Source organism: Delphinapterus leucas, unplaced genomic scaffold (genome assembly GCF_059928025.1).
Source record: "Delphinapterus leucas isolate spDelLeu-1000000601 "Yukka" unplaced genomic scaffold, BTC_Dleu_Yukka2 spDelLeu_asBTCV2_sq25, whole genome shotgun sequence".
In the NCBI taxonomy this organism is placed as follows: Eukaryota; Metazoa; Chordata; class Mammalia; order Artiodactyla; family Monodontidae; genus Delphinapterus; species Delphinapterus leucas.
The window spans coordinates 14,504,293-14,646,783 of record NW_028322234.1 but is presented as its reverse complement, the minus strand read 5'-3'; the positions used below and the strand labels follow the sequence as shown (position 1 = coordinate 14,646,783).

Below are 142,491 nucleotides of genomic sequence, written 5' to 3'. Positions count from 1 at the left end.
TCTCACTGTTGTGGCCTCTCCCGTTGCGGAGCACAGGCTCCGGACGCGCAGGCTCAGTGGCCATGGCTCACGGGCCCAGCCGCTCCGCGGCATGTGGGATGTCCCTGGACCGGGGCACGAACCCGTGTCCCCTGCATCGGCAGGCAGACTCTCAACCACTGCGCCACCAGGGAAGCCCCTCTACTGCATCTTTTAACTTGTTGCTGCTGGTGTACAAGAAAGCTACTGGTTTTTGAATATTGATCTTCTATCTAATCACCTTACAGAGCTGTTTTTATTTCTAACAGCTTTTCAGTTGACTGAACAGTCTAGGTAGTCGATCACATTGTTTGCAAAATGGCGATGTTGTCTGTTTCCAATCTTTATTCCTCTCACTTCCTTTTCTTATCTTACTGCATTGGCTAAGTGCCTCCAGAACAATGCTGACTAGTAGCAGTGACAGCTGATGTCTTTGTCTTATTTCTGACTTCATGGAAACTCTTCCAATACTTCTGCTGCCATTGTTAAGTATAATATTTATAGTTCTGGTAGGTAGCCTTTATCGAGAAATGGAGAGTCTTCCATTGCTTATCGGCTAAGGGACTGTCATTTAAAAATGGATATTTCATGAAATTCTCTCTTGAGGAGATGATATAGTTTCTCACACTTGTCCCTTAAATTCAGCGAGAATTTGAATGCTGAATAACTTCTGCATTGCTATAATAAACCCTACATGGCTTTTTAAAATTGTGAAACACATCTTGCGTATAAAATGATGCACAAAACATTTTAACGTACAATTTAATGAATAGCAATAAATGTCTGTGTACCTACTTCACCTTATGAGACAGAATATTATTAGAAGGTAGAATATTATTAGAAACTTAGAAGGCCTCTGTGTCCTTTTTCTCATTTTCCTCCCTCATCTGAATGAGGTAACACTGTCCTGAACTGCCTGTAGAACTTTTCCTTCTTGTTTTACCACCTAAGCCAGGACTAATTTATGTTGCCTGTCTGTGAACTTTATATTAATAAAATCATACTGCCACCTGCCTCTTTATCAGCATCAAGGCTGGGAGATGCACCCAAGTTTTTGTGTCTGTTCCTACATTTTCATCACTGCATAGCATTCCATGATGGATGCATGCATTCTCCTGTTGATGAATATTTGGGCTGTTTCCAGTTTGGGGTTCCTATGAACACGGCCACTGTGATCATTCTTGTCCATGTCTCCTGGGGCTGATGTGCAAGAGTTTTCTCTTGGGTATATATATAACTGGGAGTGAATATGCCAAGTCAGGGATATGCATGTGTTCACTTTTAACCGTTAACACCACAATGCTTTCCCAATGGGACATGTCATCTTTAGTTCCCCTGGCAGTGGAGGAGGGCTCCCATTCTTCTTTCTCTCTAGCATTTGATGCATTTTTGTACATCTGCTGGGGGTGAAATAATATCTCATTGTGGTTTTAATGTGCATTTCCCTGATTACCAAGGAACCTTAGCATCCTGTCCTGGGTTTATAGCCTGTTCATGTTTCCTGCTCTGTGAACTGTCTGTTCATGGTTTGCACCCATTTCCTATGGAGTTGTCTTTTTAAAACTAAAGAGGAAGTCTTTTCATGTTCTGTATATGAATTCTTTCTTGGGAGATAAACAGAGCAAATGCTTCATCTTGGGTCAGTGACTTATCTTCACTTACTGTTTCCTGATGTCTTGATAAACAGACATTCTCCATCTGGCCAAGATTCTTTTAATCTATAGCTTGATTTGACCTTAGCTTTGTGGAAGAATCATACTGCCTCCACTTATGAGCTGCTCATGAATGATGAGCTGGTTTCAGGATCAAAGAGAAAGTATTACACTGTGACCACAGGCAAGCTCAGTTTGCCAGACTCTAGTTCCCTCATTTGTAAAATGGGGAACAATAACAGTAGCTGCCTTGAAGGGTTGTGAAGATGAAATGAGTCAGTACATATAAAACTCTCAGAATCGTCCTTGCAGAAAGACCCACGTTACCTGTTTTTATTGCTTTTGTTGGTTTGTATTAACCAGAGCTTAACCAGAGTTTAACTGTCCCTGGTTTTACAGGGAGCCTCTCAGCCCAAGAACACAGGGAAATGTCTCTCTTCGTAGGGCTCCCTCTACTACTTCTGTGTACAGAGAAGACGGTGACTGTGCTTGCTATTTTCACGTTATAACTGCCTTGTCTAGTCCAGGGTTTCTCAGTGTCGGTGCTTTTGACATTTGGGGTCGAATCATTCTTGGTTGTGGGGTGCTATCCTGGACATTGTGGGATGTTCAGCAGCAGCCCCAGCCTCTACCCGATAGATGCCAGTAGCACCCCCAACTTGTGACACCCGAAACTCTCCAGACACTGCCAAGTATCCTCTGTGGGGCAGGGGTGGGGGAAGCACAGAATCACCACTGATTGAGAACCATAGGTCTATTGAATCAATATATTTACATATATATTCATTCATCTAATATTGATCGAACCCCAGGTGCTGTACTAGGTGTTAGGGATATAATGATCAATAAGATAGTCGCATACACACACCCATACACACACAATTACAAAGCTAGATGGTGCAATATAGGGAAAGAGGGTGGAATGAGAGGGTGTAGGGTCTGGCCCAGCCTCGGATAATACAGGATGTTTCCCTGAAGAACGGACTCATAAACAGAGGAAGCCATAGGTGAAGATTAGTGAGGACAGTGTTTGGAGCAGAATAAACAGCATGTGCGAAGGCCCTGAGGTGCGAAGGAGCTTGGAGTGTGTGTGTGTTGGCGGGGAGGGGGTGGAGAGAAGGTTCCAGTAGCTGGAGCTGAGTAGATGAGGGTATGTGGAATGAGGGGGGGACCGTCTTTGTATTTATCTTCATATGCCCCTTGCTGCCTGGAGGCCGGCCACGCTGCATATTACCTTCTGCACCGGGAACATGCTAAGCTGCTTCCCACCTCACAGCCTTCGCCCTCACGGTTCCCCCTGCCTGGAACACTCTCTGCAGTAGAACTCCGCGTCCTTCAGGTCTCAGCTCAGATGTCACCTCCTCCAAGAGGCCCTCCCTGACCACCCCAGTGCTCTCTATCACAACGCCCTGTTCTATTGTCTCCATTCCGGTCATCATTAATCTGAATTTTTTTAAATTAATGGCAGACACACCTAACATAAAATTCACCATTTTAAAGTGCACAATTCAGTGGCATTCAGTACTTCCACAATGATGCACAAACACCACCACCATCTAGTTCCAAAATACTTTCAACACCCCAAAAGGAAACCATACTCTCATTAAGCAGCCACTCCCCACCCACCTCCCCCAGCCCCAGCCAACTATGAACCCACGCTCTGTCTCTGTGGATTTGCCTGTTCTGGACACTTCCCATAAATGGACTCACACACTCTGTGTCTTTTGGTATCTGGCTTCTTTCTCTCAGCCTGATGTTTTCGAGGCTCATCCTGTTACCGTCTGAATTGATCTTTGTTTGTTTCCTGGCTGTTTCTTCCAATTAGAATGTCCGTTCCAGGAGGGATTTCTGTCCATCTGGTTGCCCGGTGGCTAGAGCGCTGCCCGGCACACAGCAGGTGCTCAGAAAGCACCAGGGGAGGAGAGTGGCTGACCCCTGGGATGCAGCCCCTCCCTTCCCCCTTGCTGGGTGTGCAGGATGGGTTCTTGGTGGTGGTGAAGCTGGAAGGCCTGCTGATGGCCACAGGCCCCTGATCTGAGACCTCTCTCTCATCGTCCCATTCTCAGGGCGTCAGCGGTCAAATCTGGGGTCAGATTGCTGGCATTCTGCACTGTGTCCACCAAGGAGATAATGACCTCTTAGACCGGAGACGCAGAACTTTCCTCTTGAGTCACACACGCGTACCCGTCTGCCTGCCCAGTCACCTTCTTTATCCGTTGTCCTGCATCTTGCTTTTGAAATTTAATGTTATGTCTTGGAGAACGTTCCATTTCGGGAGCCATGAATCAACATTTCTGGTGTTTTTTAATTGAGGTGAGATTCACGTAACGTAAAATCAACCATTTTAAAGTAAACCGCTCGGTGGCATTTGGTACATTCACAGTCTTGTGCAATCATCTTTTCTATTTAGTTCCAAAACATTTCCATCACCCCAAAAGGAAATTCTGTGCTCATTAAACAGTCACTCCCCAGCCGTCCGGCAACCACAAACCCACTCTCTGTCTCTATGTACATTTATATAAATGGAATCACACACTGTGGGTCCTTCTGTGTCTGGCTTCTCTCACTGAGCATCGTGTTCTCAAGGTCCATCTGCGTTGTAGGGAGTGTCGGGGCTTCACTCCTTTCGGGGGTCAAATAATGTTCCATTGTACGAATGGACCACATTTTGTTTAGCCATTCACACGTTGAGGGGTGTTTCGGCTGTTTCTACCTTTTGGCTACTGGGAACTGTGCTGCTGTGAACACGGCTGTGCGTTCCTGGTTCCTGGTGTTTTCTTACACAGCTCTAGAACATTCCACCATGTGGGGATTCCATAATGCATACTACCAGTCCTTCATCGCTGGATATTTCCATTTCTTCCAGTCTTCTGCTGTCCAAACAGTGCTGCAGTGGTCATTCTTTGTATGTAGTTTAAAATTCTGTTAGGTGAATAATACTTTGGTGTTTCCAATTTACTTCGATTTTTTTTTTCTCTTTGGCTGCGCTGCAGCACGCGGGATCTTTGTTCCCCGACCAGGGATCAAACCGGCGCCCCCTGCATTGGAAGTGCAGAGTCTTAACCACTGGACCACCAGGGAAGTCTCAATTTACTTCAGTTTGCCCTCAAGTGGGAGTTCTATTCCCGATTTTATTTTATTTTTTGTGGAAGCAGATACTTTCTGAAAGTCCTTTACGGTAGCCCCACACAGCTTGTCATGGTGCTTGGCATGGGGTAGATCTTTCATTACATTAAAAAATTTTATCAAAAATTTCACATTGGGGTAGGGATATAGGATTTTGGTGTATAGTACATCTTTTCTTTTCTAGTTTGCCAAAGGAAACCTTTATTTATAAAACATTAATTGACTGGAGGAAATTCTTCTCTGTATGCTATCACCACGTAACACATTTGGAAAAGTGATGAAGACTTTTTAACAATCAACACGTAATTGATATATTATGGACAAGACCTAAGTCTATATTGAAAATGGGAAGCTACTGCTCATATTATTTTCTCCTTATATTTTATCTCTAGCAACACCTGGAAGCCCAGTGAAATTAGCCACGAAATATTTTTAAATTGTCCATCCTAAGCACAGTATAGTATTTTCACATATCACAGAATTTATTTATTTTTGGTGTAGAGTTCTATGAATTTTCAATCACGCACAAATAGAGCTGGCGGTGTCGTGAACCACAATGTACCCACTATTTGGCTACAGTAATTGTCAACGTGAAGTTGACCTTGTTCATCTCCACGCGACCACGCCCCCCGCCTGCTGGTTTTAAAGCCAACCCCAGACAGCACGCTATTATTCCAGGTTGGGAACGCCTTAGCGACAGGGATTCTCTTCTGTAACTGAGTCCCAGAGCCGTTGTTATCACGCTTTCAAAAGCTACCATCCTCTCTTCGTGTCACCTGAGATCCAGGCAGCGTTCAAATCCTCGATTGCCTCACAAGCATCTTGTTTGCGTTGGGATCCAGCCAGCAACCACACAGCGCATGCGGGTGATGGGCCCCACCTTGACTGGGGTCCCTCTGGCTCACGCGAGGGAGCCCAGGCTCGAAAGCGGTTGGTTTGGGACTGATTCTGAAGGCTGAGCTGATAGGATTTGCTGGTGGACCAGATGTGGGGGGGAGGGGGGAGGGGGGAGGGGGGAGGAAGAGAGGGGGAGGTGGGAAGGGAGGAAGGAAGGGAGGGAGGGAAGGAAAGGAAGGTGGGGAGTGAAGGGTGAATCCAGGGTGACCCTCAGGTTCTGGACAGATCCAGTCGCTCCATCCGGACCTTGGACCTCCTTCTAGTTTCTTCGTTTGCCGCATGCTTTGGGCACGTCTTCACGTGCATGTTTATAGCTTCTTCTAAATCGGCTGTGCTTTGCTGCTTGCTTTGCTCCGCTGATTGGTCTACAGTTCCTGAGTGTGCAAGGACCCTGGGCAGCGAGGAATCTGCAGTCCTCTACCAATGGATTCATGGCCATGTGACCTTAAGCTTGATTACTAATACAACATCCTCTAAAGGGGCTGCATCAACTTTTACCACAGTATTTGAGAGCCCCTGTTATCCCACATCCTCAAGAATATAAGGTCTTTTTCAACCTTTTTGGTCTTACTTCATCTGATAGCTGAAAACTGCATTGTATTTTCTATTGCGTTTCTCTCTGGACCGAGATGGAGCATGTTTTCCTGTTTTTAAAAGTCATTTAAAAACGTGTTTTCAGAGAATTGTCTATTCAAGTCTTTGTCCCATTTCTCATTGGGTTATTGATCTATTTCTTATTGATTGTTTGGTGTTCTTTACATATTAAGGAAATCAGGCCTCTATTGATTAGATGTGTTGCCTATATATTTTTTTTCAGTTTGTTGCTGATCTTTTGATTCTGTTCATGGTATTCTTTGCTATGTGAAAAATTTTAAACTTTTTATGTAACAAGATTTACCCTGTTTTTTCCTTTATGCCCTTTGGGTTTTCACGTTGTACTATCTTTTTTTAAAAATATTTACTTATTTATTTTTGGCCGTGTTGGGTCTTCGTTGCTGAGCATGGGCTTTCTCTAGTTGTGGTGAGTGGGGGCTGCTCTTCATTGTGGTGCGTGGGCTTCTCATTGCGGTGGTTTATCTTGTTGTGGAGCATGGGCTCTAGGCACACAGGCTCAGTAGTTGTGGCTCGCAGGCTCTAGAGCGCAGGCTTGGTAGTTATGGCACACAGGCTTAGTTTCTCCGCAGCATGTGAGATCTTCCTGGAGCAGGGCTTGAACCCTGCATTGGCAGGTGGATTCTTAACCACTGCGCCACCAGGGAAGTCCCTCATGTTGTACTATCTTTAAGGCAACCAACCAGAGCAGAACTCTCTTGTGTGAGTTGCTTTCCTTCAGGAGACCTCAAAATGTTTTCTCACCCAAAGGATCACGTGTGGACTTGGCCCCTATATTCTAACTGTTTAAGCCACTCTTCTGGAAACTCAAAGACTGAACACCCTTTGGACTTTACAACTGCTCTATGATCTGGCATACAGGCCACTCTCCTCTCCTCCTAGGCCCAGGACAGGCATGACTAATCAACCCCAGGATTCTGGGAAGACATGACTAAGCAGACATGGGAGTTGGCTTCAGACCTGCAGCCCCTTTGCCAGGCCTGCTAAGTTCCCTGCTTTGTGCCTTGCAGCACTGTGAAGAATGGTCTCTGTGGACCTGGAAGGGCTGAAACCCCAATGACTCGAGAAGAGAAGGCCGAGGACCTTAAGGCAGACATGAGTCAAGAACGAGGTATGCTGTGTGAGACAGAAAGGTGCACTGAGTCAGCCATGGCTTTTTATAAAGGGGTCTGGGCCGGGAGAGTCAGGCACAGTTCCTCCCTGCCCCAGCTGCTGGCCTTGGCGGAGGTGCCCGAACCTGGGAGGCCAAGTCTCTATATGTGATGGGGAGCAGAGGCGGCACAGGCAAGTGGTTGACAGCTGGGCCCCGTCGTTCAGAGCAGAGCTCTGCTAGCCGGTGACAATGGGCGAGTCACTTGCTCTTTCGAAGCCTCGTGTGTATTGTTGGTACTAGGGGCGGGGCGGGGCGGCATTGATAATAGCACCTCCTTATTAGGATGGTGAGCCTGTGTGGGTAAAGCACATAAATATATAATATTATATGTTACATATGACATATATATTATATATAGTGCAGATGTAACTGTGTGTGTATATATATGTGGCAGATGTAATATGTAATTGTTTATATAGTACAGATGTAATAATATTTAGACTGAGAATATAACTATATAGTACAGATGTAATTATATACATATATAGTGTAGATGTAATTATACATACGGTACAGATATAATTATATACGGTGCAGATGTAATAATAATGTAATGCAGATATGTGTATATATATATATATCATTTGTAAATAATGTGGAATTCTAGTTAATGATTCAAATACTAAAGGCTGATTCACACCAAATGATTAAAATGTTTTTAAAAAGAGTGAAATAATGCCATTTGCAGCTACATGGATGGACCTAGAGATTATCATAATAAGAGAAGTCAGAAAGAGAAAGACAAATACCATATGATATCACTTGTATGTAGAATTTCAAATATGCCACAGATGAACCTATCTACAAAACAGAAACAGACTCACAGACATAGGGAACAGGCTTGTGGTTGGCAAGGGGGTGGGGGGTAGGGAAGGGAAGGATTGGGAGTTTGGGGTTAGCAGATGCAAACTATTATGTATAGAACAGATAAACAGCAAGGTCCTACTGTGTAGCACAGGGAACTGCATTCAGTATCCTGGGATAAACCACAATGGAAAAGAATGTATATATGCATAACTAAGTCACTTTGCTGTACAGCAGAAAGTAACACGTTGTAATAAATCAACTATACCTCAATAAAACTTTTCAAAATGATTCAAATGTTGAAGGGTGAAATGGATGGACAGCTGCAGTTTACTTTGAAATGTATCAAAAAGTAAGATGGAGGAATGGATGGATAAACAGAGGGATGGCTGGATGGAGATGTGATAAAGCAAATACAGCAAAATGCTAGAAGTTGTAGAATTTGGTGGTGGGTAGAGGTCATTAGCTATACAATCCAATTTTTTGTATGCTTGAAAATTTTCATAATAAACTGTTGAGAGGGTAAGGAAGAAATAAATGAAAGAGGAAGCTTGAGTAGACCAGCACTGACCATGTGACTTCACTCAAGGTGTGGGATTAATTCAGGTTCAAGAAGACAGCCCCCCCCCCAACTCCTGAGTTATTAAATGAATTAAAAAAGTCTGCCACCCAACCCTGGTGACTATTTGCAGTTACTCCTGGGCCGTGGACCATTCACCGAGATGGAGAAGTCCTTATGAGGCTTTCAAAACATGGGCCAGGCCATGAGACCCCCATGACCATCCCTGAATTTTTTCGGGAGTCAGTCAACCGATTTGGGACTTATCCAGCCCTCGCATCAAAGAAGAATGGAAAATGGGAAGTTCTGAATTACAACCAGTACTACGAGGCTTGTCGGAAAGCTGCAAGAGCCTTACTCAAGGTAAATGAGTCATTCATTCATTCCTTCATTCGTTCATCATGTATTAAATCATTCCTTTTATGTATACATACATATGGGACAAAATGCACAAGGCACCCCCAGATACAAGGTTAAATGGTGAAAAATTTCCTTCCAATCTTTGTCCCCTCTCTTATGGAGGTAGCCATCATTTGCAGTTTTTTCTATGCTCTTCTGTGGAATAAATTATGTGTACATGTTATATAATTCTATAGAAGTACATTTTTACACACATGGTAGCATACTCAAGAGTCTACAACCTGCTTTTTTTTCTGTTAGCACAGTATGTGTGTGTTTTAGTTAGCTACTGCTGCATAACAAATTACCCCAAAACTTAGTGACTCAAAATGACAGAGCGGGCTTCCCCTGGTGGCGCAGTGGTTGAGAGTCTGCCTGCCGATGCAGGGGACACGGGTTTGTGCCCTGGTCCGGGAAGATCCCACATGCTGCGGAGCGGCTGGGCCCGTGAGCCATGGCCGCTGAGCCTGCGTGTCCGGAGCCTGTGCTCCGCAACGGGAGAGGCCACAACATTGAGAGGCCTGCGTACCACAAAAAAAAAAGAAAAAAAATGACAGAGCTTTATTATCTCTTGGTTTCTGTGGGTCAGGAATCCAGGAGTGATTTAGTTGGATGTTGCTGGCTCAGGATCTCTCATGAGGCTGTAGTCAAGCTGTCAGCCTGGGCTGCATCATCTGTACATGGCTTCTGTACATGGCTGGCTCGTGGCAGGAGGCCTCAGTTCCTTGCTCCATGGCCTTCTCTGTAGGGTTGCTTGAGTGTCCTCACAATATGGCAGCCAGCTTCCCCCAAAATGAGTGATCCAAAAGAGAGAATGAACCAGATGGGAACCATGATATCTTTTATAACCTAATCTCAGCAATGACATACTATCACTTCTTTCACAAGGTTAAGCAGACCTTGATACAATATGGGAAGGGATTATAGTAGAACACAAATACCAGGAGATGAAACTCATCTTGGAGGCTGGTTGCTGCCTTCTGAGATCCTTCCATGTTATTTTTTTTAAATCCATATTCTTTTCAACAACTGCAAATACGTATGTAACAGTATTGACTTAATCAGCCCCCTACGGTGGGCATTTAAGTTGCTTCCAGCCTTTGCTATGATACGTGGTGCCATATTGAACCTTCTTTGTACAATGAGTTCCTACAAAGACAATGCCCTTTAAGTCCACTCACAATGTATGAGAGAATCTGTTTACCTATGTTATTGTCAACATCATATTATCAAAACTGTTCATCTGGGCCTATTTGATAGGCATGTTAGGCAGAATTCTAAGGTGACTCCACCGAGATTCCCAACCTCTGGTGTACTTGTGCTGTATAATCTTCTCCTTGTGACTGTGGGCTATGATGGGATTTCCCTCCTGAGATGGCAAAGGTGAAGGGATTTCACAGATGTCATTAATCTGTTGACTTTGAGTTCATGAGAAAGGGCAGGTGCTCTGGGCGGGCCTGACTTAATTGGGTGAACCATTAAGAGAGATTCTCCTGCTGTCCTGGAAGCAGACTGCCATGTTTGGAGAGGGCCATGTAGCAGGGGATGGCATACAGACTCTAGGAGTTGAGAGCGGTCCTCAGCTGGCAGGTAGCAAGAGAAGAGGATCTCAATCATTCAACCACAAGGAAATGAATTCTGCAAACAACCTCCAAGTGCAGGGCCCCCAAGCTTCGGAGGAGGTCATGGTCCCCACCGATACTTTGATTGCAGCTTTGGGAGATCCTAGGCAGAGAACCCAGACGTGCCGCCCCCCAGACTCCTGACCTGTGGAAACTGGGATAATAAATGTGTGCTCTTTTAAGCTGCTACATTTGTGATGACAGGTTGTGCAGCCATAGATAATGAAGGTAGCAGACATCTCATACTGTAAAAGGGCACCTCCTGATGGTTCTGATTTACAGGAAATCCGATCACATTTTGACCTAGACCCAAGCTCCTCTCTCCCCTCCTCTGATGCCCATGTGTCTTCATCTAGAGACTGTGAGAGGTCGGAATTAGGAACCACCTGCTTGGGCTGGATTTCTTCTTGGCTGCCCTTACCCCCACGCCATAGTGCTGTGCCAAGTTCACCCTTCCTGAAAGATGGTCCTCTTTCCCTCTGCCCTTAGTTCTGGACTTCAAGGACCCCTGCTCTCCTAAATCTCAGGGATCCAATCAGAAAGAAGTCAGTTTATCTACACATTGATGCAGGCAGATGCCTTCCAAATGCTTAGGTTTTCCCCGGGGACAGAGGGTCACTGCCAGCCTTGCCCAGGTGACTAAAACAGCCAACAAAATTGGAGTTTCCAGGACAAAAGGGGGGGCGACCACCAAGCATGATCACTTTCACGTCCAGGTCTCCTGATTCATCCTCAACCACGTTCAGATCAGGGCTATGCCTTCAAAAGTGCAATTTATTACCACTATAGGGTATCACTCTTTGAGTACTGTTATGATTAAAACTAAAAATGAATTCATTAGGATGGCTCATTAAGAAAAAAAAAACAGACAATAACAAGTGTTGGTGAGGATGTGGAGAAACTGGAGCCCTCAGTCACTGTCAGTGGGAATGTAAAATGGTGCAGCCACCCTGGAAGACAGTCTGGCGGTTCCTCACAAAATTAAACTTAGAATCACTATATATGATCCTGCAATTCCACTTCTGGGTACAGACCCAAAAGAATTGAAAGCAGGGACTCGCACAGATATTTGGACACCCACGTTCACAGCAGCATTGCTCACAACAGCCAAAAGGTGGAAGCGACCCAAGTGCCCATCAATGGATGAATAACCAAATTGTGATCCGTCCATACAATGGAACATTAACCTTAAAATGGAGTGAGATGCTGACACCTGTCACAACACAGATGAACTAGGGGATGTTATACTAAGTAAAAGAAGCCAGACACAAAAGGACAAATATATGATTCCACTTATAAAAGGTCCCTAGAGGAGTCAAATCCATAGGGACAGAAAGTAGATGGTGAAGGCCAGGGGCTGGGGGAGGGGGTGGGGAGTGAGTGCTTCATGGGGACAGAGTTTCCGTTTGGGGAGATGAGAAAGTTCTGGAGATGGATGGTGGGAATGGTTGCAGGACAATGTGAATGTGCTTAATGCCACTGAGCTGTGCACTTAGAGTTGGTTAATGGTTAAAAAATAAAATACATAGGGGACTTCCCTAGTGGCACAGCGGTTTAAGGCTCCGCGCTCCCAATGCAGGGGGTTCGGGTTTGATACTTGGTCAGGGAACTAGATCCCACATGCATGCCGCAACTAAGAGTTTGCATGCCACAACTGAGGAGCCAGCGAGCCACAACTAAGGAGCCTGCCTGCCACAACTAAGACCTGGTGCAACCAAATAAAAATAAATAAATATAGAAAAAAATACATAAAAATTAGAATAAATAAAGGGGGTATTACAGAGAGGGAGGTAAACCGGCCTCCCAAGAGTCTCACACACACAAAAAAATCACACTCCGGATTTTCATCTCAACACGGGCTGTCCCCCTTGTGACTCCGTGGGCTCTGGGGTCTGCTTTCACTTGCCAGTGAGCAGATCCCATCCGGAAGCAAACCGGATTGCAAACTCTGTTGCTTCTGTTTTCTGTTTGTCTGTCTGTTTTTGCCTTCCCAGCTGGGCTTGGAGCCTTTCCACTCAGTCGGCATCCTTGGGTTTAACTCCGTCGAGTGGTTCCTTGCGGCTCTTGGCGCCATCTTCGCGGGGTAAGACCTCGGGCCCGGGTCCCTGTGGATGTTGGGTGGTGCTACTCCGGGACTGGCAGCCCCAGGCTGGTTCCCACGGAGATGTGAATAGGGGTTGCAGAAGCAGCCGCAGGCGAGCCGGCGAGATAGACACACACACCCGTCCAACAGGGGACTAGTATCTTAAATACACAAGGGACTTCTACAACTCAGGAATAAAAACACAAAAAGAGGGACTTCCCTGGCAGTCCAGTGGTTAAGGCTCTGCGCTTCCACTGCAGGGGGCACGGGTTCGATCCCTGTTCGGGGAACTAAGATCCCACATGCTGCTCAGTGCAGCCAAAAAAAAAAAAAAAAAAGAAGATTTTTAAATGGGCAAGAGACTTGCACAGAAACATCACCAAGGGAAGTAGCAAATAGGCACTCGGAAAGATCCGTGATGTCATCAGCCAGCAGGGAGATACAAAGGGAACCCACAGCAGAATGGTTCAAAGCAAGAACGAAAGGTTGCGAATGAAGGGAACGGGTGGAGGGGTGGGGGAGTCCAAACCCCACCTCTTATTTGCTGTGGGACCCTGAACAAGTGACTTCCCTGCCCTGAGCCTCAGTTTCCTCATCTGTAAAATGGGGTACTGTGAGGGTTCCAGGTCATAATGACATCCCGGGAGCCCATCCTCTCATCATCACTGTCCAGCTGTGGAGGGAGGGAAGCTGGTGCCGAGGCTGCAAACTCCGACCTTCCCTGCAGACCCTCCCCCTCCCCCGCAGACGCTTCCCCTCCCCCCACCTTCCAGGACGTTCGTTCTCGACTTAAGGTGTGTGGGGCACACTCGTGCATGTGTTTTCTTTTCCCAGGGGCTTCTGTGTTGGTATTTATGCCACCAACTCTGCGGAAGCCTGTCAATATGTCATTGCTCACGCCAAAGTGAACATCCTGCTGGTGGAAAATGACCTACAGCTGCAGAAAATCCTTTCGGTAAACCCCTCCGCCCCCCATTGCTGCCTGCCAGTCACTGGGGGAAGGAGGGGGCTGTGTATGTGTGGAGTGGATGTGCGTGGAGTGGATGAGTTTAATTTCCAATGCGTATTCATTTCCTACTCAGCCTCTGTTTTTAAAAATGTGTTTGTGTGTTATTTTATATACAGTTCACTGTTTATCAGTTTTCTTTTAGAAACAGTTATTTTGAACCTTGTCATCCTTGCTATGTTCACCTCTTATAATTGTCCTCCTTTCGGAAATGCTTTTGTCTTTCTTTTCCGTTTCTTTCATAAGTCCGACCACTTCCTGTTTCACTGCTTTCTGATGTCTGGCTCTCCCCTCAGGGCTTGTATGTTTGCTTTGTGTTCTTCCTTCCCAGCTGCGTTTACCCCATTACGTCCTAGGTTTTACGTTGGAAGGTTAGGGGGCAATTTTCCTTTGCTTTGCAGTGACTTTTTGCGCACAGTGAAATCTGACCCTCTCTTATTCCTTTTTTTTTTTTTTTTTTACCCCCCTTGTGTTATCTTTGTAATGTTGCAAGAAACGTTTCCAATGACTTGTGTTTGAATGAGCTGCAGTTGCCTGAACCAGCTTTGGGCAGAAGGATTTTGAGGGGAGGGGAGTCCTTGGGAGGGGTGAGCCTCGATGGCCAGGTTCATGGCTCACCCCAAGAGCCACTGCACCGCGTAGCTTGTGGGATCTTAGTTCCCCGACCAGGGATCGAACCCAGGACCCCAGCAGTGGAAGCGCAGAGTCCTAACCACTGGACCACCAAGGAATTCCTGTGACTGTTTCTTTAATACCATATTTCATCTTTCCTGAGTTACTTTTTGATATTTCTCGAGTTGAGATGTCTCGCCATGGATGGCATCCTCTGAACGCCGTGGGCCATGTGTTTCCCCACATTTTAACTTCTCTGAAATCAGGGCAGATTTGCCAGCCTCAATGGAATCCAGCCAGACTCGGTGAAACAGGATATTTTGTGCCACCAGGCCTCCTTCGACGCCTAATTCCTGAGCTGGTTCGGTGAGGACAGACGTCCACTTTCTGAAGTTGCTTTCTGAAGGCATGCTTCTTTGGTCCCTGGTGCTCATGTCATGTCCTGTCTGTCCTGTTCGCAGCAGAACACACTGCGGGATGGGTGATGGGTGATGAGTGATGGGTGGGGCCCTTCTCCTTGCCGTGAATACTGGTTTCCGATTTGGGTTTTTCCACCGTTAGAAGAGGTCACGTGCCCCATCCTTTCCCCTGCAGCCACCTCATTGCTATGGCTTCTTGTCCTTGTTCTGGTATATTCAACCTCACATGCATGAATTATTTCCATCTCTTAGTTTCATCAAAGATGCAGTTTGTGGGAGATTTCTTGTTCTGGTTGCTCTGCATGGAAGATTCAAAGCCAGGCTTCTGATACTCTCCTCCCAAACTGGACGTTCAGCTCCACTTGGAAATCTTTGATTCTGGGGGACGGTCACGGCTCATAACCCTCCAGTGCTTCCCTTCTTCCTTTAGAATAAACTGCAAACTCCTGCTGTCACCTCCAAGGCATGGCCTACCTGGCCCTTCCATCCCTTCCTGCATCCTCCCCCGGCCTTCTCCCTTCCATCCCCATTCCAGCCAGCCTGGACTTTTTATATCCCTCCAACATCCCGGCTACTACCTGCTTCAGGCTTTTTGGATATCTGTTTCTTCTCTCTGGAAAACTCTTGTCCAGCTGTTACAAGCACTTCTGTCATCTTTTCTGTCCAGGTCATGCCAGAGACCTGGTTATAAGGAGCGTACTGGATGTTGGAAATGACTTCTTCACTGGATTGGCTAGAAATGTCATACAGGCACACTCCTTCCTTTGCACAAACAGGGGGGCAAGAATCCCACAGGCCTGGTTACCTCAACCTTACAGGTCTAGGTTTAGGTAGAGAGTTCTCAACCCCCGCCAGTTCCAGCCACCTTCATGGAGGATTTCTGTAGCCCTACTCCAACCAGAAGGTTAGCTGGATCTTGGCTGTGAAGCATAAGGTGCCAGGAGACGAAGAGCCGGGAGGGCCTCCTTCGACTCACCGACCAAAACCACAGCTCTGTACAGCAGAATTCAGGAGGCTGTTTCCCTCAACCCTCTGTGATGGTTGCAGTCTACTGATACCAACCTGTCAGTCAAGACAGTTTTACTGCATGGGCAGGGGGAGGGAAAGAGGCTGAGGTCCCTGAGGGAGAGAGCTTAGAATGTGCTCTTCCAGGGCCCCGTTACCATGAGGTCCATACACAACTTTTTTTCAGATTCCAAAGACCAAGATGGAGACCCTAAAAGCAATCGTTCAGTACAGGCTGCCAGTGAAGGAGAGCAAATGTAACAACCTGTACTCTGTAAGTGTGAGAGGGGGCACTGAGCAAAGGGGAGGGCACAGCCTTGAAAGGGAAGGAGGGCACTCCCAAAGTAAGTGGGTAGTGAGCAAGGGAGAGGGTGAGGCCAAACCAGGGAAGTGGGCAGGGGCTCACAAAGGAAGTGGGTGGTGAGCGAGGGAGAGGAAGGGGCCTCACAAGGGAAGGGGGTGAGGCTTTTGAGATAATTTTTTTCTGGCATGAAGGTTCTGATTTACCAGAAGGTGTCTGTTCTGGTTATTTATTGCTGTGTAACAAATCGCCCCAAAAATTGGTGGCATAAGACAATACCAATCATTTTATTATTAGTTGCTTTTCAGACCATTAGGGTAACTGAAAAAATACTGCATCACTGAAAATTAGATGTGCTGGCACCCACAACATTAAGTTTAAATATTTAATTTGTATTCAAACCAGAACTTATTATAAATTTACTTTCCTGGTTTTCATAGATGCAACGTCATCAACATTTTTATTAAAACCATTAGCCAGTTTTAATATATACAAATAGGGATATAGGGGTGCACATTTCTGCAATGGCTCGGACCAACAGCACTGCTGGAGCCTTTTTTAAACTTTTGATGTTTCATTCATAATGAATTTGCTCTGCTTTGATAGTGGCTTTTAAATTATTGCATTAAAGTACTATTTATCTTGATTACAAGCTTTTTTTTTTTTTTCCCGCATCCGCTGAAATTTTGCACTCAAGGAGAAGCCCCTGGTCCTCACTCTGGTCCCAACCCTACAGCTGGGGCTCCTCCAGCACATTTCCCTGTCTCTCTGTGGTGTCTCCATATGCTGTCTCCGGCATGATGACTTCAGGACCTCTGGACTTATTGGTGGCTCAGATCTCCAGAGAGAATGTTTTGAGGGAGAGAAATATCCAGGTGGAAGCTGTCCTGCCTTTAACGACCTATTCTTGGAAGTAACACACTGCCCAGCAAGGCCAAGCTGCATGAGGGCCCAGACTTCAGCTCTTACTGAGGGAGGGGCGGGGCCCCTGAAGAGTGGGTGACACCGTAAATGTTGTCGCAGTCATTTTTTTGCAAATTCACTCTGCCTCAGGGTCTTCTAGAGTCAGAAAATGCTTGGGTGCAAGCAACAGAAACCCACTTAAGCCAAAGGAGGGGGTTTGAGTTTTGCTTTTTTTTGTTTGTTTGGTTTTTAAATTTATTTATCTATTGATTGAGTTTTGGCTGTGTTGGGTCTTCGTTTCTGTGCGAGGGCTTTCTCCAGTTGCGGCGAGCGGGGGCCACTCTTCATCGTGGTGCGCGGGCCTCTCACTGTCACGGCCTCTCTTGTTGCGGAGCACAGGCTCCGGACGAGCAGGCTCAGCGGCCATGGCTCACGGGCCCAGTTGCTCCGCGGCATGTGGGACCCTCCCAGACCAGGGCTCGAACCCGTGTCCCCTGCATTGGCCGGCAGATTCTCAACCACTGCGCCACCAGGGAAGCCCTGGGTTTTGTTTCTAAGGATACAATGAGTTAACTCGCAGAAGTCAGGGCAGGAGGTCTGTGAGGGGCCAGGATGAGCAGCTGTTAGGCCAGCAAACCCATGTCCCAAATCAGAAGTCCTAAAATGTCATGGAGTTTATTTGGTTTGCCCTCCACGCAAGCGGGAGGAAAGATGTCAATGATCCTTTCCGGCCAAAACACTCACCAGCTCGTGCACCTTTCAGAAAACATTTAAATGTTAAGACCAGGACAATGCCTAGTTAAGTAAGACAGCCGATCAGAATTACAGACCTTTCAGAGGTTAAAAATGACCAACACGGAAACAATGTCTTAAGCCTGGATAAGTTACATCAGCTCATTTGTTAGAAACAGTATTTACAGCAGGGTTTCTCAGCCTTGTCGGACATCTGGGGTGGATAATTCTTCATCGTGGGGGCCGCCCTGTGCGTTGTAAGATGTTGAGCGGCATCCCTGGCCTCCACCTACTAGATGCCAATAGCACCCTCCCAGTTGAAACAATCAAAACCATCCTCAGACACTGCCTAAGTGCCCTCGGGGGCAAAATCACCCCTGGTTAAGGACAATGACTTATAGGGAAGAGTTCTGTGACACAGATTAGTATCTACTTCTCTGCAAGGGTGAGTAGGACCTACCGTTTTTAGATTCAGTTTAGGAAGACATTCATTACAACTGAGAGAAAAAGAAAGCGCCTGGGAAATCAGAAGGTGAAATTCGGGGGCAGGGGGATGGCAGAATAAGACTATTAACTGGGTAGGTTACGATGCCTGGGATTGGACTCAGGACCAATTCCAGATTGCCAAGAGAGAGGACCGGATTGGACAGGACTGGGTCTGGGGTCTACCTAATCCAATCACTTGTGGCCATGGGAGAACGAGGTCTTCACCAGCGATTAGGGGAGCATCCTTTGCGGGGGAGGGCTTGAGGCATCTCTCAGAGAAAGGACAGGGTCCTGCAAAAGGCTTCTGTGTGCTGCTCCTCTCACCATCACCCTACCCTGTTAGAGATGGTCTGGGTAAAGGTTCTTCCCTTGCAGATGGGGCCAGCATTGCCCTGGCAGGCTACAGGCAATACTGGCCATTTCTGGAGGACCTGGAGTGCCCTCTGTCTTGCAGACAGGACATTACCCTCAACCAGAGCCTCACTAGGGGCTCAGAGGTAGAATTTTTGCAGGGCCCAGGTGAAATTTGGTTCACACAGCCCAACAGTTCCTTCTGAGGCACCAAATTCTAAGCTAATTAAGAGCACAGGCTCTGGAGTCAGACAGTCTTGGGTTAGAATGATAGTTCCTCTGTCTACCTGCTGTGTGACCCTGGGCAGGTAACTTACCACCTCTGAGCCTCAGCTCCTTCATCTGCCATAGGGAGATGATGTATCTCTTATCAGTAAGGATGTCTTTGGTTGCAAGTGACAAAAGCCTAACACCAAATGGCTTAAGCGTAAAAGACCATTTATTGGCTCATAGCCACAACCTAGGGTGTGGATTTCAGGCACGGCTGGAACCAGGGCCTCAAATAATGTGACCGAGACTCCATTTTGCTCTCTTCATATCTTGGCTCCATGCCAGCCTTGATTCCCCCTAGTCCTGAGTTGGTCCAGCAGCTCCTATGGCTACATCTTATTCACGTTCAGATGACGCATTCATGTCCCAGCACTTCCAGCAAAAGCCCCGACCTTCACTGTGATTGGACCACCTGAGGTCACATGCCCAGACCCAGTCTAACCACTGGGGCCCAGGCAGATGGGACCTTCTAGCTTAAACCAATCACAGTGGCCCTCAGCCACATCAATCTGGTAACTAATAAGTTTGAGGTGCTGAGTGGCATCTGGGAAGGCACAGCACAAATAATATTGAACTCTGCTGTTCTGAGCATTTTACATATATTAACCCATTTACTGCTTAAAACAACCCAAGCAGTTGGGTCTTGATGTCATTCCCATTTTACCTATGAGGAAACCGAGGCACCGGTGCTTGAGTAGCCTGCCTGGGAAGTGGAGGAGAAGAAGCAAACGTCTTAGGGCTTTTGTAAGAGGTGCCTTTCCTCCTGCTGGGAATCATGCTTCGGGAGAAGCTGGTGGGGCAAGATCTGACTGGGGAAGGGAACTCCGAGGTGCTGAGGACCCCACTCACACACCCTGAGTCCCCACCCTCCATTTTGTTTGTTTGTTTTTTGGAGTATAGTTGCTTTACAATGTCGTGTTAGTTTCTGCTGTACAGTGAAATGTATCAGCTCTACGTATACATAGATCCCCTCTTCTCTGGATTTCCTTCCCATTTAGGTCACCACAGAGCACCGAGTAGAGCTCCCTGTGCTACACAGCAGGTTCTCATTAGTTATCTATTTTACACATAGTAGTGTATGTATGTCAATCCCAATCTCCCAGTTCATCCCACCCTCCCATTTCCCCCCTTGGCGTCCATACGTTTGTTCTCTACACTGTCTCTATTTTGGCTTTGCAAATAGGTTCATCTGCACCATTTTTCAAGATTTCACACATATGTGTTAATATACGATATTTGTTTTTCTCTGACTTATTTCACTCTGTGTGACAGTCTCTAGGTCCATCTACATCTCTACAAATGACCCAATTTCGTTCCTTTTTATGGCTGAGTAATATTCCATTGTATATATGTGCCACAACTCCTTTATCTATTCCTCTGTTCGTGGACATTTAGGTTGCTTCCACGTCCTGGCTATTGTAAATAGTGCTGCTATGAACATTGGGGTGCGTGTGTCTTTTTGAATTATGGTTTTCTCAGGGTATATGCCTAGTATTGGGATTGCTGGGTCATATGGTAGTTCTATTTTTAGTTTTTTAAGGAACCTCCATACTGTTCTGCATAGTGGCTGTATCAATTTACATTCCCACCAACAGTGCAAGAAGGTTCCCTTTTCTCCACACCCTCTCCAGCATTTATTGTTTGTAGACTTTTTTGATGATGGCCATTCTGACTGGTGTGAGGTGATACCTCATTGTAGTTTTGATTTGCATTTCTCCAATGATTAGTGAAGTTGAGCATCTTTTCATGTGCCTCTTGGCCATCTTTTGTGTCTTCTTTGGAGAAATGTCTATTTAGGTCTTCGCTTGTCTTTTCTTTCCGCAGTGGGATGATTTCATGGAGCTTGGCAACGGCATCCCCGAGTCCCAGCTGGACCAGATCATAAAGAGCCAGAAGGCCAATCAGTGTGCTGTGATCATCTACACTTCTGGGACCACAGGCTATCCCAAGGGGGTGATGCTTAGCCATGACAACGTAAGTGCTGTCTCTGCTGACAGGGACGAAATTTGCAGTATCCAGGGTCCCGTCACTCCGGGACAGTGGTCTTCAGGCTAGTTTTGTTCTTGACCCACAGGGGCACAGTGGTGTTTAGGGGCCCAGCACATGGGGGGATCCTTGATCTGTGGGTCATAGAGAGTTATGCAAATGCTTCCAAGGCTGGGGGCAGCATAGTGCGGGGGTTGAGATCAGGGACTCTGGGGCAGACCTGGCTCTGTGATCTTGGGCAGGGCATCTGACACCTCCAAGCCTCAGTTTCCTCATCTGTAAAATGGGTGCAATGGAACAGTCCCTGCCTCATGGGTTGTTTGAGCTCAGAACCGTGTTTGATAAAATAAATACATGAAAGGGCAGTATACACATTGTGTTTCAGAGGTAAAGCAGAAGCTGTTTTAGTTACTTCAGGAAGGCCGTGTGCTTGGGGAAAACTTACTCATGTCTGGGTGGAGTCCAAATCTGATGGTTATTTAGGTCACTGTTAGGAAAGAAGAAGGTGAATATGTGCTAAAAGATCCTGTTTATGGGGGACATCCCTGGCAGGCCAGTGGTTAGGACTCTGTGCTTCCACTGCTGAGGGCCCGGGTTCAATCCCTAGAAAACGCAAACTTATCTACAGGGACCAAAAGCAGATCGGTCGCTGCCTGGGGAGGGCAAGAGAGAGGCATTACAAAGGCGATGGAAATGTCCACCATCTCGATGGTGGTGATGGCTGGCTTCACGGGTGCAGACATAGTCCATATGTGCCAAATTGTACACTTCAAATGCGGTTCCCTATATGTCAATTACAGCTCGATAAAGCTGTTGGGGTTTTTTTTTCCATAAATTTATTTATTTATTTTTGACTGTGTTGGGTCTTTGTTGCTGCATGCAGGCTTTCTTCAGCTGCATCGAGCGGGGGCTACTCTTCATTGTGGTGCGTGGGCTTCTCATTGTGGTGGCTTCTCTTGTTGCGTAGCAAGGGCTCTAGGCACGCAGGCTTCAGTAGTTGTGGCATGCGGGCTCAGTAGCTGTGGCTCTCGGGCTCTAGAGCGCAGGCTCAGTAGTTGTGGCACACTGCCTTAGTTGCTCTGTGGCATGTGGGATCTTCCCGGACCAGGGCTCAAACCCGTGTCCCCTGCATTGGCAGGCGGATTCTTAACCACTGCACCACCAGGGAAGCCCCGGTGTTTTTTTAAACAACAAGAAAGACAGTGATGGTTCATTTCTGTTGCACACTTACTATGGGGCCAGAGGCCGTCCCGAGAATTTTACACTTTGTAAATCCTCACAGCGATTCTATGATTCTATCCGTTCTATCAGGTGGACACTGTTTCTACAGATGAGAAAACTGAAACCCAGAGAGATTAAGCTGCTGAGCCCAGGTCACACAGCAAGCAGCATGGCAGGGCCAGGAGCTGAAACCCAGGCAGGCAGGCGCCGCAATCCACATTTTCAACTACACTGTAGGTCTATGGGGCTAAGGTGTAAAAATGTCCAAAGATGCAATCGTTACAAATATGTTAAAGCTGGTTGAAGAACAGTACACAGAGCACAACGCGATTTTGTTAAAAACTGAAAAATGGCGGCGAGTGACGTACATGTGTGTAAGTTTTAAAAGCAGGAAAGTGTCTGGCAGGACATGCACCCAACACGCTCCGCTCTGTGAGTCAGAAAGACTGCTAGTTTTTTTTTTGTTTGTTTTTGTTTTTTGCGATACGCGGGCCTCTCGCTGTTGCAGCCTCTCCCACTGCGGAGCACAGGCTCTGGATGTGCAGGCTCAGCGGCCATGGCTCACGGGCCCAGCCGCTCCGCGGCATGTGGGATCCTCCCGGACCGGGGCACGAACCCGTGTCCCCTGCATCGGCAGGCGGACTCTCAACCACTGCGCCACCAGGGAAGCCCCAAGACTGCTAGTTTTCAAATGAAGCGTTTCTACTTTATAAGGGCTTTCCCCACCCGCCCAGCTTAATAGCTGGCAGCACACACCGGCCTTTGTACTGGCTGTTCCCTCTACAAGGAATACTATTTCCCAGAGACCCACATGACTTGCTCCTTCACCGCCTCCGGGTCCCTGCTCAAACGTTACCGCCTCTGTGAAGCCCTCCCTGACTTCCATGTTTAAAATAGCAAAGAAAAATAAACCATCCCATTAGCCCCCAAGCCCCATTTGGCTACTGTTTTTTCTTGCACTGCCATATTATACAGTCACGTGTTTATCATGAACAACAGCTCCTTGAGGGCAGGGGCTATCTGTCTGGTTCACTGCTGTGTCTCCAGTGCTTGGTGTACAGGAGGATTCAATCCACTTTGTGGACTGAATGAATGGAGTCTGATGAGGCCCCCACCCAACCCTGGCCAGCGTCCACGCTCCCAGTGGCTTCATGTCTAGTGAGATCATGTCCTCACAGAGGGCAGACAAAAGCCGAGCCCCTGGAGCAAGTCTGCCTGGATCTGCATCCTGGCTCCCCCACTTGCTAACTATGTGACCTGAGAAGATTTCCTTAACTTCTCTGGGCTTCGGTTTGCCCATCTGTAAAATGGAGACAAGAATGGTTGCTACCTCTCAGAGTTGCTATGAAGGTTAAATTATTTCCTATACTGTGTCAGCTACTGCCGTGTAACAAACCATTCTAGAACTTAGCAACTTAAAACACCAAGAGTGTGTTATTTCTGGGTCTGGAATTTGGGAAGGGCTTGGCAAAGTGTCTTTTCTGCCCTACAGAGTGTCAGCTGGGGTCACTCAGCTGTATTCAGCTGGTGCCCAGGCTGGGCTGGCAGGTCCAAGCAGGGCTTCACTCACGTGTTTCACGGGGCTTGCACTTCCTCAAAGCATGGGGGCATCGAGGCTGTCGAACTTCTCAACGTGGCGCTGGCTCCTCCGAGGGCAAGCATGCCCTGATACAAAGGCAGAAGCTGCAGTCTATTAGGACTCAATGTCAGAAGTTTACATGGTGCTCCACTCTGTGGGTCAAAACCAGTCACTAGACCAGCCCTGTGAAGGGAAAGGAAAACAGACTTCAGCTCTGAATGGCAGGGGTGGCAGAGAATTTGCAGTTGTCTTTAACCTACCACACAGACATAAAATGCTCAGAGCAAAGCCTGGCACATTGGGATTAAAAAATAATCCCTGTCGGCTATTATTTTTTAAATCATCATCACCTTTACAGCAGGAAGTCAAAGCTAGTCCCATGTTCTCAACATACGTCAACAGCTCAAAGCTTCTCCCGTTTATAGGGTACTATGCCATGCTGAGATAAACACACTAACCCCTAACAGAAATGCCACAAGGTAAGATGTGTCATTAACCCCTTTCAGAGATTGGGAAACTGAGGCTCAGAGAGGGGAAATGACTTGCATAAGGTCAGAGAGCACAGAAAGGTCTGAGCCAGGATCTGAACCCAGGAGTGTCTAAACCACTGTAAATCACGCTCTACACACACCTAGCCCCTTTTCTCAACAAATGGGCACTGGGTTCCTTGGGTCACTGTGGGTGACAGGGCTTATGGGTACAGACGGAAAATCCCTCCATCCTGAGGCCCAGAGAAAGAAGAGGGACAAATCTTGAGGACTTACTACAGGGCGAGTGCTTTGCATATTTCATTACACTTAAATGTAACTTTTCTTTCCTCATTCATTCATTCATTCAACAAAAATTTACTGGGCACCTACTATGTGCCGGGAAAACCGCTTTGAGCAAAACAGACCCAATGGTGGCGCTCGGGAAGACAGCCAGGGAATGAACAAACGAAACCACTCAGATTGTGGCAAGTGGTACGTAGCAGATTAGAAAGATGCTGGAAACTTCAGTTCGGGTGATGTGAGACTGCTTCCGTAAGGAAGCGACATTTAACCAGAATATAACATCTTGAGGAGTCAGTTGTGGAGACAGCTAGAGGATGCCCATCCCAGGCGGCGGGAACAGCCCGTGCAAAGGCCCTGAGGCGGGACCTTGCCTGATGTGTTGGAGGAACAGTGCAGAGGCCCGTGTGGCTGCATTAACGAGACGACTGTTTGCCAGAGACTTATGGCACCGGTAAAAAATATAGATTGCAAAATCATAGGTATGCTAAAACTTTCCATCAATGTATGCACCGGAGAAAGAAAAACATTAACATACTAATTGTTGGGGTATTAATGCCACGGGATTATGGGTGGCCTTTTCGTTTGTTGGACAGTGTTGGTTTTATAGTTTTATGTTGGGCACGAGGAAGCTCTGTGCCCCTTTTACAGATGAGCAAATACAGGCTGCAAAGGATTTTTAAGCAAATAGCCCAGGGTCACACAGCTAGTAAATGGTGGAGTCAGGATTTGATTCTGGGACACTTTCTGAATCCTTCAGATTTCTGACTATCCCCGATAGACATTCTGACTCTAGAGTCTGTTGCTGGATCCTAGGGCGTCTGGTAATCCCCCAAAGCTTCCCATCGAATTTTACTGCTCCTTCCATCCTCAGGCAAGTCAGTGAACCTCTCTGTGATTCTGTTCCCCGTCTGTAAGATGCGAGAATCGCAGTTATCAACCCCAGTGTGTGCGGATGAGGACAAAGGGACTCAGTGTTTGTAAAGTACAAGAGCGGTACCTAAGCAGGTGCTTTGTGTTTGCTAAATAACTGTATTTAAATGGCCCTCGGGCAAGGATGAGGCGCGCTGAATGGTATTGGATTGTAAGCTCGATTTGTGTTCTAGATCACGTGGACGGCAGGGTCGGTGGCGAGGGACTTCAATCTGGCTTATGCTCCTGAGAAGCAGGAGGTGGTGGTCAGCTACCTTCCTCTCAGCCACATCGCAGCTCAGATGATGGATGTCTGGATACCCATGAAGGTCGGGGCTTTCACCTACTTTGCTCAACCAGATGCACTCAAGGTATGAAGGCTAAGGGCAGCCCGGAGGTGTGGATGGTTCCTTCAAGTCCCAGATCTGGGGGGTTCCTTCTCCATCCTCATCTAATGCTCCCAGTTAGCAGCATTGAAAACAGTCAGCCACCTTCTTTTAGTTTTTATCTTTATCCAAGTCATGGTATCCATGGTTGTGCAGACTGTACACTGAACAACCTAAGACTAAGATGTGAATGGTATTGAAAGCAGAACGTGTGTGTACGTGTGTAGTTTTTTTTAAGTCAGTATTCCCAACTCCAAAATGCTCCCCAAACCAAACGTTTTTGGCAGTAAAATCTGACTTAAACTGATGTGAAGCTATCTGGAGTCTTCATTTTTATCCCACTTATTGGGAATATGTGTATCTGCAGAAATATTAACGTGAAGGATTTCAGCTGGCTTGCCAAGACACCGCTGTGGGATTCATATAACAAATAAGCACCATATTACCTGTCTGAAGGCCAGAGAATTCTAAATTCCAGAACACATCTGGCCCCAAGGGTTTGAGATAAGGGATGTTGGACCTCTTTTGAAAAACAGCAGTGTCCTAACCACCCTCCAGAGGCAAACTCTCCAGAATTTTCAAGAGATTTCTTCTGGCATTCACCTCCAGTTTTTAAAAAATATGTAATAATTTTCATGATTCATGCACTTTTAAATATTATCTATTACTTTTCTATTGCAGTAGGCAAGGATTTAATCCTCTTACACCCCCACCTTCACTTGCTTCCCCTCTTCCCACCCTCTCAATGAAAAGATTTCTTAGTTAACGGAGCCATGTAGTTTACTACATGATTACATTTCCTGTCTGGTACAACCTTTTGTTTTCCCCAGAGTTAATAGTGGCCTTTCTTTTCCAATTTGGTGGAAGTTTTCCGTATACCTGTCCAGTTGCTCCATCTCAACTGTCACATGCTTATCAGGATTTTCCAAATGTTCTAATACCTACTGCATTATTTTCTCCTCCATCCTTCTGCCCTGAGTAGGACTGGTTGTTGTTTTAAGTTGTCCTAGATTGGGCCCCCTAGAAGCAGAACCTGGGATGGGATGGAGATTTTTGTAATTAGTTGAGTAGGATCTCTCAGGTGAAAACTGTAAGGGAGTGAGGGGAGCAAGATACGGCAAGGGGAGAAGAGAGGATGGAAGTTCAGCTGGCATGTGAGTGGAACTGCCCTTACGCAAACCAATCCCGTGGGAATCTCTGAAGCATGAATGGCACCACAGTGGTACTGCTTTGAGGCAAGGGGTCTGGGCTTTTGTACCCCCGTCTCAGAGTCATTGGCTATAGGTTTATGCACTCATGTGGATGCATAACTTCCCAGGCATTTCTGAATAAGGGCAGTTCTCTGAAAAAGAGGGAAGCTGTGGACAATCAGAGGTCTGAAGAGGACATCAACAGTAGCTTCTACAAGCTGTCATGCAGGGATATCCCTTCCTCCCACTCCTGTGCTGAATCCTCTGTCTTCTAAGGTCCTTGTGTTCTTTTTTGGGGGTTACCTCTTCATTTAGCCGGAGTTCATCTTTGGGAGGTTTTTCATGTTAAGTAAGTGAAAGAATTCTTGTATGTCCTGACCTTGCAGAGGCTTAACAGAGCCAGAAAAGAACTCTGCACTTTCCTCAGCTACATCCTCTGTATTTGCTTACTATGATTGCTGGAACAAATGACCACAAAACTTAGTGGCTTAAAACAACATAAATTTATTATGCCACAGTTCTGGAGGTCAGAAGTCTAAAATGGGTCTCAATGGGATAAAACCAAGACATGAGAAGGACTGTGTTCTTTCTGGAAGCTCTTGGGGAGAACTGGTTTCCTTGCCTTTTTTAGCTTCTAGAGGCTGCCTATGTTCCTTGGCTTGTGGCCTCTTCCTCCATTTTCAAAGCCAGGAGCACATAGCATCTTCAAATCTCTCTCTCTCTCTCTCTCTCTCACACACACACACACACACACACACACACACACCCCTACCTCTGTTCCCACTGTCACACCTCTCTGATCCTCCTGCCTCCCTCTTATAAGGACCCCTTATGTCATCCAGTGATGACACTGGACCCACCTGGAAAATCCAGGATAATCTCCCCTAGGCTAAGTCTTAGGGCCTCTGTAATTCCTTCCAGGGGGTTCATTCTCCTGTCCTTCACATGGCTGGCTCCTCCATGTCATTTAGTTCCCTGCTTAAATATCTCCTTGACCCCTTTGGGTCACTCTCACATCCCCCATGCTCAGTGTCTGAGACACATTAGACACTCCGTAAATGAATACTTTATTTTCCGGCTGAAAACATAATGTATACACACTCGCCTACAGCTCCTGAGAAGTTCCCAGTCTCCAATATCCTTATCAACCCCGAATACTGTCAAAAAATTTTAAATTGTCAACCAGGAAACAAAGCTGTCTTAACATTTTTTTTTTTTTTTTTTTTTTTTGTCTGCACCGCGCGGCACGTGGGATCTTAGTTCCCCCGCCAGGGATCGAACCCGCGCCCCCTGCAGCAGAAGCGCAGAGTCTTAACCACTGGACCCTGGCTTTACATCATAAGTAACTGACAGAATGTTTTCAAAGTGGCTGTGTCATTTTACATTCCCAACCAGAAGTGTACGAGAGGTCCAATTTCTCCACATCCTCACCAACACTTATTTTTGTTTTTATTATTATTGCCATCCTAGTAGATGCGAAGTGGTATCTCCCATATTAATTTGCATTTCTCGAATGATTAATGGCGGTGAGCAACGTTTCCCGACTTACTGGCCGTGTGTATATCTTCTCTGGGAAAATGTCTGATCAAATTTTTAACCATTAAAAAATCTGGTTGTGTATCTTCTTATTGTTGAATGTTAAGGGTTCTTTATACAAATCCTTTATCCAATATATGATTTGCAAATACTTTCTCCCAGTTCCGTGGCTTGTCTTCTCATTTTCTTACTAGTGTCTTTTGAAAAGGAAAACGTGTTTACCTCTAATGAGTGTTGACTCTCCAATTTATTGATTTTTTTTCTTCCATGCTTCTGGTGTCATTTGTAAGAAATCACTGCCTACTCTAAGGTCACAGAGATTTTCTTCTATGTGTCCTTCTGGAGGGCTTTTAGATTTAGCTCTTACTTTTAGGTCTGTGATCCATTTTGAGGTAATTTTTGCATTTGGCAAGAAGGTTCTAAGTTAGCTAAGCCCCCGTGTGTTTGTTTGTATACAGATATCCTTTCCTGCATTAAATTGCCTTGGCACTTTTATTGAACGTCAATTGATCATAAATGTGAAGATTCATCTCCAGGTTTTCAGTTTTGATCCACTGAACTTTATGTCTATCCTTACACCAAAACTACACTGACTTTATTTTTCTGGCTTTATGGTAGTATGACCACCTTGTCCCTGTTTACCTGGGACTTTCCCGATTTCATAAGTGAAAATCCTACATTCCAGGAACGCCTCCGGTTCTGGGCAAATCAGGACAGTTGATCACCCTACTCTGTAATAAGTTTCAAAATCAGGTAACAAACCCTCTGACTTTGTTCTTCTTTTTCAAAATTGCTTTGGTTATTCCAGATCCTCTGCATTTCCATATAAATCTTAAGATCAGCTTGTCAATTTGTATGAAATAGCTTGCCTGTTTTTTTTTATTTTTTGCGGTACGCGGGCCTCTCACTGTCGTGGCCTCACCCGTTGCGGAGCACAGGCTCCGGACGCGCAGGCTCGGCAGCCATGGCTCACGGGCCCAGCCGCTCCGCGGCATGTGGGATCTTCCCGGACCAGGGCGCGAACCCGTGTCCCCTGCATCGGCAGGTGGACTCTCAACCACTGCGCCACCAGGGAAGCCCAGCTTGCCTATTTTTGATAGGGGTTACATTGAACCTATAGATCAATTTGGGGGAGAATCTTGCATAATACTCCACTGCATTCTTGGGCCACAGTTTCTTTAGCCAATCCCCCATCATTGGCCATGAAGTCTGTTTCCATCCTGTTACAAAATGATGCACAAAGAATATCTCACACGTGCTTCTCTGTGTACCTGATCTTTCATTCAGCTGAATTCTGTCACCCACAGAAGTGAAGTTGCCAAGTTGCATTTAAAATGTTAATAGTACTCTCACGCTGCCTTCCAAAAATATTTTACCGGTCTGTGCTCTCTACCAAATCCCCAGGGAGAGCATGATAATCTGATTGGCCACTGGCCAGCCAATGGATTGGCTCCCTTGGGTCAGGAGCTCACCCTGGTCCAATAAGCCAAGAGAAGGTTCTCCTGGGCTGAGCTGAGCGGCTGAGGAGAGATGGACATCTGGGTTGCAGGTGTGGCTAACCCAGCTCTGCGCCCTGCAGGGCACTTTGGTCAACACTCTGCAGGAGGTAAAGCCTACCGCCTTCCTGGGGGTGCCCCGAATTTGGGAAAAGATGCATGAGAAGATAAAGGAAACTGTTGGCAAATCTTCAAGCTTGAGGAGAAAGGTGTTCTCATGGGCAAGAAATATTGGCTTCAAGGTCAACTCAAAAAGGATGCGAGGGTAAGTGGCGGGCCCAGCGGGGCCAGGCATACAGGGCAGTGGGTGAGGGGGCTCAGCCTTCTCCAGCTGGGTCCCATCAGCCCACTTGTGGCCCCATGGCTATAGAGCTCTCCTTGGCATTCATGTTCATAGGGGACATGACAATCCCATGAGCTACCGCATGGCAAAGGCCCTCGTGTTCACCAAAATCAAGAATTCCCTTGGCCTGGATCACTGCCGCATTTTTATCAGCGGGGCCGCACCCCTCAACCAAGAGACTGCTGAGTTCTTTCTAAGTCTGGACGTACCTATAGGTGAGGCGTACGGTATGAGTGAAAGCTCAGGACCCCATTCCACATCCAGTCCAGAGAACTACCGGATTCTAAGGTACTGGCCTCCTGGGCAGCCTCTGGGTCCTCTAGGGTCAAAGGGATGAAGATGGGAGGGTCGACAGGCCTCTGGGCTAAGATGAATCCTGACTTGGTGTCTCCAGAATGACCCCTGTTCTCCAGCCTCCAAGCCCCAAATTTTCGTGACCGTGGGAAGCCCCAGTTTGTCCGAGAGCCCAGGGACAAAGGGGAAGGGCTCTCAAACATTCTATGGACTCTCCCTATTTGTCATTTGCTGGCTCTGCCTCCAGACGGCCCACCCCGGGCTCACCCACCCAAGGTTCACCTCCCTAGACCTCGGGACAGTTCATCTCCACGGTGCTTTATCTCAAACACGTCCCCAGGCCCCTCCTGGCTTTCTCCCAAGCTCAGCTCACCTCAGGCTGCAGGATGGAGCCCAGTGATACTGACACAGTAAGAACATCCAAGCCAAGCTCCACGTGGAGTCTCATAACCGTGTTCCTTCACAGGGCCTCCTGGTTGTGCCGCTCCCTGACCCCCGCCCTGCCACCATATTGCAAGGCTGGCTCTCCTCTCATGCTCGGCCGAGTTCTGGCTGCCTCTGAACTTAGCAAAAACTAAATTCAGTCTTCCCAATCTGGCAAAACCATCTCCTGCCTCTTACTTTACCTTGCACATCAGTATCTCCCCTTCTCCAGTCTATAATCCCATCTAGGTCTGTTTTCTGCAGAACCCAAATGCCCACTGGAGTTTTCTTCCAAAACCAAAGAGTGGTCCTTCCTAAAAGAGTGTTCTTCGCTGTGCAGAATTTTTTTATCTTTACCTGGTTGAACTCATGAAACTTGTATAGCTTCTGAGTTTTTCCATATTCCTAGGAAAGCTTTTTTTTTTTTTTTTTAAAGATTTAATCTTAATTCTTAAGTTTTGGTGTTCAGAAAGGACCTCTTGTAGATCCTGGAAATGAGATACCTTGTTGATAAACATTGAAATCAAGTCAGTTTTTTTGTTTTGTTTTTTAGCCATGCAGTATGTGGTATCTTAGTTCCCCAACCAGGGATCGAACCCTCATCCCCTGCGGTGGAGTCTTAACCACTCGACCACTGGGGAAGTCCCCCTAGAAAAGCTTTTTTTTTTTTTTTTTTGCGGTACGCGGGCCTCTCACTGTTGTGGCCTCTCCCATTGCGGAGCACAGGCTCCGGATGCGCAGGCTCAGCGGCCATGGCTCACGGGCCCAGCCGCTCCGTGGCATGTGGGATCTTCCCGGACCGGGGCACGAACCCGTGTCCCCTGCATCGGCAGGCGGACTCTCAACCACTGCACCACCAGGGAAGCCCTAGAAAAGCTTTTAATGGAGGTTGTAAGGAGGCTCTTTATAAATTTTAAGCTTCACAGGCCTGCCTTCTTTTTCCTCTTACTGACTAAGGGAATCCCTACACTTAAACCTAAAACCACTGGCCCTTCTAACTGCCAGTAAAAAAGACCTCAGCAAGGCAGTAAGAAAATACTTCCTTTTCTGCATCTTAAAACCACCCTCCCGAGTAGTATCACTAGTGAAAGGAATTTCACGAAAATCCAGATATCAGCTGGTGCTATTCTGTCTTGCGGAAGTAACTTTAACCTCTAAAGAGATTCTGGTTCGTTGATTTACTTAAAATCAGCTGTCCTGGTCATTGCGTTCAGGTCGACATACCTGTTTTCTAGAGGGGGTTTTGTTGCTTCCTTTTTTTTTGGCCGTGCCATGGGGCTCGTGGGATCTTAGTTCCCTGACCAGGGATTGAACCCGGGCCCTCGGCAGTGAAAGCGTGGAGTGCTAACCACTGCACCACAGGGGAATTCCCTGTTGCTGTTTTTAACCCGGGAGCACTTTGTCCTTCTCCCATTTATGTGAAGATAAAAACAATCTAGATTCACTTTGCTGTACACCTGAAACTAACAACTATACTCCAATAAAAATTTCTTTTAATTCTCAAAAACAGTAATAATAAAACAATCTACAACTCTGCTGGGTTTCCCAGTTCACCAAGTGTTTGGGAAGTTGGCTCACTTGATTGAACAAGCCCTCCCTCCACTCGGCCAACACCTCTCATGCCCACCGGGGCCTGGGGAGGGTGCAGCAGCAGCTTCCAGCCCAGGCCAGCTGAGCAGAGCATTAGGAGCCTGGGCCACAGACCCAGGCCGACCTGGGTGGGTGACCTCGTCTCCCCGAGCCTCAGTTTTCCTCCCTCCTGTCCCCTGGCAGTTCCGGCAAAGTCATGCCTGGGTGTAAGAACATGCTGTACCAGCAGACCAAGGATGGCGTTGGGGAAATCTGCCTCTGGGGCCGGCATGTCTTCATGGGCTACCTGGAGAGGGAGGACGCGACCGTGGAGGCCATCGATGAGGAGGGCTGGCTCCACTCTGGGGACCTCGGCCGCGTGGACAACCAGGGCTTCCTCTTTATCACAGGCCGCATCAAAGGTACTGGGGCTGGGCTCCGCAGGGGCCTCCTGGGAGCAGGCTCACCTTGAACGTTGAAGGCTCCCAGCCCCCGCCTTTCACAGGGCAGGCTTACACTGATGTACAGGGACACCCCAGTCCGCACATCCCAGCTCTGTCCCTGGGCCCAGCGTGTGGCCCTTGGCAGGATGGAGCCAGAAAAGAAGCCCATTCTGGGCCTGAAACCTCTGTTCCCTCCCCTGCCATTCGAGGATAACAATAACTACAGAGTTGTAACGATTCAGTGAGTCTTAACTGAAATGATGTAGAGCAGGGATCAGTCAACTTTTCCCATAAAGGGCCCACTCGTAAATATTCTGGATTTGCAGGACACAGGGTCTCTGTCGTAGCTGCTCCACTTGGCCACTGCAGCAGTAGACGATGTGCAGACCGACGGCCATGGCTGTTTGCCATCACAAGTGTCACAGGATTTTCATGTGTCACGAATATTATTCTTCTTTGGATTTCCTTCCGACCATTAAAAAATGTGAAAGCCACTTTTAGCTCGTGGCCATACAAAAACAGGCGGAAAGTGGGATTTAGCCCACAGGATGGAGGTTACCAACCTCTGAGGAAGACCATTTGGCATGGAGCCTGACATAGGCAGTAATTATACAATCAGAGGGCTGTGTTAGCATTATTTCCATGATAAGCAACAGAAAACCCTTCTTAAGCAGCTTTGAGTGAAAAAGTGATGCTACTGGCTCAAAACCAGGAAAGTCCAAAAGGTCATGCTTCCGGCATGGCTGGATCCAGGTGCCAAAATGACATCACAAGGAATCTCTCTATCCTTCTGTTACCATGCTGTCCTCTGTGTTGATGCCATTCTTAAAGAGGCTTTTCCAACTTGGTGACTAGATGGCTGCCAACAGCCTAGGTTCATCCTAACACCCAAGGGACGAGTAAGAGTGTATTATTCCCAGTAGTGTCGGCAAGTTTTAGGCCTGATTCTCGCTGGATCTTCTTGGGTCGCTATCACATCTCAGAATGAATCACTGTAGAGGATGGAATATGCCGACTGGTCAGGACCTGGTCGCGTGCTCACGCCGGCAGTCCAACCCCCCAAAACCACACAAAGATGGAGAGTAGCTCCCTAAAGAAACCCAAAGGAGTCGCCACTGGGCAGATATCAGAGATGTCTGATTTTTTATTACTGATTATTACTAGCGCTGTAACGACCTCAGCGAGGGTGACTGTGAGATCGTGGGACGGGAGGGAGAGAGTCTGGCTGGGTGGCACAGGAAGTAGCAAGCATCCCAGGGTGAAAGAACAAGTAAAAGATTGTGTCTGGGGCAGGAGGAGGGGCTCTTGAAGAATTTCAGGGGCAGCGAGAGAAAGTGACACAACTCTTAGAGCTTGCCAAAATTAGGGATGCGACACCCGCCCCCCCAGGGAGAGCGTGGACTTAGGGTCTTTGGGAGTTGCCAAATGATGGGAGAAGGAGGAATCAGAGAGACAGGGTGTGGTCAGAAGCACCTGACTATCTTCCAGGCAAGACATGCTGGAGGGCCTGGAGCAGGGTATGGGGGACCAAGAAATAGGCAAGGAGCTCGTAAGACGCTGTCCAAGTGGAATGCCCAGGACTTGGATGCTTAATGGAAATCTGAAGATGGGGGATGAAGGGCAGAGTGACTTTGGGTCTGTGTCCTGTAGAAGGACAGAGAGAGAGAGTCCTGGCCATGGGCGGAGGTCTTCCTCTGCTTCTGGGGTTTTCTAGGTGAGCGGTCATTGGTGCCAACCTCTGTCCCCTCTGATCCACAGAGGGGCAGGGCTTTTGGACTGTCACGGTTGAACCCACCCCCAGCCATGCTTTGTTTCAGAAATTATCATCACTGCTGGCGGCGAGAATGTGGCCCCCATTCCCATCGAGAACCTGGTTAAGGAGAAGATTCCCATCATCAGTAACGCCATGTTAGTGGGAGATAAGGCCAAGTTTCTGGGTGTCCTCCTGACGCTGAAGGTAACGTGGGTGTTCTAGGCTAGAGGGATCCGCTTCTTGGTCCTCAGGGCCGGGTGCCAGGCGTTGTGACAGGGGTGTCTTGGGGCAGTGTGAGGTCAACAAGACGACTGGAGAGCCGCTGGACAGACTGACCTGGGAGGCCATCAGGTTCTGCCGGGATGCAGGCAGCCAGGCGACCACCGTGTCCGAGATCCTGGAGCTGCGAGACCCTTTGGTCTACACGGCCATCCAGAAAGGCATAAATGCCGTGAATCAGTGTGCCGTCTCCAACGCGCAGAAGATTCAGAAGTGGGTCATCTTGGAGAAGGACTTTTCCATCAGTGGCGGGGAGCTAGGTGAGTGGCCTGGAGAGCCAGTGGCCTTGAAACTTGGAGGCTGGTCCCTTGCTAGTTGTCCAGGGCCACTGTGGGCTCTGAGGAGACGCATCTTTTTTTCTGGGAGTCAGAGTGTCTGTGGGACCAGCTGTGGACCGGGAGGGGGATGCGGCCGCCTCCAGCTAACTGGTGTCCAGCTCCTCGCGGCCACACACACACACACACACACACACACACACACACCCTTCTCCCCAGGGCCTTTGCACCTGCTGCTCCCTCTGCCTGGACTGCTCTTCCCCCGCAATTCTTTGCCCGAAAGGCTCCTTCTCATTGTCCGGGTCTCACCCTAAAGGACACTTCCTGAGAGCAGCCTTCCCTGGCCATCCTGGCTAAGGCAGCTTGCCGTCCCCCCTAACACACTGACCCTACAGTCCACCGTCACACCTACTGTACCGCCCTGTCTTCTTGCTTCCCTAATACGTCAGAGTCTGAAACTACCCTACTTATTAGTTTGGCTTTGCCTATCTCCCTGCTGAGAGGGGAGGGGTCGGGGTGGGGGGGTCTTGCCTTCCCCTGAGGTCCCCCCTGGGGCTTGCTTTCAGCACTCAGCTGTACTTCCACAGCGTGGACCGCAGGGAGCTGGGAGCATGGCAAGCGTGCAGCCTTTAACAACCTGGGTTCAAATCCTGTGCCCGCCACACGGAGTTGGGACTTGTCCCTCCAAACCCTGGTCTTTTTATTAACGAGTTGGAAATGTGATCCAGGGTCGGGTGTGTGTGTGTGTGTGTGTGTGTGTGTGTGTGTGTGTGTGTGTGTGTGTGTGTGTGTGTGTGTGTGTGTGTGTGTGTGTGTGTGTCTAGGACACCTGGAGGGAAGCCCACACCCCCTGGTGACTGGAGCCTACAGGGCGTCCTGGGCTGCAGATGAAACAAGTCTCAAGTCCGAGCGTTCGCCCCGCCATGCACTTGCTGGGTGACCTTGGAGCAACTGGCCCTGAGCCTCACCTATAAAATCGGAGGGTCAGGGGCTGTCCCTCCGTGGTCGGGTGCAGCATCCCTGTCAGGCACAGAGCTCACTGTGCTCTCCACCTGCCAGCTCACAGAATCCTCACCGCGGCCCAAGGACAAGGCGGGGGCGGGGAGGGGTCCTCTCATCCCGGCGGATGGCAAAGGGGGTGCCCCCAGGAAGTCAAGGGCACAGCCAGCCACCAGCCCGACCCCAGCCATGAGAACCTGTCTCCTGGTCACGCCCGGGGCACGTGGACTCTTATTGCATCCCTACGTCTGAACTGGTTTCTCCTTTCTCGGCAGGTCCAACGACAAAGATTAAAAGACATTTCATAATCCAGAAATACAAAAAGCAAATCGACAACTTCTATCAGTGACGTCATTGGCAGAGCTGCTCCCGGCTGCCCCAATGGCGAGACCGGCTTCGCTGGGCTGTGCCTCAGATAAGCCCGACACGGCTGGTCTCCCCCAGGCGGCAGGTAGGTCCCTGAGCAGAACCGCAGAGGCCTCGTGTGCACACGCACCCACGCGCGGCTGCCGCGGCTTCTAGGTAGTGTCTGCCCTCAACTCACGCTCTTCCTGGGTCCCAGCAGGGCATGCAAACTCCCTCCTGCTTGGCCACCAACTCTGTTAGCTGTTCTTCCTGCCTTTTACTTGTCTCGTAGAGGGAGCAGGGCAGCCTTCCCATCCAGGACCAGAGCTTTTGGTGAAATGCCCAAATGTTTCATTGTGACTTATTTGGAGAAGCCCTTTTGTCAAAAACTGTGGGTGGGGGACTTCCCTGGTGGCACAGTGGTTAAGAATCCGCCTGCTAGTGCATGGGACATGGGTTCAAGCCCTGGTCTGGGAAGATCCCACATGCCACAGAGCAGCTAAGCCCGCGAGCCACAACTACTGAGCCTGCGCTCTAGAGCCCACGAGCCACAACTACTGAGCCCACGTGCCACAGCTACTGAAGCCTGCGCGCCTAGAGCCCGTGCCCCGCAACAAGAGAAGCCACTGCGACGAGAAGCCCGCGCACCTCAACGAAGAGTAGCCCCCGCTCACTGCAACTAGAGAAAGCCTGTGCGCAGCAACAAAGACCCAACGCAGCCAAAAATAAACAAATAAATTTATATATTAAAAAAAAAAAGAAAACTGTGGGTGGGAGAAGTTCTACTGGCCGGGAACCCAAGGAATGAGGTGTGTCGACCCACCCTGGGGGGTAAAGGACAGAGACTTGAGCTCCTCCCACCCACCCCTCTTCTCCCCCTTTTCCCCCAAGTCTTGTTCACAGGGAGCCCTGACGACATCAGGAGTCACTGATAGGATTTTGGAACCCCAGCTAGAGGCACAGTGCAGGCAGAGAGGAGGATGCAGCTTCGGTTGTCCCAAGGGTCACCTGTAACCCTTTAGTGGTCAGATCATTCTCTTCTGATGTCCACAGCCTACCCACCTGTATTAGTTTCCTAGAACTACCATAGGACAAAGTTCCACAGACTAGGGTGCTTAAACAACAGGAATTTCTTTTCTCAAGTTTCTGGAGGCTGGAAGTCTCCAAGGTCAAGGTGTCGGCCGGGTTGGTTCCTTCTCAAGTCCCTCGCCTTCGCTTGTAGACGGCCGTTTTCTCCCTGCATCTGTGTCCAAATTTCCCCTTCTTATAAAGACACTTGTCCTATTGGATTAGGGTCCACCCTAATGATCTCATTTTAACTTGATGACCTCCGTAAAGACCCCATCTCCAAAGACACTCCCATCCTGAGGTCCTGGGTGTGAGGACTTCAACATACGAATTTGTGGAGGGGAACACAATCCAGCCCATGACACCACTGTATCCATTTTCTTTTCTTCATTGTTAACCGATTAAACTTCTCCACACCTTCGTTTGTCAAAGTGCCGTGGGTGAGCCCAGCAGCTAAACCCATCACACTCATCATTCCGCGTCTTTTGCAAGATTTCAGATTTCACTTTGTGGTTGGGTAAGAGATCATCCAACACTGACGTGGGGGTGGGAGGCGGACCCTCTCTGCACCTGTGCTGTCCAGTATGGCAGCCACTGGCCCACAATGCGGCCCGTCTGAACTGAGATGTGCTGTGGGTATAAAACCCACACTGGGCTTCCAAGTCAGGGTACGAAATACAGAACATACAACACCTTATTCATATGTTAAAGTACAGACTGAAGGTTGAAATGATGCTCTTTGGGACATACCGGGTTACATCAAATATAGCACCTAAGTCAATTTCACCAGTTCCTTTTTTGTGTGGCTATTCGAATTTTTTTTTTTTTTTTTTTTTTTTTTGCACGGGCTTCTCACTGTTGTGGCCTCTCCCGTTGCGGAGCACAGGCTCCGGACGCACAGGCTCAGCGGCCATGGCTCACGGGCCCAGCCGCTCCGCGGAATGTGGGATCTTCCCGGACCGGGGCACGAACCTGCGTCCCCTGCATCGGCAGGCGGACTCTCAACCACTGCGCCACCAGGGAAGCCCTAGAAATTTTTCAATTACCTCGGTGGCTCATGTGATACTCCTCCTGGAGAGTGCCACTCTAAAGTTCATTGGAGAGGGATTCTTTTTTTTTTTTTTTCTCATTTCTAAGTGGATCCGTTCATTCTGGAATATTTCCATCTTACAGTACCTTGTGGGGTCTCAGGGAATGAACATATAATACGTGTACCAAGGATCCCCATGTGATAACTTGTCTTTCTCTTCTCTCTAGCCTCCAAGAGGAAGACCCCATCGCGACATGATTTGCTGCTCTGGGCAGGGACTTGAGTCTCTCGTGTTTTTAAGAAGTCAGATTCCCTATGGGTCAGTCTCTTTGTCATCCACCTGTTGAAGAGGTACCCCCCTCTCAGACCTGCCATGCCTCTTGAAGCGACAGGGCCATCACAGACCTCTGAATTCCCATGAACCTTCAGGGCGTGATCCTGGGAAAGCTGATGGGGAGGTCTCTGAAGAACTGCCTGTTTTAAAGAAAGATCTGACCTTGTGGGTTCCAACTGGCTTTTTTTCCTCTTCAGAGGATTGACTTGAGACATCAGAGAAGAAAAGCTTTCACACGTTTGAAGAAGAACTGGGCCCCTGAACCTACTTGCCTTCCTGGGAGCAACTTGAAAACCCTTCCACTAAGTTCTGACAATAAAGCACTTCAACACCCCGTGTTCTGATTTTTGGCCAGATGCGAACATCTTGTCCTTTGTTGAGAAGCTCAGACTCTAAAATCAGTTCTGGGTTCAAATTCTGACTGGCTCTGTGAGTCCAACCTTCTGAGTCTTGGGAGGGGACGTTATCTGTAAAAACAGACCCCATCTCACAGGGTGGCCGTGGAGGGGCAACAAGATGACCAGAAGGGGGCAGTGTCTGATGCCCCAAAGCCCCTCACACGCGTTAACAGTGATCATCACAGCACCCCGTTGGTCCCAGTTAACAGCTGGAATTCTTTTTTTTTAATATATAAATTTAATTTATTTATATATTTTTTGGCTGCGTTGGGTCTTCGTTGCTGTGCGCGGGCTTTTCTCTAGTTGCGGCGAGCGGGGGCTACTCTTGTGGTGCGCGGGCTTCTCATTGCGGTGGCTTCTCTTGTTGCGGAGCACGGGCTCTAGGCGAGCGGGCTTCAGCAGTTGTGGCTCGCGGGCTCAGTAGTTGTGGCTCGCGGGCTCTAGAGCGCAGGCTCAGTAGTTGTGGCGCATGGGCTTAGCTGTTCCGCGTCACATGGAATCTTCCCGGACCGGGGCTCGAACCGGTGTCCCCTGCATTGGCAGGCAGATTCTTAACCACTGGGCCACCAGGGGAGTCCAGCAGCTGTGATTCTTGATGAATTCCATCTTTCGGGAAAGATGAGTTTGCTGTTGTCATGAGGTCCAAGACAGCAGCAGTTTGAAAGAAGACAGAACTTTCTTCCTCTCTCATCCAACAGTCCGTGTATGGACAGACCAAAGCTGATACTGCACATCCACAGTATCTGGCCCTGAAAGAGTATCGGCGGGAGGAGCAGGGAGGGTCAGCCCATCAGGACAGGAGGAAGAAAACCTTCAGTGTCCCTTAAGGTTCTAGATATCCAGAGACACCCCTTTTCTTTTAGTTTCAAACATCAAATTATAAATCGATAAGAAATGTATGAAGACGTTCTCCTCGCAAAAAGCATTTGATGCAGATAAGGCTTAAAGCCCGCCTCCTCAATTTGGCAAGTTTTTATGTTTTTGAATATGTAAGTATAGTCGACCCTCTTTATCTGCAGGGTCCATATTAACAAGTTTGCCTGCTCACTAACATTATTTGTAACCCCCCAAATGAACGCCTGTGGCGCTTTTGTAGTCACCTCTGGAAATGCTCACAGCACTGGCAAATTTTAATGACCCAACGTGCACGTTCACGGCTGAAGGTCGAAGAAGGTGCCTCCTTGCTTCAGCTCAGACTGTGAATGTGTGTCTTTTGGGGGTCTGTTTAGTGCTCTGTTTTTTTGCATTTTTGTTGGTGATTTCACTGTTGAAAATGGCCCCCAAGTACAGTGCTGAAGTACTGACTAGTGGTCTTGAGTACAAGAAGGCTGTGAGGTGCCTTATGGAAAGATTATACACGTGTTAAATAAGCTCCATTCAGGCACGAATTATAGCGCTGTTGGCCATGAGTTCGATGCTAGTGAATCATCAATATATCTTAAGGTGTCCCCAAACAGAAATACACATTACACAAGGTATGTACTGATCAGTGGATAAAAATGTTGTGACCGGGGGGCTTCCCTGGTGGCGCAGTGGTTGAGAGTCCGCCTGCCGATGCAGGGGACACGGGTTCGTGCCCCGGTCCAGGAAGACCCCACATGCCACGGAGCGGCTGGGCCCGTGAGCCATGGCCGCCGAGCCTGCGCGTCCGGAGCCTGTGCTCCGCAACGGGAGAGGCCACAAGTGAGAGGCCCGCGTACCGCAAAAAAAAAAAAAAAAAATCTACACGTGGGACAATTCTCACAGCAAACCGACTGGAAACTGACAGAAGAACCCCTATACGACCAAAGCTGCAGGAAAGATCTCTATATAACTGGGTTGGACAAGAAAGAAAAAAAAAGCATCAGGACAGGACCGGCAAACCTGGGAAGGATCTGTAAGGAAGAGAAGGTCCACACGGGCAGACCCTCGCCCTGGGGAGCCCCGCTGCCTGCTGGGAAACTTGCTGGGACAGGTAGAGGGGCTGGAGAAGCCCAGACTCCACTCACGAGGAGTGCATGCATGCCGGATTGCTAACAGTCAGGGTGGGGAGAGACAATCAGAGGGCTGGCGGCTGCCGCCTCACTGCACTTCTCCAATCCGAAGGACCCGGTGTCCTGGCCTCACACACTCCACCGTAGAGCCTGGTGTGAGATCAGGGCAGAGATTCAGTCTAGCTGCGCAGAGACAGACCGGGGCGCCTGGGGGGTGATCCGGGCCAAACCACAGAGACCACTGTCCGCACACGCACAGGAGCGGCGGATGGAACTGGGCGGACACTGTCAGCGTGCACATGGGGCGGGGCCACAAATATTCACAGCCATGAAGCACTGAATCTTGGGCAGACAGGCCCTGGGAGAGGACTTGATCTACCTGCAGGGGACAGCCCAGAAGGCCTGGGGTCTCATCCGGGGGGGAATCGTGGAGCCCACTGTCAGCACGCACACGGCAAAGGGGGTCTGGCATTGTCGGCCTGCACACCGAACGGTGCCACGGAAACACAGAGCGGCTGGGCGCTGAGTCTCAGGCAGAAAGGCCCTGGGCAGGAGTAGGTGGTGATTCGTTTCCAGCAGGAGCACCCCAGCTCCACCCACTCTACACAGCAGCTTGGAGTCAGATCTGAGGCGGACAGGTCTTGGGAGAGGCCTGCCATGAGGCAGCCCAGGTCTACTCCACGACATAGCCCGGCACTAGGTCTGGGATGAACACGATGGAGAAAGGGATGTGACCTTGGGCTACACTCCGGGCATTGCTGTGACCACAAGGGCCTCACTTGCTTCGGCGGTCACCTCCTTGAGGGCAGGCACTCAAGGGCAAGGGAGACTCATCAAACCCAATCCTCAGGACTTCTACCCCAATAACTGGGGAGCAGACCCCACCCCAGCAGGGTGGTGACAGCCATGGAGCAAAGAGGAAGCCCTGCCCAACACCCAGCACAGGCTCTGGATACCACAACACCAACCAAACCCCCTATCAAGGGGGTAGCTGCTAGCACACCCCGAGGAAAGATGTGGTTGGTGTCCATACCAAAACCAGCCCTTGCGCCAAAAGTACCGGACTCAACACAGTCTACACAGGGACGCTCCCACAGAAAAACTCCCCTTCAGGAAGACAGTAGATAACTGTTTCTCCTAAATTCATGGAGACAGAGAAACTTAAATAAAATGAAAAAGCAGAGGAACTACTCCCAATTGAAAGAATGAGAGAAATCCCCTGAAAGAACAAATAACGAAAAAGATGTCACCAGTCTACTAGACCCCAAGTTCAAGAAAGAGATAATAAAAATGTTAAAGGAATTAAGAAAGATTATTAATAGAAATGCAGATTCCTGTAACAAGGAAGTAGAAACTATAAAGATGAACCAGTCAAAATTAGACAATTCAACTGGCGAGATAAAAAGCAATCTAGGGGCTTCCCTGGTGGTGCAGTGGTTGAGAGTCCGCCTGCCGATGCAGGGGACACGGGTTTGTGATCCGGTCTGGGAAGATCCCGCATGCTGCGGAGCGGCTGGGCCCGTGAGCCATGGCCGCTGAGCCTGCGCATCTGGAGCCTGTGCTCCGCAATGGGAGAGGCCACAACAGTGAGAGGCCCACGTACCACAAAAAAATAAATAAATAAATAAAGTCTACAAATAATAAATGCTAGAGAGGGTGTGGAGAAAAGGGAACCCTCCTACACTGTTGGTAGGAAAGTAAATTGGTGCAGCCACTGTGGAAAACAGTATGGAGAGTCCTTAAAAAACTAAAAATAGTGCTACCATATAATCCAGCAATTCCTCTCCTGGGTATATATATGGAAAAAACAAAAACTTTAAGTCAAGAAGATACAGGCACCTCAATGTTCATAGCACTACTAATTATAACAGCCAAGACATGGAAACAACGCAAGTGCCCATCAACAGATGATTGGCTTAATAAGATGTGACTATATATATATATACATATACATGTGTGTATACACACACACACACACACACACATCTCACATATAATGGAATATTACTGAGCCATAAAAAATAATGAAATATTGCCATTTGCAGCAACATGGTTGGACCTAGAGAATATTATATTTAGTGAAGCAAGTCAGACAGAGAAACACAAATATTATATCACTTATATGTAGAATCTAAAAAATAACACAGCTTTAGAAGGTATGAGACGGCTCTTGGAACGGTGCCAGGCATGGGTGCCAGGCATGAATGCAATGTGGCTTTTGATGGCTTCTGGTGGACAGCTGTGTACCAAAGGGATGAGAACCGCTGCTGGGGTCTTAAAGCACAAGCTTAATGCTGCATCCATGGGCCAACAGGCACTATGCAGGTAGTTAAGCACTATGTAGGTACAAAGCTGAAAGCTGAACGGGTGGACTTGAATCCTTGACCTGTCCGGGCCAACTTTTTGATCCTGGGTACACGTTTTTATCCATGGATGGCTTGCTTGGGGTGCAAGTTTTGGATATCTTTTATATAAAGGTGTCAAGAGAGGCACTGGCTACAACGCAGGGAGCAAGCAGTTTTAAGCAAAGGGCATTTATGACAGCAGTCATGCATCTTAACAGTTGACAGGCAGCTGGATGGATGCTCATGGGATAGGAGAGGAAACAACTTTCAATTTTTTTTAAAGCCTATTTTATTTATCGGCCATGCTGCACAGCATGTAGGATCTTGGTTCCCCCAACAGGGATTGAACCCGTGCCCCCTGCAGTGGAAGCGCAGAGCCCTAACCACTGGACCACCAGGGAATTCTCCAACTTTGAATTTTAATAAATATTTATGAACCATCAAAAAATAAAAATAGATAAAAAATAATACAAATGAATCTATATACAAAACAGAAACAGATGCACAGGTTACCAAAGGGGAAAAGGAGAGGGAGAGAGATAAATTAGGAGTATGGGATTAACAGATACAAACTATACATAAAATAGATAAGCAACAAGGATTTACTGTATAGCAAAGGGAACTACATTCAATACCTTTTAATAACCTATAATGAAAAAATATGAAAAAGAAAAATATATGTATAACTGAATCACTGTGCTGTATACCTGAAACTAACACAGCATTGTAAATCAACTATACTTAAAAAAAAAAGTTGTCAAAGCAGTTCAATGCAAAAAAGATAGCTTTTTCAACAAACAATGCTGGATAATACGCAAATAAATAAATAACTTAGAAAACTTAAGACCTTTACTTCATACCATATACAAAAATTAACTCAAAATGTATCATACACCTAAAATATAAAAGTCAAAACTACAAAAGTGTTGGGAGAGAAAAAAACATAAGGGAAAATCTTTGTGCCCTCAGATTAGGTAATGATTTCTTTTTTATTTATTATTATTATTTTACTTAAAATTTGGTATTTGTTAATTACAATTTGTATACTCTTTTTTAATTTTATAAATAATATTCAACAGTTTGGAAAAAAGATCATATTTGAAAACAAATGTGAAAATAATTTTAATTTTTCACATTTAGTATATAATTTTTATGACAGTATCTTCAAATTTTATACTTTTTAAATAAACCACATTTTATTTCATTTTTTAACATATTTATTGGAGTATAATTGCTTTACAATGTGTTTTAGTTTCTGCTGTATAACAAAGTGAATCAGCTATACATATACATATATCCCCACATCCCCTCCCTCCCACCCACCCTATCCCACCCATCTAGGTGGTCACAAAGCACCGAGCTGATCTCCCTGTGCTATGCGGCTGCTTCCCACTGGCTATCTATTTTACATTTGGTAGTGTATATATGTCAATGCCACTCTCTATGTTCCAGCTTAGGTAATGATTTCTTAGACATGACACCAAAACACAAACCATAAATGAAAGAAATGACAAAACTGGACTTCATCAAAATTTAAAATTCTTGCCCTTCAAACCATACTGTCAAACAAATGTCAGCTTTGAAAATGAAGACAAATGTATTTAAGAATCATGTATCTGCTAAAGGACTTGTAGCCAGAATATACAAAGAACGCTTACAATTCAATAGTAAAAAGACAAATGACTCAACTTAGAAATGAACAAAGGATTTGAATGAACATTTCTCTAAAAACATACAAATGGCCAATAAACACATGAAGAGACGATCAACATCATGAGCCATCAGGGAAACGCAAATCAAAACCACAACGAGATACCACTTCACACCTACTATGACAGCTAACATAAAAAATCTGATAATACCAAGTGTGGCTGAGGATGTGGAGGGACTGGAACCCTCACAACCACTGGTGAGAATGTAAAATGGCACAGCTACTTTGGAAAACAGTTTAGAAATTTCTTAAAATGTTAAATATGGAGTTACTACATGACCCAGCAATTCAGCTCTTAGGCATATATATGCCCAAGAGAAATGAAAGCATATTCACACACAAAAAGTTGTACATGAATGTCCGTAGCAGCATTATTCATAATCACCAAATGCTGTGGAAAAGTCCAAATGCCCATCAACTGCTGACTTGATAAACATGATACATCCAAATAATGAAATACTGATCAACCATAAAAATGAATAATCTATTGATACATGCAAATGAACTTGTGCTAAGTAGAGAAAGCCAGACACAAAAGACTACAGTTGTATTATCTCATTTATGTGAAATTTCTACCAAGGGCAAAACTACCTTGACAGATCACAGATCAGTGGTTTCCTGAGGCTGGGATTAGGAGCAGGACTGATCTCAACAGGCACAAGGGAAGTTTTTGGGGTGATAGTGTCCCCAAACTAGATTGTGGTGATGGTTTCATGCTGTATGAATTTATTAAAAGTCGTTGTACTGTTACAAGAGGTGAATTTTACAGTTTGTAAATCATAGCTCAAAAAATCTGGAAGATGGACTTCCCCAGTAGCACAGTGGTTAAAAACCTGCCTGCCAATGCAGGGGACACGGGTTCGATCCCTGGTCCGGGAAGATCCCATATGCCATGGAGCAACTAAGCCCGTGCACCACAACTACTGAGCCCGCACACCACAACTACTGAAGCCCGCACGCCTAGAGCCCATGCTCCGTAACAAGAGAAGCCACCACAATGAGAAGCCCGCACACCGCAACGAAGAGTAGCCCTCGCTTGCTGCAACCAGAGAAAGCCAGCATGAAGCAATGAAGACCCAATGCAGCCAATAAATAAATAAACGAATAAATTTTTTTTTTAATCTGAGGAAAAAAATCATCGGTGGGGCTGGAAGAGTATGTTCCGAAAACAAGCCCTAGTTCATCAGTCCAGAAGGCTCCATCATCTCTACGGCAGCTGACAGTGGAATCATGCTGTATCTGCTGTGACCAGGAAAACTGCTTATACTCAAGAGGCCGCTGAGTCAGGAAACTGCCGGCCAAGGCAGAAAGCTGATGCCACTGCTGCTGGCCCCAGAAGCACCTCGGCAACCAACCTGGCTCTCCCTGTCACATGTGGCACTTCCAAATCAGTCACGATTAGCAGAACCCAAGTTATGTCCAGAAACTTCCCTGCATGGGATTCTGGGGAATACAGTTTTTAGCTTTCTAGCTTCCGACTGTTAGAATGGGGTTGGGATCCATCATCCTCCAGGCAGTAGTGGTTGTCCTAGTGGCTTCTCTCAGGTAGCATAAGTTCATTTGTGCATATCAATAGTTTGTTTTTATGGCTGAGTAGTATTCCATTACCTGGATGTACCACATACATCCATATGCATATCTTCTTTGGAGAAACGTCCATTCAAATTCTTTGCCCATTTCTGAACTGAGTTCTTTGTCTTTTTATTGTTGGCTTACAAGAGTTCTTTGTATATTCTGGTTACAAGTCCTTCATGCTGTTTTAATGATTATAGCTTTATAAGGTGTTTTGATTTTGGCAGGACAAGACCTCCTTTGTTATTTTTTTCTTGCAATTTACTATCTATGTAAACTATTTTTTTAATATTTATTTATTTTACTTATTTATTTTCTTTTTTCGGGGGGGGGCTGCATCGGGTCTTAGTTGAAGCACGCACAGGGTCTTCATTGAGTCGTGCAGGATCTTTTGTTGTGCCGTGCAGACTTCTCCCTAGTTGTGGCATGCAGGTTTTCTCTCTCTAGTTGTGGTGCGCGGGTTCCAGGGCATGTGAGCCCAGTAGCTGTGGTACGCGGGCTTAGTTGCCCCGCTGCATGTGGGAACTTAGTTCCCCAACCAGGGATCGAACCTGCATCCCCTGCACTGAAAGGCAGATTCTTTACCACTGGACCACCAGGGAAGTCCCCCTATATAAATTTTAAAACCAACCTAAGTTCCATAAAAATTCCTGTTGTGATTTTTACTGAAATGGCATTTATATTGATTAATCTGTTGAAGAATAACTTCTACAATGTTGATCCAGCCTTCTCATTCATTAATATGATGTCTCTTTCAATTTATTCATGTCTTTTCTTTAGTAAACCTTAATAATTTTGTTTTTTGGCCACGTCCCGAGGCTTGTGGGATCTTAGTTCCCTGACCAGGGATTGAACCCGTGTCCCCTGCAGAGAAGGCACGGAGTCCTAACCACTAGACTGCCAGGGAATTCCCTAAACGTTAATAATTTTATCTTTAATTATCTCGTATAATTTCTGGTCAACTTAATTCTAGTTTATAGTTTGTGTTTCCATCGTGGATGTGATTTCTCCCTTTTTCTAGGAGGTTAATGTTGATATATGGGAAAGCTGGGTTTTTTTGTGTTAATATTATAACTAGACACTTCACTGTCAATGTATTTCTCAAAACATATCGGCTTTTTTTTTTTTTTTTTTACAGAGATGAGCATATATCTTCGGCAGTATTTTTTTACTTCCTTTTCAATATTTATCCCTCATAAAGGAAATACATATAGCTGATTATATTGTACAAAAAATGCTCAAACTCAGTAGAGAAATACATGTATTTTCTCAACGGTTCTCATCCTGGCCTCACTGTTCTCTTAACAGCTGTTCTTTAAGAAATGAAAGGCTACTAAGTTCAGAAAGGCTTTTATATATATATATATAAATTTATTTATTTGCTTTTAATTTTGGCTGTGTTGGGTCTTTGTTGCTGTGCATGGGCTTCCTCTAGTTGTGGTGAGCGGGGGCTACTCTTCCTTACGGTGCACGGGCCTCTCATTGTCATGGCTTCACTTGTTGCAGAACAGGGGCTCTACAGCGCAGGCTAAGTAGTTGTGGCGCACGGGCTTAGTTGCTCCGCGGCATGTGGGATCTTCCTGGGCCAGGGATCGAACCCGTGTCCCCTGCATTGGCAGGCGGATCCTTAACCGCTGTTCCACCAGGGAAGCCCAGAAAGGCTTTTTTTTAAACTTACTTTTTAATTTGTGGTAAACACAAAACTTACCATTTCATGTTAATTTACCATTTAAAAATACATAGTTCAGTGTGATTAAGTAGATTAGATTGTTGTGCACGTTGCAAAACTGAAACACTATTCACATTAAACAACTCCCCACACCCCCTCTCCCCTGGCAACCATCATTCTACTTCCTGTCTCCGTGAATGCCACTAATTTAAGTACATAATAAGAGTGGAATATTTACCGTTTTGTAACTGGCTTATTTCACTGAGCATAATATCCTCAAGGTTCATCCACATCATAGCATGGGTCAGAACTTCCCTCCTTTTGAAGGCTGAATAACATTCCATGGGACCACATTTTGTTTTTCCATTCATCTGTCAACAGACAATGGGTTCCTTCCTTTCGGCTACTGTGAATAATGCTGCTGTGAACATGGGTGTGAAATCTCTCTTCCAGTCCCTGCTTTCAATTCTCTTGGATATATACCCAGAAATAAGATTCCTGGGTCATATGGTAATTCTATTTAATTTTCTGAGGAACCAGAGAGGCTTTTAAATGATTTCTCAGTTTATCAATCTCAACAGCATCCAACAATATTTGAAAATGCAGCTGTACACACACAGGAGACTATCTATAGATCATGCCTGGTGGGCAAATGAATTCATGAACCCCCCAGGCACAATGACTCAAAGTCCTTGACCTTTTGGGAGCCCTGGGTCCTGCTGACCCTGCCTTGCTTTTGGAAACCCTCTGCTTCTTTGGCCTCCATGACATCACACCTTCCGAGTCTGCCTCCTCCATCTCCCTACTCTTTTTCAGGCTCCCTTGTGAACTCCTTCTCTGAAAGCCAACAATGAATGCTGAGCAGTGACTCTGGAATCCCTCTAGCTTTCACACTTGAACCCAAGACTCTGCTGCCAGCTCCTCCCTGGAAACTGTCACCTTGGGAACCATGGGCTGTAGGGGCACAGGGTGAAGGGGCTTCTTGGGTGGACCCCTGCCCCCTAAGACTGGCCTCTGCAAAGGCGCAGCAGGCTGTGATGCCATGATGGATGCAGGCTGCAGAATCCACAGACAGAGGGGTGAAAATGCGTTGTGGGTGGAAGGCAGGGCCTGGGAGCCCAGCTATTTCAGCTTCCACCAGGGATGAATCTCTGCACGTGGGTTGTGGGGTGGGGGGGCGCCGAAAATACCAGAAAACAATTCTTTACTAACATGGCCAACAGGACCCCACGTGATCTGGGCCGCACCACCTGTCTTGTCTCATTTCCTTCCGCACCGCCCACTTTTCCTTATCCTCCAGCCCCAACCGTCTACATCACATCACTCTCTTCTCAGACGCTTCTCGCTCCCTTTGCCTGGTCAACTCCTACCCACTGTTCAGAGAGGCCTTCCCCGATCACCCCGTGATTCGGGGGGAGTCCAGTGCCTCCCCATCGCTGGTCACTCCCCGCCCTCCACTCGGCTGCAACCTTGCTTGTATGAATATCTGTCTGCCCAATCCCAGGAGACCAGGTGTCCCGCAGACAAGTGCGAACAGACGTGAAAGTAACCTGGACACCATGTCCTCGCCCAAGATACTGAGTTCAACGAAGGAGAGACCTCACCCACCAGTAATGAAAGCCAGTGGTGGTAGGCTCCTTGGGCCCTGGCTGTGGTTGGTGAGGCTCCTAGACAGACTAGTTTGAGGGCTGGGCCCCGCAGAGACGACCCAGGGTCTCTGAGCCAGCTTTGGGATCCCTGAGGTCCAGTCAAGATTTTTTATTTTGGAGAGGGGGACACTGTTTCTCTGCCTGGACGCTAGGCTGGGAGTCTGTGTGTGTGCAGGTGGTCACTCGCTGTCAGAGGCGCCTGGTCCCGGAGGGGAGGGGTCTAGAGGACCAACAGTTGGACTGAGTTGCCTGCTTGCTGGTGGGTCTGCTGCTGTCCTCTGCTCTCTGGGCCAGTGCATCTGTCTGTCCACCTGTCCCTGTGTCCTTTCGCCATTAGCGAGCCCCTGTCTTTCTCACTGTATCCCTCACACCTCTCCCCTCACCCCACTCTCCCTTGACTTTCTCTGCCTGCATTGAGACAGGCTGGGACCTGGGACCCTTTGCTGCAGTGCCTGCACCTGGACACACCTCTCTTTGAGCAACAAAATACAAGGAAGCCATATGGGACTAAAAACTGCGTGCATAAGCAGGTGGGGCAAATTATAAACAATAAGATACAAAAAGACCAAAACCCTTCACAGCACCACCAAGCGGGTGGGCCGACCGCCTGAGCCACCACTCGCGCCCGACCCCTGGACCCACACCATATAAGGAACCAGCAAGCAAGAGAACTTGTGACTTGTTTTTTGCTCCTTCCTGCTGCAGCAGGGGCCGCCAATAAAGCCTTGCCTGAATTTTCCTCACGCCTCCTATCAATTTCTGAAGACTACGGAAGCCAAGATCCCTGGTTGGTAACACCATCAGTGCCACACCCCCGCCCCTGTGCCCGTCCTCCCCCGTCTCTCTCACCTACCTGGGGTCTGGGCCTGCCCTCACACCACCGCCGTTGAACCACAAAGAGGGATGGCGAGGTGTACCTGCTGGCACGAGGTCTCCTTCGTCAGAGAGGCACCCATCACTGTGGTGGTCTCTGGCACGGCCATCAAGTACGCCAACTACATAGCGCTTGGCTCCAAGCAGAGGAACACTCTGGCACCTGCTAGCCCACATCAGGTACCACGAGGGACGGCGGCGCGCTAACCAGGCCTTCCTCCAGGTGCCCTCCTGCGCCTGCGCATCGCCCCTTCCCCCTCCTGCGCCTGCGCGCCACTCCTTGGCGCCGCTTCTTCCCTGCTGCGCCTGCGCACTGCTCCTTCCTTCCTGCGCCTGCGCACCATTTCTTCCCTCCCGCACAGGGCCCTCGTTCCCCTCTGCGTCTTTGGCCGGTTTCTTTAAGGCTTCCTGAATTCATGCGTTTGAATCTCAGCTCCACCACTACCCGCGTATTCTTGCTCAAATCACTTAGCTTCACTCATCAACATGTGTACATTAAATTCGTGTGATTTTTTTTGTGGAAAAAAAAAAACCTACTTAGGGGCTTCCCTGGTGGCACAGTGGTTGAGAGTCCGCCTGCCGATGCAGGGGACACAGGTTCGTGCACCGGTCCGGGAGGATCCCGCGTGCCGCGGAGCGGCTGGGCCCGTGGGCCGTGGCCGCCTAGCCTGCGCGTCCGGAGCCTGTGCTCCGCAGCGGGAGAGGCCACAACAGTGAGAGGCCCGTGTACCGCAAAAAACAAAACAAAACAAAAAAACCCTACTTAGCATCACTGTGCCTCAGTTTCCCCATCTGTAAAATGGGGTATTATAGATAGATATAAATAATATTAAAATTTTAAAATTTATATGTGAACAGATCCATTTTATAGTTTAAATTTAAAATGTATTTCTTATACTGGCATTTTTACATAAATATATTAAAATGTATAACAGCACCTAGCACAAAGATTTGCTACAAGGATTCCGTGAGTTTACGCATAGCAAATAGATCCTGGACTTCCCTGGTGGCTCAGTGGTTAAGAATCCGCCTGCCAATGCAGAGGACGCGGGTTTGATCCCTGGTCTGGGAGGATCCCACATGCTGCGGAGTAACTAAGCTCGTGTGCCGCAACTACTGGGCCCACGTGCCGCAACTACTGAAGCCCGCACGCCTAGAGCCCATGCTCCACAACAAGAGAAGCCACCACAGTGAGAAGCCTGCGCACCGCAACGAAGAGTAGCCCTCGCTCGCCGCAACCAGAGAAAGCCCACACGCAGCAACAAAGACCCAACGCAGCCAAAAATTAAAAACAAAAAAGACAAAAGACTCACGAAGTCTTTCTTAAAATATAAATTAATTATTTTTAAAAAATAGCTCCTGGCACACTAAGCATTGCATTAGCATTAATTATTCTTCTTACAGTGGCTGTTATTAACTATGTCTCTTCTCCAGCGAGCCTCATCCATGGCCAGGTCGTTCTTGATCACCCTGACTCCCCAAACTCACCACCCAGACTCACTCTGTATCACACACCCTTTTAAAATTTTCTGCCCGGCCCTACTGGCCCCCTGCTACCATGGTTGTATCATTTATTTGTTTAGTTGGTCAATTCCATGAGGGCGAGGGGCTGGACTGCCTTGTTCCACGTGGGCCCCAGGATCTAGGGTAGCACTGGCCCCTCAGGTGTGTGTTCAGTGAATAAATGCCCATGTTCCAGATTCGGACAGGGCATAAGAGACTTCCAGGGGCTTGTCCAGTCAACATAATAAAGTATCCAGTGAGTACACAGTGACCCAGAGAAAACTGAAACATGAAGGGGGTGGACTAGTCAGGGCTGGGGTTTGAAATTTTAACATATGGTGGCCAAGGAGAACCTCTATGAGAGAGAAATTTCAAGAAAGACTTAAATGAGGTGGGGGAGGGTGCTACGTATCTGGTGGAAGGTGCTCTAGGCAGAGGTAATGCGGCAGTGTTAGGGCCCTGGGGCAGGAACGTGGCTGGCAAGTTGGAGGAACAGAGAGGAGACCACTCTGGCTGGAGCAAGGTGAGGGGGTGGGGGGAGTGGGAGAAGGTGAGGGCAGGAAGGGGACACGGCCTCGTGGGCTGCGGGGGCAGGTGAGGGGAGGACCTGGGGCTTTTACCCCGAGGGAGCCCTGGAGGGCTGTGGGCAGCCCAGAACCGAACCTGACTCAGGTGCTCACAGGCGCCCTTCGGTGGCTTCAGGGAAAACAGACCGGGTGGAAACATAGTTGAGGTTGAGATGAAGATGCTTTGGACCTGGATGGTAGTGGGGGAGGGGATGAGAAGCGGTCAGATTCTGGAGGCAGAGCCTTGACGGACTGGGTATCTGAGAGAATGAAAGGCGCGGAGGATGGCCGAGATTTCTGGCCTGTGCAACTTGCAGGATGGAGCTGCCGTTAACTGAGATTGTGGAAGGCTGGGGTAGGGGATGACATCAGGGATTCTGTTTGGGCCGTGTTGAGTTTGAGATGCCTGTTAGACAGGGACACAAGGAGTGGGCAGTTGTAGCCGAGAGTCTGGAGTGGAGGGGAGAGGCCCCACCTGGATCAGAGGGCCTCACCTGGTTCTGCCAAGATGAATGAATGGTGCGCCATCTTGAATTTTCAAGTCAGTCCAGACAACAGCACAAGTAATCACGTGTGCAGGCATAGCTGAAGCTACGAGGATGTTCACCCTGACATTTTATCTAATAAAAGTGGAGGGAAGAAAACAACCCACCTAAGTATCAAACAATAAGGGGGATCATTGAATGGTGATCGGGCGGCACAGGGCTCCCTGATGGACATGCTGCGGCAGGTGAAGCCCACCATGTTCTACGGCAACCCCTGGGTTTGGGACAGATTGCTGGATGACCTGAAGACCAGCCAGCTGGTCTTGACCCCGTTCCAGAGGAAGACTGACCAGTGTGCCATGGGGCTGGGGCTCAGGGTCAACAAGAGTCGGCTGTCCAGGGAAGGCTGGGGCACAGGTACCCACCGAGGTGCCCGCCCGAGGTGCCGGGAATGGGAGTCCAGGGAGATGGCAGGTGGATGTGCGTGTGGCCTTCCTGGCCCGTAGGAGGCAATGGGGGTGGGGACCCAACCCCCCAGGGTCGAGGCGAGAGTGACACATGACCTGAGAGGGGGAGCCCCTGGCCTAGGGAGCTGGGTTTGGGGGTTGCTGGTGGATGCAGGGGTGGCTTGGGAGCTCCCTGACCCCTCAGCCCCAAACAACAGTGCCCGATCAACGTGCACACGCCGTCGCCTTCTGCCGGCAGCTCAAGAGCCTGTCCAGTGGGCTGTCAGATGTCGTCTACGACAGAGACCCTGTGGTCATGGAGTTCACTGGGCAGGCAGGGCATTGACACTGTGAACGTGGAGGTCACCTCAGTGCCAAGATCCTCAAGTGGACCATCCTCAAGCAGGGTGAGCGGGTCCGGGCAGGGTCGCTGCGCCCGAGGCCCTGGGGTGCTTCTTAAAATGCCATCTCCCTAGCGGGCACCCCCGGCATCTGCGTTTTAAACCGGTGCCTCTGGGGAGTCTGACACACAGGGGAGGCTGCGTCCACGACAGGATGGAAGTTCTCCTGGCACCCTGGGATAGGCCTATTGCACCCCTGTTCTCGGGGCTCCCCAATCAAGGCCTCCCGCCATTCCGATGCCACTTGGCCCTCTGTATCCTTAGAGCAGACTCGGCTGCTGACCCCTCGTCCTGTGGTGATAGGGGCTCCTGTTAGGGGTGGAGGGAAGGCCCCACCTGGAACTTGATGCCTTTACAGGGGTGACCATGAAACTGAAGAGGGCTGTGGTGCCCAAGGAAGCCTAGCTGAAACAGAAAGATTTTACAGGGAATATGACAAAGACTAGGGGCCTGGAGAGCACTGTGGGCTCCTTTCCTCAAGGAAGTGACTGCCAACACCCCCCCATCCCCTGCCCACCCGTCTCTCCTGTTTGATGATAGAGGAGCCGCCTTCTAGAGGGAAGGGAACTGCTCCCAGCGAGGGAGCTGGTTTGAACTAAGATGCCCCTCTCTGGGGAAGCGTTTTAAATGTAGGAGAATAATAACCTTGGTTTCACTAGAGCAGTGGTTCTTACCTGGGTGATTCTGCCCCTCCTAGCCCCAGCCCAGGAGACACTTGGCAACATCTGGAGACATCTGTGGTTGTCACAGCTAGGCAGGCAGGTGCTCCTGGCAACTGGTGGATGGGGGGCCAGGGATGATGCTCAACACCCCACAGTGCCCAGGATGGCCCCTCCCGGAAACGTCCATAGTGCTGGGGCTGGTGAGGAGTTTCACGCTGAGGGCTCCGAAAGAGACAAAAACGGACGTGATAAAGCTCATGGGTGTCTTTACTTTGAAAAATACAGTTACTCTTTCAGTGAGATGTTGAGGGGTTGCTGCACCCCTTTTGAGAGATGGTGTGGGAACACCTCCTAGTGTTCACGGTCACCCTGAGGTCCATCTGCGGAAGGGATCGACCAGCTCCCGTTTATACAGCGAGGGGGCCTGGCTGGGTTCAGGGGTTCACACACTGGACTTGTGGTTCAAAGGGTACATACTAAATGCCACCCTGCACCTGACCCATAGAAAAGAGGTAAGAATTAACTGGTAGGCGTGATCGTGCTACACAGCAGGGCCTCTGGCTCAGATAGGGGAATGGGGGGGGGGCACAGCTGAAAGCAAGGCTCAGAGGGAGGGTGATGAGGCCGTCACAGCCCAGGACACACTCAAGGGAACCCTCCTTCAATAGTCGTGTTAACAGACTCCCCTGGTGGTGCAGTGGTTGGGAGTCCTCCTGCCAATACAGGGGACACGGGTTCGAGCCCTGGTCGGGGAAGATCCCACATGCCATGGAGCAACTAAGTCCGTGCACCACAACTACTGAGCCTGCATTCTAGAGCCCACAAGCCACAACTACTGAGCCCGTGCACCACAACTACTGAAACCCATGCGCCTAGAGCCCGTGCTCTGCAACAAGAGAAGCCACCGCAATGAGAAGCCGATGCACCGCAATGAAGACCCAATGCAGCCAAAAATAAATAAATAAAAATTTAAAAAACCAAAAAAAGAGTCGTGTTTACAAACAAGGAACATGAAGTGTCCAGAGAGGCCAACATCAGGAGACAAGAGGCTGACACAGAAGAACTGACACCCAGGGAAACAGAGCTATTTCCTTGGAGGGGGACTAGGAAATCACATCCAAGAGATAAGCTAGGGGAGCTGGTTAGAGCAGTTTGCAGTCTGACGGGTAAAGGACTTGGGGGCTGTCACTTCTGTGCTCACAACAAGAAGAATGCTGAAAAACTGAGAATTGATGACACTTCTTGGGTCCGTCAGTGAGTTGAGGTCGCAGAGCAAACCCCTACCCTAAAAACAGGAGAGGGGTGGATACACAGACACTCCGCTTACCTGGGGCAGAAACCACTGCCGGAGCCAGTGTCCGGTGGGGTGTGGAGCTGACTCACTGCTGGAGAGTGAGCGTGGATGAGCTTGAGGGGTAAGAACGCCTGGAGACCCAGGCTTGGGGCGGGGGGACACACATTTCAAGAGCCCCCCAGGTTCTCACAGTGAAGATCTGAGAGAACAAGTAAAAATAAAATCAACTCTGGTGCTTCCTGCAGAAGGAGGGGGAAAGTACCTGTTTTGAAACACGTCTCAGAGCACTCTGTTCTCCTTAAGAAAGGCCTGCCCTCAAGGGAAACTATCTTAGCAGGGCCTGACCAAAGTGGGTTTTACCAGCGTTTAATTGACCTGGGGGAAGGGAAACACCCATCTCCAGGCCTCTCTAGGCTTCCTCTCACCTAAGGATACCAAAGGAAACAAAAGAAAAAGCTGAGAAGCACTTGTGAAGGTCACGGTCCAAGGGCACAAGCTCCCTAAAAGGTGGAGGCCACAGAAGGCTTCCCCTGTCACACATTTTACCACCACACCAATAGGCCTTCTGTATAACAGGGTTTTACAGATAAAAAGGACTGCAAGGCTCAGACCCTGTTTTAAATACAAAGAGTCACTAGGGAAACCCAGGGTTTCAGGATAGACAAAAACAAGAACACCTCCAGCTTCAGCAAACAGTGAATACAGCCTAACTCCTGGCCAGAGGAACATAAACCCTCACCCTAAAGGCCTGTTCAGCTCAGTTCCTTTTCTCCAGTATACTGGGTCTAGCTTTCAACAAAAAAAATTACAGAACATTCTAAAAGGCAAAAAAATACAGTCTGGAGAGACAGGGCAAGGGTCAGAACCACACTCCAAGGCAGCGGAGATTTTGAATTTATCAGACTGTGAACCTAAAACAACTACGATTAATATGATTGACGTGCTACAGCTAAGGCCCTACTGGACATCATGCAAGAACAGATGAGTCATGTGAACAGGGAGATGGAAACTCTAAGAGAAAATCAAAAGGAAAGGCTAGAAATCAAAGACTTCCCTGGTGGCCTCCCTGGTGGCACAGTGGTTAAGAATCCACCTGCCAATGCAGGGGACATGGGTTTGAGCCCTGGTCCGGGAAGACCCCCACATGCCGCAGAGCAGTTAAGTCCGTGCACAACTACTGAGCCTGCGCTCTAGAGCCCCCCTAGCCACAACTACTGAGCTCGTGCGCCACAACTACTGACACCCACGTACCTAGAGCCCGAGCTCCACAACAAGAGAAGCCACCGCAATGAGAAGCCCACGCACTGCAACGAAGAGTAGCCCCCGCTCACCGCAACTAGAGAAAGCCACGCGCAGCCACGAAGACCCAGTACAGCCCCCCAAAATAAATAATTAATTTTTTAAAAAACCAGAAAATTAAAAAAAAAAAGAAATCAAGAACTATAATAGCAACGAAGAATGCCTTTGAGGGTCTCATTAGTAGGTTGAACCAGCTGAGGAAATAATCAGGGACCTTGAAGATATGTTAATAGAAACTTCCCAAACTGGAAAGTGAAGAGGAAGAAAAAAAAAGGAAAAGAGAAGGAAAGAAAGGAAAGAAGGGAGGGAGGGAGAGAGGAAGGGAGGGAGGAAAAGGATATCCAAGAGCTGTAGCACAATTGCAAAACGTGTAACATATGCATAATGGGAGTTGGTTAGAGATCTGAAAGGTGAATAATCCTGGAGGTTCAAATCTATGTCATAGGAGGTCCAGAGAGGGAGAGAGAAAACGGGAGGAGCGACATCTGAAGACACAATGGTTGAGAGTTCTCTGGGAGTCCACCAGATGCTACCCAGGATATGTTTGTTTTTTTTTTTAATTAGAATTAAAAACAATGTTAATGTGAAACTTCAGAAAACGATAAAGAAAAACATTTTACAACATAAGCTAATTAGGTTATATGGAAAACAAACATGCAAGAATATCTGGGAAATTTCTTTAAAAATATTGAGGGCTTCCCTGGTGGTGCAGTGGTTGAGAGTCCGCCTGCCGATGTAGGGGACACGGGTTTGTGCCCTGGTCCGGGAGGATCCCACATGCCGCGGAGCGGCTCGGCCTGTGAGCCACGGCTGCTGAGCCTGCGTGTCCGGAGCCTGTGCTCCGCGACGGGAGAGGCCGGCGTACCGCAAAAAAAAAAAGAATATTGATGAAGGGGGACTAGACCTACCAGATATTATATAAATTACAAAGCAGCAGTAACTAAAAGCTCAGTGATGGGGCATAAATAGATATGCAGAAGAGAGAAGTCAGGGACAGACAGAAATATATGCAGGAAATGAGTAACGCATCAGTGGGGCCCTAGCTCACGGCAAACTGGAAGGTGAGAAAGAAAAAAGGAGAGAGGGAATAAATCATGAGAGAACTTAAAAAAAATAGAAAAATCATCCTAGACAAGAAGTAACAACCTCTAAAGCCACTGAAAGGGAAGACTCCAGCACGGTGGGAAATGCCATAAACAAAACCTGCAGGCAAACTGGGGGGAACAGAATACATTGCAAAGTCCTACATTTCATATTCCATAAGGAGCTCCTAAAAATACACATAGACACACAAGCACACAGACATAAATACCAAGAAAATTGGTAGAAAATAGGCAAGTCCACTGCCAAAGCTGTTAATCATAGATGCTATCACACACCTGCACGTGTATAGTTATGTGTGGTCATGGAATTAAACGAGGGAAAATGGTCTAAATGCCCACCAGCAGGACTAGTTATGTAAACTACTGTGCGTTTACACAACATGCTAATTTGGAATGAACTCTAAGATATATTAAAAGGATGCATGTATGCTACCACTTGTAAAGGAACTATGTCTTCTTCATGCACAGATGGCTCTCAAGAGCTGTATAAGAAAGTGGAGAAGGAAAAGAAGTAGGAATGAGGTTCATTGCTTACTGCACATGTGCCCTTGAAAACTTTGAACTTGTGCTTGCATCACTCAAATATCCATTTAGAATTTGAAAAAAAAAAAGATTTGAAAAAATTCAAGGCAAAACATTGAAAAGGGCAGAGATGTCACATCGATAGAAGAAACAAATCACTAAAATGTAGGAAACTGTTTCCAACTAAAAGACAAAATCTTAAAGACACCAGAGATGAAAGTCACACGATACCCACAGGGGCAACAATGAGACTGAATGGCTGACTTCTCCACAGAAACAATGGAAGCCAAAGGACAATGGAGCAGCACGTGGAAAGTGGGGACAGACCATACCTGCCAATCTACAATTCTATACCTAATGCAAATATCCTTACAGAATAAAGATGAAATGAAGATGTTTATAGATGAGCAAAAGCTGAGGGAATTCATTGTTGCACTAAATGCAATGCTAGTGAGATTTTTTCAAGGAAAATGATTCCAGATAGAAACACAGAAAGAAAGAAGGGGACCCCAAGGAGTCAGTATATGGATAAATACAAAGAAAGATTGACTGTAAGCAACAAAATTAACACATACCTGGTCTTGAGTCTCAGGGAATGCGCCTACTAGCTGTATTGTTGTAGGCGGGTCAACGCTTGCAGGCTGTTTCTTCATCTGTCGGTGGGGATTCTGACAGCAGTCCCTACCCTCATCGAGTGTTTGTGGAATCTGTGAGATAACTCTCAGTCCAGCGCCTGGCTCGTAGCAAGCCCTATTGTATTTTTACACGTTAAGTCGTCCTTTACTGTGTTATGGGGGTCTGGGAGCGGTGGGAACCACTCTAGACCCTCTTTCACTCTGTGTCCCTAATTTAGGAGCTCAGATGAGAAACTGTCCCCAAAGGCCTGCAGAATCTCTGGTAGGAAAGACAGGGCAGGGAGGCCATAGCCTTGATGTTGGAAATGGAAATTCTGGCTACTGACTAGAAGAAAGAAGAAATGCTCCCGAGTACCCTGGTGTGGCCGGCTGTCTCCCCAAGTGGCTGCCAACCGACAAAAGTGATTTTAATTAGCTGCTGTGGGCAGAGAGTATTGGCCTGCAATGCCGACCACTCAGGAATGGAACTTCTGCTCCGTTGGTGGGACTGGAGCCCACAGAGTGGACAGGGCTGCTCAGATAGGGCCTGGGAGAGCCATCTCCTTGGGGTTCACTCAGCTTTGCCACACCAAGTCCAGAGCAAAACCCACCACAGACAAACTGGCAGACAAGCACCCTGGCCCCTGGCAAAAGATGTCTCACATTTTCTGTCTGGCTATCATCCATCTACCCACCTATCCATCCATCCATCTACCTGCCCATCCACCCTTCCATCCAACCCCCCCCCCCCACCATCCACTCACTCATCCACCCACCCATTCGTCCACATTGTGAAGTTAGGCTTGCTTTTCAACCCAAAACTTGCTGCCTGCGTGCAAGGAAAGAACACGCCATCAGAAGCAGGACCAGACACTTAGTCCTCTGCCATCTCGCGCCTCTTGGGTTTCTGGTGGTGCCGACTCTCTTCCTCCGGGATGCCAGCCTCGCTCACATTCCCTGTCCCCACTCCTCATGCCCAACAGGCTCGGTTCCAGCCCTCTCCCCTCTTGCTGGTCATCGATCTGGAAGCACTGGGACGGGGAGAGGAGACGAGGAACCCCATGGTGCTTTGTGGCTCCACCCACCAACTCCACAGTGGGGAGGAAGCAAGCAGATGCATGAAGCTCTACACAGAACTCTGCTTTCCCATCTGACTTTATTTCACTTTTTTTTCTATAAAACTCCTCCATAATTTCACAATTTAACAAAAAGTTTAAAATCCAGGACAGAAACAATCCTGTAACTTATTACAAACACAATTCTCCTTTATTCCTCTTATCCAGGAGTTGGTCTCGGGCCGATGAGTGTCCTAGTTCCTAGTTAGACACATTCTTTGTAAAAACCCTTGTGGGTAAGAAAGGTATTCGATACCTTTTGCTTTCAGGCGTCGGTTTACATTTTCTTCAGGAGAGAGCAAAACACCGGGGTTTGCACTGGGGTCAGGGGGCTTAACACTAAACACACGGCAATCACAAAGTGCCGGCCCCTTCCTATGGAAGCATCCCCAGAGCCCTGGTGGGCCCAGCTGCCGGGCAGCTGGGGGTGGGGTGGGGGGAGCAGCTGGGAATGCTGTGGTCGGGGCCCTGGCTGCCTGGCACATCCATCAGGTGGTCACAGGGCCAGCACTGGGGCCTTCTGACCAGAGGAGGTAACAGAAATGGGTTGGTGCTTCCAAAGGCCCTGGCAACAGCGGGCAGGGCCAGATGCTGCCGCTGCTACTGCAAAGGGCAGGCCCGAGAGCCCGGCCTTCCTCTAGCTGCCTCAGGGGCAGAGCCTGGCTCCTGAGCAGAGGGCCGCCCGAGTCACAGAGCCGGGAGGGGATCCTCCGGAAGGAGAAAGACTGGGGCCCTTGGGCTGAGGCTCCCACCCGCGACCCCCAGCGGCCTCTGTGCACAGAGGGCCAGGCAGCTGCTGCTCTCGGGCCAGTCCTTTCTGTCCAATGTCTTAGAGTTTCCAGAGAAGAGAGGTGCCCCACTTCGGAGTATTGTTGGCCTGCCTGGAGAAGGGGACGGTGGCAGCACGGAGCCCGCCACACAGGCCTGCCCTCTTCCTAATACCTCAAGGCAGTGGGGTTGGGAGAGAATCAGAGCAGATGGCAAGGAGTCACGGCAGTCTCCTCTGAAAGTTCTCGGGCCTTCCCCGAGTCCTGGGATCTCACCAGGAAGGCTGGCATTCGGGGAAGCCTTGGAGGCGGGGCTCCCGAGGGAGTGTTTGGGGTCTGCCTGACAGACAGACAGAATTGGAGCAGTGACAATGGTCAGGGACCACAGGGAAGGGGAGCGTGGCACGCCCCACGTGGGAATTCACAAACTGGGGGGAGGAGGGACCGTCCGACAGTGGGTGGGAGAGAAGTGAGCCTGGCTCCAGCCCTGACCTCCTCTCCTGGAGCCGGTGGGGACCAGAGGAGCCTTGAGTCGAGGTCCCCAGCCCCCAGGAGCCCACCACAAGGTGGGCTGACTCCGTGAGGGCGTTCTGGCCGGGAGAGAGGAGCTGGCTTGGCCCTTGGAGAGTTTCAGGCGTGCGAGGAGTTGGGTCTCCAGCCCTGGACCGGCGTGAATAGCAGGGGTGGAAGGGCCTGTCGCCGGCCAGGGCCCAGGCACGAGGGGCTGGTTCTGAGTCCTGACGCTCCTCAAAAAACTCCACAAACTATCCCGTCTTATTTGGCAAAAGCTCATTTTTTCCAAAGTTCGAAGACTCGGTCAACAGAAGGAAGAGGATCCTATGGAAGGAGGAAGAGGACGAGCCCCAGGACGCTGACCCAGTCTCAGCCCGCGGCTGGCTGGGGGCCGGGAGGGCGGCTCCTGGAGACGGCGGCCCGCAGTATTCACCGCCCCGGGAGCGGCAGGAGGCGTCCTCCCTGCACCTGGAGAGGGTGAGCTGGCGCTGCAGCCCGGCCTTCAGCCCGACACCAAGGGCAGCGGAGACATCGCAACCTACAAGTCCCGCCTTACACCCCCCACCCCCACGTGCACTGCTGCCCTGGAAATGCACACCCGGGAACCGCTCGGTACCTACAGTGCAGACATATATATATAATAGAGAGAGAACTATACAGCACGGAGTCCCAGCACAGTGAGAGCCGACACAGGACCGTGTCTGGCTGACGCGGAGGACGAGCCGGGCCCGTCCTGGTGCGGCAGGAGCCCTCTGAGGTCCTGGGGCGCGGCGGGGTGTTCCGAACCGTTGCGGGAGGCCGGAGGCAGTGCCCCAGCCTCTCAGAGGGGCCCGGGCAGTGAAGCTGTGCCACACGCCCCACCGAGGAGCGAGGCCCCCACTGCAGGGCACGTCTCTTCCCCCTCGGGAGTACACAAGCCACTTTCCAAGGGGGGCCCAGGTGACGGCCCCAGGGTGTCGGGGAGCAGCAGCGCCGGCCTGGGCCCCTCGGCCCCGGGGCTCCCGACGAGGAAAGTGCAGCTGGCCGTGTGGGCCGAGGACAGGGCGGTCACTAAGGCAGTGCTGCGGGCGGGCAAGTTGAGAGAGGAGGGAAGGCGGGGCCCAGACGTGGCCTCCCAGGACCCCGGGGACGCGGCCCGGCACCCGGCCCAGGGTCATGTGGCCACCGCCTCCAGGTAGCTCTGCAGCTTGCGCACGGTGGTCTCATCCAAGGAGAAGAGGTCGAAGTCGAAGGTGGTGTTGGTGACGTTGAAGTGGCCGGTCTCCTCGATCAGGTTCACGATCTGGAGGGTGGTGGCAGGTGGCTTCAGTGTACAGGGCGCTAGGCTGGCGTGGACCCCGCCCCCCACCAGGCCCTCGAGGAGAATGGAGAGTGGTTCCCTGGGGCTGCCTAACGGGGTCAGCAGCCCACGGGCCTCAGGGGCACCCCACCCGGGACTCCTCCGAGATGCTTTGCCCTCCGGGGGCCGCGGGGTGGGTGGCTGCATCCAGTACCTGCTGCAGCACGTTGCGCTCCCGCAGCGCCATCAGCCTCCGGTGCAGCTCCACCAACTCGTCAGTGTAGGCCTGGGGGACAGAGGGGCGCTCAGCGCGCGGCCCAGTGAAGCCCTGCGGCCACACCCACGTCAGCTCCAGGCTGGTGCTCCCCGCCCAGCGCTGTCGTAGGCCCTCCCCACTCCCCCAGCCCCGCCTTGTCGTAGGCTCCTCCCCACTCCAGCCCCGCCTTGTCACAGGCCCCTCCCCATCCCAGACCCCGCCTTGTCGTAGGCCCCTCCCCACTCCAGCCCCCGCCTTGTCACAGGCCCCTCCCCACGGCAGCCCCCACCCTTGTCGTAGGCCCCCCCACCCCCCAGCCCCACCCTGTCATAGCGCCCCCTCCCGCCCCAGCCCCCACCTTGTCGTAGGCACCCCTCTTGAGGATCTTCTCGGGCTTGCTGCAGGGCTCCGGGCTCCGGCGGCCTGACGTCTGCAGGGTGACCCCAGGTCTGTGTGAGCGCCAGCCCACACCCCCTTCCCCAGCCCCCAGGGCCACCGCCTTCCCAGGCCCCAGGCCTGCTTGTCCTCCCTCCTCTGGCCCTGGACCCAACTCTAAGGGCAGCCCCTCCTGGGCAGCTGACGATCTCGGGGCCTGGGGGTGAAATGACCTTCCTCTGCGCCCACCACCCTGAGCCTCAGACGCTTGGAGAAACCCCAGGCCCAACCCTCAGCCGGCCTCTAGGACGTTACCTTGCTGTTGGGTGGGGGCGGCTTCTTGGGTGGAGGGGGCTCCCGACTGGGTAGGCAGGAGTCGGCACTGTTGTCGCTCTCGCTGTCACTGAAGCTCAACCTGAACGCAGACACGACACCCTGTCAGGCCACCCTGTGCTCAGGGGAGGGGGCCCCACCCTGCAAACAATGCTCTGGGGCTCTGGGACGGACTCGGCCCCTCCCTGGGGCCAGGCCAGCGCCCGGCGCTCCCCCTACAGCTCAGGAGACCCCCTCAGCCAGCTCTAGGCGGTCACTGCCGGCTTAAAAGAAAAGGAAAGAAAGAATGCATCTGAGCTGCCTTCAAAGAGCAAAGAACCCAGAGACGAGCACGCTGGCTCTGAGAGGCTCTGGGATCCCGGCGGGGCTCGCTGCTCACTGCAGGCTCAGAATGCTGGTGTGGTGCGGCACCCTGCAGGACAGTCCCTGCCAGCGGCAGCCTGAGCCCAACGCCCCGGGAGGGAGGGAGGGAGGGACACAGGTGCCAGCGTGGTGACATCAGACGCCCGCCCCTTGCTGGGCGGGGCCCAGACCCCGAGTCCGCTGAGCCCACCCCACAGTCCTGGGGCCAAGGCTGGCACTTGCGCTGGGCTGGAGGCTGAGAACGCACAGCCATCCCTGAGGTGGGCTCGCTCCCAAGGCCTGGGGGTGTCCAAAGGAGGGGCCTCGGCTTACCCCACTCTGGGGGAAGGCCACACGTCATCTTCCCTGGGCCAGTGCACCTGGGGAAGGGGGAAGGGACCCCTGGCCCGAGCCCGAGAGCAGAGGAACCAGCCCCCACTGCCCCATATGCCTGGGACCAAGGCTGGTCCTCGGGCTGCTGGGCACTGCCTCGCCCCCCTTCTCGGGTGGTGATGGACTCCTCTCCCTGAGCGTCCTTCCCCTCCCTGCCAGGCAGCCACATCCTCCAGCGAGGGGAGGAAGGATGCCCCCTGAGGCCCCCAGGCCCACCTCAATGCCTAGGCAGGGCACCGCCCGGTGGGCTCAGAGGCTCCCTTTGCCTCACCCCGGGGAGCCCCCGTCCTGGCCCACCTCCTGGAGGCCCCACGATTACAGCAGGGCCAGGCAGAGCTGCCCCGGTGCGCCCACGCCCACTCCTCCCCTCTGGCCCAGGCACCTGGAGTCCCTTCCTGCGTTCGTCTTGCCAGCAGCCTCCTCGCCTGACGAAGAGTCGTCCTCGTCAGATTCCTCAGACTGCAGGTCCTCCACCATGGAGCGCAGGGGTCCTGGTGAGGGCCGCGAGGAAGGGATGGAGGGAGGGAGGGGGAGAGAAGGGGGTTCAGGGCTCCACGTGCACCCCAGAGTCCCCTCCACCCCCAGGGCCACATGGAGCTCCTTGACGCCACGACCTCCAAAACACACCCAGGCAAACCCACCTCGGAGGTTCCTCTGGCCAGGTGGGGCCTGCCGCCTATCTCCAAGCACTGCGCCTGTGGCCACCCCCTCCTTAAGAGACTCCTGGCTCCCCCCACCCCTACCTTCCTGGCCCTCCTCACAGGCCTCTGGCCCCTGGCCCAAGACAGGACCGCAGGGCCCCTCCATTGCAAAGGGAAGGAGCAGCCGTCCTCTGCTCCGGCTGCTGGGATCAGAGCTCTGCCTGCAGGCAGGATGAACCAGTCCTGGCTGAGAAGGGCGAGGCGGCCCGCAGCATGGGCCACAGAACACCAGCCCCCCAGCCTGCGCCCCTCCTCGGGCCTGCCCAGCCCCGTGGCAGGCCCCTCCACTGCTCCCGGCCCACCGTCCTCCCCTTTCTCCAGAGACACTCGGTTCCAGTCCCCTACAGACGGCATCTTGGTTTATATTCCTGTTACCAAGGCAACAGAGGGACACAAAGCCCTCAATTACCTTGGTCATGTGATCCCGTGCACGGCAGGTTTCCCCCTCCCTTCCCCGTAGATAAGAACCGTTGGAGAGACTGTGGGCTTGGAGCACCCCATCCCCCAGCCCCCTCAGGACTGCGTGTCTTTATGTCAGGCCCCCGGACTACGCTCGCCTCCCCCAGCTCTCCCCCACCCTCCAAAAGGGACTGCAGGCCGTGGAGGAAATTCTCAATCCGATCCACCAGAAGAGGTGCTTCCAGTGCGAGGGTGGGCAGGGGTCGATGGCCCAGGGGGCCCTATCCACTCTGGGGCAGGAAATGGGTCTGGTGCCGCCTCCCAACAAGTACCCCAGGCGGCCTGCAGGGAAAAGGCAGCACTGCAGGCTGCGGGGGCCTGGGCCGAGTGCTGGCCAGGCACGCGGCAGGAGCAGAGTGCTTGGCTGGGTGGCTGAGGCAGAGGAAGGGACCCTGCGCTGGCCAAGTGAGCCTCCATCTGGGAGGAGCTGGAGAGGAGGCTTCCGGCAAGGGCAGGGCCCAAGTCACAACAGGGCCCTCCGCCGCAGACCCACAAAGCACAGCTCAAAGCCCTGTCGCACAGATGGGGCAAAGCTGAGGGCCCAGGCGACGGACAGCTGGCGGTCGGGTCATCTGTGCCAGTTTTGCTTTTAACACCGGACCCCTGAGCGTCCACACACCTGTGGACACGGATCTCTGGGGCCCGGTCCAGGCAAACAGCGTATCCTGAAGTGAAACCCTGGGCAAGCTCAGCCCAGGCCCAAGCCTCCCTACCCTCCCTCGCACCCTGCCCTCGGGTTTTTCTGGCCGTGGCGGCAGCGTTCAGACTCAGGGTGTGCTGAAACTCGGGCACGAGCAAGCCCACATTGGGAGATTCCTTGTGAACCCCTGGACTCCATACCAGACCCAGTGCCCCACTGGCCTCCAGGAAGGTCAGGGGGCTGCTCCCAGAGCAGTGAGCCTTTCCACCAGAAACCAGCCCCATGCGTCCCCACCCCGGCTCTCTCCTTTCCCAGCACGCACCTTGACTGTGGTTCTGAGATGGCTCAAAATCCGAATCTGAACTGGAGTCGGAGCTGGAGCTGGAGTTGGATGGGCTCGACTGGGCGGACTTCACCCCACGGCAGGGCAGGTGGGGGGCAGCAGGGAGAGAGGACAACAGTCATCTTTCAGTCCAAAGAAAAGGAGCCCTCCGGTGGCAGGGACAGCCAGGCAGGACGCCCCAGATACGCACTCCAAAGGCCGCCAAGGCGCCAGGCCCCGGCACCCGAGACCCTGACCCCATCCCACCTCCTCCCCCAGCCCCAGGATGCCGCCAGTGTGCATTCAAAATGCAACCAATGACCTTTCTTTTCCCACTGAGGGACGGTAAATCTCCAGCCACGCCTGGTGCTCCCACCTGCCCACGCAGGAGGACGGGGCCGAGGCGAGCTCTCGCCGCAGGGGGATTGGAGGCGGGCGGGGGGCAGGCGACTGTGGCTGCTCTCACTTGTGGGCCCTACCCTCCTCCGGCGAGAGCACAGCTGGCTGGTGTGCGCTGCGGCGCTGCGGCCAACAGCTGGAAGGTCCGAGCAGGAAAGGTGGGTGCGTTCTCATCCTGCCCCTCATTTCCTCAGTCTGTCCTGAGGCTGAGTAGCGACAACAAGCTGTCTCCCTGTCACTGGGTGCCCCTGAGGTGATGATGAGTGAGTGTGTGGGCAAGTGACAAGCACTTGAGGACACAGTGGACTCACAGCTGGCCCCACTGCACCCAGAGCCGGTCACATCCCCCTTCTCCTCTTCCTTTAGCCCTGACTTGGCCACCAGGGGGCAGTAAAAGCCCAAACTAGGAGCCCAGGCCCTAGGATACTAAGGCGTAAGTAGCATGGGGCAGCACCTCCCACTTGAGAGGCCTGCGTGGGGAAGGGGTTGAGCCAGAACTGGGTGGCGTCTGCTCTGGGCCCTCAGGAGAAGCCAATAGGCTGGCACAGGTATGCGCAGCAGAGTGATAAGCCCAGGGCCGGGGGCTGGGCCAGGCTGGGCTCCAGTGGGCACTCCATGGCTCAGAAAGCCTGCCAGCCCAGGGCGCCCAGACGCCGTCCAGCCTTCTGTCCTCGGGGACTGTCTGGGGGAGCTGAGCAGCCTGAGCACCTGGAAGGGGCCAGGAGACAGGCGGAGGCACCCAGCAGTGTCTCCTCAATCCTGGCACGTGCCACAGGAGAGGAGACCCCAAGAGAGGAGCCCCTCTCCCTGGCCCGTGGGCTGAGGGCAGCCCCAGCTCCCGGAAGGAGACCCGGGAAGGCTCAGGTCTCTCCTCAGCAGACTCAGAGAAGGATCCCACTGCCTGGACACAGAATGCTTCCCAGCTGAAGAGCTGAGGGCTCCCTTCTCTGGGGTCCGCCACCGCCCAGCCCGACCCGCTCCGGGCCCTCCCAGCACGCCCCTGCCAACGTCCCCGACTTGCTACCTTCACACAGGCCAATGGTGTGCCCTGAGAAACCCTCCCCGGGAAACCAGCCTAGACTGGCATCAACCACTGTCCGCTGGGTGGGTACCACTCAGACCAGTGTGTGACCCTCCCCACCCCCAAAAACGGGCCTGGAGCCACACGGTCCCCCCTGCATGCATATCCCTGAGTTCTTATTCTGGCTTGGAGGTCCTGGCTTCTGACCTTGGCTTTCTCACCAACTGGCCAAGGCAGCCCGTGGTTTTAAGCCTCAGTTTCCCCATCTGTAAAAGAGCTGCCCTGAAGGCCTCTGCTAAGCACACAGAGGTCGATGCCAATTGCACTTCCGACCTCTGGGGCAGGGAATTCGGACAGAGCTCCGGGGCAGGGAAGACCTGGCTGGGAGGCCACCAGCACGCAGGCTCGGGCCAACAGGCTCAGGAAGGTCCAGGGCAGGGCAGCACCTGCTCTGTCCTGACGGCCCAGGTCAGGCGGGCTTCTCAGCCACACTCGTCCCCTTTCCTTCCACAGGAATCCAAGAGGCGGGGTGTGGAGGGGAGGGGGGAATCTGGAAGTGGTGTCAGCCCCAAGAGCCTAATGGTTCCTGGGGGTCAGAAAAGCCCTCGAGGGGCTGCCGACGTGTCCTGGGGCTCAGGCCACACGGGGCGTCTGGAAGGAGGGTGGAGGGCCTGCTGTGCTCCCAGTGCTCCAGGGCCTGTGACTGAAAGGGACTGAGTGTCAGGAACCCCACAGCCAAGGAGGCCCCAGAGGAGCAGCCAGAGGAGAGCCAGAGGAGCTGGGGGGCTTGGCCCAGGACTCAGACGAGGAGCTGCCTGGCCCCTCTGAGGGCCGACGGGGCGGAGGAGACTTGGGCTCCACGCAGCGGTCAGAGCTTTCCGGCAGTGGCGCCCACTCGGCCTCCAGCGTGGGACGTCCGGAGACAGGCAAGGGCCGCTGGAGAGGCCCGGGTCTGGAAGGCCGTCTCGCCCCCTTCGCCATGGACACCTGTGCCTCACCAGGTCCCAGGGTCAGGACATGTGAGTCACCGTCCAGCAGCCCTAGAGATCCCCCGGGCATGCTGACGGCCCAGACTCGCCGTTCAGAAGTCTCTCAGCGTGCTGGATGCGCCTCTTCAGCCAGGAGAAAGCCCTGGGCTTCCTTGAGCGATTCCAGCCTCAGGGCCGCGGTGGCCAAGGCCACAGACACTGGACACCCAGCCAGCCCCACCCCACTGCACGGAGCAGGCGGAGGTAGCTGCCCACAGTGGCACGGGTGCTCACAACAATCACAGCAGGACGTCAGGGTGGACACCCGCGGCCAGGGCGCCAACATTCAGCCGAGGAGGCAGGGCTCAGGGAGGCCTCCACCTCTTCCCTACACAGGGGCACCAGCCTTGGGCACAGGAAGGTCTCTCTGGAAGCACCTGAGGCGGACAGGAGGGAAGCGCACCAGACCAGAGCTCCGGGTCTGAGCAGACAGAAGAGAAAGATGCTAGATGGGGCGCTATGAAGCACCCAAAGAACCTCCGGCAACCGAGAGGTGGCTGGGAGGGCCCTGGACTCCCAGGAGTCTCCAAGTAAGAGAGACGTTCCGGGGTCCTGCCATCCTCAGGTTCATTGGCAGACAGTCTCCCGGGCGCAAGAAGCGCTGGGCATGTGACATCACCAGCCCTGTGTGTGTCCCTAATTGTGGGGATGCACTGTTACCCATGAGCCAAACTGTCACCCCCAGCCACCTCCAACGAGGTGCCCCTGGAAGCCGCACGCTCACGACATCGGTGCTACTGACACAAACCACCTCTGGCTTCACCTCTGGGAACCATCTGCAAAGTCCCAGTGGCTCTCTGAGCAGCAATGCTGGAGACAAAGTTTCTGCCTTTGAGAGTGAATAAGAGTCTGGGAACTACAAAAGGCCAGTGAGGGCTTCCCTGGTGGCGCAGTGGTTAAGAATCCGCCTGCCAATGCAGGGGACACAGGTTCGAGCCCTGGTCCGGGAAGATCCCACACGCCGCGGAGCAGCTAAGCCCGTGCGCCACAACTACTGAGTCTGCGCTCTAGAGCCTTCGAGCCACAGCTACTGAAGCCCACGTGCCTGGAGCCCGTGCTCCAGAACAAGAGAAGCCGCCGCAATGAGAAGCCCACGCACAGCAACGAAGACCCAATGCAGCCGTAAATAAATAATTAATTTTTTTAAAAAGGCCACTGAGGGCTAGGGCTGGGGCTGGTGATACAGGTGAGGGGGTCAATCGCTCACTCATCCATCCGTCCATCCAACTATGTATCCATCCATCCATCCCTCCAAGTCCCTGTTCGCTGAGTACCAGAGGCCAAACAGCATGCAGAAATGACATGGCCCTCCAAGGCCCAGAGAGGTCTGGCTACCCAGAGTCAACAATCTGGCCCCTAGCTCCTTTGTGACTCAAGCCGTCTCTGATGGTGACATTCAGAGCCGCATGGAAATGCTGCTGCAGGAAAAACCCAGAACCTCTGGCTCCCGGACCCAGAGAGTGGGATGAAAACACACAGGGACACCACATCACGAGTGGAGGGAGGGGGTGCCCTGGCTGACCGAGCCTGCGGCAGCCGGGTAAAGACTCCATGGTGAGACACAATCGCCCACCCTGACCCCAAAGCGGCCAGTGAGACTCCGGCCCACACAGGGGGCAGTCCGAGAAGAGCTGTGAACGCAGGTACCAGTATAACGCTGAACTGGGACCCTTCATCCCAAGCGCCGTCCACACAGATCTCGCGAGGCGGTTTCGTCACCCCCAACGTAAGGGGAAACTGAGGTCTGGCAAGGCACAGAGGCTGCCCAAAGCTACATGGAGCAAGTGGGCGCCCAGCCTCCTTGTAACCTCTGGGTGGCTCAGAGCCCGCAGAGAGAGGATGAGGGTGGGGTGTGGAAAGGGGAGAAGGGTGGGGGAAGGAGCCACCTCACCTCGGTCTTGAAGGAGGCCTCGTCCTCCGAGTTGGACTCCTCCGCCTCCGGAGGCTTTTTGATCTCCCTGGGCTCGTTCTCAGGCTTGACCTTCTCCGCTTTGGCACCGCCCTTGTCCTTGGCCGGCTTTTTGTCCGAGAAGGAGGAAGATGAGGTGCGGGGTGAGGTGCTCGGGGCGCTCCTGGACCCCTTGGAGCTGCTCTTCTTCTGCTTTTTGGCGCTGGGCTTGGGTGAGTCGGCGGCGGCCGGCCGCTTGCTGGAAGACTTGGGCGGGGGCGGCGGCGGGGGCCCGCCTTTGGGGGACATGCTCTCCAGTTTGGTCTCCTTCAGGGCCATCTTGGGCTCCTTGAATGCGGCCTTGGGCGGCGGGGCCTTGTCCTCCTTGGGCGGCCGGCCCTCGCCCAGCTTCCGCGCGGCGTCCTTGGCGCTCCTGGCCTGCTCGCGCTCCGGCTCCTTGCAGGCGCCCCTGCTCTCTGAGTCCTTGCGTGGCCGCTCCCGGTGCTCCTTGGTCGTCTTGTGGGCCTTGCAGGCCTTGCCGCTCTCCCTGCTGGCGTCCTGCAATGCCGGGCAGGAGGGGGACACGGTCAAATGGCATCTCGGGGCCGCCCTGCTCCGCCTCCCACGACCCCTACAAAGTATAATCCACCTGATTCAGACTCAGCTAGAGAAAATCTTCCATAAAGCGAAAAAGTAAGGCAGCAGGTGAGAGTTTTAAATGGAGCTGTCCCTTTAAACTACTAGGAAGTGTCAGCAGGTCCCAGGCGGCTGCAGGCTAAGACTCCCCTGAGGGATTCAAGAAGAGTACACGGTGAGTCAGATACAGACAGGCAAGCCACACCGACCCACTCCCGCTCCAGCGCCTTGCAGCTTCCCGCGGGGCTGCTGCGGCGCGGGGGCTGGGGGCGCCAGCAGGCGGGGCCTCTCCTCTGTCCCCACCAGAGCCAGGTGCCTCCCCAGGTCGCCCCCACCCTGCCTGGAAGGCCCGGCTCCGGCCCGGCCTGGCCTGGCCCCAACGCGCGCCAGCACCGCAGCTCTTTGATCGCCCTTTAATCTCCACATTCAGCATTAACTGAGCGCCTGCCAGGTTCCCAGGCACTGCGCATGACTAACGGCTCCTAGAGTATCCCGGAACCCAAGCCGCCTGGGCAGCTTTTCTAAACCATGTGCAATGCCTCAACCTCCGCCTCGGAAACCGAGGGTTGAGGGTGGAGCCTGGACTCCGGCGTTGATGAGCCAGGTCAGGGGGGCTCCCACCGGCAACAGAGGCAGTGAGCGGCCCTGCACCGGGCCGCCGGGAAGGCGGGCTGGTGGCCTCCAAGCCTGCACGCCTGCGCTCCCTCTAAGCAGGAGCAAGACCACCTACCTCACCAGGTGACAGTGCAGGGCGGGCAGGGCGGACAGGGCGGACAGCGAGTGCACAGTCACCCCGCCCCCAGGCAGGAGCCCCGTCTGACACCTTGGCGGGCCTGCTCCTCGCCAACACCGCGTACACCGCATCACCACCTCGCCGCATAGCCAGGGCTGCGGGACAGGTGCCCGCTGCCGTCCGCTGCCAGGATTCTGCCCCCAACTCTGTGGGACAGGTGCACGGCTGGGCACCCGCAGCAGCTAGACCACAGGGGCCCACCTGGGCGGGGCCCCCAAAGCAGCCTCCCTCTACCAGCTCACCCCAAGTGCTGAAGGGACGGGCGAGCCAGGTGAACACCCAGCAGCTGGGCTTCTCCTTCCTGCGCTCACAGTCTCCAAGGGTCCAGCGACAGAAGCCTCCCAGCAAAGAGCCACAGGGAAAGACGGCACAGCCTAGAACCACCTCTGACCTACTGGAGTCCCCGTTTTCTTGCGGATCCACTACCCACACCAGTGCCAAAGGTTCAGGGCCAGCCCCACGTGGCCATGGGCTCCTGCCACCTCCCTGGAGAGAAGTCGGCCCTGTGCCCTGGCCCCGGCCGTCACGTCACCACGGCAGCGGGAAGGGGTGCTCACACCACGAGCACCCCTTTAGAAGCCTGTGTAAAGGGGCACCCCTGGGGGGCTGCTGTGTGGAATGGGGCCAGTCTCTGGGGGCTCCACTCTCCAGCAAGCTGTTCCCCCAAGGAGGGAGGCAAGAAGCAGAGACCTCCCACACCATCCTGGCCTCTTCCTGCAGCGTCCATGAGCCCGCCTGGGCCGCACAGTCCCAGCCCCGAGAGGTGGAGCGGAGCACCCCTGATGGGCACGACTGCCGACGGCCCCCTGCCCGGGTCGGCAGAGCCTCCCCGCTGTCCAGGGCCTGCCCAACTAGCAGGGGCCTCGGAGCGGCGGCTCTTCACCCGGAGCTCTGTACGGGCACCCAAGAGCACAGGCCCTCTGAAGTCACACACTAAGTCTGTAGCATAATGTAGACGTTCCTGGGGCAAAGCTCCACTGCAGTCATGTTCTCAAAGCTGTCGAGGACCCAAAATGATTAAGAACCAAGTGTTAGAGAAAAGCCCACCAGGCCGACTGGCTGACATCAGACAAGGAGAGGCAGGGCGCCCTGAAGCTATAGGCGCACAAGTCCAGGGGGCGGCGGGACCAAAGGGAACAGCCACCTGCACAGTGAGCCTTCAGGGGGTCCCGGTTCTCTCCTAGGAGGCTCCACTTCCTGCCTGCCAAGCTACCCTCCGGGGGTCTGTGGGAAGAAACAGAACCACAGGGACCAATCCACCTGGGGCTGCAACAGCCAGACTCTCCAGCGGCCCCCAGGCCCTACAAGGAACACGCCCCTCCCTCCTGGCCCTTCTGCCTGGAGCATGCGGTCCAGCCAGTCAGCCTCTGCAGGTCCAGGCAGTGGAGAATCCGTCTGGGGGAAAGAGCCAGTGCTTCCTCAGCTGGAAGAAGAGGCCGATGACTCAGAGGCAGGACTGTGACAATGGGCAGAGGGGGTCTGTCAGACAGCCATCAGCAGAAACCTTCGCAGGGACCCCCTATGTCACAGCGTTCAGGGGCTGCAGAAAGATGCTGGACCTGGAGGGGTGAAGACGAAGGACCCTACCTGCAGGCCTCCCAAGCCTTGCAGATACACCCACTGGCTTGGGGGTGGGTCCCAGGGGTTTCAAAGACCTCAGCAAGAGATGCCACCAGTAACCCCAGCAGACGTGGCTCTGTCGGCCGGCCACTGGAGTGTCCTCACCACCTGGGAGGGGGCACTTCTTAGGTGACTTGCAAGCAACAGGTACAGAAGAGATGGCAGTTCCCACTCTTCCTATTTTGCACCAACTTCCGAAAAACCGTGGGTGGCTCGGAGAAGCTGCCAAGACCGCTAGCAAGAATTTTTCTTCAAGTCCCGTGAGGTTCAGGGAGAGACCTAGGAGTCCTGTGAGGGGAAGACCCTGGAGCCGCACTCTGTACTTGAAGACTCTGGCCTCACGCGTCCAGAGGGCTTAAGTCAGACAGATCTGAGGATTTCAGAGACCTAGTGGCCTTGTGGAAAGTGCCAGAAAGACCTTGCCTGGCTGACGTGGCCCTCCTCCAAGGTTGCTGATGAGCATAAGGCTGTAAGACGGCCCAAGAGTTCAACCTGTCCACCTCAACCAGGCCCCCGACACCCGATAGGGAGTGAAGCAAGAAAACTGCCAAGATGAGAAATGGATACACTTGCAGGGTTGGTGGCGGACGACCAGCAGCTGCCCTGAGAGCCAGGCAGAGCTTGGCCTCGGGGACACAGCTGTGTAGGTGGCTGCAGCGTGGGATGCATGCCCACAAGCTTCCAGGTCCACTGCGGGACCAGCCCGAGGGCTCCGGAGGCCACTCCGGGACAGCTGAGAGAGAGAGGTGTCGGGAGGGCAGAGTGCCACCTGCCTGGCTGGCCGAGAGAAGACGAGGAAACGTTTCTTCTTGAGGCGAAACAGCTGGCTCCGCCACATGGTTCCACCCGGCCCTTCCCCCAGGCGAGCTCTCTCTGCCCAGAGCTGCTGCCAAAGAAGGAAGCGGAGCCTGGAGCAGCCGCGGGAGGGAGCGCCAGCCCCTACGGATGGGGAGTGCCAGTTACGCCCAGGAGGCAGCGGTGGACACGCTCTGTCCACGGCCCCCAGCCACGTCAGCCTCTTGGGGTTCTGTCCAAGTGGCCCTAGGCCCTCAGACTCGGTGGACGGGAGAACGGGGCAGGCTCTCTGGCCTCAAGAGGAACGGGGGAAGAACCTGTGATCATTTGGCTGTCTGAGCGGTTCAGGAGGGCAAGCCTCCTGACGAAGGGGCAGAGCAGCCGGGCGGAGCACAGAGATGTGCTCCAAGAGAGGATGCCAAGGGAGCGAGTCCGGGGACGGAAGGTCCAGCTCTGCGGAGGGGCGCCCTGAGCCCAGGCCCCGCCACTGGGCCCCAGCGCTCCCACATGACTGGGCCTTCCGCCTCACTAACCTTGGAGCCGTGGGACGGTTTGGTCTTCTTGGGGTCAGAGAAGGCAGAGAGTGGAATTGTGGGTAACATGGGGTAGTCGGGGCTGGGCCTGGACACCGTTTCTGCTCCTTCGGGCATTACCATCACCTAGTGATAAAGAAGAGACAGATGTTATCAACGAGCAAGGAGGCAGGCTGGAAATTCGATCGGCAAGAGGAAGCCGGCCTGCGGAGCTTCCCTCCGGGAGGGGCCGAGCGCCGAGCGCTGGAGCCAAGCGGGGCCGGGCAGAGAGCGAAGAGAAGCCGGGTCCCAGGATGGCTGGGCGCGGTGGGCCGGGCCGGCCGAGAAGACGCGGAGCTGTGGCCAAAGCCGCCCCACACGCGGCGGTGCAGACAGACCAGAAGCGCGGTTGGCATGGGTGGGAAGCCGGCCGGACACCCAGAGCAGGCAGCTGCGGCGGAGGGAGCAACCTCTGCAGGATGTGTGTGCCCGATGTCCTCCTCCACCGTGAGGCGGGCGGGGTGGACAGACAGGGAGAGTGCGGCCAGGCCAGAGGAGAGCTGCGTGGGGTGGGCGCGGGGGGGAGGGCCCAGAGGAGGGAGGGTCCAGGGTCCTGCTAGGAGGTGCACAGGGAAACACCTGCCCGGCTCCAGCCAGGCTCCCGAGGCCCCGGCTGAAGGGGGAGAAGGCGGCGGGCAAGTCCTCGAAATACTGACACGGCAAATTGACCCTAGTAGCAGTCAGCGCTCAGAGGGAGCCTTCCAGACGCTGATGAGACAGAACAAAAGAATAAAGCGCGCACACACACAAAAGAAGAAAGCATTTAGCTTGGTAGGACAGGCCCCATGAATAACCCTGAGAGCCTGGGATTCCCCGAGGAACCAGCGTTTCATCTGGGGGGGCCAAGGTCACGCCTGGCTGCGGGGATGCCGGGTTGAAAGGAGGGCGGTGGAGCCCCTCGCCCCCCAAGCCCTGCAGCGGAGCCCGAGGCGGTGCTGCTCACGGGAGCCTGTCCAACCACCACGCTCTGAACCAGACACCCAGAAGCCACCTGCCCCACCAGGCCCGGGATCACGCTGTTGGCGACCCGCACACTCCAGGCCACAGGGAAGCAACGGAGAGCGCAGCCCAGGAGAACGGCGGGGCCACGGGATGCCTTAGTGCGTCCGCCCACAGACCTTTTCCTTCTACTTTCGCTGCAACTTCTCTCCCTTCAAATGAAGGTCCCCAACCAACCCTATCCCAGGACAACGCGTGGAGGCCTCCCGTGTCGCTGCCTGTCTGTGACAGCCCTTTGGGGCACATGGCTCCACGGGGACCTGTCTCACCCCTGGCCTCTGAAGAAGCCTCTACCTCTGCGCAGCTCAACTGCCGACGGGGCAAAGGATGAGACACAAGCTGAGGGGCCGGGCAACCGCCTGGCACAGCGGGAAGCAGCTCAGGTCACCGCTGATGGTGTCTAAGCCTCACGCGAGGAGCGACAGGGCTCAGGCAACCCCGGGAGAAGGGGCCACACAGAAAGCAGTCCTCGTGGGCTCACCGACGGCCCGCTCCTCCTGCGCTGGCCTCCTGCGCTTCCAGCGCCGACATCAACGTCAATGCAGGCAGGCTCCGGGCCCATCCGCCACGGGATGGCAAAGGCGGCGCCACTGGGACCCAGAGCCCCAGAATGGTAAACAGGGACCAGGACTCAGGGCTCGGGAGCCACCATCCCATAAAGGTCTCGGGCAGCTCCTAGGACCAGAAAGCACTGCCCAGCCATCAGCCTGGGGCGTGAAGCCCGCAGCCCCAAAAGGCGAGAAAGTTCCTGACCAGCCAACCAGCTCTCCAGGCAGCCCCAAAGGGCCAGAACAGCAGCCAGCAGAGACCACAGGGTGGCAGCTCGCGGGCCTCCCTCCCTCCCTCCCAAACCGCAGGCCGTGCCTGCCCTCCCCACCTCCCTCCCCCGCCCCTGCGCACCTCCTCCTCCCTGCCCTCCAGTTTTATGTGTTTAGATGATGCTCACTGAACCTGCATCTCCTCAGAGCAAAGAAAACATCTTTTTTTTAAATTTCAAAACGTTTTAGTTTTTAAAAAATAAAATAAATGACTATAAATGATACAACCAGTTTTCCCATGTGACTCTAAAGGTTAAAAAAAAAAAAACTTTACGTGGGGAGCCAAGGTCTCAGTGCCTGGGTCCTGGGACTCTGAGAGGCCCGTGGACGCTCTGTGTGTCTGTCTCCCAAAGAGAGGTGACTGTGAAAGCTTTGGGGGAACACCCGGGAACACCTCGGGAAATACTTTGGAAAATATCTGGCAGCGAAAATAAGGTAGAGAAGCAGAGCTGGGGGAGGACCGCTGAACCCAGCAAACTCAGGGCCAACATCTGTGTAAGCTGACTCTGCACCTCCCGGCTCTGTGACTGGACTCCGTCAGCCATCATGTGCGAGATTAGAATCGCACACTAATCTTTTACTAGGAATACAGCATAACTTAATCACGTATTCTGCGATGAATACGTGATTGCTTTCATATTTTTAAAAAAGTTTATAGAAAGACCCAACTGAATTAAGTGAACAGGAAAGGACTGCACCCCAGAGCCAAAGAAACCCAAACCAAACGCCCTGCACGCCCTGGGGAGGTGCGCCTGCCTCGACGACACACACGTGCGCACACACAGGCTCTCGCGCCCCCAGCCCGACTCCTCCATCCCAGGCTCGGGATGTCCGTGTGCTCAGCCCACCGCCCTCGGCGCAGTCCAGTCCTCCTCCACGACCGAGCACCCGACCCAGCTCTCCAAAGGCCTTGCCACGTGCAGGGGGATCACTGGCCACACAACTTGCTACAGAGACCTAAGTTCTGAGAGCCTGTGTCACCAGGACAAAGCCGCCAGGAGCGCGCATCAGCAGGGAGCCTCTACAGAGCCGGGGCTGCTCCCCCCACCCCCCATGACACGCCCCCGCGAGGCCTTGCTGATCTGGTTAAAACTGGCTCCCGCTGCAAGCTGACAGACTGGCCTCGCGCCCATTCCTGCCCCCTCCCCCCACCCCGCCCCACCTCCATGGAGGACGATGCTAATTACCCACAGCCAACAAGAAGCTACGGGGTAACTAGAGACTAGTTAGTCACTCGCAGCGGACAACACCCTAGCGCAGACTCGGGACGCCTGGGTCCCATCCAAAGCTGCTGGGCGCCACCCGTGCAACCTGCCCCTCTGGGTCCTGGGTGCCCAACCACACGCTGGAGAGCCCCGGGTGCCCCCAGCACCAGGGCCGCCCAGCGCTGGGGGCCATGTTGGGGCATGTGGAGCGGCACACTCACCCCGCCGGCCATCAGCAGCTTGTACCGGAACTCCACGGTGGGGTTGTTGAAGGTGAGCTTCTCACAGCGCAGGTGGTTGACGGGTGGGTTGCCCTCCAGGTTCAGGAACAGGTCGTAGGTGAAGCAAACCTTCCTTGGCTCCTCCTTAAACAGAGAAAACAAGGAAGTCCACTCAGGGGGCTGGGCAGGAGGCTGCAGGGCAGCCACGGACCAGGCGGAGGCACTCCTTGCCGCCGGGCCTGCCCCCCTCTCCCTTCGGACCCTCACCTGCTTCTCTGTGTGTGTGTGTGTGCCTCCCCATCGCTCCGCTCATGCAAAATAAATCAACTTACTATTTGCGGAGCGGCAAAGCAGGCACCACGACAGAAATAAAGATCATCAGGATGATATTCTCAGCTGGTTAATGAAGCAGTCCTGCCGATGGTGTGCGGAGCCCCGCACACACATCCCCCTCAACCCTCAGTGCTCGGCCCATGGACGGTGAAGACGACGCTCCAAGACACACAGCTGCTCAGCGACAATGCTGAGACCGGACCCCAGGCTCTAGGACCAGGATCCTGCAGCCTCAACCCCTGGCCCCTTTCCTGGAAGGGAAATTTCTCCAAAGACATACAGGCGGCCAATAAGCCCACGAGAAGATGCTCAACACCATTAACGACTAGGGAAATACAAATCAAAACCACAAAATACTGCCTCACACCCACTAGGATGGCAATTATTTTAAAAAAGGAAAATAACAAGCCTTGGCAAGGATGTGGAGAAACCAGAATCCTGGTGCACTGCTAGCAGGAAGGTAAAATGGTGGTCCCTCTGGAAAAGTGTATGAAAGTTCCTCAAAATGTTGAATACAGAGTAACTGCATGACCCACATATCTCCCCTAGATGTATACCCAAAAGAAATGAAAATACACATTCACATAAAAACTTGTACGCCTGGGCTTCCCTGGTGGCGCAGTGGTTGAGAGTCCGCCTGCCGATGCAGGGGACACGGGTTCGTGCCCCGGTCTGGGAAGATCCCACATGCCGCGGAGCAGCTGGGTCCGTGAGCCACGGCTGCTGGGCCTGCGTGTCCGGAGCCTGTGCTCCGCAACGGGAGGGGCCGCAACAGTGAGGGGCCCGCGTACCGCAAAAAAAAAAAACCCAAAAAACCCCAAAAACTTGTACGCCTATATCCACAGCAGCATCACTCACAATAGTCAAAAAACCAGAAACAAACCCAAGTGTCCATCAACAGGTGAATGGATAAACATATTGTGGTCCATCCATATAACAGAATGGTATCCAGCCACTAAAAGGAATGAAGCACTGACACATGTTACCACGTGGATGAACCTCAAAAACACGATGCTCAGTGAGAGAAGCCAGACAGAAAAGGCCATGCAGTGTGTGATTCCATTTACACGAAGCGTCCAGAACAGGCATATCCAGAGACAGAGTGGCTTCATGGTTGCCAGGGGCTGGGGGAGGGGAACGTGGAAACTAACTGCAAATAGGGATGAAGTTTCCTTCTGGAATGATGAGACCGTCCTGGGAACTAGAAAACTGTGATGACTGCACGACACTGTGAACACGCTAAAACCACCAAATTCGTGTGCTTTAAAAAGGGTGAATTTCCTGGTATGTGAATTACACCCCAATTTTTTAAAGTGCTATCCGTGGGAGAGAGAAAACTAGGAGTACAGGGAGCCAGTGGCGGCCTCTCAGCAGTGCACAGGAGGTGAGGAAGGAGGGCAGGTCCGGCAGGGCTCAGGAAGGAGGGGCAGGGCAGCTGAGCCCTCTCGCTGGCACTTCCCGGGCTGGCTTCTCTTTGCCCCTTCCTCCTGTGGTGGTGCACCAGGGCCCCGGCCGCCCCGCCATCCCTGGGCAGATGGCGCATGGTGAGCTGGTGATGCAGGGAGCGGCAGCCTGGCTGGCCACACGCCCACTTCTGAACAAAGGGGACAGGAGTGAGGTCCTGCAGTTGCACTTGGACGACTCTGTCCCCCCATCCAGGCCACAAAGGTAGAAGGTGCATCTGTCACGCGATGGAGCCGCAGACCCTGCCCTCCAGGAGCTGCCAGGCCTTCTCAAGCCAACCTGACGCCACCGACACCGACCCGGCCCCTCCCCTGGCCCCTGGCCCCAGGAAGAATAGGTTTCTACCCCGCCCATCTGCACAAGACTTGGAAATCAGTCCCCTTGTCCAAGGTGGACAGTGACCTAGTTTGAGGCGATGAGATAAGGGAGGTCAGCCTAGGGAGGGCTTTCCTTTCCAAATCAAAAAAGTGCAAGAAAGTCTCAGCATTTCTCTTCTTCCTGCCTAACTGTGAGACGGTACACGGTACACCTGCAGGCCAGCATCAGCCACGGCACAAGCGTGGAGGGAAGCCGAGAGCACCCCAGGCAGGCAGCCCTAGTGCCACAGAGCTGCTGCCTCCCACTTCTTGTTAAGGAAGAGAAAGCAGCCCCTGGTAACCACTGTTACGCCCCTACATGCAGCCAGTACCCCTCCTCTGTGTCCACCCATATGGAGGCATTTGTCACACTGGGTGTGTGTCCCCACCAAGCTGGGAACCCCTGGAGGCAGCAGCTGTGGGGACTCCTGTCCTGCACCCCCCTCCCCGGGTGCTGGCCCTGGGGAGGCGCTCCATATTCGCCAAAAGAATGAAATGTGACCACTGCTGGAGAGGGGCCTGACCCAACAGTGGGGGTGGGGAGGGGGCCAGGAAGGGCCCATGGAGGCTGTGACAGGCTTGGAGAACAGCTAGAGGGTGCAGAGAAGCGCCACAGGCCACAGTGTCCTCTCTGGGACCCCGAGAGCCCACGTGGCTGCAGCTGGAGGGGAGGGTGGACAGCAGTGGCAGCAGGGGACCCAGAGAGAAGGGCCTTGGCCGCCACTGAGAGGGTGAGCCTCATCCTGGGGGCAGAGGGCTCTATGGGGGTTGAGGCTGGGGAAAAGAGAGCACAGATTCGTGTGCTGGGGAATAAACAGCCTCTGGCCAGCAGAATGTCTGTCGAGACTGGGAGCAGGGCCTGAAACTGGCAAACAAAGGAGGCGGGTGGAAGCAAGCATTTGTCCCGCTTTCCCACTAGGTAAACACACAGACGATAAGAGGGGTAAATGGCACAAACGTATCCCGGCTACTACATGAAGAAGGAACAAGATTACCACCCATCTGTGACTCCTGACAGGTCGGTCACCCAGGCGCTGTCTGTTAACCCTGCCAACGTCACCAGCACGGACCCCCTTCCCGGGAAGACCTTACCTCCAGATTCAAGTGCACACTGTCAGGGAAGACACAGATCAGGAGACTGCGCTAAATGCAGACACCACGGGGACGAAAGCAGCAACAAGGCAGACGGTACCAAACTCTACGGGACAAATGACGCAGCTTCTCCAACAAATAAAGTGCAAAGAAACAAAAAAAGAAAAAGAAAAAGAAGGTAGAAGGAGAAGCTATAGATTCAAGGAGACTTAGGAGACAACCCCCTGAATCACAACGTGCGGGTCCGGCCAAGATCCTGATTCAGACAGGAAAGACCTTTAGGCTGGGGATTAAAAAATTGATAATTTGCAGGCGTGACACTGGTACTGTTACACTACTAGAAAGCAGCCCTGGGACTTCCTTGGTGGCGCAGTGGTTAAGAATCCACCTGCCAATGCAGGGGATACGGGTTCAAGCCCTGGTCCAGGAAGATCCCACATGCCACTGAGCAGCTAAGCCCGTGTGCTGCAACTACCGAGCCTGCGCTCTAGAGCCCGCAAGCCACAACTACTGAGCCCGCGAGCCACAACTACTGAAGCCCGTCTGCCTAGAGCCCGCGCTCTGCAACAAGAGAAGCCACCGCAATAAAGAGCAGCCCCTGCTCACGGCAACTAGAGAAAGCCCGTGCACAGCAACGAAGACCCAACGTAGCCAAAAGTAAATTAATTGATTTTTTTAAAAAAAGAAAGAAAAAAATATGAAGCAGCCCTTATCTTTTAGAGCCACAGTCTGAAGCGCTGACACGTGAAATGATGATGCCTGGGATCTGCTCCAAGATGACGCAGGCAGGAGGCGGCAGGCCACAGACAGCTCCCAGGGGCCCATCCCATCAGCCCGTCCACTCCTGCAGGTGCTTCCAACTTTCCCCGGTCGCCTTCCGAGTGGACATAGGGCAGTGAGGCTACAGGCTAGGAGGAGGAACTCGGCTGAGGGCACCTGTGTGTCAGCAAGGGGAGGTCAGCAGACAGCTGGCTATCCCCCTTGCAGGGCACAGGGTCAGGCTGGGCCTGGGGCTCGTCTCTCCCTGCACAAGGCCTGCCCTCCTGAGCCTCGGCTTCCTTACCTGTAAAGGTGGGAGGATGAGCTACAGCCACAGGGCTCAGCTCTGCGCCATCAAGAAACGGAAACCACTGTTTTCACCAGGAAGAAGCGGAGGCTTGACGAGGGCACATGGAGATGCAGCCCATACATGGGACCCCCGCTGCCAAACTTGGGCGCCCGAGGCTCAGAACCAGGACTTCCTCTTGCCTCTGCCCTCTCTGGGTGACACCCCCCCGCCCGCCCCCCCCCACCAGCCGCAGCCTGGTGGTGCAGCTGCAAGGCTGGCCCAGCCGCTCCCCCAGTCCCTGGCCCCTCAGCCAGCCCCTCCTCGTCTCCTCTGGACCACTCGCTGCCCCTACCACCCAGCTGCTTCTGCTGCGGCCTCCTCTCAACCCATGGAGTTTGAACCGGCTCCTGGCTCATCCCCAACCCACTCCTTTAAAGCCCGCCAATGGCTTCCCTCCGAGGGCCTCCTCTGACCATCGTCCCCAATCACAGCCTTTGTCACGGTCCACAGGGTGCATGTCTGTTTTCTGTCCACCACGCTTCTGGACAAAGGGACCCCTTCTGTTCCTATGGGGCAGCGCTGAGCAAGCACCCATGTCTGCTGAATGTGCCCACGTACTCGTCTGTCCTACAGAAACTTCACGGGTGCCTGCCATGTGCCCACAGCACGACCAGGGCTGAGGAGGGTCTCCAGTGTCCTGAAGCCCTCAGGGCAGCAGCGATGCTGACATGACGCCCACTGCTCTGTAATGTAACTCCGTGGAGTGTCCCTGAGGCCAGGCACTCTTCCAAGCACTCTTCCATTCACAGATGAATAAACTGAACCAGAGGCAGAGCACATGCCCGGTGCCAAGAGGCCGGTCAGCAGGGAGCCAGGACGCCCTCCAGGCAGGCAGTATCCTCTGGAACCCCTGGCTCTTGGAGCATTTCTCACACCCACACAAACCAAACAGGGCAACGCGCTGGCCCGAGACAGCGCCCAGGAGGAGTTCTCTGGGATGCCCAGGTGAGCGGTGAGGAGCAGAGCCAGGGAGTGGCATGTGGGCTGGGCAGGGGCCTCCCCCAGCACCCAGCATGTGCCCCAGCGCACACTGATGATCAGAGCTCCCTCGGGGCAAGACCTGGGGCCTGACAGGCTTAGGAACTTCCAGGAGGGTGGCGGACCACTTCCTGCCCAGCCCCCAGGAAACCAGCCTCCTGAGAAAGCCAAGAGGCAGGCAGCACCACGGCACCCCAAGAGCCAGCAGCACACTAGGTGAGGGGTGGCCAAGTTCAAGGTGTGCAGGGTAGCAATCCCAAGAGTAACTAACATCCTTAGTCATTCCAGCGGGACCCCTGGACCCTCGGGATACCGAGGCCGGCCTCAGGGGTTCTCAGGCCAGGCCCTGGGCCACTGGCCACAGGCCAGCATCCCTCTCTAGCCTCAGCAAACTAAGATGCGGAGGAACTGGCCAAACTGGTGTCAGCGCCCAAAGCCGGCAGCACACACATCTGTCCACTGCATGGGGAGTGCGGGCCACGGGGCCCGTCCGGGCCAGCAGCCCCCAGCCCTGGGCCGGCTGACTGAAGCTCTGCATTGGGCCCCGTCCACCACCTCAGAACCCACCCCCAGGGCCATCTCCAGGGCCCCCCTCTGCTGCAGCTGGCAGGGCTGGCCCAGAGGACCTCCAGGTCAAATGGAAGGCTCCCGCAGCCTCACTAGCCGAGGAGGACCCCTGGTTCCTGAGGACCCTGGGGCTGTTTCCTCCGCCCTCCCTGGTCCCTCGAGCCTGTTCGACGTTCCCTGTGAGAGGCCCCGGGGTTCGCATATGCTGAGCTTAAAGGACAACCAGGTAAACCTGAATCTGACCGTGGCTCTAGACCTAACTGGCAGTTTACAGGGCTGTAGTCAGCAATACCCCTATGGGACCACAATACAGCGTCTGAAAGTGCTTTGCAAGGGAGAGAAAGGGAGAGAGATGGAGAGAAAAAGATTTAAAGACGCTTAAGAGACACAGCAATTAGTAGCAATGTACTGACTTTATTTGAGTCCTGATGTGAACAAATTATTTAAAATATATATACGTGAGACAGGGAAACTCTGATATTATTGGATATTTGACAATATTAAAGAATTACTGATTTATTAATTTCTAGATTTGATAATACTGTTTTAGGTTTGTTTTGTTTTGTTTTTAAAGAGTCTTATCTTTTTTTTTTTTTTTTTTGCGGTACGCGGGCCTCTCACTGTTGTGGCCTCTCCCGCTGCGGAGCACAGGTTCTGGACGCGCAGGCTCAGCGGCCATGGCTCACGGGCCCAGCCGCTCCGCGGCATGTGGGATCTTCCCGGACCGGGGCACGAACCCGTGTCCCCTGCATCGGCAGGCAGACTCTCAACCACTGTGCCACCAGGGAAGCCCAAGAGTCTTATCTTTTATAGACACGGGCTGAAACATTTACAGAGTAGAAAAAAATAGGATGCCTAGCACCTGATTCAAGACATGCTGGGTTATATAGCAGAAACTAACACACAATGATGTTCCAATAAAGATGTTAAAAAGAAAGAAAAAAGAAAAAAAAAAGACATGCTGGGAGCAGAGATGAGAACAGCACCGCCTGCAGGTGAGTAAGTGCTGAAGCTGGGTGGTGGGCGCTATGTGGTGGTTTGCTCTGCTGCCCTCTCTACTTCTGCATCTGTTTCTTGGTTTTCTATATTTAAAAGTTTAAATATACACGCCTAGCACACCCAGCCTTCCCCACCGCTCCGCATTCGAGCATCTACTGACTACCTACGTGGGCTGCCTGTATCCTGGTACCAGGGACAAGGGTGCAGGCAGGCCCGCGGCCACCCTCCCACTGTCCCCAAGATCCTCCGTGGCCGCAGGTTTACGTCTCCCCCATCCCCCCGCCCCTGCCGCCGCCCTGCCGCCAGCAGCCCTGCCAGCCCTCCCTGGGGTCAGGCGCCAGGCGGCAGGTTTTACTCAGCGCCTTATTTCATCCTGCAAAAGCTCTGAGAGTTAGTCACTGCTCTCACCGCCCCTCGGGCAAGGAAACTGAGGTTTTGCGGCATTTAATCAACTGCCAACGCCACACGGAACCAATAAAGGCCGGACACCGGGTCGGCACACCACAGCCTCGGGCGTGTGCAGACCCCGCGCTTCTGTGCACTCAGCTCCTCCGGCCTGGCCCGCGGGTCCCCAGCCCAGGCTGACCAGAACGGGGCTTCCAGGCGGCAGGAGAGAATCGCAGAACGCCCGGGAGAGACAGCGAGGGAAGCAACGCCTGAAATCCCACTGCCAGGATCGAGCCTACCCGCCTAGTAAACAAGTGTTCAGGGAGGGCCACTGAGGCAGCCCGCAGGAGTGACGGTGGCCCTTAGCCGGGGAGGGCAGGTCCATGATGGCTGGTCTAAGCCTAGGGGCTCGCTAAGCAGACAGCGCGAAGAACTCGGCAGAGCTGTGGGTACCAGCACAGCAGGGTCCACAGATATTCAGTTTGAAATTGCATCTCTCTCTCTCTCCCCCTCCCCCTCCCCCCACTCACTCAAACACATACACACAGAAGATGATGTTGTTTCTGGAAGGTGACTTACAGTGGTGACAGTGGCCACTTCAAGGAAACAGGCTGGAGAGGAGACCCGGATTCCTCGCAGCCTCCACATATCACCTTTGCAGTTAGAAGTAAGAGAAAAACTTTTAAAAAGCATTAAGGAAAGCAGTGCAATGTGGGCTGAAAACCGTGGGCTTTGGGGTCTTGAGACCTCCCGGGTGTCACACCGCTGCCTTGCTGTGTGGCACTGGACCCGCCACTCCACCTCTCTGAGCCTCGGTGAGAGGAGGAAATCAACCCCCAGGGTTCTGGGTGCACAAGGGAAGGCAGGAGGAGCGGCTGTGACTAGCTGGCAGCACACCATGGGCAGCAGCTGTTGGGTGGCCCAGGAGGCCAGGAGGCCGCCCCGCGGGTGACCTCGGTGCCTGCCAGGGCTGGCTGCACGGGGCACGGTCACTGCAGTGCTGCGGGAGACAGCCAGAGAGGCAAACCACCGAGATGCCAGTCAGGATGGCCCGGCTGGAGGTCAGGGGTGCCAAGGACATTCTCTTTCCTTGAAAATGTACCTCTGACATCTGAACATAATGGTGCATGCCCACTGAGGGAGGCTCAGACAGAACACAGTGACCCAGGGGGCAGACTCTGGAGCCCGCTGGCTCCTGCACTTGCTGGGGACATCGAGCAGGTGACATCATGCAGGTGACACCACCAGTTCCTGCTCCAGCTTCCTCACCTGTGAAATGAAGTAACAGACCCCAGAAACGCTGGTCATCATTCCACAAGGACGTGGACAAGCTCCAAGCCCCGCTGCCCGTGGAGGAAAGCAAGAGCAAACCCACAAATCCAGGACAGGGGGAAAGCCCACTGCTCTAGAGCAAAGCCTCACTCACACACGAAATGTAAAACCCACGGGGGAACGGCTGGAGACACACACACCACCACTCACCCCTTAAGAGCAAAGACGCTGGGGGACGGAGACATGGAAAGGGAAGAGTTTCGCTTTTTTTTTGCTCTGCGTGCTTCAGTGTTGCCTGAATTTTGGGTAACCTATATTCTGAATATATCAGTGTATTGATAATCAATTAGAAATTAAAACAAGATAGCAGAAAGGCAAAGACTACAATTTAAAGAGCTTTGTATGGAAACAAATACTTTTATGCTTAAAGTTAGCTTCTATTATCTGGAGCCCTAACAATGGTTAAGCCCCAAGCGAACACCAAAAAGGGTGAGAAAGGAGCCAGCAATACAAACACACACGTAAAATGGCAATCTGACAAGGAAACCTGGAGCAAAACAGACAAAAAAGAAGAAAGGGTGAGGCGTCCTGGGACGAGCCCATGAGTGCTTGGAGCCCAAGGGGACCCAGGCTTCGCTGGTCTCCTCCCTGGACCTCACTGCCCCCCATCTAAGACCGCCCCCATCCCCAGTGCTGTCAAGACAAAGAGACACAAGAGCCAGGTATGCAAAAACGCGGATCAGCTCTCAACCTGGGACTGAGGCTGCCTGAGCCGAAGCTCCATCCAAGAGAGCACCCGGGCTGATGTGGAAAAGCCCCCTCCCACTGCCTGCACCCCCCTCACTTTGGGGGGTGACAGTGCAAACGGCTCGGTTACACAAGTGGGTCAGGCCGCACCTCTTCTCTCACTCATTCGCTCCTTCAAGGCATGCCTCTCCGGGGCTCCACACCCACCCTCTAGGAAATGCAGATGCTTCTGGGGTCCCACACGGAGGAGCAGAGGGATGCTACAGAGAAAGATGAACCGAGGCACAGCTGGCCGGCATCCACGTGGCCTGTCACAACTTGGCAGCCCCTGACCTCTTCCCTGGTCTCCTCTCACCTTGTCTCCTCTGTCCTGGCTCCTCGGGGATCCACCAGTGGGGCCGACCCCCCTGTTGCTTCGACCAGCAACTGTCCCCGGTGCAGAGTAGCCGAGGGCTGCCCGCCCCCTGAACCCAGCAAGGCCCCAGAGAGCCTGGGAGCCGAGGGGTGTGCGGGGCTGGTGGTCCCACCAGGGGCGAGGGCCTAATCACTCAAGACCCACTCTTGCCCGCCGTCTCAACCCACACTGAGGGCAAGTGGGGAAAGCCCAACCGGCCACCACCAGCAAGCCAGGCACCCAGAGCCGCTTCTGCCCAGGGGGGCTGAGGACGTGGGGGCCAGAGCACCGCCCACAACATGTCGCTGGTTCTGCCACGCTGCCCACGCTGTCGTCCCCCCAGCACAAGTCAGCGGGAACGTCAAAGACGAGGCCTCTGAGGGCTTCCGGCTCAGAAGCCGGCCTCGCTGTTTCAACTTACTTTAAAACAAACAAACAAAAAATCCTTTCTGAATAAACCACGCAAAATTCCTAATAAAACATACCAAGACGCCCTTTCTGTGACTTCAGCTAACGGCATCTGAGAAAAGTCACGTTAAGTCAGTGATGGTGAGCGCTCAGTGTCCAACAAGAGCTTGCTGGGGGCGGGGTGGAGGGCAGGGAGGATGTCCAATATTAGCAGAGGCCACCAGAGTAAACTTCTTCACGTTCTGCATTTCTGAAAATCGGGCTGTGTCCTGAAGTCAGCAGGCACCCATGATGTGTTCTCTTTCTCCTCACGAAGTGTGTCATTAAGCGGACGGTACATCTCACAATGAAGGGGGGCAGAGACCAGAGGAAACGGGGCCAAGGTCAGCTTCGGGGAAGTTTTCACAGCCCAAATGGCCCAGCTGAGGGCTCCACACCCATGTGTGCCCAGGCCAGCGTTCACTCCCTAACAGACGTCCGCCGGGCACAAGCGAGGGCCGCCGGCCCGACGTGTGATATGACAGAGCAGGTGTCTCTGAACTCAGATGACCTCTCATCCCCACCCTGCCACTGACCCTCTTCTCTCCTCTTGGTCTCACCAATCGCTCCAAGCCAGAAACTCAGGACTAAGGGGCAACCAGCTTTAATTTGAAAAAGAAAAAAATGAGATCAGCTCATCCGCACCTGCTCCCACCCGAGACCAAGCCCCCAAGCCCCCCTTCACGTGGATACTTCAGGGCCCCTGAGCCCTAGACACCGACCCTGCTTCCCCAAGACACGGAAAAGTACTTCCCGCTTGTCAGCCACTGAGTTATTCCCAGGAAGGCCTGGGCCAGGTCTGCCCAGTCATGTGACCATGCTGCCACCAGACAACCTGGGACAGGCCCGGGAGAGGCGCCTCACCGCGGAGTCTGAGGCCAAGGCCGAAAGATCTCGCGAGCAAAGAGGCAGATGGACCCAGAGGGGTCAGAGGGATCGACCCCTCGCTGAGGGTCTAGAGCACACCCACCTGCCGCGCACTGGCCTGAGGGGTCTTTTACACAGCGAGCGTGACCGCATCACACACAACCGGGCTGATCTCTCCAATGCTCCCCAACGCTCTCGCCCCTCCCACCCCGGCCTGCCTTTGAACCCGCGTGGCCCCAACCCTCACCAGGAAGAGTGTCTTCCCATCCGCTGTGTCCCGCGGACTCCCACCCACCCGCAAGGCTCTGAGTAAGCCTGGCTTCCTAAGGGAAACCTTTCTCGGCACCTCCCCCCCGCCCCCTTCTAAGCGGGTCCCTGCGACGCACTGGCAGCACTGAGGACTGGTGCTGACCTCGCTGCCCCCATCCCTGCTTGTCCAGCACCTCTTGCGCTGTCGGTCTGGGCGCTCCACCAGACGCGGGACCGGATCCACTTCGGTCCTCATTGTGTCCTAGACTCGGTAAATACCTGCTGCTTGAATAAATGAATGAAACTGCAGCAAAAACAACACAAACACCCCCAAAACAGGAGAAAAGCAATTCCCCCGCCGCACTGTAAATAAATAAACTTTTCTAAAACCCTCAACTGCAAAGAATAAATGACAATGGCATCGTCTTCTAGATACCATCTTCCTACAGGCAATTTCCTTCTGCCTCTTTAAACAGCTGTTTCCGAACACGCTGCCCGTGGGTGGGCTGCAAAAACAAAACTCATGGGTTTTTAGATTCCCTTCGCCAGACCCAAAAAGCACAAGCCATTAAAGAAAAAACAATGATAAACTGGGCTATCAAAACGTAAAACTTTTGCTGGGCAAAAGATACTGTTAAAGACAATGAAAAGACAAACCACAGGCTTGGAGAAAATATTTATAAATCATGTACCGCATGAAGAACTTGTATCCAGAGTATATAAAGAACTATTCAAACTCAACAATAAGAAAAAAACTAACCCAATTAAAAAAAAAAAAAAAGACAAAAATTCTGAACACTCACTTCACTTCTCCAAAGAAAATATATGAGTTGCAAATAAATACATCACAAGATGCTTCAGCGTCATCAGCCATCAGGGAAATGCAAGTCAGAATCTAATGTGACACTACTTCACGCCCACCAGGATGGCTGTAATCAGAGACAGCAAGTGTGGGCCGGGATGTGGGGACGTTGGAACCTCGGACCTTGTTGGTGGGAAGGTAAAATGGGGCAGCTGCTATGCCACACAGTCTGGCAGCCACTCAGAAAGTTAAACACAGCATTACCGAAAGAGCCAGCGATGCCATTCTTAGGTATATGCCCAAGAGAAATGAAAACATATAGGCTCAGAAAAACTTGTTCACAAAACAGCTAATAGGTGGAAACACCCCAAATGCCCATCAGCCAATGAATGGATACACAAAAGGTGATCCACTCTGAATGGAATATATTCAGCCATAAGAAGGAATGAAGCACTGACACATGCTACAACATGGATGAACCTTGAAAACATTACACTAAATAAAAGAAGCCAGTCACAAAAGGCCACAGAGTGTGTGATTTTATTTATGTGAAACATCCAGAACAGGCAAATCCACAGAGACAGAGAGTGGATTAGTGGTTGCCAGGGGCTGGGGGAGGCGGGAATGGGGAGTGACTGCTAATGGGGACGGGGTTTCTTTTGGGGTGATGGAAATGTTCTGGAATTAGTGGTGATGGTTGCCCTGTATGTTTTTAGCTCTGAATATGCTAAAAACCAATGAAATGTACACGTCAAATGGATGAATTATGTTGTATATAAATTATATCTCAATAAAGCTACCAAAGAGAGCTACCACTGTCTGCCCATTAGAAAGGCAAAATGGGGGACTTCCCTGGCGGTCCAGTGGTTAGGACTTTGCCTTCTAATGCAGGGGGTGTGGGTTTGATCCTGGTCGGGGAGCTAAGATCCCACATGCCTCCCGGCCAAAAAACCAAAACATAAAAAAGAAGCAATATCGTAACAAATTCAATGAAGACTTAAAAAAAAAAAAAGGCAACAGAGCTTATCAAGTGCTGGCGAGAACACAGGGCAGCAAGACCCTCCTCCACTGCTGGTGAGGGTGCCAAGTGGTAGCCACTTCAGATGGCAGTGGGCAGTTTCTCATAAAGTCCAACCTACCGGTACGGTGTCACCCGGCAACCCCCCTCCTGGGTATTTACCCAAGGGGACTGAAAACTTACATCCACACAAAAACCTGTCTGTAAACGTTTAGGGCAACTTTCTTCATAATCACCAAAAACTGGAAACAACCCAGATGTCCTTCAACCAGCAAATGGATAAACAAATGCAGCATTATCCACACAACAGCGAGGAATGAACTATTCATTCATGTGACAACACGGATGAATCTTAAGTGCATCTCACCAAGTGAAAGAAACCAGACACAAAGGGCTACATATTGTAGGAGTCTATTTATGTGACATTCTGGAAAAGGCAAAACTCTAAGGATGGAAAACAGATGAGTGTTTTTGAGGGACTGAGGGTGGGGGGAGGAGCTGACTTCAAAGGGACAGCGGGAGGGGGTCTGGGGAGGAGCGAAGGGTTCTGTGTGGTGACGCTGTGGTGGATGCATGACTCTATCATGTCAAAACCCAGAATGAACTTCACTGAAGACAAACTAAAATGGTGATAGTAATAATAACCAGATGAGTGGGAAAAGGGAACCCCAGACAGAGCGCAGACAATGACTAATGAATCTAACTGTATACACACGAATGACACAACCATACCAGTAACGATGGAGGAAAGGAGCTGCAACAAAGAACTTTTCACTGGATCCTGGAAGGCTGAAGACAAAAACTGCATGCAGACACTGTTACTTTACTTCTCACAGGAATATGGCTTAGAGATTCTGAAACTACTTTCCAGATACACTAAGGTTAAACAAATGAGCAAGTATATTGCAGATAAGGAGAGCCAGGTGTCTCCCTGCAGAGAAAGAAGTTAAAATCAGCAAGGGTGGGGGTGAGGGGTGTTCGAGTGAACTTGGTGGCGCTGGACTGGAGGTGGAGGCAGAGGCATGAACTGATGTTTACTTTTGTGTTTACATATACAGACAGCATCGGGATGAGCACAGGCGGGGCGGTTAGTATACATGCATACACTTCTCAGATCTGCCCTCTGAGGGGCCTAAAAGCAGTGACGCCCCAGGAGCAACGAACACGCTTTGCTCCCAGATCTTGGTTTTTAAACATCCTTCTCTAATAAAAGGGACCAAGGCTCCTTGGATAAAGGGCTGATTCTAGGGCTGGTGCAGGGGAAAAAACCAAGATAAGCTTGGAGCACCTTGTGGTGCCAGAAAGCGAGGAAGCACCCCAAAAAGCACAGGAACGTGATGCAAAGGCCCAGGGGCCAACCTGAGGGAGTCCCCACCCACCAGAGTGAGAACAATTTGAACCACCAAACAAATGACGATAGGCCTGGATTATAACCCCCCCAAAACCCCACAAAGATTCATGAATCCATACTGATATAAATAAAGGGCTGAATAAATAAATAAACGCAGAAGGGACAACTACCTTACAGAACAATTCCAGCTAATAAATGTAGAAGGAATGAGTGAAATGGAAATCACCATAGATGGATGCCAAAACTAGTGGATGAAGCTTGAAAAAGAAACAAGTGATCTGCATAGTTTCAAAGTATCTCCCCCAAATAGATATTAGTTACTGTGGTGTATTTAACTCTGCCCACCAGGATGTGGAGCTTAATTTTTCTGCCCTTGAGTGAGGGCTGGCCATAAGCGACTGGCTTCTAACAGTATGGAAAGGGACAGATAGTAATTTCACAGGAGAGACTGGCAGATGCCCCTTAACCAGATCAAGGTAACAACCCTAGTAATAAGTCAAGTTAGTATCAGGTCCACCCTACTATGAGGTAATGATGGGGGTGGGGCATGGTGGGGTTGGGTAGGGTGCGCTCCTCACCTCTGTGGTCTTCTTACCAAAACCTACAACCCCAGCCTAATCATGAAAAAACAAAACCAAGTTGGGGAGCATTCTTCAAAATGCCTAGCTAGTATAATTCAAAAACATCAAGGTCATGAAAGATAAGACTAAGAAATTGTCACAGATGGAAGGAGGCAAAAAAGGAGACACAACCACTAAACGCAAGGTAGGGTCCTGGATGGATTCCAGAACAGAAACGGGGAAATCCAAATGAAGCCTAGTAACAGGAAGTACTGCACTAATGTTAATGTCTTTGTTTTGATCACGCACGGTGGTCATGTAAGATGTTAACACGAGGGGCAGCTGGATGTGGGGTATAGAGGAACTCTCTGTATGATCTTTGCAACTCTTCTGTGTTTCTAAAGTTATTTCAGAATTAAAAGTTAAAAAAAAATTCGTGACGATGAGCCAGTCCTTCCTGGTTGGGTTACTCAAGACACCTTTATGCACACTTGGAGCAACTTGGGTTTGCAAAGCGACCTCTTTCTTTGACTGTGAACGTTATGGAACCTAAAGACATATCAAGTCCTTCCAATAAAATCTTGTGTCCAAACTGAGATGTGCAGTAAGTGTAAAGCCAAATTTCAAAGACTTAGTATTTTTTAAAAGGAATATAAAACAGCTTGCTAATATTAAAATACTGACTACACATGTTGAAATGCTAATATTTTGGATATATTGGGTTAAATAAGTTACAGTACTAAAATTAATTTCACCTGTTTCTTGTAACCTTTTTTAACGTGGCCACTAAAAAGTTTCGAGTTACATACGTGGCTTACATATTTCTACTGGACAGCCAGGGCACAAGATATAATTCACTTGTTGGAACAAGAAGGGCTTCAAGGACCTCAGGACACTTCTGGGACAACGAGCAGATATCAAGGGAGCATTTCAGCAAGACTCTGTTCATTCAGTTGGTCCTAGGATACTTTACTCATCCTGGACACGCTGTCTTGTCCAGGCATGCTCTCTCAGACCACAACCAACACCCCAGATCATTTTCCAAAGGAACAACTTAGCCACAGCTCGTAGGGTTTTCTGGGTCACATGTGATCAGAGGGTGACCATCTGGATCCCCCTGGACGAGCTCAAGCTCCCAACCCAGAGAAGTTCACATCACACATTCATTCTGCCCAGCAAATTCTGTCAGCATCTAAAAACGGGCGCCAATCCAGGATTCCCAAAGAACTCTTACAACTCAACAACCAAAAAAACTACCCAATTCAAAACTGGGCAAAGGACATGAACAGACATGTCTTCAAAGACGATATACAAATGGCCAAAAAGCACATGAAAAGATGCTCGGCATCGTTAGGTACTAGGGAAATGCAAATCAAAACCACAATGAGATGCACTTCACACCCACTAGAGATTGTGTGAGGGTTATAGGAGCTATTTGTAAAATGCCTAACACAGCCCCTGGCCTATTATCATTCAATACTTTTCTCCCAAGTATAAAATTATCTGAGGTGTAACAATATTATAAGTAATATTGCTCAATAGTTATTATATCTCCATAAGTGTAGAAGCAGCATATGACCAAATTCAACACTCGTATGTGATAAAAACGCTCAACAAACTAGAAATAGAAGCCACAGATGAAAAGCCCACAGCAAACATCACACTCAACAGTGAAAGACTGAAAGCTTTCCTCTAAGATCAGGAACAAGGCAAGGATGCCCGCTTTCACCACTTTTATACAACACCTAGGAAGTAATAGCCAGAGCATTAGGCAAGAAAAAGAAAAAAAAAAGGAAGAAAAGAAGAGAGGCATACAAATTGGAAAGGAGGAAGTAAAATTACCTCTTATTGAAGATGACATAATCTTACACATAGAAAATCCTAGATTACACACACAGACACAAAACTGTTAGAACTAATAAATTAGCAAAGTTACAAGATACAAAATCAACACACAAAAAACAATCAGCTGCAGTTCTATACACTAACAACGAACAATGTGAAAAGGAAATTAAGAAAACAATTCCGCCTACAACAGCATCAAAAAGAATAAAATACTTAGAGATTAACCAAGGAAGTAAAGATTTGTACAATGAAAACTATAAAACATTGCCGAAAGAAGTTAGACATAAATGAAAAAATATTCCATGCTCATGAATTCAGAAGACTTCGTATTGTTAAAATGTCAAACTCCCTAAAGTAATCTAGGGATTCAATGCAATCCCGATCAAAATACCACTGACAGGGCTTCCCTGGTGGCGCAGTGGTTGAGAGTCCGCCTGCCGATGCAGGGGACACGGGTTTGTGCCCCGGTCCGGGAAGATCCCACATGCCGTGGAGTGGCTGGGCCCGTGAGCCATGGCCGCTGAGCCTGCGCGTCCAGAGCCTGTGCTCCGCAACAGGAGAGGCCGCAACGGGAGAGGCCACAACGGTGAGAGGCCCGCGTACCGCAAAAAAAAAAAAAAAAAAAAATACCATTGATATTTTTTTTTTGCAGAAATATAAAAATTTACCCTAAAATTCATATGGAACTTCAAGGGACCTCAAATAGCCAAAAAAATCTTTAAAAATAAGAATAAACTTGGAAAACTCACACTTCCTGACTTCAAAATTTACTACAAAATAAACCCACACATTTATGGTCAATTAATCTATGACAAAGGAGGCAAGCATATACAATGGAGAGAAGACAGTCTCTTCAATTAAGTGATGCTGGGAAAACTGGAGAGCTACATGTGAAAGAATGAAATTAGAACATTCTGTAACACCACATACAAAAATAAACTCAAAATGGATTAAAGACCTAAATGTAAGACTGTAAACCATAAAACTCCTAGAGGAAAACAGGCTGAACACTCTTTAACATAAACTGTAGCAATATTTTTTTGATGTCTCCTGAAGCAAAGGAAATAATAGCAAAACTAAACAAATGGGACCTAATTAAACTTAAAAGCTATTGCACAACGAAGGAAGCCATCGACGAAGACAATCTACTGAATGGGAGAAGATATTTGCAAATGGTATGACTGATAAGGGGTTAATAGCCAAAATACATAAATAGCTCATACCACTCAACATCAGAAAAACAAACAACTCAATTAAAAAATGGGCAGAAGACCTGAGTGGACATTTTTCCAAAGGGGACATGCAGATGGCCAACAGGCACAGGAAAAGGTGCTCAACAACATTAATCATCAGAGAAAGGCAAATTAAAACCACAATGAGGTAGCACCTCACCCATCAGAATGGCTATCATCAAAAAGAACACAAATAACAAACGCTGGCAACAATGTGAAGAAAAGGGAACACTTGTGCACTGTCGGTGGGAATGTAACTTGGTACAGCTGCTGTGGAAAACAGAATGGAGGTTTCCTAAAAAACTAAAAATAGAACTTCCATATGACCCAGCAATTCCACTCCTGGGTATATATCTGAAAAAAAAAAATAAAAACACTAATTTGAAAAGATACGGCAGCAGTATTTACAACTGCCAAGATACGGAAGCAACCTAAGTGTCCATCAACAGACGAATGGATAAAGAAGATGTGGTATACACACACACACACACACACACACACACACACACACACACACACACCATGGAATACTACTCAACCATAAAAAAGAATAAAATTTTGCCATTTGCAACAACATGGATGGACTTGGAGGGTATTATGCTAAATGAAATAAGACAAACACTGTATGATACTACTCATATGTGGAATCTGAAAAATAAAACAAACTAGTGAATATAACAAAAAGGAAACAGACTCACAGATATAGAGAACAAACTAGTGGTTACCAGTAAGGAGAGTGAAGAGGGGAGGGGCAAGATAGGGGTGGGGGTTAAGAGGTACAAAACAAGCTATGAAGATACATTATACAACACAGGAAAAACAGCCAATACTTTATAATAACTATAAATGGAGTGTAACCTTTAAAAATTGTGAATCATTATGTTGTACACTTGTAACTTATTTAATATTGTACATCAACTATACTTCAATTAAAAAAAAATTTTTTTTAAACACTACAAAGCTATGGTAATTGAAATAGTGTGGTACTGGGCATAAAGACAGATATACGGACCAATGAAATAGACTAGAAAGCCCAGAAATAAACCCTCATATATGTGGTCAAATGATTTTCAACAGGGCATCAAGACCATTCAACGGGAAAATAACAGTCTTCTCAACAAATGGTGTTAGGAAAACTGGATATCCACGTCCAAAAGAATGAAGTTCAACCCTTACCTAACACTGTATCCGAAAATTCATTCAATATGGACCAAACACCTAAATGTAAGAGCCAAAGCTATAAAATTCTTAAAAGAAAACATAGGGCAAAAGCTTCACAATACTGGATTTGATAATGATTTCTTGGATATGACACCAAAGGTACAGGCAAGAAAAGGAGAAATAGACAAACTGGACTTCATGAAAATTAAAAACGTTTATTCATCAAAGTACGTGACCAACAGAGTGAAAAGGCAACCTACAGAAAGGAAGAAAATACTTACAAATCATATATGTGATAATGGATTATTACCCAAAATATATAGAGAACTCATAAAACTCAACAACAAAACAAAACCAAACAACCCAATTCAAAAATAGGCAAAGGACTCAAATAGATATCTTTCCAAAGAAGATATACAAATGCCCAATAAGCCCATGAAAAGATGCTCACATCACTAATCATTAGAAGCAGCAAATCAAAACCACAATGAAGGAATCCCCGGGCGGTCCAGTTGTTAGGACGTGCTGCATTCATGGCCGAGGGCCTGGGTTCAGTCCCTGGTCGGGGAACTAAGATCCCACGAGCCGTGCAGTGTGGCCAACAACAACAACAACCACAAGGAGATACCACCTCACACATTACTATTGATGCTATCAAAAAAAAAAAAAAAAAAGAGAGAGAGAAAGCAACAAGTGTTGACAAGGATGTGGAGAAACTGGAACCCTTCTGCACCATTGGTGAGAATGTAAAATGGTACAGCTGCTGTGGAAAACAGCACGGTGGTTCCTCAAAATATTAAAATAGATTTACTATATCTATAATCCAGCAATTCTACTTCTGGGTATGTATCCAAAAGAACTGAAAGCCCACAACACTGTAAATCAACTATACTTCAATAAAAAAATTAAAAGAATTGAAAGCATGGTCTCAAAGAGATATTTGTATACTCATGTTCACAGCAGCATTATTCCCAGTAGCTAAAACACAGAAGCAACCCAAGTGTCCAAGATAGATGAATGGATAAGCAAAATGTGGTATATCCATACAATGGAATATCGTTCAGCCTTAAAAAGGAATAAACAATGACACACACTACAATGTGGATGAACCCTGAAAACGTTGTGAATACAAAGGAAAAATATTGTATGATTTCACTCACGTGAAGTACCCATAATAGGCAAATTCACAGAGACAGAAAGTAGAATAGAGGACTGAGGGTAGGAGAGGTTATTATTTAATTGGTACAGTTTTATTTGGGATGATCAAAAAGTTCTGGAAACAGATAGCAGTGATGGCTGCACAGCACTCTGCATATTCTTTTTTTTTTTTTTTTACTTTTTTGGTGAATTTTTTATTGTGATAAAATATATGTAACATAATACTTAACATTTTAACCATTTTCAAGTGTACAATTCAGTGGCATTAAGTATATTCACGATGTTGTGCACCCACTGTCACTATCCATTTCCAGAAATTTCTCATCGTCCAAAACGAAAACTCTGTACCCATTAAACATAACTCCCCCAGTCCCTGGTAACCACTATTCTACTTTCTGTCTCTGTGAATTTGCCTATTCTAGATACTTTATACATAATATTTGGCCTTTTGTGTCTGGCTTATTTCACATCGTGTGTATTCTTAATGCCACTGAATTATACATCTAAAAATGGCTGAAATGATAAATATTATGTTACAGACACAGATACACCACGAGCCACACATGACAAAATCAAGCTGAGCTACATCACAATCAAGAACTTCTGCTCTTTGCAGAACACTAAGAGACTGAGAGACTGAAAAGACAAGCCATAGATGAAGAGGATATCTGCAAAAGGAAGGTTTGATAAAGGACTGATATCCGCAATATCACTATTATACAATCAATATATTATACACTCTATCACAGTTATACACTCAATAGTAACAAAATAGACATCCCAATTTTTAAAAATGGTCAGACACTTTGAACAGACACCTCATCAAAGAAGTTAAAGGCAAATAAGCTATGAAAATACGCTCAATGCCACAAATTAGGGAAAAGTCCAGAACCAGATGGTTTCACTGGTAAACGCTACCAAGCATTCTAAGAATTAACAACAATTCTACTCAAACTTTTCCAAAAATAGAAGAGGAAGGAACACTGCCTAACACATTCTATGAAGTCAGAATTATTACCCTGATACCACAGCCAGGCAAAAATACAAGAAAACTACTCATCAATATTCCTTGTGAATATAAAATTCTCAAAAAAATACTAGCAAACCGAATCCAACAGCACATTAAAAAAGATTATACACATAACCAAGTGGAAACTTATCCCAGGAATGCAGGAATGGTTCAATCATCGTAATATACATTAATAAAGGAAAAAAACCCACATGATTATCTCAACAGAGGCAGAAAAAGTGTTTGAAAAAATGTTATGCCCTTTCATGAAAACACTCAGTAAACTAGGAATAAAACTAGGAATAAAACAGCCAGACAAAAATACCACAAGAAAACTACTGATCAATATTCCTTGTGAATATAAAATTCTCAAAAAAATACTAGCAAACCAAGTCCAACAGCACATTAAAAAAGATTATATACATAACCAAGTGGAAATTTATCCCAGGAATGCAGGAATGGTTCAATCATTGTAATATACCACATTAATAAAATAAAGGAAAAAAACCCACATGATTATCTCAACAGAGGCAGAAAGTGTTTGAAAAAATGTTATGCCCTTTCATGAAAACACTCAGTAAACCAGTAATAAAAGGGGACTTCCTTAACCTGATAGAGGGCATTTATGAAAAAAACCACTGCTAACATCATACTCAGTGGTAAAAGACTGAACATTTTCCCTCAAAGATCAGGAACAAACTAAGAAAGACCACTTTCATCATTACTATTCAACACTGTATTGAAGTCCTAGCCAGATCAATGAGGCAAGAAAAAGAAAAAAGGCATCCAAACTGAGAAGAAAAAAGTAAAACTATCTCCATTTGCAGGTATCTTTTACGTAGAAAATCCCAAAGAAGCCACAAAAAATTACTAAAGATAATAAACAGATTCAGTAAAGTTGCAGGATACAAGATCAACACACACAAAAATCAGTTATGTTTCTATATACCAGCAATGAACATTCCAAAAGGAAATTAAGGAAACAATTCCATTTACAATAGCATGCAACAGAGTAAAATATCTAGGAATAAATTTAACCAAGAAAGTAAAATACTTGTACACTGCAAAGTACAAAATGTTTCTGAAAGAAATTAAAGAAGACCTAATCAAACAAAAAGACATCCGTGTTCTTGGATTGGAAGACTTCAATATTGTTACGACGGTAATGTCTCCAAAGTATTTACAGATTCAATGCAATCTGTATCAAAATTTCAGTGGCCTTTTTTGCAAAAATGGAAAAGCCAAGTGTCAAATTCATATGTAATCCCAAGAGGCCCACAAAAACCAAAACCATATTAAAAAAAACAAAAACCCCCAAAGTTGGAGGACCCACATATCCTGATTTCAAAACTTTCTACAGAACTACAGTAATCAAAACAGTATGGTACTAGTATAAGGGCAGACATAAAGACCAATGGAATAGAGAGTCCAGAAATAAAACCAACCATACATGGCTAATTGATATTCAACAAGGATGCTAAAGCCATTCCACAGGGGAAAACAATCTCTTCAACAAATGGTGCGGGGACAACGGAACGATCACACGCAGAAGAATGAAGTTAGACCCTACCTCATCCCACACACAAAAATTAACTCAAAATCGGTCAACTATCTAAATATAAGAACTAAAACTATAAAACTAGTACAGGGAAACATAGGGGTAAATCTTCATGACCTCAGATTTGGCAATGGAGTCTGAGATTTGACACCAAAAGTGTAACAGAAGAAGAAAAGTAGATAACTTGAGCTTCATAAAAATTAAAAACTTCTGTGTATCAAAGAACATTATCAGAATGTGATAAAAACCCAAAGAATGGCAGAAAACATTTGCAGATCACACATGCGATAAGAGTTTAATACCCAGAATATATTAAAAACTCTTACAACAATTAAAAAAATAAATATTTAAAAAAATGGGCGAAAGATGTATACAGCCATTTCTCCAAAGATACATATATGGCCAACAGCAGGTGAGATGTTCAACACCACTGTCATTAAGGAATGCAAATCAAAACCTCAACGTGATACCACTTCACATCCACTTCGATGGCTACCACAAAACAAAAACAGGAAATAACAAGCACTGTTGAGGATGGGGAGAAATAGGAACTCTCCTACATTGCTGGTGGGAATATGTAGAGAAGAGTTTGCCAGGTCCTCAAAAAAGTTAAACACAGAATTACCACATGACCCAGCAATTCCACTTCTAGGCATACGCTCCACAGAACTGGAGACTGGAACGCAAACATGTACGCGTCCACGCACGTCCACAGCAGCATGAGTCACAGCAGCGAGCAGGCGGAAACAGCCCAGACGTCTACAAACAGATGACTGGATAAACAAACTGTGGCAGAGTGGATCTTCAATATTCGTGCGTTCCCTGTTTCTGTATTCAGCTAGTCACTAAAATTACCTATAAACCCAAAATCAGTCCTCGTGGCTTTCATGTCCACTTGCAGACAGGCACCGCGTGGTGAGAAAGCAGCTGGCTGCAGGCTCGTCCCCGGCTGCTGTGAAACAAGCTGCACTCGGCCTTCCTGTGCAGTTCTCACACTGAACGAGTGGCCTTTTCACCACGTATGTAGTGCCATTTTTACCAAATTTTTGTGCTTCTGCCATCTGAAATGGCCCCACACACAGTGCTGAAGTGCTGTCTAGGGTTCCCAAGCCCAGGAGGGCTGTGATGTGCCTTACAGAGAAAATATGTCTGCTGGACAAGCTTGGTTCAGGCATGAATGATGGTGCTTGGGCTGTGAGTTCAATGTTAATGAATCAACAGTGTACAGTAAATAAGGAGGTTTCAAACAGAAGCACTCAGGAAACAAGGTTATGCATCCACCAGTTGACAAAACTGTGACCAGAGGCTCGCAGGAACTTAACCCTTTAGGCCCCCTGTAGCAACCGTTCAGTTTTCACTAACTCAATGTTCCTGGTGACCTTACAGAGAGCATAGCTATTTCGAGTAACGAGAATCGACTGTATATACGTGTGTATCTCCATACCGTGGAATATTTCATTCAGCCATAAAAAGGAATGAAGTACTGGCACATGCTACAACTTGAATGAACCTTGAAAACACTATGCTAAGTGAAAGAAGCCACTCACAAAAAGACACATGTTGTATGATTCGTTTTGTATGAAATACCCAGAATAGGCAAATCCATAGACGGAAAGCAGATTAGAGGCTCCCAGAGATGAGGGTCGGGGGGACGAGTGGCTGCATAACATTATGAACACATTAAATGCCACTGAACTGTACACTGTAAAACGCTTAACTGCACGTTACGTGAATTTCACCTCAATAAAAATTTTATTTTACAATTGTGGCATCATAGAAAGATATTTGGCATTTGTCCTCAGTTCCCGGTCTTGGAATTTCCTGAGTGACGGGGTGACAGGAGCATCTTTTGTTCTAACAAGGCGGCTCTTGGTGGGTCCCTAGATGGTTTCAGGATGGGACTGGTCCCCAGAAAGACCAAGTCTTGATTAGAAGCTCATCCCCCCTCCCAGCCTCTCCAAGCTCCGGGGAGGGGGAGGGCTGGAGATTGAGTCAGTCAGCAGTGGCCAATGACTGACTCATGCCTACACAACGAAGCCTCCATAAAACCCCTAAACATGGGGTTCGGAGACCTCAGGGAGGGCAGGTGAGCGTGGAGGTGCCAGGAGGGCGGTGCATGGAAGGAGAGGCCCCAGAAGCCCACTCCTGCCCACACCAGGCCCTCTGCCTCTCTCCCACCTGGCTGTTCCTGAATTACATCCCATACACTAAACCGGAAACAGGGAGTAAAATGCTGATCGGAGTTTTGTGAGCTGTTCCAGCAAATTCCAGAACCTGAGGGGGTTGTGGGAACCCCCGATGAATAGCTGATCCATCAGAAGTACAGGAGGCGCAGCGCAGACCTGTGGCTGTCGTCTGAACTGGGGACAGCCCTGTGGGGCTGACCCCTGACCTGCAGGTCTGCGCTAATTCAAGTGGCTAGTGTCAGAAGCGAACTGAACTGCTGGGCACTCCAGTGGTTCTGGAGAATCAGAGCCGGAGGAGACGTGCTGGGAAGGACACCGTGCATTTGGAGTCAGAAGCATGTGAGTTAAAACCGCTCAACAGACGTCCTCGGTGGCGCAGTAGCTAAAGACTCCACGCTCCCAATGCAGGGGGCCCGGTTTCCACCCCTGGTCAGGGAATTAGGTCCCACGTGCCGCAACTAAGAGCCCATGTGCGGCAACTAAAGATCCCACGTGCCACAACTAAGACCCAGCGCAGCCACATAAATAAATAAATAAATATTTAAAAAGTATTAAAAAAAAGAAGACACAGAGATTACTTTTATTAAGTCAGACAGACCCACCCCCCACACTGCTTCTTTTTTTCGCTTGGGGGAAAGGAGGGCTTTATCTGTAAAAGAACATCCTGCCAACAGGTCAAACGGAACGTGGCCTCAGATAAGTTTTAGCGCCAAACACCACGTAACACAGAATTTCTCCAGCTAGTGCCACTGAGGTCACGCTCACACGAGAAAACATCCCGCGTCTGAGAAAGTGTCCTTTCTGCTCTGGGTGCAGATCCCCCCACTGTCCGGAGAGGCCACATGTCATCCTGGGGCCTGAAGGCCTCAGAGGTCGCCTGCTCCACTCACCCTGCTCACCCAGGCGGACCCAGCAGTGACATCAACGACACACGTGGATGAAGCCCTTACTCTGTGCTGGGTACTGGGCCACACGCTAGCTTCCATCACTCCGAATCTTCCCAACAGCCTGAGCAGCAGACACAATTAGGAACCCATCTCGCGGACAGAGAAACTGGGGCCAAGAGAAGTGGGCTGTCCACAGTTGCCCCACCTCTTCTTAGCAGGACAAAGACCAGCTCACCTTACTGACAGCTGGACAGTAAGGCAGGGCTGAAAGCCAACGGCAGCCCTTGCCTATGGCAGGGGGGGAAAGTCACCAGCAGACGCTCTCACGATGTCCCTGGTTCACATGCATCCCACGCCTACAGAAGCTGCTTTTGCCATGAACTGGCACTCACTTTTCCACACACGTCCCTCAACAGGGACCCACATTTAGACAACAGCTGTACCATACAATACATAAAACAATACTGTCCCTGTCACCCAGAAGCAAGTAAACAACAGAATTCATGAGGAGCTGTCATCCCGGGTCACGCCTGTCTCGGGTATTGAAGCAATGGGTGCGCATGTGTGAACACACGCTCTGCTGGTCCAAACCCCAGCTCCGCCAATCATGGTGCAGCCCTGCCCACACAACTGGGCATCCAGGTGCCCCTTCATCCAGACTGGGGAGATCACCATCCTCTGGGGCCTGTCCGGATACTAAGTAATAAGCACCGCTCAGCAGAGCGCCTGGCACAGCACACGCACCCCACAGGACCCGTGACAGGACCTGCACCCCTTCCCGCGATGGGCCTTGCAGCGCAGGGCTGCCCGCTACAGCCCTGAGGGCAACGCCCCCACCAGGAACAGAGGATTCTAGTGACAGGACGCAGGGCACAGGAGAGCACCCAGCACTTATCCTGAGAAAGGGCTCACGGGGCCACGCCGGACCCAGCACCCAACCCTGCAGATACCAAGGCACCCGCAGTTCAGCGCTCCCTCCCAATGGACTCGCTCTGTCTCCCCAACCACCCAGAGGGGCTACAATCAGCATCCCGTTTGCACAGCCTCCCCACGGGGGGCCCCGGGACTCACCCCAGCACTGGCACCCCGCCCCACATGGACGCCCCCTTCTCCACGCTCCCGGGGCCGCAGGAGGCCTCCCTGAGCATGGTCCCTAAGCTGCAGGGCACCAGCCCCCTCAGGGTGCAGTATCCATCCCCCACCCGTGCGGACAGGCTGGGCTCTCCTCTCAACAGTGGCCAGTCACCGGGACTCTCGGGCCTCGACGCCCAGAGAGCCTCGGGATGACCCACAGGCCCCGCCGCCAAATCCCGCTGAGCCGCACCCGCTGAGATGTCCCTTGGTGCTCAGGGGGCTGTGGGTGCCCACCTGAGCTCCACCCCAGAGGCCTCTGACGCCACGGGCTCTCAGAGCAAGGGGCTCGTTAAGTGAGTGGTGGCACCCTCGGGCCCCCCAGGGGGATGTCCTTCCTGAAAGATGGCAGAGCCGCCCACAGCCAGTCTAGCTGGACTTGTGGAGAAGCAGCAGCCAGCCGGCCACCTTGGAGCCAGCGAAGGTCACTGCTGGCCGCTTGGTGGCACCTGTGAGGATCAGCAGAGGCACGCTGCCAGGGAGGCAACTGTTAAATGTTGGTTACTGGGCTTAAAAAAAAAAAAAAGCTATGGCCTGAATGTGTCCCCCGCCAATTCCTATGCTGACTCCCACCCCCCACGTGATGGTGCTGGGAGGGTCTTAAGTCACGAGAATGGAGCCCTCAGGAATGGGATTAACACTTCCAGAAAGAGCCCCTAGGCCCCTCGCCGCTTCCACCCTGTGAAGGCACAGCTAGAAGCCTGTGACCCAGAGGACGGAGGACAGCCCTCACCCGACCACGGCGGCACCCGATCCCAGACTTCCAGCCATCAGGACGCTGAGCAAACAATTTCTGTTGTTTATGAGCCGTCCAGTCTGTAGTATTTTGTTACAGCAGCCTGAACGGTCTATGGCTATTTCTATTTTTTCATTGTAAATGTTTAGAAAATACATATGGGGAGAAATAATACAAAACCCCGCTGTGATCCTGCCACCCAGATTACCTTTGTTAACATCTTGCATGTATATAATTCCTTTTTTCTATAAATGACACACATATAACTTGCTTTCCTCATTCAACAACATTAAAAGCTCTTTCCCCCAAGGTCATCAAAGATTCTGTTCAGAAGATGCATAAGTGCATCCAACCAACAGCCCACTGTCAGACGTCTAATAACTTCCAGTTCTTCGCCCCTCCTCCCGCGAGGTGACAACCCCTCTAGGACAGGCCACAGACTCTGGCCCCGCCCCAACACGTGGCAGCTGAGCCGGGGACCCTGCCACTTTCAGGATGACTTATGGCGACATGCCCCGGTACTCCCCCACCTGCTGCCGCAACGTGCCCTGCTCCCCAGCCCTGCCACCACGGGAGGGATGCGCGCGACGCTCCTCCCGTGGGCGCCCAACATGCAGTCTCTGCTACACATGCCAACATCCACCCTGTCACCCGGCGCTGCCGGTCCCACTGGCCCTTGTGTGAGCTGTGCATCCTCCTTACCGCTACCCGGGCTCCTACCTTGTTCTTGAAGTACACCTCGATGGGCATGATGAAGCCTGCGTAACCCGACTCCTCCACTTTGTAGGGGGGCTCCTTGCACACTGAAAAGAAAGGGAAAACCGCTGTCAGCACTAGGAGGCCAGCTCCCCCAGCGTGGGAAACCCCAGGCCCTGTTCCATGTCAAAGGGGTCAAGAGGAAGAGAAGCAGCGGAGCAGTAGAAAGGTGACCCCGTGGTGCCAGGGTGGGAGAGCGCTGGGGAAGGGGCACGAGACCAGCTACGGCAGTGCAGCCAGCACCGGCCACGGGCCACACAGGTTCAACCGACTGAGGGCAGCACAGCAGTGCGGCTCAGCGAGGTGCCGGGCCAGGGGGCCCCTGGTCTCCCAGCAGGGCAGGCACTCTGCTGTACCCTCCTCCTGCCATCACCCACTCAAACATGGACACTGAGGCCCCGCTTGGGGCCAGGGACATGGACCCCAGGAGATGGAGATGGAGATGGCCCGGTCCCAGCAGGGGCTCGCCTGGGTCCCACCTCAGCACCTAAGCAAAGCATTCCCAGGTGACGAGTGATGAGAGAGGGAGGGAGGGGGAGAAAGAAACTAAGAAGAACAGTAAAATAGAGGTAAAACAATCTCCCGCAGTCTCACCCTCCAGGATGAACTGTCAATGTTTTGACAGGTATGCTGTCATTATGCAAGTAACGTGACAATATTGTTCTCCCGCATGTAAGAAAAAAAAAATCAGAACTGTACAGATCAAATCCCCCTTGTCCTCCACCCCCCCCTCTCCTGAGGCAACCAGACCGGGAGATAGGAAAAAATCCTGCCAACGATTAAAACCTTTACACACGTATGTCTGTACTGTAATTCTTAAGGGGGCCAGAAATTGCCAGAAAACAGTGCATTGGAACATAATGAAACATGACTTTTTAGGGCTTCCCTGGTGGCGCAGTGGTTGAGAGTCTGCCTGCCAATGCAGGGGACACGGGTTCGAGCCCTGGTCTGGGAAGATCCCACATGCAGCGTAGCAACTGGGCCCGTGAGCCACAACTACTGAGCCTGCGTGTCTGGAGCTTGTGCTCCGCAACAAGAGAGGCCGCAACAGTGAGAGGCCCGCGCACCGCGATGAAGAGTGGCCCCCGCTTGGCGCAACTAGAGAAAGCCCTCGCACAGAAACAAAGACCTAACACAGCCAAAAATAAATAAATTAATTAATTTTAAAAAAGAAACATGACTTTTTAAAAATTAAAACCTCGTAAGATTTTTCTTAAAAAAAATCATTTAAAATATCATATACCTCAAATATCTCACGTGTCTCATCTATCTGCGCAAACAAAACTGGTGAGGGGGTGGGTTTAGAGTAACTGGGGACCCTCAAGGCCAGGGCTGGCTGGACAGCCTTGCACAGGACCCCGTTCTGCAAACCATAGGGGCGGGGCTCCAGCGAGCTGCGCGGACTGGCGGGTAAGCCGGCCCCAGGGGCTCCCCCTGCCCCTGCGCCAGCCACCTGCCCTCCAAGCCCAGCTCCCGCTCCCCCCACGCCCCCCAGGAGGGCTCAGCCTGCGCTTCAGGCTCCAGTCCCCACAGACCGGGGCTTGAGGCGTGCTCACCTGGACGGACTTCCCTGCCAGGGGCGAGTGGGGCCGTCCCGACCGGGCCGTAGGACCCACCGCCCCTGCAGCATAGCCTCCCGTGGGGGCAGCAGTAGCCCGGCTGCCTCGGCTGAGCGCCCTGAGCACTGTCACCTGACCTCGGGGCCTGCACAGAGTCATTACTGCTACCAAACGCTGCACTCGCTCATTCGTGCATGCGCTCCACCACTATCCGCGCCTGACGATGTCAGGTGCCCAGCTGACGCCAGAGGCCAAGGGGACACCTCTGGTCCCCAGGAGTAAGCTCTGTCACCTTCAGTCTGACGGCCAGCCCACCTGGAAGTAAGGAGTGCCCCTGCCTGCAGGCTGGGTCAATGGGCGGTGGCCCAGGCAGCCCGGGGACACTGTGGGGTCGACCTCGGCCCCAAATCCCTATTTGAGCCAGCTCCTACTCTGCTGCTCCTCGGAGAGCCTCCTGGCGGTGCTGGCTGGGCATGCCCGAAGCAGCCCGCCCCAAGACACCTCCTCGTTCCCTCTGAAGCCCGCGGCTCCCGGCGTCGTGCAGGTCAGGGCCCCAGCTGTCCACCGCTCCCCCGAGGATGCCTCAGCCCCTCCTGCCCCTACAGCTCGCCCGCCACCAAGCGCTGTGAAGGCCACCTCCAAACATCTCTGGGCTGCACCCCGCTGCCTGGCGCCCTGAGCCTCCGCTCCAGCCCCTCACCAGCCCGCCTGCCTCAGGCTTGCTCCCAGGCCTCTTCTGCAGGGGTCGCGGGAAGGACCCCTCTGAATCACAGATCTGTGTCCCCTGACGGCTCCTCACTGCCCTCAGGACCAACTTCCAGCCACTCCAGGGGGCCTGCACGGGGCTCCATGCCCTCCAGGCTCATCTCTCACCAGCCCTGCCACGCTGCCCCTCTCAGATCACAGACCACTTCCTCCGGGACCCCTTCACTGAGCAGCAGCCCCCGTCCCCCATCAAGTTCCAGGCTGCGGTTCCCTCCTCCGGCCCCGAGCGTCCTGTATCACTGGGTCTCAGCACTCCTTGTGCTTACTGTCTCCACCTTCCTCAATCCTACACGAGCTCCGGTTCATGCAGTGTGACACCCCCAGAGCCAGCACCATGGCCAGGCCTTTTGGAAACATTCACTACGTATCTGTCAAATACTGCTGAGCGGGCCACATGTCACACCTCTGTCAGGTCATCTACTGAAGGGAGAGGCCTGTCCAGGGACAGGAAGAAATGTGGGCAGGGAGGCCAGGTCACGGCCCGCCTCTCCCCGAGTCTCTCGATCCTGTTTGAGCAGACTGAGGGGGGGTTTCTCCACCTGCACGAACCCTGCCCGCCTAGTGCCCAAGCCCCCCCACTGTGAGCGTCCTGCAGTCTGCCTCATGTGCCCCGGCCTCGCACAGGGCCGGGCACCTGCTTGCTTGCTGAATTAACCTGCATCCAGGAAGGAAAGAGGAAGCAGAGAGGAAGGGTGGCCTGTTCTTGCTGCACAATCTCCCAGCAGAGGAGGGAGGGGCCGGGGACCTGCCTGCACCCTCCACCCCAATGTCCATCTCCCCCCACCCACTCCCAGTCTGAATCCCCTCAGCCATGAAGGCCCGAGTCAGGGCCCCCTCCCGCAGGGACAGCCCTGGCTTCCCTCGGCCTCTGACCCCCAGGTCACTTACTTCCACTCATGTCACCTCTGATCTTCATCTCTCTACCAGACGACAAACCCCTTCAGGGAAGGGACCCTGCTTTGCATTTCTCAATCCCTCTCTAAAGGCCTCTCGGAGGACGGGCACTCCCAGGCTGAAAACCACCTTATCCGTTCAGAGACGGGGCACAGGGGCCAGAGTACAGGCTTCCAGACGTGGGAGGCCGAGCAGACGCCACCGGCCTGCCTGCCGTCCCACCTGAGGGCCCATGGCAAGCAAAGTGAGGCCAGGAGGAAACCAAATAATGCCGGGAGAGTAACGGGGAGGGAGGCGATGTGAGCAGTCAAGAACTTTCTGGAAGGCAGAAAGTGGGTGAGAGCATGCCGGGCAAGCAAACAGGAAGAGGAAGCTGCAGCCGGGGACATGGCACAGGCGCTGCAGGGGGGGCCTGAGCCCCGGGAGGCCTGGGCTAGGGCATCCGCAGGTGCAGTGGGGGGCGGGGGTGGGGAGCGGGTGGCTAGGGGTTTTTCTTGGGGTGATGAAAACGTTCTGGAATGAGAGAGGTGATGGTTGAGCCACTGTATGAACACAATAGACACGAGGATCGTACACATTAAGGGTGAATTTTATCATGTGTGACTCATACCTCAGTAAAGCAGTTATTAAAAAAAAAAAAAAAAAGCCAAACAGAGCGGCTGTGACTGGAACAACAGCCCTGGGTATCCCTCCTGCGACCTTCCCCCAGCCCACCCCCTGAGTCAGGCCCTTCTCATTCAGGAAATTGGGGGACCCACGTCCCTAACCAGAAACCGCTGGTAAAGCGAACCCATCCTGCCCTGAACAGAGCACTCGGTAAGAGTTCCCACTTGGAGGAAAGAGGCCAAAGAAACAGGAATACTTTGGGGACCACAAGAGAACTTGGGAAAAGGAAAACAAAAACAAAAACAAAAACCTAGAGTCAATGCCCTCAGATGCAAGACTTGCTCAACAAATGAAAACAAAATACTTTTAAAAAGGAAAATTAGAGAGTAAGAAAGGGCTCTTAGACCTTAGTACAAATATAGTACTTACAATTTTTTAATTCAACAGAAAGACCAGAAAATAAAGCCGATGGAATCTCCCAGAATGTAGAGCAAAAAGACATTTTTTTTAAAGGGTGAAAGGTGCAAAAACAACTCAGCAGATTAAACAAATGTCAACAGCAGCTAATATTCATAAAGCTCCTACGGTATGCCAGGCAGTATTCTCAGCACTTAACACATTTAACTCATTTAATCCTCGCAACAACACTGTGAGGCAGCTGCAGTTGTTCCCATTTTACAGATGAAAAGACTTAAACATAGAGAAGTTATGTAATAAGCATCCTAGAATGCGAAAAAAGAAATTAAATAGGTGGAAAGAAATTGTCAAAGAAATAGAAGCTAAAATGAAGGACACCAGGACTTCCATGGTGGCCCAGTGGTTAAGACTCCACGCTCCCAACGCAGGGGCGTCAGGGAACTAGATCCCACATGCCACAGCTAAAAGAGCTCACATGCGGCAACAAAGATCCCTCACACAGCAACGAAGATCCAGCATGCCGCAACTAAGACCCAGCACAGCCAAATAAATAAACAAATATTTTAAAAAATAATAATAATAAATAAAATAAAATGAAGGACACCACATGTCCAACATGATGAACAAACACACAACCAAAAAAGACCCCAGAAACAATGTCATAAAAACCATCTTAAGTCCTTCTAAAGACAAAACAAAAAACTAAAAAACAGGTCATCTGCAACAGAACAAGAACCCAATAGCACCAGACTTCTCAGAAGACAAAGAAGCGACACTTCCAAAGCTCTAAGTGACAGTAATTCTCCAACTAGAACGTTACACCCAACTAGACTACTATTCAAGTGTGGGAACAGAACAAGGGCACTTCAAATACGCTAGGAGTCAGGGAGTTTATTCCCCACACACCTTTCTTTGGAAATTGCTTCAGTAATTAATCTCCTGGGAAACTTCTTGAGAAATTATTCTAGTAAAACAGGAAAATAAACCAAAACATAAGGGTATTAGGTAAATCCCCCCAGGAGAAAAGTAAAAGGAAAGTCCCAGCGTGATGGCTAAAGAGGAGCCAGTTCTGATTAGAGGAGGAAGAGACCAGAATGAAATAATTCGAAGGGGAAAAAACTCCACTGAATAAATGAAATGCTGGGAGGATGGAAAAAAGGCAAAGCACCTTTGATGAAAAAGACACAGTGCAAGGATGGGAAGAGAAGCAAAGGGACAAATATGAAGCGCAGTAAACGGGGCCAAATTTTAACCAAGGATGATAAAAAGAGCCCATCTGACCTTGACATGAGCTTGAGCGTTCTCTTTGGAGTGGCCCAGAGTTCAGAGAGGATCCCGACCAGCCCGACAATGGAGAGAGTCACTACGGTCAGTGCCCTTTGCCAGCTACCAACTTCTAGACTTAATCTCTAATCCTGGAGTGGAGCAACCTTAACGAAGTCAAGTGTAGCTCCCAGAGGGAGGGGTGTAAGGTTCAAGGAAGACGGGGTGCTCCTGCCCTTCTCTTCCTAAATGGAAAGTCAGGAGACCTTGGCCAAAGTTGACAGCATCAAAGAATGCATTCGTTCTCTCAACGAATACTTAGTAAGCACCTAAGTATTACTTAGGATACAGCAGCAAACTATATGGCCAGACACAAACCCCTCAATTGTCGGGGATGAAAGGGGGAGAAGCTTAGGAGAAAGTCTAACCCTTCACGCTAGTAAGTTAATAAACAAATGTGAAAAATCTAGAGATAAGAAGCAAATTTGCTTTTACTGCTTTAAGGTGTTAAGAAAGGACACGACCCAGAAAGGCCTAGAAATGCTGCCCCTGGGGTGATACCACCACTGATGAGTTGGGAGGTGGGAACATCCCATCTGGCACATCTCTGCTGGGTCTGTTACGGGTGCATATTTTGGTGTAAAAGATACTTTTTAAGCACATAAAGTATAATTTCAGAGGCTGGAGCCCTATAAGAAATTCACTGGCTGCTTCACCTGATCTGTTTTTCACTGACCACTAAGCAAATGGCGAGTGAGCATTTACCATTCGATACACGTGACGCAGGTGCCCTCTGTGTACAGGCCGCACAGACTTTGCAAACATGCACGATTCACCTACTGAAACTCTGCCTGCAAAATGACACTTCAAAAGAGTGCGCTTCACTCAAAACCCACGTTTCAGACATCGGGAGCTCAGAGAATGTGCCGCTTCCTCGTGACCACAAACAGGTGACTGGGCCTCTCAGGACCTCAGTTTCCACATCTAGATATGGGAGGGGATCCTGGGGGGCTCCCTGCATCGGACAGCACAGAGCGAGGGCAGGACAAACGTAGGCCGCTCTGAGTGTTACTTCTAGCGGCTGCTTGGTTAAGGACCGGAGGGGAGGAAGATGAAACCAGCAGCTGAAAGGTGGCTAGGAGTCACCATCTGAGGCCCCTCCCGGAGAGAAAGGGAGGGACGGGAGAGGGCGGTGGTGAAGGAACCGCAGGGGCAGCTGTCTGGGAAAGCAGGCACCTGGGCCAGGAGGGGGCAGCCCAGCTTCTGCTCTGCGTCCGGGCACAGCGACCACGGGCTCCCCCCGAATGAACAGGCGTGACCAAGCGCCAAGAAAAACGGGCATATCCAGCCCACAGAGCATAGACCCCTGCTTTAAAGCACAGGCAGCTTACCTGGCCCCCTGAGCTTGCTTCCCCATCTGTAAAAGAGGGTCGCGGGGTGAACGAAAAGAGCTTGTGAGCAGGATGTGCCTGGTAAGTGGCATGTATTACTACTATTATTATTAGCAGGTGCTTTACAGATACCTGCTGTTGCCAGGAACCAGATGGGCTCTCTCCAAGAGGCTCAGAGACTGAAAAAGGAAAAAGGGAGAGAAGCTGAAGACTCAGGAAAGGAGAAACGAAGGAAAAGGAACAGCGGAAAGCTGATGGAAGAATCCAGAAGAAAAAGAATCTCGAGCTACTTCTGAACCAGGAGTTTCTACTCCTGTAACACACGTCACTTCCCCACTGGACAGTAAGACACTTGCCGGCCCAGGCCCCCAGCAGGTCCCGGAACGGGCTCCTGCTTCCACCCGAGGCTCCATGCTGTCACAGCATGACCCCCGGCCCCCTGGCCCACCTACTGCGGGTAGAGGGGGCAGCAGCCCAGCAACGGCTCTCCCAGCCCTGAAGCCCTTTCCGAGCACAGAGTCCTTTGTTCCTTTATCAACGCATCCATTCGAGAACTATTTTCAAGACCCCTGTGACGGGCTGGGCTTCACATGGGGACCGAATGGTAAAAACAGGAGACAGGGCCCGGCCCCCACAGAGCTCCCAACATCGCCTCCAACTTCGCTCCAAATTCCCCAGGAAGTGGTCTCTGATCGGGCGCCCTCGGTGAGTTCCCGGCTCTCCGCCCCGTGAGACAGCCGGGCCGCATGTCACCCTGTACTTCGCAGATGGCCGGGCGCTCTGAGGGGTGAAGCCAGGGAGGAGGCAGCGGCGAAACGCAAGCCTTTTCTGCTTTTGCCCCACATACCACGGGCTCTCTAAAGGGCATCTCTCCTCCAACGTGGGCCCAGTAAGCAGCTTCCTGCTTACTCACCAGGGGGTGTAAGTCGCCCTTCCCACCCTCAACCACAGGGCTACATTCTCTGGAAGCTTCTCAGAGCCTGAGTCTAAGTGATGACACAAGATATTGTCACCACCTCCGCTGGGTTTTCCCTACAGCCAACTCCGCGGCCGAGGGAGAAGCAGAAGGGATGGTGGAGGCCCTGTGTGGAGGGCGAGCTCTCGCCTCGGGCTGCGGGGTACAGGCCACCTGCTCCCCAGGGAGAGGGCAGGCGGCCAGAGTGGGGACACTCACCACGCTTGGGCTTGGGGAAGCTGTCGTGCAACCGGAAGACCACCTTCTCCACGAAGTGCTGGATCTCACACTGCTCAGGGCCGCGGACAAACACCATCCAGTCATGCGTGAAGCCCTCCGTGGTGGGCTTCTTGCGTAGTTGGGCACGATGTCCCAGCTCTAACTTGACCTGGACAGTGCACTGCAGGGAGAGAGAGGCGGGCACAGGGTCAACGCAGAGCCCAGGGCAGGGTGCTGCAGGCCGTGCCCTCCCCCTGGCCCCCTGCGGCCTACAGAGCTTGTAAGTGAAGGGAGTCCGCGAAGGGGCAGCGCGTTCACAGGAGCAGGAGCCTGCACGTGCTCAGGTGGGCGGGGCCCGGACGGCTGTGCATGCCTTCGCTCCCCAGGAGGCCCACGGGGGGCCCCCCGCGCCTCCTCCCCACCCTGCCCCAGGGCCTTGGCACCTGTGGTTCCCACTGCCTCGGATGCTCTCCCCCAGGCCTCCCCACGGCTGGCTCCATCCTGTCACCGAGGTCTCGGCTTGACTGTCACCTCCTCAGAGAAGCCCTCCCTGACCACCCAACCTGAAAGCACCCACCACCACCCCATGGCTCTTTATTGACACAGTCTTCTCAGCAGTCTCCATGATCAGACATCATCTTGCTAGCAGTCTGCCTACTCTCCTCTTGCACTGGCTCACTGCAAATGGCTCCCTGCCCGGAGTAGCAACCCTCACCAAGATCTCCTGGAAAACAGCAGCGTGACCCGTGGTGCCACTGCAGTCGCCCCTCAGTACCCATGCGGGATCGCTTCCAGGACCCGAGGATACCAAAATCCACGGATGCTCAAGTCCCTTAGGTAAAAAGGCTTAGCACTTACATGTAACCTACGGATATCCTCCTGCATACTTTAAATCATCTACAATACCTCGTACAACGTAAATGCTAGGTAAATAGTTGTAACTACATGTAAGTACTATGTAAATAGTTGCTGGGGCACAGCAAATTCAAGGGTTGCTTACTGGCACTTTCGGGAATCGTTTTCCCGAATATTTTCGATCCACAACTGATTGAATGTGTGGATGCAGAACCCACGGATCCGGAGGGCAGACTGTACCTCGTTCTACGAATGAGGCAACCAAGGCTCCAAGAGTGAGCTGTTGAGTGGCACACACGAGGTGGCTGAGTTGTAGGGAGATTCAGGCCCAGGTGTGTGTGTGTCACCCAAAGGCCACTCCCTTGGCCAGTGTGCCATCCTTCCATCCTTGATTAAAGCATTTTCATTCTCCATCATCCCACAGAGTGCCTCCTGGAAAACAGAGGCCCCTGGGGTCACCCGAGTCACCTGCACAAACGCTGGCTTTGTTTTCAAAGCAGAACAGCAGTTCACAGTGAGAATGGGGGGCAAGTGTGAAGCCAGCTGGGGACAGGTGCAGGTGGGCCCGCGGCCTCGGGCTGCCCTCCTCACACACGTTGGCCACTCGCCTGAGACAGGAAGCAGCTCGTGCCAGCCCCCCGCCACACACACACGCTAAGCAGGCAGCCCCAACCCTTCGTAGAACTTGCACCAGCGAGGCCAGCTGAAGCCGCCGACAGGGACCCACTGTACACATCCGCTCTGGCCTGTTAAAACCCTCTCTGGACTTCACAGAGATACAGCCTGACACCTAGTATCAAAATCAAGAACGTTACAAAGAAAGCAGAGGCCAAGTGGACACTTGCTCCGAAGTATTGAGATAACGAGGGACAAGCGGGCCAGCGGCCTGCATCCCACGCATCCGGAAGGAAACTCCCCTGTCGGGCTCAACAGCCCAGGCCCAGACCAGAAACCTCCCTCTGCACTCTCTTTCTCACCACTGGACCCCAGGCACCCCTGGGGCCACAGTCCCTCCAGGACCTGCCTCTTCTCTGGGTTCCAAAACCCTGTTCAGACCCACCACCGGCGTACTCCCCACTCTTCCACCCCTCGCTGCTCGGTCACTGCCGGGAAAGCGTGGCCCGCCGCTCTCGGTCAGAATCGAGTCCGCAGGCCTCAGCATACCTCCCATCTCGCACCTGTGCTTCCTCAAGTCTGGGGTATTCCTCGTTTACCATGCTTTCACCCAAGATCAGAGAGTATATCGCAGAGCCGTGCAAGTTTTCCGCGCTGCAGTCCCCTGTACGTGCACACACACATGCTCGTGCACAAAGAAGATGCTGCCAAGTTCTGGCCAGGCCTTAGAGGCTGAGAACCGAGGAAGCACAGGAAAACGCACACACCCTGCATCCCAACTCAGTCAGACACCAGCCATCCCCAAACATACTGGGAACGTCCACTCCCATCCACCTCTGCTCCTTCCGGCCCACAGCTGGGGGCGCCCTAACTCACTTCTCTCTGATTGGAATGCCACTTGTCCCTTAAGCCCTGGCTCAAGTGCTACTCTCTCCAGAGCCCCTTCTGATAGATCCACACCGGAAACCAACCAGACCCTGGTCTCCACAGCAGTCTGTGTACAACCAACTCCGCTGTGCCACTTCATCCCAACCCTGCTCCTGACTGTTCACTGCTGTCTCCCCCAGGGCCACACCCCACCCGTCCTTTTAACCTCTATCCTGGAATCACGCTGCACAAGGCATCAACACTGGATTAAACCAGAGAGGCTTCCTAGATCAGTGAGCTCTAAGTGGTACATTCGTTCCAAGAGGGAAGGGCCAAGGTGACAGATAAGGACAGGGTGGCCCTGACGCATGGACTGGCAGGAGGCAGTGGGTACTTAGTGAGACAACTGTAAAAACAGGGCAGGAGCCCCCCACCCCGCCGGCACAGGACGACAGTCCCCGTGGGGCTGCTTGGGAAAAGAGCAGAGAGCCCTGGGACCGGTCCCCTCGGGGGAGGGGTGGGGATCCGGATGGAGCATTTAGATTCCACACTAGAGAAATGACAGCCAACCGTACGCAGGTGACGGATTGGAGGAAACAGCATCTAAGTGATAAAGCACCCCAGCAACTGTGTACACAGTCTGGGCTGAAGGCAAAAAGGACAGACACACCAACAACAACAAGCCTGCTGGGAGGCAACCATAGGGAGTGGCTGGAAAAGGAGCCTGAAACAGGAGAACTGGGAGGACCCAAGGGCGGATGCAGATGGAGAGACAGGCGACCAGGCAGCTGGGTGGCTGTGATGATGCCCATGGAGCCCGGGTGGGTGGAGCGAGGGTGGGGGGGTGGGGACATTTGGGGGGAAATACCCCCCTGACAGCTGGAGAAAAGGCCTGGACGTCTGGATAAACAAGTCATGCTCGAATCAACCACAAGCTTCTATCCGCAGAACGCTGCTTATGGACAACGTTCAAGATAAACAACACCCAACAATATTTACATGATCCCAAATAGGCCATAATCGCCCCCATACACTTACGGGTGTGTAACAAACTCTGCTTTTCTCTCTGACCTGTTTTCACACTGAGGAGTCGGGAGACAATCCCTGGATTATGGGAAACCAGATCCACATAATCACAATGACAACAGGACACTGTTGAATGGCTTCTGGTATCAATACTTTCGAGTTAACTCCTAGGTGATGAGATGCCCCCTCAGATTCTGCTGTTCACCAATCCGGAGATTAACAACCCTGCTCCAACCCCAGCTGCCTTCCCGGCATTTCTCATCACGTGGGGTTCCTACCCAGGACACATGAGCAAGCCCGGCAGAGCAGTGATTGTGAAAGAAGGGAAGACCACAGTTCCATCCGAGGGGGAAAATGGAAGCGCCAAAAAGACGCTCCAGAGGCCAAAGTAAACAGGAAGGTTCTGAAGCGCGATGGGTAATCTTTGCAGCCGGTGGGCCGTGCCCAAAGCTCTGCCCAGGCGGCATCTCTGCCTCAGGGGCCAGCGCCAGCTCAGTCCCGACACCCCCAGACCCCAGGTGCCAATGACTGCATACGCCAGTGCACACAGGAGAAGTCTCCCCTGAATGCTGGAATCTTCTAAGAAGTAAAGATGGTGGAATATCACAGATTTGGGGACACTATATTAGAAAAGAAATTGTTGATTCCGTAGGACACTCAAGCTACACCGAAGCGGAGGCAAGTAAAGCTGAGCCCTGGCCAACTACTCCGACTCGGCGAGTCACGGTAATTCCACCTCCGACAATTCCACCTCTGCAGGCTCTGCCCCCTCCTTCCTTACTCCACCTGGACTCCTTCCTCGTCCAGCAGAACTGGAGAACTGAAGCAGATCAGTCAGCTGCTTCTCCAGGAAGGGTGCCTGCTGGAGAGGCTCGCTGTTGGCTGGATTAATAAGCCCGAGCTGGACTTCGCTGGTGGCGCAGTGGTTAAGAATCCGCCTGCCAATGCAGGGGACACGGGTTCAAGCCCTGGTCCAGGAGGATCCCACATGCCACGGAGCAACTAAGCCCGTGCGCCACAACTACCGAGCCCATGTGCCACAACTATTGAAGCCCATGCACCTATAGCCCGTGCTCCGCAACGAGAGAAGCCACCGCGATGAGAAGCCCACACACCGAAACGAAGAGTAGCCCCCCTGCTCACCGCAACTAGAGAAAGCCCGTGTGCAACAACGAAGACCCAATGCAGCCAAAAAAAAAATGAAAAAAGAAAAACTAATAAATTAAAAAAAAAAAAAAAAGTCCGCGCTGCCTGGAATGACGTCCCTCACCTGCCCCGCAGCTGCTGGGAGGCCCCTCGCAGAGCCTCCAGAGGGAGGGCCCGGCCTTGGTCACTGCCACGTCCCAGCATCTTGAGGGCCACTTCGCCACCCACTGCCCCCACAAAAGCCCAGAACAAAGGGGCACTTTCCAGGCTGCTCCAGAAAGGGTTAACTATTCTACCTCTGGGGAATCATCCCTAAGACCTGAGATGAGATGGAGTGGCACGAGGGCTCCCAGGGCCATCTAGGGACAGTTAAGCTTGGGCTGAGGGCCTCCGCTGGGCACTGGCCTCGCTCCAGGCCAACTGGCGGCGGGCACTTGGAACCCAAGGGCCAGAATCCTAAGTCCTGCGAGCCAGGCAGACGGATCAGCCAGCACAGACCCCTGCAGGTGTGGAAGGGGAGGCCCCACCCAGCAGAGACAGAGCCAGCCTGGTGTCAACAGCCCTGCCGGCCTCACAGCCCTCGCTTCCCGGGATCCTTCCCACATCCCTCGAACCCTGCCCTCAGCCCGGCCCCAGGAGACAGGTCTTCAACAAGTGTATCTGTAAGATTTCCCCGGATCTTCTGGTGGGAATTCTCTTTACCAGATGCCCCCCCCCGTCCCCCCACCCCGGGAATTCCCACTTTACCAAGTGGCCTAATTAGGCCTGGAGTCTGGCTACTGCAGCTAATTCCCTCAGATGCGCAATCCCCTCCCCTCCCAGGAGGAGGAAGCACCCAGGGGTCTTTTCCCTGATCAGCCTGGGACGATTTTGCCAAGTCTGATGACACCCAGCAGGGTCACTGGCAACGTGGTCCACACACCCACAAAGGGGGACAGGGGCTGGGCCCACAGAGCAGCAGCCACACAAGCCCGAAGTAAGCGCTCTTCACAGAACTTTCTCCCTCTAGACCCAGCGGGGGGCTCCCGGGAGCAGACACTGAATCAGAGCACAAGACAGGGAGAGGACGGCCGTCCCTCTGAGACAATCCTCTCAAGTGGAGCCTGCCTGCCCGGAGGCTGGGACCTCTCAGGACAGCCGCAGGAGGCCCTGGCTCTCTAACGGCTGGCCCACGGGGGCTGGTGGCTGCCCCTACACTCTTTTAGGGCTCCATCCGGCCTCAATTCTCTGACCCAGGGCACCAGGTTAATGACAAAGGGACAAGAAGGGGCTCAATGAATGTGCCTCTGGAAACTCTCTAAGGTAAGTGTGCAGACCGTGAGGGTGTGCAGATACACCCACAATCTTTAGGGCTGTCAGGCTGCTGGGAAGCCTCACCCCTACCAGCCCACCAGGGAGGCCTGGGACAGGATATGCATTAAATATGTACGAAACGCACACAGACATGTAGATGATGCGTCGGCCATCCCCAGAGTTCTCCAGAGAGCAGTCTTGGGAGATTTTGAACACGAACAAGCCCAATAAAGGCATCTGTCACCATGCCAGGTGGGCCTGGTGACAAAGGCAGTGATTCCTAGTCACTTTTATTTAACCAACAGTTGGCGAAGCTAAGTGCAAATCTTCGCATTAGAAACTACGAGGGACCCAAAGGGGAGCAGAACTCTGGTCCCCGCTCTCAAGCACTTTACAACAAGTTGCTTCACAACTTTAAAACCTGGCATCGACCTGCTGGGACAGCTTCAGAGCCAGGTGGGGGAGGACCCCATCACCCCCTCATTAGCACTCTGCACAGTCCTGAGGTTCTCTATGCAAGGTCTGGGGGAAGAGCGAGCGCTCCCTAAGCATCCCACCAGGCCTCGACTCCTTGCAGGGCTGTCCTGGGCCTGCGTTTGCACATCCGTGAAATGGGCCTTCCCCGTGAGAAACAAACCTCCCTTCTGCAACAGCAGAGTATGGTCACAGGCAGCTGTTCTCAAATCCAAACTTTGGAGATGAAGAGTCAGCGTCAGTTCAACCATGTGGCTCAGCGGGTCGGCTGCCCACCTCGCAGCCAGGCCCAATGCTTTTGTGAAGGGAGGACTCCCTGGTCCTTTGGGGAACAGGACTCCCCAGACGCTGATACCACTTCCAGCTCCCTAGGCAACCCCCCGCCCCCTGAGGCTCCCTTCCCAGCCTCCTTTCCATCTTTTCAGCAGCTGCTCAGTCTGTAACCACGCCCATTCCTTCCCCACCATCCTTGGAGATAAATCACATGGCTCCCAGCCATGACCCCTGCGTGAGCAAAGACCTGCCCCCCAAAAATACATCACCACGTCCCCCCTAAAAAAAAATACAAATCCCGCAGACGACAGACGTGTAAGTACAGGCTACAGGTCAAGGGATCAAACAGATGGGGGTGTGGTCAAGGCAAAGGGTACCAGAATGACATTTTCCCGGGAGCCAGAGCCAAATGCAGAATCCCCCTTCTCAGCTGGGCCTGCAAGTTCTAGAGAACACAACAGGAAGGTCAAGAGAACCAAAGTCTCCCAGAGCAAGCGGGCCTGGGCGAGCGGGGGAAGCCCCGTTGTTTCCCATCATACTGAGGCATTCACAGGTTTGGGGCATCATGGGGGAGACAGAGAAGGCTGACTCTGCTGGATTCACAGCGTTTCCCCCGCCCCTTCTCTCCTGCCTCCCCAGGGGCTGCTGCCCCCTAAAGAAGGGACAGAGCTCCTGGGCCTCTCCCAAATTTGCATGAGAACACAGCCTGGGATGAAGAGTCAGACGCCTGGGTGGCTCAAGCTTTCCTCTGGGACCGGTTTCACTTGTCAAAACGTGTGCAAGGATCCAGACCAGCGCTGTCGAGTGGAACCTTCTGCCCTGATGGAAAGGTCGCCTCTTCGTGCTACCCAATGAGGTGGCCGGCACCTCAGGAGTGGTGGTTCCCGGGCACTTAAAATGTGGGTGGTGCAACTGAGGAACTGACTTTTTCGTTCTCGTACTTTTAAGTTTAAATAGCCACCAAGTGATAGCTGCTGCCGCGCTGGGCAGTGGCGAGGTACCTCTCTTTGGCCCAGGGTGCTCACCTGCTCCCTGCACCCCCAGCAGGACGGCTGTCTCCCTCTGTCACCGACCCAGAACGCCGCCGCTTCTCACCGCTCCGCTCATACAGATGACAGCCACCCAACCAGCCAGGGCGCCACATATCACAAGGGGAATGGACACAGCTGGGCCTGAGATGTTTCCCCGGGGGGGCCCGGCGGGTGGGGTGAGGGGCGGGAGCCATGCTCTACGCCCACAGGGTGCCCAGCAAGACTTCCCCAGGGGCCAGCTTCCTTGAAAGTGGACACTGAAGGTTTATTTTGTTGTGTTTCTTAACTCAATACAGATCGGAGGCAACGAGCTCTGTCCCTTCAAGGGAAATGAACTCACACCACTCTGCAGAAATCCCCCATTCAGCTGTCATGAACTATTCCCTACTTCTCAAGAAAGAGGTACAACACCAAGGCTGAAAGGAAATCGCAGTGAGAGGGTGCCCCCAAGCACAGGTCTCAGTGATCCTGGGCCACCAGGCGGCTGGGATGGGCGGGGGGGGGAGGTCTCCCACCCCCCAACCCTGAAACCCCACGGCCACACAGCACCTTACGAGCCAGAGCTGCCTGAGTGGCACCGGCAGCCAGGGATGCCCCAACGTGCCCTAACAGCGGGGATTTCAGCTGCCAGCCCCACTGCCCCCACACTGCCTCTCCTGGCTTCGAGCCCCTGGAAGGCAGGGGCAGCAGGGGAGGGTGAAGAAATAAATGATCCTATGTCGGGGGTCGCAATGGTCCAGGGCTTGGGGAGGGGTAAGGGGCTTGGGTACTGAAGAGGAGAACAGCCTTGGGTTCGCCAGGACTGGCTCAGGGTTTCCAGAGAGAAGGGAAAGGGGCCGTGGGGAGAGTTTAGGGAGGCTGGGGAACACCCTAGGTTTGCAGCAAGGCTCTCGGGGGCGGCTCCAAGATGCTGGGGAAGGCAGGGAAAATGGGGTGTGCTAGGGGGAGAGGGTAGTGGGTCAAAGTCACAGCATCAGACTAGGGGATGCTGGGAGGAAGTGGGCGACCCTGAACGTAAGGAGAGAGACACACGGGTTCAGAAGAGACTGCAGGTCTCTGCAGGGAGGACGACTATGGTTACAGGAACCAGAGAGAGGAGACCTGGACTGGGGGACAACGTGGGGAAGCGTAAATCAGAGTCACAGGGGCAAAGAGGGCCCGAATTGAGGGGAGTGAGGCATCTGGTGTCTGAAGGGCGTGGAGGCTCCAGGTCCGAGCAGAAATGGTCCCTGGACCTGGTCAAGAGGGTCTGAAGGTGAAGAGACAGACCCTTGGGGCCCTGCGGTCCAAGGGAGAGTGATCAGGGCCTGAAAGCAGAGGGGGCTGAGCAGCAGAGTGGGTCAAAGGCATCTGAAGAAGAAAGCCCAGGTCCAAAAAAGGGGACCACTCAATGCACACCTGGGTCCTGGTGGGAAAAGACCCGGGACCCTACCAGGGTTTGAGGAGGAACAGATGCTCAGGCTGAGGCAAGGGCAGGACCAGAGGGGAGAGAGGTCAGCGTGGGCCTGGGTTCGAGGAAGGAGGAGGCTGCAGACCAAGGCCCCAGGAGTTGTGGGGAACTCAAACCCCAGCAAAGGTTTAATGCCGGGAGTTTGAGAGGATTCAGGGCCAAGGGGCCAGAGGAGGCAGGAGACACCGACTGGCCCTGGATTCAGACAGGAAAGGGGGTACAGGCCGGATCAGAGGAATCTAAGGGGCCCCCGGGGGGGCTGCGGGGACTCAGGACTGTGCCGGGATCCCGAGGGATGTCCCAGGGGGCGCTGGGTCGGACTGGGGTCACAAGGGGCGTCGCAGGGGGATGTGGGCCAGGCCGGGGTCCCGAGGAGCGTCCCAGAGCGTTCTGGGCTGAAGTGGAGATCACGGGGGGTGTCTCACGGGGATCTGGGCCAGACCGGGGTTCCGAGGGGCTTCCCAGGGGACTCTGAGCAGCGGGGGACCGGGGTTCCCAGGGGGGTCCGCGGCGCTCTGACCCGGCGGGGGTGGCGGATGGGGGATGGGCGCCCCCGCCCCACATAAAGGCCCGGGGAGCTGCGGGCGCGCACAAAGCTGGGCGGGCGGGCGCCGAGCGGGGGCGGGGAGGCCGGGACCGAGGAGGGTCGGGCCCGGCCGGGCGGGCGGGTAAGGGAGGGAGGGAGGGAAGGAGGGAGAGGGCCGGGCGGGCGGCGCGGGCCGCGCTGCGGCGGCGCGGCCGCTCCTCACCTGATTGTCCATGGCTGGCTCCCCGCCCCGCCCCCGGGCCCCGCGTCGCTCGCCGCCGCCGCCGCCGCTCAGCGCCGCCGCGCCGCCCTCATTGTCTGTCAGGCGCCGCCGCCGCCTCTCCCGGCCGCCCGCCCGCCCGCCAGCCCCGCGGAACCGGAAACCACCGCCAACCCGGGTCGCGCACCGACTGCGGGCCCCCGCCGCCGACTCGGGCCCGCTGCCCGGACTGACAGCTGCCCAGGCCAGTCGACGACGTGGACGGCAACTTGTGGGGCGGGACTTCCGGCCTGGCGGGGGCCTGCCGGGCTGCGGTCGGAGGGACGAAGACCGCAGCCAATGGGAGGCCCGGACCGGAGGGGCGGGAGGAGGGAGGGAGGGAGGCGCGAGGCGAGCCCCGCAGAGGGGAGCGCGAGGTGTGCGCCGCACGTGGAGGGGGGCGGGGGCGGAGGCGGGACGGGAGCGCCGCGCCTGCGCACTGTGGCCCCAGGGGGCGCTGCCCAGTGACCGGAGCTCCCCGGGGCTGAGCCTCCCCCGGGCCCCAACCTCCCCGGTAGGGAGGAATCCCCAGGGACACTTTTGTTTCCTGGCCACGTGTTGCTGCTGTGTGATGGAATGAGACCTGGGCTCTGGAACTGAAGATTAATTTTCCAATCCTGGAACTGTATCATGGTCAACTCCCTTCTTACCCTGAATCTCAGTTTGCGTCTGTAGAATGGGGACCATCACGTTGTGATGCTAGTACGTGGTAATCTGAATGATACAAATCTAAAATCTGCTGCACTGACATAACCGAGAAGTTCTCATTTTATCCACGAGATTTATCATGCTAATCCCTCCAAAAACCGTTTTTTAATTTACCCATGATAATATACCGCGACTTGTAAACTGTTTATATCGAATGTAAACATATGGCCCCATCTTTTTCAGGATCCTGTAAGCCACTTGTCTCTTGGACCTTAGGACTTCTACCTACGATGTGCAGTTATTTTAAATCCCTTCTTATAAATAGAAATCAGGGTTTTTTGTTTGTTTGGCTATTTTCCCCCCTCCACTTCTCATTTAAGTGTCAGGCAAGTATTCATTAGGTGGTGTGGCCTGTGCTTTGCGCTGAAGAACAGCGCCGGAAAATCAGTTATTTTGGGATAGAAGTAAGTCCAAACAAAAACTCTGAAGAGGGCCAGATCACTGTCATAATACATAGTAACACCGTACTTTTTAATCTAGGGCAGGGCGAGCTGGTTCGTGGGGGGAGAGGGGAGGGTGGAGGTCATGCTGAGAAAATATGCAACAACTTTTTTTTTTTTAGATATTCTTCATAATTATACCTAATCATCATCTATTTTGTTTATTTATTTATTGTTTTTGTTTTGTTTTGTTTTGTTTTTCTGTGGCCGCGCCGTGGCATGTGGGATCTTAGTTCTCCAAGCCCATGCTGCCAGCAGTGGAAGCACGGAGTCTTAACCACTGCTCCGCCAGGGAGGTCCCAGCAGCAACTTTAATGTGGGTACAACTTTAACTTTTTTTTTTTTTTTAATCCTGTAACTGGATGTAAGTGGATCAGTGGTTCTAAGTGGTCCTTGAACCAGGAGGTTCAGCATCTCTGAGAACTTTGTTACAAATGCAATTTCTGGTTTCTCTTGATTTATGGAATCAGAAACTGGGTGTGTGGCCAGCTGGGGGTGGGGTAGTGCAGAAATTTGTCTCTGAAGGAAGCAGGCAGTGAAGAACCTTTAAGCTACAGTTGTTGCAAAGAAAAGCTTCAGGAACTCAGCCTCCTCCCTCTTACTCATCTGGAAACTATCCTTAGATTAGATTCTGAATTGTTGGGGGTTTTCAAAACTACCTCCCTGGAGCTCTGACTAGATCAGGTATAACTTTTTGAGCATTAGAAAGGATAATGGGGAAACACCCCAAGTGCCCATCAATGAATGAACAGACAAACAAAATGTGGTCTGTCCATACAATGGAATATTATTCAGCCTCAAAAAGTAAGGAAATTCTGACATGTGCTACAACATGGATGAGCCTTAAGGACACTGCGCTCATTGAAATAAGCCAGACACAAAAGGACAAATATTGTCTGATTCCACTCACATGAGGCCCCTAGAGGAGTCAAATTCATAGAGACAGAAACTAGATGGTGGGGGCCAGGGGCTGGGGGAGGGGGATGGGGAGTCAGTGTTTCATGGGGACAGAGTTTCAGTTTGCGAAGATGAGAAAGTTCTGGAGATGGATGGTGGGGATGGTTGCCCAATAATAAGAATGTACTTAATACCACAAAACTGTGCACTTAAAAACGGTTACAATGGCAAATGTTATGTTGTATATGTTTTTACCACAATAAAAAAAGGACCATTTAACTCTGTGAACATACAAATATACATGAGTCCATAGTGATATTAAAACAACAAAGCACATTTGTCACCTTCGAAGGTGACAATTGTATGAACTCCTCACTTACCAAGCCTTTACAGCATGAAACCAGCTCCAGTTGATGAGGGAAGAAAGCCCTTTTTGCAGAAAAATGCCAACAAATAATGCTAAAAGGATGACAGAAAAATCACTGTTTTGAAACCCCTAATGAACTAATCATCACAGACAAGAGTCGTCAATGGATGCTAAAACGATTAACTGAAAGGTTCACGGGAGACTGGACAGTATCAGGTCCACCAATGATCTCCTCATGATTGCCTGCTAGATGCAAAGAGGGAAAAAATAACTTTCCAATGGAAGCATCATACCGTTGCCACCTTTGTTCAGTGACTTTTAGCAGCAGGGCAGTGGGACAAGCAGATGACAAGTTCCTACTAGGTGCAATGGTAAATACACAGCACCAAAAAAGTGTTCATGCCCCAAACGTTTAACTTGAATCACACCTCTAGTTCCAGTTTACAGAAGAAACACAAAGGATAGAGGCACATGGCAGATGACACCATGAGAAGCAATCAGACAAGTCCAGAAGGCGTAACTCTCAACAGCCTGGCTTTCTGGAGTCAACAGGATGGGAGGAAAGAAATGAGGACCGCCCAGAGTTCAAAGAGATGGTGTCACACCAAATGCAATGTTGGGTACTTCATTGGATCTTGGCTTTGAACAAACCAGCTGTGTCAACTGGGGACATTTGAACTTGAATTATATTGCATTATGTTTAAACTTGTATTTTGTTAGGTGTGATCATGGAATTATGGTTGTGTAGGAAAATGGCCTTATTTTTTAAAGCTGCATAGGGGTGAAATGCCCCCAGGCTAATCGCCTTTAAAATACATTAATTTAAAAACTAGACAGTGCAAATATGGCAAATGTTAAGAATTGTTCAATCTAAGTGACGGGCATACGGGATTTCATTAAACTGGTCTCTATGCTTTTCTGCATGTGGGACATTTCTATAATAAAAAGTAAAAATGTTAAAAATGCATCCTTTGGGCTTCCCTGGTGGCGCAGTGGTTGAGAGTCCGCCTGCCGGTGCAGGGGACACAGGTTCGTGCACCGGTTTGGGAAGATCCCACATGCCGCGGAGCGGCTAGGCCCGTGAGCTGTGGCCGCTGAGCCTGCACGTCCGGAGCCTGTGCTCCGCAACGGGAGAGGCCACAACAGTGAGAGTCCCACGTACCACAAAAAAAAAAAAAAAAAAAAAATGCATCCTTTGCCTAAAATTGAACCACTCTTTTCCTTCCTCTGGAGGTAAACAGAGGGCTGCTCCATTTTGTCATTAGCATGGCCATGTCCTAGCCAACACCTGCTGTACACAAACTCCAGAGGATGAATTTTAAACTCATTTCATCTTGACAATTGTAAGAGGTAGGTGTCGTTGCCCCCATTTCACAGGTGAGGAAACTGAGGCCCAGAGGAGGTGAGTTACCCAAAGTCCCATGCTGAGTATATGGCAGAGCCAGGGACCCACCGAGAGTCCAGAGCTACATATCTGCCGCCCTGTGTCTTACCTTAGTGCCTACTAGCAGCCTCCCCCACAAGAGCATCTGTACACGTTTGCTGAATAAGGATATCAGGGAAGACTTCCTGGTGGCGGTGGTTGGCGGCGGGGGGGGGGGGAGATTGAAACTGAGACTTGAATTGCATGGAAGGTGAATTCTGATTTCTTTCGGAGGAATGAAGAATGTTTAGATAGTAAGTTAGAAGGTGGCACTGTGCACAATATTGCTCTGTTTGTCATTTGCTATATAACAAATCACCCTAAACTGAGCGACTTAGAACAACACTAATCATTTAGTGTTGGGACCCAGTTGTTGGACCTTCAGAGATTCTGGTTTCATTAGTCTGGAGTAAGACAGGGCCCCCTCCCCCTCCCCCCTTTTTTAAGTTCAGCTGGGGATTCTCATGTGCAGACTGGGTTGAGAATCACTGAGCTGAAGTTAATAACACTTTCTGTTGTTATTGTATCTAGTTTTGTGGTTATTTTTGATCCATGGCAAATGACTTCTGGAAGTGACACAATGTTTCCTATTGACTTCAGTAAGAGCAAAGGGAGTAGATTTAGAGAAGAACATAAAGCAGATGGTAGTTTGAGCATTTGGCAGAATGCATGACTGATATACGTTATCCCGATGTTGCAAGCATCTGCAATTCAGGCAGGACTTGGCAGAAACAGCTTCTCTGTGCCCCTCATGATGTGAACTTACTGAGGCTGAAGAATCTCTCCAACACAGCTCACTCACCACACCGGCAAGTTGCTGCCAGCTATTGGTTCTTCTCCATGTGGGCTCCTCCACAGGGTGGCTTGGGCTTCCTCACAGCATGGCGGCTGGGTTCCAAGAGTGAGTGTCCCAAGAAAATCAGGAGATAGCTGCATTGCCTTGGATGAACTAGCTTCAGACGTCACATGGAGTCACTTCCACCATAGACTAAGCCCACCCACATTCAAGGGCTCCTTCACAGAGGAGCATAAAGGTCACATTGTAAGAAGAACATGTGGAATGGGAGATGTGGTTGCAGCCATTCTGGAAAATATACCGTCTTCCACAGTTCTTAACTCCAATATCTGAAGACCAGGTCCTGGGTAATTATAGATGATAATGATAAACTTTATTTAATTTGCTGTTAAATAAAGTAAAGCCCAAAGTCTGTATAAATATCTACAAGGTCACAGATGAGGGGGACAGGGAGGCACAGACCTCCCCTATCTCCCCATTGCTCACTCTGCTCCCTATACCCTGAACACACTGCCTGGTGCATAGTAGCTGCTCAAAAAAAATGTCTGTTGCGTGACATGAAATAATAGTGAATCACATCGTGAGAAGGTTAGTTCCTGATGATTTCTCTTCTAGTCTTTCTAATTCCTTCAAGAAGAAAGTCTTGGCTTGGTGTTCACAACTCTTAAATTCCTCTCTGGCACCCTCTTATCTTCCTAATGGCAAGAGAACAGACCAAGGGTTCAGACCCTGGGACAGGTGACTTACCTGGTACAGGGCCCTGCCTGTTCATTGATGTCTCTCGAGGAGCTTCAAAAAATACCAGTGCCCGAGGCCCACCTTCAGAGATTCTGGTTACATCAGTCTGGAGTATAGACTTTAAATTGGGGTATAGTTGACTTACAATATTATATTAGTTTCAGATGTACAACATAGTGATTCAATATTTTTATAGATTATACTTCATATAAGGTTATGACAAAATATTGGCTATATTCTCTGTGCTATACATCACATCCTTGTAACTTTTTTTTTATACCTAGTAGTTTGTACCCCTTTATCCCCTTCACCCATTTTGGCCCTCCCACCAGCCCTCTTCCCTCTGGTAACCACTAGTTTGTTATCTGTATCTCCACCCTGCCCCTGACATTTCTTTAAAATCATCTGGGTAAACAACACGGTCCTACTATATGGCACAGGAGACTATATTCAACATCCTGTTATAAACCACCGTGGAAAAGAACTTTTAAAGGAATGTATATATATATATATATATATATATATATATATATATATATATATATGTATATATAAGTGAATCACTTTGCTGTACAGCAGAAATTAACACAACATTGCAAATCAACTATAATTCGATAAAAATTTTTTAAAAATCAGCTGGGGATTCTCATGTGCAGACTGGGTTAAGAATCACTGAGCTGCAGTTAATGGGACTTCCCTGGTGGCGCAGTGGTTAAGAATCCACCTGCCAATGCAGGGGACACAGGTTTGATCCCTGGTCCAGGAAGATCCCACATGCCGTGGAGCAACTAAGGCCATGTGCCACAACTACTGAAGCCCCCACACTCTAGGGCCCAAGTGCCACAACTACTGAGCCCACGTGCTGCAACTACTGAAGCCCGCGTGCCTAGAGCCTGTGCTCGGCAACAAGAGAAGCCACCGCAACGAGAAGCCCGGGCACCGCAAGGAAGAGTAGCCCCCGCTGGCCGCAACTAGAGAAAAAGCCCACGTGCAGCAAGGAAGACCCAACTCAGCCAAAAAAAAAAAAAAAAAAAAGAATCACTGAGCTGCAGTTAATCACACTTTTTGTTGTTACTGTATCTAGTTTTATGGTTATTTTTGATCTATGACAAATGACTTCTGGAAGTGACCCAATGTTTCCTGTTTAAATACATCAGTGTGAGCAAAGGGAGTAGATCTTAAGAAACAAAAAGCACATGGTAATCTGAGCATTTGGCAGAACGCATGATTGATACATGTTATCAGGCACAAGTCCCACAGCTAGAAAGTAACATTTTGGACCTGGGGAGTCTAGCTTCCAGTCTGTAACTGAACTGCTATATTAGGTTTCTATCGCCCTCTAGTGGTCCAGTTTATTTGCACCCAAAGGGAGGACTTCGTATTAATTCCCCTACCTTTCACCTTGTAGGTGGTTCAGCCCTCGGAGACTTTTTTTGGAACCCTCTTTCTGGCCTTCAGCACGTTTCCTGTACCTTCCCGTTTCCTGCCAGCCACAAATGTACACACAGCCACTCATAGCAGTATCGAATAAGACCAAGCTGGAGCAGAGCCTAGTGGGGTGTTGGAGACCTACCCCAGATTAACTTCAACTCAGAGCAGAACTTGAATGTCACACTGAGACACTTGTCTCTTATCCCATAGGCAGTGGGGAGCCATGCATGGTTTTGGAGCAGACCAAAACTATGTGCAACAAGGCATTTCCCCAGAAAAGGGCACTACACTGGACATTTGCAATTTTCTCCCTCCTAGCATCATTCTCCCTTATTTTTTTTTTTTGCGGTACGCGGGCCTCTCACCCTTGTGGTCTCTCGTTGCGGAGCACAGGCTCCGGACGCGCAGGCTCAGCGGCCATGGCTCACGGGCCCAGCCGCTCCGCGGCAGGTGGGATCTTCCCGGACCGGGGCACGAACCCGTGTCCCCTGCATCGGCAGGCGGACTCTCAACCACTGCGCCACCAGGGAAGCCCCCATTCTCCCTTTTTTATTTTCTGGCAACAGTCCCTGATCTGAGGGCTCCCTCCAGTATGAGCCTGTAAGTCACCTTTGTGTGAATTTTTAAATGGCAGCCCTTCTGGGAGGATGCCAACTCATGACAGGCACAAAGCTTAAGAGAGGACTTCGACCCCCACTTGCTCCCTCTTCCCCCCAATCAGACTCACAGTCAGAGTGAGGCTCCCCACCCTCCACAGAGGAAGCACATGCCCAAGTCTGGCCACTCCAAGGGCTGCATCCTTCTCGCTACCGGGATCGGTGGAGGCGGGTGCGAGAGGGCATGACCTAACACCAGCCAAGAGTGACTCTGGGAGCTTTCTTAAATTTTAATTGAGGTAAAATTCACATAACGTAAAACTAACCATGAACCGTATTAAAGCGTATGATTCAGGGGCATCTAGAACCTTCCCAGTGTTGTGTAACCATCACTTCTATCTAGTTTTCCAAGACCTATTCTTCACCCCAAAAGGAAACCCTATACCCATTAGTAGTCACTCCCCATTCCCTCCTCTCAGCCCCTAGCAACCACCAATCTGCTTTTGCCCTCCCTTATGGATTTGCCTGTTCCAGACATTTCATATAAGTGAAATCATAGAATATGTGCCCTTAGTGTCTGGATTTTCACTGAGTGTAATATTTTCAAGCTTCATCCATATTGTATCATGTGTCAGAGCGTCATTCCTTTTTAAGGAGGAATAATATTCCATTGTATGAATGCACCACTTTTGTTTATCCATCGATGGACATTTAGGTTGTTTCCACCTGTTGGTTCTTATCAGTTGTGCTGCTATGAACATTTCTGTATGCATACTTGTTTGAATACCTGTTTTCAGTTCTTTGGGGTATATGTCTAGGAGTGGAACTGATGGATCACATCGTGATTCTATGTTTAACTTGTTAAGGAACCAGTAAACTCTTTTCCACTACAGCGGTACCATTTCACATTCCTACCGGCAAATCACAAGGGTTCCAATCTCTCCATGTTTTTATCAGCACTTATCTACTGCCTTTAAAAAATATTATGGCCAACTTAGTGGGTGTGAAGTGATATTTGTGGTTTTGATTTGCATTTCCCTAATGATTAACGATGTTGAGCATCTTTTCATGTGCTCTTGGAGCTTTAGTGTATACTTTTCTACTTGGAAGGCTAGAAGCCTAGTGGCAGCCACCTCCTACCCATGAGGCAGACCAGAGGGATGGAGGGAACCTGGCCCTGGTGACATCATTTGAAGCCCAGATCCAGCCACACCAGCAGCAGGCTAACTTCAAAGGTATATATGCTGATTATCCTTTTGTCATTCCAGCCAGCTAGAGTTGAACATTTTGTCCTTTGCCACCCAGAGTCCTCCATGATGGAGACTGGGACTTGCCAAGGTCCCATGGTTAGTTAGAATTACACACTGGATGAGTACCGAGACCTCCTGCCTACCTGCCCACTGCCTCCGTGCCCCAAGAGGAGGCTGTAAGGAGGAGTCAGCAGGGGCCAGGAGACAGAAGCTGGGGACAAATCATGGCCATGTATTTACGGATAGAGGCAGGAGGATTAGGAAGCACGTGCTTTTCTACCCGCCCGCCCCCAGAAGAGTTTGAATTGAGATTCTTAACTATCAGAGTGTCAGATGCCCTTTAGAGAATAGCATGGAAGCACAGCTGCTCTCCCCACCAGAAACACCAGGACACAACATTTTGCAGACAATTCACAAGTCTGTAGAAATTCCCACCGTCTCCACCCCCTCCTCCCACCACAATCCATCCTGAGGCCATAGGTGAAGAAATTCTGGTTTCTAGAACAAGAAAGTCAGAAAGACCCAGAAGCAGGAGACCTGAGATCCAAATACAGTCTTTCTTCTGACTCACTGTGGAGCAAGGAATTTGGGGGAAGGACAGTCCTGGCTCAAGTCCAGGCTGTGGGGGCCTGGGCAAGTTGCTTGCCCTCTCTGAGCCACATCTATAAAATGAGACTATTCTTGTCTATCTGGGGGGGAGGGGGGTCGAGGGTTATTAGGTTCAATGCTGTGTGTCATGGACATGTAAATATGAGGGGCCCCTCTCCTTCCAATGTCCCCATCTCTCCAGCAGGCCAGATGGTCTTGCTTCTTCTCCTTTTGGAGTGATGCAGTCCAGGGGCTTAGATAACATGCCCAGAAACCCATCTTCTGCAGAGAACGTCAAGTGGTTCATGGATACGAAATCCATCCCGGCCCCCCAGGTTAAGAACCTCTTACTCTGAACTCTCTCTCATTTACTAAGCTCCAACAGCAGCTTCCTTTATGTTGTTCCACTTCATTCCCACCCCAAAAGTTTCACACACCTGCCATTCCCTCTGCCCAGAATGGTCTTGCCCGGTTCTTGGAATGGCTGGTTTCCTCGTTATTGAGGGCTCAGCTGGAAAGTGCGCTCCCCACTGATCATCCATTTGAAATGGGCGCTCCCCACCCCATGGTCTTGAGAACATCACCATGCTTTATCTTTTTTGCAGCACCCATCAGTGCCTTGGTTATGTGTCTTTTTATTTATCTAATGTTGTCTCCTCATTAGGGGAGGGACTTTGCATGTCTTTGTTGTCATATATCCCCAAGGACTAGTGTCAAACATATAGTAGGAACTCAGTATATATTTGTTGAAGAGATGAATGACTGACTGAATGAATGAACAGGTGGGAAAATAGATGGAGGGACGACTGAATGATTTGGATGGATAAATGAATAAATAGATGGCTGAATATGGATGGATGGATGAATGGATGGATAAATAAACACATGGTTAGACAGAAGGATAAATGAAAATAAATGGATGGCTAAACATAGATGGATGGAGGGATAGTTAACAGTTGGATACATGGATGGGTGGAAGGATAATGAGTAATGGGTGATGGAAGGATGAATAATAAATATGTGGATGGATGGATGGGTGGATAAGTGGATGAGCAGGTGGATGCATGGATGGTTCAATGAATGGATGATACATTAATGAATAAGCAGTAGATAAAAAAGATGGATAACAGATAAAAGGATGGACAAATGAAGAAATAAATTAGTGGATGAGTAAATTAAAGGATAGCTAGATGGATAGTCCAATGGACAGTTCAAAAGATGGATGGATGGATAAATGGATGGACAAATTACAGAATGAGTAGATGGATGGATGTTTGCCAGACTCCATGCTAAGCACTTTATATGTTATCTTGTTTTATCTACACAGAAATCCCAGGAAGGAAGGAATGTTTTACAGACATGGTCCTTGAACTTCAGAGGCAGGAAAAAATCGCTTACCCCGGATAATACAAGTAGGAGATGGTGGAGCAGAATTCGAACTTACATCTGCCTGACTCCAAGCCCTGGGCTCTTAACCGCCATGGAAATCACCCTCCCCTTCTCCCCTCGCTTTGAGAGCCTGTACCGGCCACTGCAGCTCCCGTACTGATGCCCGTGCCCCAACAGTACCCAAATCACCCAGTCCCGGCCTCCAAGTTGCTCTGCTGTCAACCCCACAACTCCATGGGAGCCGGTGTGAGCCTGTGTGAGGATCTGTGAGGTCTCTGCACGCATGTGTGAGTGTAGAATGAGGTGACTGGAAAACATGTCCCTTCTCTGGGATGCCCCCCAAGTACCAGTGACATTGCACAGCCAAAGACAGGTCCAAAGAGTCTCATAGTGACCGCCACTCTTTATAAGGTGCCCGGGGACCAAGCCCCAGCCTGAGGTCATTCCCAGTGGCTGCCACAGAATCACAGCACCAGGTCATCCAGCCTGGTCACGTGACAACAGTGAACCAGGAAGAGGAAGTGAAAGAGAACAGGGGCAGGTTGTGGAGGGGAGCTCTGCCAGGCAGCCGCCCAGGGTCATCAGACTACAGCACAGAGAGGTTGTGAAGTCCATCCCCTGCCTCAGGATGGGGCCACGGAGGGCCAGGAGGATGGGGAAATGGAGCTGGAGGGTGGAACTGCGAGTGTCTCTCAGTCTCCCCATTCAGGCTTCTGTCCTCAGGATGCAGGTAGCTGGGTGGTCAAGAAGCTGGCGGACCTCAGCAGCTCTTGTTGTCATCACTGATCTCCACGTAGGGCAGCCCCATGGGCCAAGTGTCCCGAGGCCAGTAGCAGACTTTGAGAGTTTTGTCCGGCATCTCGTACGTGGCATCCACCATGGCCATGATGACGATGCCATAGGGGCAGGTGATGCTGATGAGCACATGCCTACGTGACAGGGTGACGACGGGACAAGATGCCCCTGCAGCCAGCTTGACGCCCCCATCCCCACCTCTCCCTACCTCTCATGGATCCTGACCATCCCAAAGGACCTCCTGGACCTGATCTCCTGACTACACCGTCCCCCAACACACACAGACATACATACACACACACATCCCAGTATCTGTGCCTCCCCACCCTGCCCCCAGGCTCCTGCTCCAAGCTCTGGCATCTGAGAGTTTCTGCTTCTAAGGCCCAAGGCCACAGGGCAAATGCTTACCAGATGCTGTGCAGGTAGGAGAAATTAATCCACTGCCAGAAACTGCAAAGCCAGCGGTCACTGATCCAGCTAGTAAACGCAAAAGCCCATAAAACCATGGTGACCTCAATTAGATGCCGAAGCTCCTCATTACTGGTCCTAGGGAGGGAAGGAGGGAGATCAGAGCCTGACTCAGCTAGCAGGGCCCAAAGGAGCTGATGGGAAACTCCTCCATCCAAGGAGATGAGGCTGGGAGGAGGGAAGGATCAAGGGGGCAAGCGGGGAGAGGGCCAGATCTGTGCCAACACTTGCTGAGCACTTACAAGATGCCGGGTCCTCACAACAATGCTATTATTCCCATTTTGTAGATGAGAATACTGAGGCACGCGAGATTAAGTATGTCCCAGCCCCACCCCAAGGTTACACAGCTAGTAAGTGGGGTCTGATTCAGGTTTATCAGAATGCAGAACCCGTAACCAACAAGGCTTTCCGCGTTCGTGTTTTGGGGTGTAAGTGTGTGTGCCCCTGTGGGTCGGTGCATGAGAATTTATGTCTATGTGGCTATGAGAATATATGTCTGTGTGTGGGAGGGTGTATTCTCTGAGGCCATGTCTCAGGACAACTCAAGATTAGAATCTGTGTTTCCCAAACAGCAGAGCTAACCCATTGTCCCTTAGGAAACAGTTTATCAGGGATTAATGGGGCAGTAACTCCTTTATGGGTAAAAGCACAAGCCCTGCCCACTAGCCTAAAATGGGACAGTTTGAACACCAAAAAAAAAAAAAAAAATCATAAGAATTGGTGAAATCTAAGGAATTCCCCAGCGGTGCAGTGGTTAGGGCTCTGCACTTCCACTTCAGGGGGCACAGGTTCGATCCCTGGTCAGGGAACTAAGATTCTGCATGCTGGGCAGTGTGGCCAAAAAAAAAAAGAAAAAAGAAAAAAAACATTAAAATTAGTGAACTCTGAATAAAGTCTGTGATCTAGTTAACAGTATTTTCCCATTGTCAATTTCCTCCTTTTTGAGGCTGGACTGTGGTTACATCCGATGCTGCCATTGGGGGAGCAGGGGGGCAATCTGGGTAAAGGGTACACAGGACTCTGTACTATTTTTGCAACTTGCTCTGAGCCTGTAATTATTTCAAAATAAAAAGTTAAAAATATAGGATAGTGACTGCAATGGATTGAAACACTTCAGAGATATAAACACCCATGAGTTCATAATAATACTTAAAGAAAAAACCACTTCATTGTTCCTTACTAGAGATGGCTAAGGCACCGACTCATTGCTCTAGAAATTGATTTTTAAAAGGGAAAGAATCAGTGCCCTATCCTGTCTTTCCTGTCCAAACTGTATTTCAAGGTTGATGAGCAAAAGTCCTTCTATCTGGATGGATGAACTCCAGATAATCAATGCAGAAGGAATAACAGAATCTGAAAATCACCCTTTTGCACCCTCTAATGAGATCACGGATGGAGACGGCATGAAACAGCTGCTGGAATCATTAGGGGAAAGGTCAGTAGAAAACTTTACAATGAAGGGTCTGGATGACAACATCCGAATCTACTGATCAATCTTAATGGCACTAAACATGGGACAACCATTCATCATGGGGTCTTAATTGGCTGGAACAAGCAGCACCCAGTGCCACACATGAAATGAAAAAATTAAATGTAAATCTAGATCTATTAATTTTCAGGAAATACAGAAATAAAAAAGAAAGAAGGAAAAAAGAAAGAAAAAGAAAGAAAGAAAAAGAAAGAAGGAAAGAAAAAGAAAGAAAGAAAAAGAAAGGAAGGAAGGAAGGAAGGAAGAAAGAAAGAAAAAGAAAGAAAGAAAAAGAAAGAAAGAAACCACAGCAATCAGTCAGCCAAATCCATAATGCAGGATGTTGTACAGGACAAACGATCGATCGAGTTTCTGTTATCAAATCAGAGGCGTGAAGAAAGGGGGAGGGGGGAGGGAGGGAGGGAGGGGCTGCTATGGAATAAAGAAGGTCTGAGAGACTGTGTTTGCCTTCTGATTTAAACAAGACCAGGTGTAAGAAGATGTCTTTGGGAAACTGAGGAAAGTTCAGTGCAAAATGGGTATTAGATGCTATTTTAAGGAAGGATCTTCTATTCGTCCCTCTAGATCCTTCCCTGCCTTTCTCCACTCTGCCCTGTGCCTCAGGGGGCAGCAGGGGCAGGGGAGCTAAGCTATGTGGACCTCGAAATAAATATTCCAACAGTATCCTCCATCCACCCTTTGGTTCCCCACTGGGGCTCCCCATTGGCCAACCCAACTGGAAACCACTGGGCAACCCAACTGGAAGCCCAAGGACAAGGGAGCCCCTGGATTTGGTCCACACAACCTCCCTGTGGGATTGGCTCGGGCTGGCTACAACCAACAACTGGAGGCCACAGCTCTTGCCAAGGCGACCCCCCTCTGCTAGCTCTCTCCTTCCAGATTCTTGCAATCACTCCCTCCCATCACTCCCCATCCCAGGTCTCCCGATGATCATAGAATCCCGCCGTTATTAACACAGAGCTTCTAAATGATCCCTAGTGATTTTCCTACAGTCTGCCCTCTCCTTTGTAAGGAAACGTTTTATTCAACTCTCCTCAAATGGCCCCATTTGAGAGTCCCCTCTCTAGCCTGCTAAGACCTAGTATGGGCTAAAAATAATAATTCTTTATCAGGTGAGTGAAACCCTGAACCATGAATGGTTGACATTATATGAAATCTGGGGGGAGCATAGAACGCAGGTCGGCAAAATGCTAATGTTTGCTGGGGCTGGTTAGTGGGCACACGGAGGTTTGTGATACAATGCTCTCCACTTGTATGTGTGTTCGGGGGTTTTCAGAATAAAAGGGACAAACTCTGCAGTCAGAGACAACCTTAGGTTCAAATCCCGGTCCTGCCCCTATTTGGTGAATGATCTTGGGGAAGGGACATCACCTCTTTAACACAGTGAGGTGTTGTGGGGGTTTTTGGCGGGGGTGGAGGGTGTGGTTCTTGGAAGGGAAAGGGGAGCCCCCTCCCCGGGCACCTGCAGCCACCACCCACTTTTTATATTCCTGGGCCACGATGTAGACGATGTGCAGGGCAATGCTGTTGAGGGCGTACGCGTTGATCATGGGCGTCAGGAAGGACAGGAAGGTACTGACCACGGTGGCGGTGATGACCAGGCAGATGTACTGGGGCCTGGGGAGAGAAGGGCTCAGCCGTCGGGGGTGGTTGGGGGGTGTTCCTGTGGGGTTTAGGCAGAGCAATAGGGTGCTCTTGTCGCAAAGATGGATGAGAAAAGGGAAGCTCAGAAAATGGTCTTAAGACTCCGAGGTGGGCTCAGTAAAAGGTCTCAGGGGTCCCAGGAGGATCACATGAAATTTCCCAGGGAACCCAGGTGGGCACAGGCAGGGTCCCAAGGGAGTCCTGGGGTAGGGGATGGATAGGATGACAAGGGGGTCTCAGGGAAGCTCAAGGGGGCTTAGTCAGGTCAGAAGAGGGTTCCAGAGCCCAGGTGAGTTCAGGCAAGGGATTCAGGTGAGCCGGGTGGGATTAAGGAAGGAACTACAGGGGTCCCAGTGGCTATTAGGAGAGGGGTCCTGGAAGGCTCAAGTGGGTCACACAGGGTCAGGAGAGAGATTCAGATGGGTCTTGAGGTCAAAAAAAGGGGCCCAGGAGGATCCAATGAAAGATTCCGGGGAACCCAGGTGACAGGCTCAGGGAAGAGGTCTGTGGGCCCCAGGTAAGCTTAGGCATGGGGTTCTGGGACCCCATAGTGGGTTCAGACAGGGTCTGGAGAAGGTCCCAGCTATCCAGGTGGGATCAGAGGAAGAATTCCAAATAAGCAGTAGGATAAGGGGAGGACTTCCAGGGGTCGCAAGTGCACTCAGAAGAGGGGTCCCTGGAAGTCCAGTTAGATCAGGCAGGGTCAGGAAAAAGTCCTGGGGTGTTGAGGGGAAGGGTTCCAAACACCCCAAGAGGGCCTGGGCAGGGGACCCAGAGGATAGGTGGGCTCCAGCAAGATCGACAGAGGACCGGCCCTCGCCCCACCTGTTCTCCCCTAGGAAGGCAGGGAAGTAGCAGCGGGGCATCCATATGCTGTAGCCACTGGCCAGCAGCCACAGAATAGCGATCTCATCCAGCATCTGGCCCAGGAAGCTGAGTGTCATGTGAAAGTACATAGAGAACAGACCTGGAGCGAAAGACAAAGGCAGGTGGTCAAGGGAATTTTCCCTTCCCGCCCCCACTACCGTATTGTCCCACCCCCCCACCTACCTACGACTGTGAAGAGGATGAAGGTGACATAAATGTAGCGGGAACGTTTCTGGACATATGGGTGCATCAGAA

The 142,491-nt window shown here is 51.2% G+C and overlaps 3 protein-coding genes across 9 annotated transcripts in view; 1 reads left to right on the top strand and 2 right to left on the bottom strand.

Annotated features, from left to right (window-relative positions):
* Positions 1-8,954: 8,954 nt before the first annotated feature.
* On the top strand, positions 8,955-36,993 carry ACSBG2 (acyl-CoA synthetase bubblegum family member 2). Of its 3 annotated transcripts, none has more exons than XM_089905579.1 (12): positions 8,955-9,184; positions 12,837-12,925; positions 13,760-13,880; positions 16,155-16,241; positions 20,835-20,984; positions 25,673-25,849; positions 30,170-30,351; positions 30,484-30,717; positions 32,920-33,137; positions 34,976-35,115; positions 35,288-35,450; positions 36,740-36,993. In XM_089905579.1, exons 1-12 carry the CDS (start codon positions 8,999-9,001, stop codon positions 36,811-36,813), a joined length of 1,821 nt encoding a protein of 606 aa, XP_089761705.1. In that variant the 5' UTR covers positions 8,955-8,998; the 3' UTR covers positions 36,814-36,993. The 3 variants fall into 3 exon arrangements, with proteins under 3 accessions (XP_089761705.1, XP_022413262.2, XP_089761704.1); XM_022557554.3 differs by having other exon boundaries at positions 35,204-35,450; XM_089905578.1 differs by having other exon boundaries at positions 8,959-9,184; positions 30,457-30,717; positions 35,204-35,450.
* Positions 36,994-61,465: 24,472 nt separating this feature from the next.
* MLLT1 (MLLT1 super elongation complex subunit) lies at positions 61,466-126,433 on the bottom strand. Of its 5 annotated transcripts, none has more exons than XM_089905573.1 (12): positions 126,315-126,433; positions 116,536-116,716; positions 108,431-108,513; positions 79,817-79,960; positions 76,535-76,660; positions 72,161-72,715; positions 67,822-67,909; positions 66,082-66,190; positions 64,947-65,046; positions 64,615-64,686; positions 64,215-64,328; positions 61,466-64,003 (listed from the first exon to the last, which is right to left on the bottom strand). In XM_089905573.1, the coding sequence occupies exons 1-12, from the start codon at positions 126,324-126,326 to the stop codon at positions 63,875-63,877; spliced, it is 1,713 nt and encodes a 570-aa protein (XP_089761699.1). In that variant the 5' UTR covers positions 126,327-126,433; the 3' UTR covers positions 61,466-63,874. The 5 variants fall into 5 exon arrangements, with proteins under 5 accessions (XP_089761699.1, XP_022412761.1, XP_089761701.1 ...); XM_022557053.2 differs by having other exon boundaries at positions 64,215-64,286; XM_089905575.1 differs by lacking the exon at positions 126,315-126,433 and adding an exon at positions 124,110-126,114.
* Positions 126,434-137,364: 10,931 nt separating this feature from the next.
* Positions 137,365-142,491, bottom strand: part of ACER1 (alkaline ceramidase 1) — an 18,527-nt gene continuing 13,400 nt past the window's right edge. Inside the window, exons 2-6 of the mRNA XM_022557479.3 lie at positions 142,420-142,491; positions 142,195-142,336; positions 141,205-141,342; positions 138,177-138,314; positions 137,365-137,902 (exon numbers count right to left, since the gene is read on the bottom strand). The exon at positions 142,420-142,491 is cut by the window's right edge and continues 43 nt beyond it. Coding sequence (XP_022413187.1) covers positions 137,734-137,902; positions 138,177-138,314; positions 141,205-141,342; positions 142,195-142,336; positions 142,420-142,491 — 659 coding nt within the window. The 3' untranslated portion in view covers positions 137,365-137,733. The remainder of the gene's footprint in view (positions 137,903-138,176; positions 138,315-141,204; positions 141,343-142,194; positions 142,337-142,419) is intronic.

Bases quoted from the DNA above. Each gene is read 5' to 3' on its own strand.
- ACSBG2 (XM_089905578.1), top strand. From the start codon at position 8,999: ATGAGGCTTTCAAAACATGGGCCAGGCCATGAGACCCCCATGACCATC. The intron at 12,926-13,759 runs GTAAGACCTCGG...TTCTTTTCCCAG, and splicing joins CTTGGCGCCATCTTCGCGGG to GGGCTTCTGTGTTGGTATTT. The intron at 13,881-16,154 runs GTAAACCCCTCC...ACTTTTTTTCAG, and splicing joins AGCTGCAGAAAATCCTTTCG to ATTCCAAAGACCAAGATGGA.
- MLLT1 (XM_089905573.1), bottom strand. The intron at 66,191-67,821 runs GTGCGTGCTGGG...GGCCCTCACCAG, and splicing joins ATCTCAGAACCACAGTCAAG to GACCCCTGCGCTCCATGGTG. The intron at 65,047-66,081 runs GTGCCTGGGCCA...GTCTGCGTTCAG, and splicing joins AACGCAGGAAGGGACTCCAG to GTTGAGCTTCAGTGACAGCG.